General features: G+C 39.3%; 4 protein-coding genes and 1 long non-coding RNA gene across 8 annotated transcripts; 3 read left to right on the top strand and 2 right to left on the bottom strand.

The window, feature by feature from the left end:
* Nucleotides 1-587: 587 nt before the first annotated feature.
* On the bottom strand, nt 588-10,082 carry akap8l (A kinase (PRKA) anchor protein 8-like). Its single transcript, XM_042426629.1, has 13 exons — nt 9,943-10,082; nt 8,584-8,622; nt 7,979-8,198; nt 5,883-6,486; nt 4,701-4,815; nt 4,531-4,580; nt 4,199-4,229; nt 3,941-4,058; nt 3,606-3,747; nt 2,933-3,038; nt 2,689-2,819; nt 2,090-2,185; nt 588-1,480 (listed from the first exon to the last, which is right to left on the bottom strand). The coding sequence occupies exons 1-13, from the start codon at nt 9,965-9,967 to the stop codon at nt 1,019-1,021; spliced, it is 2,139 nt and encodes a 712-aa protein (XP_042282563.1). The 5' UTR covers nt 9,968-10,082; the 3' UTR covers nt 588-1,018.
* A 2,359-nt stretch (nt 10,083-12,441) lies between these two features.
* Nucleotides 12,442-20,019, bottom strand: LOC121880752. Of its 3 annotated transcripts, none has more exons than XM_042388265.1 (11): nt 19,842-20,019; nt 18,193-18,269; nt 17,510-17,812; nt 17,197-17,430; nt 16,960-17,064; nt 16,673-16,888; nt 14,871-15,197; nt 14,346-14,594; nt 13,815-13,908; nt 13,648-13,705; nt 12,442-13,326 (listed from the first exon to the last, which is right to left on the bottom strand). In XM_042388265.1, the coding sequence occupies exons 2-11, from the start codon at nt 18,245-18,247 to the stop codon at nt 13,237-13,239; spliced, it is 1,731 nt and encodes a 576-aa protein (XP_042244199.1). In that variant the 5' UTR covers nt 18,248-18,269; nt 19,842-20,019; the 3' UTR covers nt 12,442-13,236. The 3 variants fall into 3 exon arrangements, with proteins under 3 accessions (XP_042244199.1, XP_042244182.1, XP_042244191.1); XM_042388248.1 differs by lacking the exon at nt 19,842-20,019 and adding an exon at nt 18,388-19,823; XM_042388257.1 differs by lacking the exon at nt 19,842-20,019 and adding an exon at nt 18,388-19,823 and having other exon boundaries at nt 18,193-18,266.
* A 10,196-nt stretch (nt 20,020-30,215) lies between these two features.
* Nucleotides 30,216-62,995, top strand: LOC121905520 (zinc finger protein GLIS2-like). The gene is made up of 7 exons (XM_042423807.1): nt 30,216-30,704; nt 50,056-50,241; nt 52,025-52,218; nt 54,908-55,093; nt 56,236-56,369; nt 57,515-57,633; nt 60,364-62,995. Exons 2-7 carry the CDS (start codon nt 50,079-50,081, stop codon nt 61,047-61,049), a joined length of 1,482 nt encoding a protein of 493 aa, XP_042279741.1. The 5' UTR covers nt 30,216-30,704; nt 50,056-50,078; the 3' UTR covers nt 61,050-62,995.
* A 7,451-nt stretch (nt 62,996-70,446) lies between these two features.
* On the top strand, nt 70,447-88,336 carry LOC121881685 (beta-1,3-galactosyltransferase 2-like). Of its 2 annotated transcripts, none has more exons than XM_042389487.1 (2): nt 70,447-70,593; nt 86,497-88,336. In XM_042389487.1, the coding sequence occupies exons 1-2, from the start codon at nt 70,550-70,552 to the stop codon at nt 87,578-87,580; spliced, it is 1,128 nt and encodes a 375-aa protein (XP_042245421.1). In that variant the 5' UTR covers nt 70,447-70,549; the 3' UTR covers nt 87,581-88,336. The 2 variants fall into 2 exon arrangements, with proteins under 2 accessions (XP_042245421.1, XP_042245420.1); XM_042389486.1 differs by lacking the exon at nt 70,447-70,593 and adding an exon at nt 84,188-84,530.
* Nucleotides 88,337-97,923: 9,587 nt separating this feature from the next.
* Nucleotides 97,924-98,397, top strand: LOC121881711. The gene is made up of 3 exons (XR_006091902.1): nt 97,924-98,009; nt 98,165-98,212; nt 98,293-98,397. It is a non-coding gene; the product is annotated as an uncharacterized LOC121881711 (long non-coding RNA).
* Nucleotides 98,398-121,896: the final 23,499 nt, after the last annotated feature.

Raw genomic sequence — 121,896 nt, 5'->3', positions numbered from 1 at the left:
TGTCTGTGCCGAGCATGGAACTAGATCCAGGGGTTGTTTAGTTTAACTTAGTATAAAAGATTGGAAGCAGGGGAAAACCACTAACCTGATTACCTCACGAGGCAGCTGGATTCACAAGATCACAACATCACGAGATCACACGAGAATCCATCTCCTCAGGCGTCAAGTTATGCGCTTGTGTCCGAATTAGGGATGTCAGTGGTTAATCGTTAATTGGTAAACCACCGAGAATATTTTTGACTGGTTACGCAAGTTACTTTGCATACTAGGGTCGGGTGCTGAACTCGTTACCTCACGTTAGATCAATCGGTGCCAAATTTCAGTGCCTGGCGGGACTGAGAGCGAGTGCAGCCCCAAAATTTTTAAAAACGCAAATTAACTGACCGAGGTATCTCACACGGAGGCTCCGACACTGACAAAGTTAACCGGTAAGTTACCAGTTAATGGGCATCGGAAGCAAAATCAACTGAAATTTACATCCCTAGATTGGTCCGAACCACAATCAGCGTCCTATGAGGATTCTCACGTGATCTCGCCAATCCAGCTGCCTTGCAAGGTAAGACGGTGATAGACAGATGGTTCATCAAATCACCTGCCAAGTATTTTTTTTGAAAGTGCCTGCCCTTTTTCCGAACAGTTTCCAAGGACGACTTCTCAGATGGTTAAGTGTAACAAGCCATCTGGTGCGTCCGGTTACCAGCCTGGCTCTCTCCAAAGCCCCAACATACGCTTAGCAACTCCTCTTAAGAGAGATGGTAGGCATACATAAAAAGAATCTTCTCATCAAACTCTCTGCAAGAAAGCCAATAAAAGTATTTCCCAAAATATCAAACTATTTCTTTAACAAAAAAATATAACTATTTAAGTTCAGACTCAATAGACAGTGACAAATTTCAGGAGCAAAATATGTAGTTTTCATTAATGTGCCTGGCAATAAAATTGGGATGAATGGGACTGTGGGAGTCAATGACTGGTCCAGACTTATTTTAAGATCAACAAGTCACACAGGGTGCAAAAGTCATTCATCATTCTTTTCTTCCTCCTCAACCTCTGCTGCCTCCACTCTTTCCTCTTCATCCGCTTCCTGCTCGACTTGTAATCCCTCGTCGCCAATCTCATCGTGTACAACATATCCCTCCTCCTCCTCGTCTTCTCCGACTTCGAAACCTTCCTCCTCTTCCTGGTTCTCCAGCTCCTCATCTCCCTCCATTTCAAGCCCCTCCTCCATTTTTTCCTCCTCCTCCTCCTCCTCCGCTGCTTCTGCTGCTGCTACTACTGTTGCTGCTGCTGCTGCTTCTGCCTCTTCACCCTCGACCGCCGGTTGGTCCTTCTCTCCCTCAGACACCTGCTCGTCTTTAACTGCTGCCACCTCCGTCTGGTTGTCTGCTGTCTCACTGGTTAACTCCAACTCAGACACGTCCATCACCATGGAGTCCTCTGGATCCTGGTCGTCCTGGTTACCAATGAATGGGTTTTCTCCCTAAAAGAAAAAAAAAAAAGGAAGAAGTAGCATTGTTTTAGTTGAAAGTGGAATCGTAAGTGTACACTATGTCATCATTACTCCAGGATCTGAATTTAGAGAATACCATAGCTTATATCCTCCAAAAATGCTCATCTTTTACTTGCTGCTAGATGAGTCATACGTTTAAAAGCATGGTCCTGGCTTAATTTGTGCTTGCATGGTATAATTTATACAAGAAGTGTGCTCCATTATGAGTGCTGGCATGTTTTTCTTACTGGCAGTTAAAAGCAAAATGGCAAAATATAGCACACAGGAGCACTTAGGTCATTTACTTTTGGTCATACTACTGTATATTGCCTTTCACAATAGAACAAAAATGGTAAAGTATTCAAACAATTATTCAAATATTTGATTTTTTTAAATCATTTTATTATCTTGAGTTGAGTATTTGCACTAGAATTTTAAAAAGATGCGATGTATGAAAGTGTGATGTGATGAAACTATTAAGGGCAGTGTTCTGGTTTCACTTGTACTGTGGCTAAAAACAAATTTGTAATGACAATATATTGATGGCGTACTAGTACATTTAAAGAGCAACAGTAAATTAAGTGCAACTACTCTACATACCTTGAGGTAACTCTCCAGCTTCTTGCCAATGATTTTGTGGTTAAGGATGCTGCGAGCAACTGACAGACAGGCCCTCTTGGACTGCTCCATCATACCCTTGAATGACAGAGAGGACAGTCCAGAGTCATACATAAGACAGCGTAAAACATCCAAAGAACAAGCGTTACATCATCCAGCGGTGGCCACAGGGGTGTGACAGTACTTGTACCAGACCTATCAATATAGGACTTCAGATCAGTGCATCATTGTGCAGTTGAAGACTCTCTTATATCATCTTGTTTTGGATCATTATGGTTTTTTACAGTAAATTATAACACCAAAACACAAACAAAACAAAGACTGTGTTGCCTAATTTTTTGAAAGACCATGTACAAATGTTTGAGTGCCTTAATCTGTACAACACAATTTATGTCTCCAGAGTCTAAAAGTTTGACGATTAATTGTAACTGAACCTAAAACAAACTAATGTATTAGAACTGTGAATTTTTCACACAGTCAAACCCCTATTAGCCCGGTACTTGTCACATTCCCTCTTTACCTTTCTATACACTGTTAATGTCACAACAGATTATTAAGATGTCTTGGTCAGTGGGCCATACCTTACGGTTGTAGTTGTGGTCAGGTGACTTGATGTGTTTCTGTATCAGGTGGGGCTGCATTGGAATGAAAAGGTCACACGCTGCGCAGTGGGCGGCTTCCACCTTCCTCATGAAATGTTCCATACCAAGATCTACATGAAAGTGTGAGAAATATCTGCAATGAGCAATCAGGTGACTTCTTCCCTTTTGTCTTACATATGTACCAACACACACTGCTGCTGCTGCTGCTGCTGCTGCTGCTTACCCCTGGTGAGGTCTTGCTCTTTGTACATCTGGCAGATGGAAGCGCTGTGGTTTTCCAACTGGCTAACCCTCTGCTCTGTTTTCTTAAACTTGTTTTGCAAGTACTCCTAGAGAACACAAAAGGGCATGTTTTTTGATAGTTTACACCGCATATAACTTTGCATAAGAATCAGTTCCTCTAGTAAACATCCTGCATGCACAAAAACATGAACCAATGTTTTCCTATCCAGGTTACTATGCTTGTATTTAAAATAAAGAGAACACCTACACTCTACATGCATGAATCACTTAAAACCAGCAGTTTTGTGTGTGAGTTCTAATCTTATAAAGAATTTAATTATATAACATCACAACATAGGTGTAACTTCTCTTAAAAAGCAGAAACCAAATTCAAATAAAATTCAACACAATAACTCAGCCATGAAAACCATACATGTGAAATATTTTGTTTAAACCCACAGGAAGGATGATATGGAGTGAGGCATCAGTTCAAACTAGTTAATCAGATGTGACTAGAAAATTCTGATTTGGGCAAAGTCCTACGATTATACTCCATCATTACTTGTACTCTTATTTTAGTGCATTTACAAAGAGCAAATGCTATAATACACACTATTTCTTGGTGCATCTGTGAGCGTGGCATATGGTGTGAATGTAATATCAATCTCAGTCACCTGTAGGAAGTCTGTAGTGGGTTTGGACAGCTGGCTGGAAAGGAACTTAAAGTGGTCCTTATGGAAACGACTCTCAAGATGAGTTTCCATTTCCTCCTTGTAGAACGAACGGAACTTGCAAACAGAGCATGCAAACATCACCCTGGAGGAAAAAATACAAAATTAAGTATTAAAGCACACCAGGAACAAGCACAGTGACATGAAACAATCCCCCTATCCCTACATAAACCTGGCTTTGTGATTGCAACAAAACCAAGAGACAACAAACCAATCTCTCTAAGAAAGGAAGCACACATCTCTAAATACCCCTTTAAGTATCTAGTATGCTCTCTCACCTTTCCAGGAAGCCCCTCCTCTTCCTCATTTTTGGGGGCTTGTCCTGACCTTGGGCTGGGATCTGTTTTCCCTGTGGCTTTTTCTTCAACTGGGAACTATCCTCCTGTTTTGATGCAGCTAAGCACAAGAAGAGAATTTAAGTATGCCGAGTTTTCCACTGAAGGTTAACTGTACAAATAGCTGATATATGAAGGGAAACAAGGGAAACAAAGAATCTCAGGAGGGAAAAAGTGAGAGGTAATTGTAGTTAAGCTTACCATTATCTCCATCAGCAGTAGGTTTTGTCTCCTGTGAAGAAAAGCATCCCAAAATTTATTACATGTATTAAAAAATACATATTTCTTGCCATAGCTTATTGGAGTAGCACAGCTTATACCTATAGTATATATTACATAACCTATGTATTTGATGCTTGCTATGCTACCTACATAGTTACATGATTAATAAAGCCAGACAAACAGTTTTGGTATAGCACAATAAGGAAAACTAATTATCTGATTATCAGATTTCATTTAGGGGCCATGCTGACCGACAGAAGAAACAAAGTTCCTGTCAACAGTGAGTCTCCAAACAAGCTTGATTTACTCACCACAGCTTCAGTCTTTGGTTCACTGTCATCACCGTTTTTCTCTGTTTGCTCTGAAGTAAAGCATAATAACAACAGCCAAAGTCAGCACAAGAACTGTGGTCTGTCATGTAATGAGGTTGTTTATTTCCAATATATCAAGTATTTCTACTGTTTGTTTTTTTATAAGTTACCTTGGGTAGCTTCTGATCCTGTACTCTCAGTCCTGTTAATCTTGGACTCAGGCTCATCAGTTCCACTAAGTGTCTGCTTTCTCTTCTTCTGGACATCACGCTGTGGCTTCACCTGCTACAGTCAACAAAATCAATTTGCACTCACAAATACTTGCTGACAAAAACATATGGAAGTAAAACCAAAAACTAATATCAATGAATTAAGGTGCTCTGTGGAGTTTTTTGTAAACAATACTGTATTCTGTATTACTGAACATGCACTGTCCATATTCTTAAGGTCTAAGAAACATGATGAATAAAACATTTGAAAACCTAATTCTTTTCACATTTTGAATCCTGAATTTTACATATTCTCATTTACTAGCTAGCAGTCTTCTTTCTTGCTCTTGCTGTCACCTTTCTTGGGGCGTTAGCGCCACCTGTCAGTGGAATAGCGTTAAAACCATTGGCAGGGCTTCTGCATGTCTATCCTCATGTGTGTGCATGAGGCAAATACAAGGGGGACCCACTAATAATAAAGCTGCTCCATAACATTACTAAATAGGGATGTCCCTGAGCCGAGTCCTTCAATAACATGCTGCCAATACCAAATCCAATACTTATATTTACCTACCCTGACACTGATCCTTATGATCATCTCGGGATATACCAACTACTAGATGTCAAAAACTCCACAGGGTACCTTTAATGCTTGTCAAAGCCAATTAGCACACTTGACACGTCTTCATTTTCTGGGCATGTCCTTATCACTCGTATTACCCTTATTGTGAGATTACGCAAAAGACAAAAAAAAAAAAAACTTTACACTTAACCAACCTTAAACTAAATTAATCAAAATATAATTCCCCAAGTCAAATCGTTTGACACCGACGCATGTAAACAAGAAAAAGAATAGGGCAGGGAGTGTCACTTGCCTTTTATGTACAAAAAGGGCAGTTTAGCTCCATGAGGCATTTCTGACCACATTGAATAAGGGCTGGGCGGAGATGGAAAGGCAAGTGACGCGTCAAATGTGTGTCTGGGATTATTTGTGACAAACTGCTTTGGTGGCACATAAGCAGGTACTAGCACGTGAGGCTGACTTGCCGTTTGGTTGAGGATACAAAAAGGAGGGAATCGGAAAGGGCTTAACTTTTGCCCAATGTCTGAAGAGGGCTTCCTAATTTGGCTGGAGGTACTTACTTTGTTGAGGGGTCTCTTGCGGCCTCGCTGGCGGCCAGCCCGTGGGCCCCCTCCAAAATGCCTCCCAGGAAAGTCGTGAGGCCCTTGATTGGAACCCTGATGGAAACCCCCACTCTCAGGGTACATGCGGTTGGACAGGAGGGATGGGAGCTTGCCTCTACCACCTCCTGGAGAGTGGCCACGGTGGGTCTGGCCAGCACTACCGCTTCCCCGCCCACCTCCTCCTAATGGAGTGGGGTCTGACCTGCGGCTTCCAAACCCTCCTCCAGCTCCTCGACCCCCAGCACTTCCACCCCTTCTGGGGGAACGTCGGCCTGCTCCGGCCCATCCTCCACCTCCAGAACCTCCTCCCTGGCCACTGGTGAAGGACTCCCTCATATTCTGTCGCATTTTAGCGACTCCATAGGAAGAGGAAGGGCTGTCGAAGCCTCCTCCTCCCCCTAGCCCAATTCCCCCTCCGAAGCCCGAGCCTCCTCGCTGACCCAACAGCATGTTGTCCCCACGGCCATCGCCATAACCATAGCTACTGCCGCCAGATCTGTAGAGATCTCGGGAGGAGGTGAGAGCGGAGGAACGCGAGTCGAAAGACTCGTACTGGTCAAACCTGCGGGAGGGAGGGAGGGAGAGGGGTGATAAAGAGCAGAGAGCAAGGGAGGCAGAAAGGCAGTCAGGTTTGGATTTCTCCACCTGCTATTCCTTCTCCTCCATGGTCTCGCTTTCTCCATTTATTTTTTTGTCACTCCCAGCTCTATTTCATAAACCACATTAGATCAGAAATTGGTGATCCAAAACAAGTTAACACTGCTTGTGGTATTTTATTGTATAATACTGAATTTTCCTCTGATCATTACATTTACAGAAACTCATCCAACCACATTTTCTGTTGGAGGTCAAGCAGTATCCTGCAGAGGAGGGGAATTGCAATGTCTTTTCACCACTATTCCTTGTTAAAGGATTGGCTTTGAAACCTTAAACAGACATGAGCATGGTCCATTAGAACCAATGATGTCTTGAGACAGATGCAAGAGGGAAACTATCAAGGAAGTGACTGGATTATAGTAAGTACTCAAGAAAGGGGATGAAATACAAACTGGGCTTATTCCAGGGGTAAGAGTGATTTTGTAGATACAGCTGGCAGCCTTCAATAAACAATTCAGCAAAAATAATATCAGGCCAACACCTGTAAACTCATCTTTGTTCCGTAACCTAAAGCCAGAATGTAGGGTTAGGTCACATGGATGAGAAAAACAAAGTGTGAACAAATGAAAACAAAGTCAAGACAAAAAGGCAATGTTCAAGGAGTGCTAGGTAAAGAAGGACTGGCTTCACGTGCAAGCATGCCAATCTGACACAAAATGGAAATGCTGGTCTGTACTTGTACTTCCAGCAGGGGGGCATGCAGTTTCATGACGTCTTAAGGTTTTGCAGGAACACAGCACTTTCTTCCCAGACAAACCAGAACATAGCAAATGGAGACGGATCAAAGCTCCCTCAGATGCTGGGGCATTCAAATGCAGCCTGTGAGCAACTCACAACTTCTCCACCTCAAAAAGGAATTGAGGCAGAAATATTTTCCCCAAGGCTGAATGTGCAGTGTATGTAAATGTCTTAGCAGGCTTAAACTGCCAAATTTACTAGAGCAACCTCTCCGTTCTAAAAAAAAAACAACAACAACAACTAGTTCTACAACCACATTGGTTTGATTTCAATTGTTTGCATAAACTGTTCAGAATTCTGTTCTACAACGAGGCCGCTTCAGAATCTCAAACTTGAAATGACTTTTCTTCAATTACCAATAGCATTAGAAGGCCTAAGTGTCTAAATATCATAGCAAAATGTGAACCAAGACATTTACTGAGGGTTCTTCTTCTGATGAATCTAAAAACAAGCAACATTTAACTGGTTGGACATTGTCCAGGCATGAGGGAAAATTCAGAAACAGAGTTCTCAACCTACCACACAAGTTTTTTTTTTTTTTAAAACAAGACAGACACTACTGCAAAATGTAATACTCTCAATGACATGTATGTGTGTTTGTGGTATCTGATGACTGATAAAGACAGTATGGAGCAGAAAAAAAGAAAAAAAATTCTTACCTGTCTCGAGACCCTTTCATACCCCCCTCCAACTGAGTGAGCATGTCCAAGCGCTGGTTGATCTTGGCAATGACTGCATCTGCGTGTGTGCCTGTGGATGAGAGCAGGGATGCTCCCGAGAGCCCTCTCTTCATATGGCTGCCTCCTCCTCCTCCATAACCCCCGAGCCCCGACATGGAGTCCTTATAACCTCCCCCATACAGGTCAAAGCTCCCAGAACCTAATACGGTGAGGAATTAAAAGATTTGAATATGACCGTTATCCCGTCCCTTATAATAATCAAGGGGTGGTTAAATCACTAGTCCCTTAATCAAAAGTGGATGAACAGAAAAATCAGTCAAAGTCAAATGTTAATAATCAATTGTAAAATAGAGTTAAATGATTCATTTATTGTTTCACAAAGCAAGGGGTTGATCTCTCCCTCAGAGGAAAGGCTGCTTCCAACCTCCCTAGTTTAGTTGACAAGTTGTTAGAAAACACCAATAATAAAATCACAAACTCTGTTACAATATTGATCGGATTACAGAGTCGAATGTTCTATGATGTGAGATCGTGTCAGTATCAACTGACTATAGTTTTATCAGTAAGGTGGATGGATGACTCACCTCTGCTGCCTGACCCGCCACCTCCCCAACTGGAGTAACCTACAAGAGAGAAAAGATTGATGTATACAAATTGAATAGTAACTTCTGATATTTCAGACTTTAATCGGGGATGACATTTGGTTATTAATGAGTCATTACCCTAGCTCATCTGAGTAGTGAGACGACAGATTATAAAGCAAAACCCACTGGACTTTTAGGTTAGGTTTTCCTTGCTGTAATCATTCCTCCTGCTCATACTGGTTATTAAAAGATCGAGTGGATATTTGACACATACACAGTCTTTTTTGCATAATAGTCCCTCTTTGTGTTTCCTCAGACAGTGTTTCCCTGTTGAGCTGCAGTGGAAATATAGTAACAGAAGGAGGAACTTTGCACTAAAAAGACTAACACTGAAAGATATCTACTTGATTTGACTAATTAGGACAGCTGAAGCTTCATATTAGCTTCAGATAAACTTTTAAATACATTTTTGCACAGAAAGAGGCCTGTGGATTTTGTCCCCTATCACTTATTGTAAATGTATCATGATGGGATCTTCTAAAGGCCAGTATGAGGAATGATTACAGCAAAAACAACCTATTTCAAATGTTCATTTGGGCACCTGAATATTGTTTTAAGGCAGACTTGAAAAATTGTGAACTCATCCTTTAACAGCTGAAAGATGTTTCAAGAGTGTTCAACTCTTCAACAGAGTCTCAGTCTGGTTTTCTATAGTTTATAATTGGACAATGCATCTGATCATTGATAGCTTGCCAAAACAACTGCAGAACAGGATTAGTAACGGTAAGGGTTTTGGAAGCATATTTGCTGAGACGGCCATTTTACAGACTAGCCTTTAAAAGTCAGTTTTTCCTACACTGACTCCATTTTAATGGAATTAGCCGGTCATCCGTAGTTAGCAACGCAGCTAACACACCCTTCATCAACACAACAATGGGCTACCACAGTCCTCTATTTTAGCTTGTTAGCAAATAAATGCCCAGTGGCGAAGTGGCTAACCTGATCACCTAGCTTGCAATGTTTCGTTCAAGTTAGCTAACGGGCCTGATGTGGCGTTAAACGTTACGACTTTTAACGGTTGATATTACCATAACAGATAGGACAATATTATCTAACAGTCAGCAAAAGCTTCTTCGCATCAACTCACAACCATGCGTGGGTTGTGCATGACGGCTAAAAATCGGAACTAGCGGAGAGCTAACGGTAACGTACGGAGGCTAAGCTACGTTTGTCGGCAACAAAGCATGTGGCTAACCGGACAACTAATAAACGTTAATGACTGCAGCCAAGGCTAATATGTCTGCGCCGGTAATTGTGGGGTTAGTGCGTTGCGTAGGTTAACAGCCAGTGTATATCTACCAGAACCGTAGCCTCTGCCGTCCATGGTATATTCGTGCTTTGCTCAGTCGACACAGGTAGCCCGGTAGCTTCTTGAAGCAGAGTATCAATCGCTCTCAACGCCTAGATGTAGCGACTCATTTCCATACGCCAGAAATCACGTGACCAATATGAACGCGGCGTCGTTACGTCACACGTATGAGGGACGTACAGCAGTGTTGTGAGAATCAGTTAAATAAATAGAATTTATTACCCGTATTAAATTAAACCCAGGTTGGTATATTTTAAGAGTAATATTTAGTGACTTAACACAATCTACAATAACAATAATTAACTAACCAAATAAAGGTTGTTTCAAACTTACTTTTACCCAGCGTCTTCTTCAGGTGATGCATGCTATTACTTTTCTTGTCCTTACCTTTTATACCCTTTAACTTGTTCAACTTTGTTCAGCTTTTTTAATGGATTCCTATGAGAAGAACTTTCAAATTGCCTCAACTGACTTATCATTGAAGTTTTCAGCTTTTTTCTTTTGGCCTACTTCAAACTGTTACATTAGTGTGTATTGCATCTGCGATGTCAATCACTGTAACATCAGCTTTAATCTTTCTTCAGCTTTTTCTTACATCTTTTTCTTTCCACTTTCAGTTTTCATAAACAATTTTTATGTAAAAAAAAAAAACATTGACTGTGTATAAATATGGACAACACGTCTCCACTTCCTACTGCTATCATGGATGTTTTATGCGAGCTGGATACTGGACCAAAAATGGTGCCCATTCAGTCCGATAAGAAATGTTCATGGATGTATAAAGAAAGGCGAAGGCAAGGCCCATTCATTCAAATGAAAGTTGGTCAGTGGCACATGAAGCCAAAAAATCCACTCCCTGCTGTAAAGAAATAGACAGATGAAAACATGCTGCGCACGCTCTATGGCCAAATGCATCCATGGAGCGTGCTCAGTGTGCAGGATGTAGTGGCATCTAGCAGTGAGGTTGCATATTGCAATACCAACTGAATACCCCTCCCCTCCCTTCCAAGTGTATGGGAGCACTATAGTGGTTGTGAAACTCGTGAAAAATGCGAAAGACCCTCTCTGTAGCCAGTGTTTAGTTTGTCCATTCTGGGCTACTTTAGAAACATGACAGTGCAACATGGCAGGCTCCGTGACAGAGGACCCACTCCCTATGTAGATATAAAGGGCTCATTCTAAAGTAACGAAAACACAAAGATTCTTATTTTCAGCTGATTGTACACTGATTAAAACTTATACTTATGAATATTGTATTCCATTTCCACCAAGTCTGTTCTGCCAGATGCCACTAAATTCTACAAGCTGCACCTTTAATTAGTAAAACTACTTTTTCTTCTCACCGCAGCTGGCTTGCACACCAAACTCTACTCTTTTCTTCTCTTTCTACTTTTCTCCCTTTGATCTCAGCTGAATATGGATCCTTTCTGCAGGCACCTGGTGCCCTCTATGGGATATTTTGAAAACCGCAATATTAACCCTACACTGCAATGTGACTGATCTCTATTAAATTTATGAGGGTCACACTGAAGTCTAAGCATACTTCCTGACTGATGAGATTATTATATGAAAAGCTAAAATATTATCAGACAAGATGCATCTGCCATTTGTTTTTATTTATGCTTTCTAATTGGCTACAGTCCAGTGACAGCTAAAGACAGCAAATTAAAAGTTTAGAAGACTAAACAGAAGCCTTAGGTTGCATTAATTGTCAGAGGGAATGACTCCACATCTTCCACGTACAACTAGCTGATTAAAACCGAGCTGCAGGTTCTTCTGCAGCTTCATTTTCACCTTCATATCCAGAGCTATGCTGTTGTGGGAGATACAGAGTACACTAACGGACAATAGTTGGCTGACTATCAGACTAATTTTGGTCTTCTTCTTCAAAGTATTTAAAGTTCATCACAGTGATTCATTTGCTTACTGCAAACAAATATGGTAAATATCTGCTAAATAAACCTTTATGTACTTGTGTGTGGGTGCATATCTCTGCCTTGGAAATACTTTTTTTTCAGAGCTTTCAACTGTATCTTACGGTCTTACCTATTTATATAACACCCATTACTGACCAATAGTAAATAATAAATGTAATGGTTGTATATGATGTATAATTGCAACAAAGACCACACCATTTCCTCCATTTAAACTTCGACGTATTTCTAACTATGCATGTAATTTGCTTGTTTAGCCTTTATAAAATCTTTATCTGTAGCATTGCTAGCGCATCCTTAGTTTATTTGTGTTTAGATGAATCATTTGTTATAATGATTAGAATAAATGATTATTAATATTGTATTATATTATATCAGCAAATGCACATTACAAGTCTCTTCTACAGTACAATATAAACAATAGCATGAGACACAGTACTAATTTCCCCAAAACACTAGGATAACTTGATAACTGGGTGGTCCACTAGCTCTATTTTGAGAAAAGTTTTAGTTTAAAAAAAAAAAAGAAACCAGTCTGCTGTAATTTAGCTTGAATTTATTTGCGCAATAAAACCATCACATGTATCTGTGCAGAGGAGGACGAATGGCAAGAGGGTTGTGCAAGGTTATTCTCAATGTATAAAAAGTATTATATATAATGAACTGTAATTATATCAGACATAATTGTCAGACAAACAAAAAATAAGCAATAATGACAAAAAATACTACATTAAAACATATAAAATATGATAATTTTTAACTATTAAAAAAATAAATCTGTCTGCTGTAATTTAGCTTTAATCCATTTGCACATTTACAGCATCATGGCACACAAACAAACTATCCTAAATGGATATGTGCTGAGGAGGAGGAATGTCAAGAGGGTTAAAGTTATCCCCAGTGTATAAAAAATATGATATTCACAGAACTGTAATTACATCAGACATGATTGTCAAACAAACAAGAAAAAATAAACAAGGATAATAACAAGATAAATATGCCATTAAAACATGAAATATAACAAGAAAACTGAAAATGCTAAATTGAATGGATGTTTTCTAATGGTGAAAGCAGTGCGCAGCAGTTCACTACCTGTTTGACAGGAAGTTAGCAAGAACATTTGTCAATTTGGAGCTAAAATTAGCATTTCAAACATGCAGTTGGCCTCTATGAACAGATTGCAATTGTAGATAAGAACACTGTGTCCAACCACTGGTATTTGCTACACAGGAGGAAGTAGATGTCAGAAAGGATAAAAGACAAGTATTTCTGGCTTTTATGTGACCTCCGTGTTTGGCTGTACAACATATATAGGTGCCTTTGCAGTACGCAAGCCAACCCAGTAAGTCATTAAAGAGTGTCTTCCTGCTCCTCTGCCGGTTCTCTCTGTGCTGCAGGATTCATGACCCTGGGTGAGATGCTGGCATAAAACGATTCCATCTGCAGGGAAGAGAAAACAGATGACAGAGGGAACACACGCAGACTTACACTAGAGCTGCAACAATTAGCAAGTTATTCATTCAATCAATCGATAGAAAATGAATTGCCAACTATTTTGATAATCAAATAATAATTTTGTGTAATTTTTTTCTTTGCTTAGTTGACTGTTGGTCAGGACAAAACCTTGTGATCATCATTGTTCACCTTTTTTTGACATTTATTATAGACCGAACAACTTAAACAGATTAACAGATTAATTGAAATAATCGTTATTATATTATGTATATTATCGTCATTTCTAGGTGTCAGGCTTGTACTCACCTCTTCAGTTTGTGTTTTGTCATGTAGCTCACCAGCGGAGGTCTGAGTTTTCTTCTTTCTGGATTTTATTGGTCAGATTATGCAAAGAATTACTATTAAGACAGACTTATTAAGTCAAGACTATGAATATGAGAAATGAAAAAATGGCAGATTTTCAAGTCTTTTACCTCATCCACAGGTAGAGGAGAACCACAGCAGACAGGCTCAGTGATAATGTAGTCAGTTTTACGGTCATAATTCTTGCTACTGATTTCCTTCGAGCTGGAGAGAGATGGATGTGAGATGAGAGTTACCAGTGTAACATATTTCAGAGCAATGAAAAGTAAGACTCAGGACTGTATTTTGTAGGCTCTGGCCCTGTACTGTAATTATAATTTCCACAGTCTTCATTTTCCTTCTACCAAATGTAAATTGGTAAAGCGTCTGTGGTGGGGTGGTAGTCACAGCAATCCATTATTTTAACAGATACTTGAGGGGGTTTTTTGGAATAAATTTTGTATAGTCGATTTACATGTAAGATTAAAAGTGGGTGAATGATGTTATTCATTAAAAAAACTGAGACATGCGGTGCCTCGGTGGCCTAATGGTTAAGGTGCATACTATATAAGTGCACCGTCCACAGCTCAAACCCCTGCCACAAGCCAAATATGAGACATTTGCTTCACTTTTAACTGTAAAACATTTCAAGACACACTCACCGACAGTGAGAGTCTCTTCACTGGAGCTGATGTTCTGGGGAGTTTCGACAGTGCATGAGTAGTTTCCTGCATGTTGAATGCTGACCGGGTCAAGAACCAGTTGTTTGTTTTGGTTCTCTGGCAGAGGTTGACTGTTCAAGTACCAAATGTAGGTTGTGTTGTCAGTCAGAGGACAGCTGGTACTGCAGGTCAGTGTGACTCTCTGGCCCTCTGTCACCTCTGCAGAAGGATTAAACCTCACTCTCAGGCCTGAAAGATGGTTTAATAGATCAATTAACAGAAAAAAGAGACTTTTTTTTTTAACTTCAGACCTATTTAATACACAATAGAAAAAGCAGAATGCAGGGCTCCTACCCAGAAAATTAAATCATCATGTTATCATGTTATCTCATTAAGCATGAACCAGACTTTGGTCGTTTTGTAAAGACATTAATGAGTATAATCTGCTGACTGCTGCTAGTGTACAGTGAGAGAGCAACCAGTTCTCTGTTGAAAGGTATGCAGGTATTTCAGCTTAAGAGTTACCTGTGACAACCAACGTCACTCTAGGTAAATCTTTCGGTTCTTTGTAGTTTTTCACTCTGAATGTGTATTCTCCTGAATCGCTCTTCTGCAGGTTATCAATCGTCAGGATGTGGTGGTTCTCCATGCTGTCATCATACTTTACACGACCTGTATTGTTGATCTCACTCTCAGCATCCTTGTAACCACCTATCTCTGTTTTATTCCATAATTTAGAACTGTCTTGCCGGATGCCAGAGTATTCAACTGAAATGTTCACTGAAGAGCCTTCCAGGGCGCAGATTCTCCCGCTGACGTAATTCCACTGCATGCAGCCTTTATCTTTAATGCCTGAAAAATAGATTTAAAAAACAGATTAAAAATGTTCTTCATACACGTCTGTGGTTGCAAAAAAGTAACCAGTCTTAAAGGATAAGTTCACAATTTTTCAGGTTTCCAAATGAACATCGAAACAGGTTCATTTCCTGTAATCATTCCTCCTGTTCATACTGACTATTAAAAGATCCCCTTCAAATGTTTAAAAATATAAAAATATTTAAAAGTTTATCTGGAACTTATATGAGGCTTCAGCCATCTGAGATAGTCAAATAAATTGGTTATCTTTACAATTACAGTCTTTTTAGTAAAGAATTCCCTCTTTGTGTCTCAACAGACAGTGTTTTTCTGTTTAGCTGCAGTGGGGGAAAAAAAGAAAGAATTTAGCAGTAAAAATACAGTAAGTTTGAAAGATGCTGACTTGATTTGGAAAAATTGAAGCTTCATATTGGATTTGTCTCCCATCATTTACACTGAAAGCACATCAGGATGGGATCCCTTAATAGTCAGTATGAACAGGAGGAATGATTACAGCAAATGAACCTCTTTCAATGTTCATTTGGGCACCTGGCTGTTATTTTAAGACAGACTTGAAAAACTGAAATGCAGAAATGCAAATGCTTGAATGTGTAATTGCAACATCCCTGGTTAGAGTTCAACCTTTGTTGCATGTCACACCTCCTCTCTCTCCCCTTATTCCTCCAAAGAAATAAAGGGAGAGAGTCACCTCTCTACTGTCTGGTGTCAAAAAAAAAGAAAAGAAAATGACCCCCATAATACATAAAGTAATTGTTTAAGTTGCATTTTTAATTTCCATCCATCTATCCATTATTTATACTTCCTAATCCTTTGCAGAGTAGCAAAGGGCTAGAACCTATCCCAGATTTATCACCTCTCTATCACAAGGATGTGAACACAGAGACATGCAAATTGCACACCAAAAGGTTCCCACGGACTGACAGATTCAAACCCTGGAGTTTCATTTTGTGAGGTGTTAACCGCTGCACAGCCATAATGCGTGTTATGTAGTATAACATAATCTGTGAGTAATAGTTTCTGAGACTGATAAGCCAGAAATTCTAGCAGCGATGACTCGTAAAGCACAAAGACAGCAACAGCCATGTTGCATGTTAAGTTGCAAAAACTAAAAAGTATCTAATGAGGTAAGAGGAGTCTAAACATTAATAATAACAAACAGGGGAAGACTGCATTCTTAAGGCGGCACACCAGCTAAAATCACATCACCAACCACTCATTGAAATATATTTACATCGAAACAATATGTTATATTTAATGAATAACAAAAAAAAGGAAAGCAGAAATAGACAAAAATAAAACTTTATGAATTCTCAAACTGGTTTTTACATCAGAGCTATTTGCATTTTATTGTAAGGTGTTTTCTGTTATACATCCCCCCTGTGGTGTTTGAGCATTATTTAGGTTATAATATTAGTAAGTTAAAAAAAAAGACTAAGTTAGTTCATACTCACAGAATTCAGCAGAGCGCAGATCTTCATTGCCTTCTATAGCGCAGGAGAAGCTTACATAAGACGATCCAAAAATCATAATGTTTTGCTTGTTGCAGTGATTTAATAACTTTCTGGCCATGAATAATTTATAGGCAGTATGAGGGTCAACCGTAGGACAGCTGGTTGCACAGGTCAGTGTGAGATATTTCTTCTCCTGAGTCTTCTCAACATGTACTTCTGTTGGGAAATTACAAATTAGTCACTGTGATATATTTGGAGGTATGTCTGTATGTTTGTGGAAAGTTAACCTCTGGGATATGTGATGGAGCAGGGCTCATCCACTGATGTCTCGTTATAAGGACACATTCTTCCTTCAGCGTAGGTCACAGTAAAGCAGGTTGATGTGACAGAATCTGAGCAAAAAGAAATGACTTCAGTATTTTTTATGTTGAACTTAATAATAGTCATAGGATTTACCTGAATTATTTAGTTTTTCTTGAAAGTATAACATATTAAGCTGAGGATTTTGTAATGTTGTCACTCACCCACTGAGACTTCAGGAGCTCTGAGATCCTCGTAGCCTTTGATAGCACAGGAGTATCTGACTGCTTCCTCGCCGCTGACCAGCTGTCGGTACCAGGGAGACCAGTCCTGATAGAGAAACTCTCTGTTCTTGTACCAGATGTAGGCTGCAGGGTTTTCAGTCGGAGGACAGCTGGTTTTGCATATCAGTGATACTGTCTCTGACTCTGTGGCAGGAATCACCTTCACCTGCAGATCTGAGATGACGGTGAATAATGTAAGAATTCATATAATGATGCCATTCTTAAAATAACATATAACTGGCAGCCACTGTACCTGAAACATAGAGCTCAGTTCTATTGTGCCAGCAGAGTTCTGGTGTCTCTGTAGTCTTGCTGCAGCAGTAAGACTTTTCATCACTCTCTCTCAGATCTTTGATCATTAGAGTGTAGTTACTTTCTTCAGACATGTTGTACGTTACACGATTTCCATCTGCAGAGAGCTCATTCAGAACATACTCTGAGCCATTCTGGTGTACAGTGAACCATTTCATGCTCGAAGTGGGATGTTGAGCTGAGCAGGGCAGATCCACTGATGAACCTTTTAAGGCACAGATGCTGTTTGCTCGTCCCTGAACCCCTTTAACAGAAGCTTTCATTAGCGAACATGTAAACAGATTTTATACATTTTAAATACTGGATGCTTACTAATCATGATAGTAAGATATACAATAAATTAAGGACATTTGAAGAGCTCATGCCAGTAGATTGTGATAATCTTTAGAGTTGATATGCATTTTCTTTTCTTTTTGCTTCTGTATAATATATAAATAAAATAAAATAATTTATAAAATGTATTCAGTTCTTTTAAATTTTAGTAAATATAGTTTTCCACAATAACCCCCACATTTATGTAAAACAATCATTTTCCCCTTTGATTTTTACAGATTACAATTAATAATCGTATATCACACGTATCGTACGAGTACTGTACAAGAAGAGATAGATAATAATTCATACCTGAAATGCACAGAATGAAACCCACAAACACACAGAAAGCTTCTGCCAACAACATGGCTGTTGTAGTCCTTCAGCTTCTAATCAGAAAATTGATTGCATAATATCATTTTTATCGGCCATTTCACAGCGGCTCCAAGAAGAAAACCCAAATGAATAAATGAATAAATAAATAAACAAATAAATCATGCAACTCACCGATCAAAACCAAGTATCTTTTTTTTTTTTTTTCAAAGGAACAGTTGAAGAGAACAAAACGGACGGCCAGTCAGTGTGAAGTTGGCGGATAAACAACATGCAGCTCTGACATTAAAACATCTTCCTTCCTCTTTCCGTACTTAACTTATTCTCAAGTGTGCTGCGAGTATATCTGATATCATTTATTTGAAGTCACAATTTTACATGAAACATCCTCTTGATTCCATCTAAAGGCACTTTAATCTCTTCACACTTAAGCAATAACCACATTTCTTCTTTTTGATACTTTTAGGTGAGTGTATTGCAAAAGTATTAAACTGTGATATGATGCTGACGAAGTTAGAGTGAGAGCTGAACGTCACGGAGCTATCAGTGAAGAAAATGTTATCTGTGGTTGGTTTGTGGTGCAGAAAACATATATAATCTCACTGATATTATGTTTCTTAGGAGCTGTTTTATGTCCTCTTGGTCCTACATTGGTCCAGATGAATGCATGACAGCATTGCCTCAGTGTTATATTTAATGGAGACATTTATCAGGCAGAACAAATATTGATCCAAAGAATAATTTCACACAGATTCAGATGGCAAACAGAATCAAAATATCTCCAAAAAGCAAAACAATCGAAATCATCTGAGAAATAATGAAGAATTTTAATTAACCAGTTGCTTAAAGTTCCCATTTATTGATGAGGTCGCAAAGATTCCAGTAACCCAAATCACTGGAAATGAACCAAATTTAGTGCTATGATCAGATCAGGTTTAATGTAATGTGATTTGTAACACACTTTACAAATTATATCCCAACTAATTGGTTTGGCAAAAACAATTGGTACATAGATCCATGGTTCCTAGGATGGATCCCAGTGAGCCACTGACTTTTCATATAGCACATCACCACCATAACCACTAAGACCAAATTGAGGAAAACAATGTAAATGCAAATTTTAGTTCTCTGAATTGTACACCTCTTCACCAGCAGGGAACAGACATATTGATTAATAAAAACTGTTATGGTGCAACACCAGCTTTGGTGTTTGATTATCTCCTCTGGGCCTGTAAACAATGTTTCTTATATTAGTTAGCTAAAGTTGCTATATTGATCATATCATATTGTTAACCATCTCCTATATTCTCCTATTATATAAATTGGTCAAAAGCGATTCAAACAATTAGCAATTTTAATTGAATTTTGTTTGTCTGCAAAACGCAGGATTGAAACATTTTTTAAGACAGTTGCGCAAGAATAATGAGGGACCTGTAACGCCTGCAAGACTGTCATCATTATACATAATCTACAACTTATCCCACACAGCTATTGACTGTCAGTACCAGATGCTTCAACTAAGTAGATCATGGGCATCCAGTTTAATAATCAGTTTCAGCACAGACAGAGAAGTCTGCAGAGTTTGAAAAAACTGAGTGTAGCAAAAATATGACTTAAAATGCCTTTACCCATTTCAGACAGAGGTTCCCACAGCAAGAAGAAGCTTCTGAGTTTATAAGAAGTCTGACTTGTAGTTATATGTTGAAACACCTATATTTCTTATTTCTTACCTAATCTTCCTCTACATCTTCAGACCTTTACCACTATTGCCAAATGTGGACACACTATATTTCAATTCCTCGCAACTGCTGCAGCTAATGCACACACAACTGCGTATTGTATCAGCAAAAGGCATCTTTATTGAGGTCATAGCGTTCAGAAGTTCACTCTCTAGTTCATATCTGCATAAGGATGTGGTCAACGTGTATCAAAATCTTCATGTCCCTTCACCAAGATGTCTATTTGGATTATGACATAACTGTGGACCACAATAACTGATTATATGTACCACGAAGAAAAAGCATGTTTGATATTTTAAAGAGGCTCAGCAAACAAATGCTACATCATTTTGTCCTATAATGTACCAGAAACTATGAACCAGCTCGACACAGTATCACCCTTTCAAAGCACAAATATATGTGCAAGATGTGTCAATGTTTGACTTCATCACTTCAAAAAAAAAAAGAAAAAAAAAAGCTGCCTTATTTCACACATCACATGCTGAGTAGGTTGTGGCTACATTAAGTGTCAATCTCCCAAGTATTTAAAGGGGTTCTAATTATTTAGAAAAAGCGATTAAGAAAAAAGAAATAGTCAAAATTAGAGCATCATATTTTGAGATATCCTGACTTTTAGTTCCTTCTACTGTATGGGTCATGCTTCAAGGACACTGGATTCAATGTTTCCATAATGCAACTTGAGAACATCTTTTATTAAACCCTCCCTATCCAGTAAAGCCCAAGTCTTTCAAACTCCACAACCCCAGCACCTACCATAGGCTTATCATTAAAAAACCTGTAGTCTCAAGGTCAAGATCAATGTTATTTTGATGGTCTCTCATAAAAGAAAATTGTCATAGATTGAAGAAGAACTGAGGGGAAACTGAAGCCGAAGACATTATGCAACCGTATTCAGAGGTCAGTACTCCTCATGACGAGAAAAGGCCTGTTCGTTATTTAAATTGAAGAAGCATTGGCCAAACCCCTGAATTTTCTCTTTCACTGTCAAATAAAGCCTACTTAATATCTATGCAAGAGTGAATTTTGCACTGTGCTAAAGTGACAACTTATAAAACAGACACAGCAGCACTCCAGGAAGTCTCAATACTATGGCCTCAGGTTAGCATTTTTTTTTTTTACAAGAATTCATGAACAAGAGTGGTATCCTCCTCCTTTTTTTAAAAATGAATAACTGGAGTCTTTTAATTTAAATAATCAGATTGTGGCTATACAGTATGTCTGTAGGACACTGAAAAAGTGTTAATATCAGTAAGCTTTCATCATTTCTTCATTAGAATGGACAACTTGGAAAATATGTAGAAAACAAAACATAGTAGTATGGAAGACTTTTGATAAATTCTTCAGCTTGGAAGCAAATCATGGTCCAGTTTGCAACATACACAAGTGTGATGTGGGAACCTGACGGACTTTTCAGTGAAGCAGGAGACATCTTGTGTCCAACAGTTAAACTTCTGAAATTAACAATATTTGCATATTCATAGATTCTGGATTTTTTAGAAGGAGGATTTTTAAAAAGGCAATTATTCATAGTATTTACCTGTCCACTAGACGTCCCCAGACTTTCTCACCTGATTCCCACATCCACCTGCTCACCTGTTCTGCGTTCCCTGATCACTGTGTGTATTTATAGCTGCCCTCTCACTGTAGTCCTCTGCCAGCCAACAGCATACATTATATTAAAACACAGTCCTTTTTTGTGACTTTCTGAGATGTTGAAATGATGATTAGCACACAATACCAGCAAAAGAAATGTAATGTAGGCCTTTGGGTTTGTGTGATGATCAAAAACAGATCAGAACAAAATGGAAGTGAGGTAGCGCTCTAATAATGGTGTGCTGAAATAAAGGCAGTGGATGTCTTATTGCAGGGTGGAATTACTGATTTTGATTTATCTACACCAGTGGCCCATTTGGTCCCTTTTACAGTGATGTCCAGTTTAAAAAATTAATGATAATTCATATACTTACTGTATTATGTACTATATTTTCGCTAAACTTGATCCTATGAATAGCCTACTATGAAATACTTGCTATTAAGGACTGTAAGAAGGGTATGCTGATTTCCAGGTAATATAATGAATACTATGGGTGTGGAGTCAGACACAATGAAACACCAGAAGAATCCAATCAAATTGTAGTTTATTGTATGTCTTTGTTACAGGCGGTTTGGCAGGTTATAGGCTGATATCGACAGGTGGTAGCTGATCGAGGCAGCGGAGGCTGACAACAACCGATGCTGTTTTTTTTATGAAAACAGAAAGTAGATATCATATTATCACTGTACATTAAACTTAATACATTTGGATTAAATATCACTGCCAGGTAGCTGATAAGTATAACAATGCACAACAGTGCAGTGTTGCTTGAAAATTTGTGAACCCTTTAGAATTTGCTCTATTTCTGCACAAATATGACCTAAAATGTGATCTGATTTCCATGCAAGTCCTAAAACTAGATGGAAGAGACATAAATTAAACAAATGAGACAAAAACCTTACACTTTTTCATTTATTTATTGAGGAAAATGATCCAATGTTACATATTTGTGTGTGAACCTCTAGGATTATCAATTAATTTCAAGGGTAAATTAGAGTTGGTTATTTCAATAAACTGGATGACAATTAAGTGTCAGTCTGGGATGCCCTGCCTTATTTAAAAAAGAGAAATATGGGTCTTCACTATCAAAGTCTGAGCTTCACAACACAGGTTTGTGGAAGTGTGTCATGGCTCAAAGGAGATTTCTGAGGACCTTAGAAGAGTTTCTGATACTCATCAAGCCGATATTGGTTACAAACCCATTTCTAAAGAGTTTGGACTCCTTTAGTCGACTGTCAGGCAGATCATGTACAAATTGAAGACATCCAACACCATCATTACCCTCCGCAGGAGTGGTCGAACAACAAAGATCACATCAAGAGCAGGCGTGTAATAGTCCAGGAGGCCACAACAGATCCCAGGGTAACATCTAGGAAACTAAAAGCCTCTCTTGCAGTGGCTACAGTCAATATTCATGAGTCCACCATCAGGAGAACATTGAACATCAGTGGTGTGCATGACAGAGTTGCAAGGAAAAAGCCACTTCTCTCCAAAAAGAACATTGCTGCCATCTACAGTTTGCTCAAGACCATGTGGATAAGCCAGAAGGCTGTTGGGAAAATGTTCTGAGGATGGATGAAACCAAAATTGAACCTTTCGGCTTGACAAGCGTTATGTTTGACGATGAGGAAACACTGCATCCCAGCATAAGAACCTTATCCCATCTGTGAAACATGGTGGTGGTAGTATCAAGGTTTGGGCTACTTTGCTGCCTCTGGACCAGGACAGCTTGCAATCATTGATGGAGCTACAAGTTCTGAGTTGTACTAGCAAATTCTACAGGAAAATGTCAAATATCTGTCTGAACTGAAGCTCAACAGACAGTGTGTCATGCAGTAAGACAACGACCCTAAACACACAAGTTGTTCTACCAAAGAATGGTTAAAGCAGAAGAAAGTTAATGTTTTGGAGTGGCTAAGTTGTAGCCCGACCTCAATCCTATAGAAATGCTGTGGGAGGACCTGAAGCGGGCAGTTCATGCAAAGAGGCCCGCCAACATTCCCGAGTTGAGACTGTTCTGTAAGGAGGAATGGGCTAAAGTTCCTCCAAGCTGATGTGCAGGGCTGATAGCGGAAACGTTTAGTTGAAGTTATTGCTGCAAAAGGGGGTCACAAAAAAAAAGCTATTTGTTGCATTATGGGAAGTGTAGTATCCAGTATTTTTGAGCTTTACACATAGTTGGGGTAAAAGTGTTAGCATATCTTGGCCTCTACTGCTCCAAATTTGACATTCTTTTTTTTAGTTTTCTCAAAAAAGTGCGTTTTTCAGATAGGAGGTTTTGCTCTTTGGCTGTCGATAATAAATCAGTTATGAAGTCCTCGTTCACTCTGCAACATCAAGGTTCTGTTTAGTATCTTCATTATGTAGTTTTCTTTGTTTTTGCTGGAAGTTATACTTTGGGGATTCGTTTGTTTATATAATCTGTATAAAGTTCTATGAATGTTTGCATAATTTAGTTTTGGTTGTTAGACTGATGGGATTAAATGTTAGGAGGTCCTGTGAGGCAAACCTGAGGACGCCTCTGACTACAGGGAGCCACTCAGTGCACCTGTTTGTAGATGGTTGATACTACCTACCTACAGTGTAGGTGAAAACTTAAAAAGACTCAACGATGAATCTAAAAGACTGTTGCACACTGAAGGAGCCAGAACACAAACATCTGTGCATGAAATTAAGCCTTTTTGTGTTTTGGACAACTGGCTCCTTTTTTTTGTCTTTGGCTTTGCACCATGTTGTTTTTTTTTTTACTTCTGACGTGATGAATGTAAGTTCAGTGGAGGAACATGAAAATACTGAGCTGATGCTCTTTGATGTTTATCTGCAGATATTTGGACTCTTTCTCAGTGCTCACAATCAGAATTCTGCATCTGAACATCTTTATCCAGTTGTTGAAATGCTGTTTTCTTTTTTTTGATTCAACATTCTTCCTTACTTCCAGTTTTATTTGCATATTTTCAGTTTTGCTGTTACAGTACGAGTAAAGTTATACTTATGATATATCGCACAGATGTGCACAAAGCTGCGAGCGTCGTTGTTCAACATTAACAATTCTAACTTCTCCTGTGAAGACATTTTATATTATTACAGCTGCTATATTGTCACTCATTATCTATTTATACAGCAGAAAACACCTCTGGGTGTCCACAGGAGGAGTTATAGTTGTTGACTAATACATTGATAAACGCATATCAACTGACAACTGCATTATAGAGAGCTGTAAAACATGTATTAACCAGTAATTGTCCTTTTTGTTCATTTTATTTTGAAGATAAGCTATTAAAAATTAAGATCTATGAGGTGTATGAAATAATGTGATGTTCTCAGAGGGTTTGACGTTCATTTATGAGAGAGTAATAGGCGCATTTGATTTTATCTTATTCTGTAATACCATTTTATTTTATTGTCTCAATAATAGATACACCCATACATGGAAACATGCATGTATCTGAATCTGTTTATTAGCCAAGTATGCAGCATACAAAGAATGTGTCTCGGCATTTGTTCCTACAAATGCAACATAGAATACAAATAGAACAAGAGTAATGTAATAATAATGAAATGAACAAAGTAGCACTAAAATTAAATGAAAAGTTTAAAATCTATTTACAAAATGGAATAATGATAATTGTGAAATGGGATATAAAACTTGAAATGAAATATTGACTGTTCAAAGGAAATATGAACTGTACTATGGACAAAGAAATGAAGTGTATGGAATATATGAAGGTGATGAGAGCAAAAATTGAATGTGACACTGTGCATAAATAATTAAATTATGTAACAGTGGAGGTCGATGTGTTTTTATTTGATTCAGTGTTTCTCCTGCTTCTCCGTCTCTCTGCTGCACATCTTCCCAACTCGTACCTTCTGTCTATCCAATCGGTACGAATCCTTTTCTCCTCCCTTAGTGTCCAACCTCCCATACATTTTTGAAAAATTAAAAGATCCAAAAATCCAATTCTCATGTCATGAAAACATAACTTGGAATTTTATAAGTCTGATCAAGACAGAGCTGCTACGTCATAACTGAGTGGACTTCTAGTTGTGAAGTGAAGTGACGAGAGGTTCCCGCTTATGACCACTAGAGGGAGACAATGAACACTGTTAGACAGCAGCTCAGCCAGAGGTACACAGTCTCAGATGATGTACTATATAGTGTTACACTAACTGCCTGGTCCAGTTCATTTAGCCCTTTCTGCCTCAGTCCCTGCCATTCTCTACCTGTCCACTAGATGTCCCCAGACTTTCTCACCTGATTCCCACACCCACCTGCTCACCCGTTCTTTATTCCCTAATCACTGTGTGTATTTATAGCCGCCCTTTCACCACAGTCCTCTGCCAGCCAACAGCATACATTATATTAAAACACAGTCCTTATTTGTGCTTCTCATGTAAACAATGTTTTTTGTGACTTTCTGAGATGTTGAAATGATGATTGGCACACAATACCAGCAAAAAAATGTAATGTCGGCCTGTAGGTTTATGTGATCAAAAACAAATCGGAGCAAAACAGAAGTGAGGTAGCGCTCTAATAATAGAGTGCTAAAATAAAGGCAGTTGGATGTCTTATTGGGGGGGGGGTGGAACTACTGATTTTGATTTATCTACACAAGTGACCCATTTGGCCATTGTCACATCAATGTCCAATTTACACAATTAATGATAATTCATATACTTACTGTATTATGTACTATATTTTCACTAAACTTAACCTTACTTACCCTACTATGAAATACTTACTATTAATGACTGTAATTCCAGGTAATATAATGAACACTATGGGTGTGCAGTCAGGCGCATTGAAACACTGGAAGAATCCAATCAAATTGTAGTTTATTGTACGTCTTTGTTACAAGTGGTATGGCAGGTTACAGATACTCCAGATACTGTGGACATAAATGAATTAAGAACAAAGGAACTCACAGTTTCACTCAGACAAACAACTGTTGCCAGTAGAGAGTCCAGGGTTCTGCTGCAGGTAAATGGAAAAAGCTCACACCTGAACTCAGTCCTGTATATATAAGCTTTGATCAAGCCAGGTCCTTCCTCCTTCCTGCTCCTCCTCAGACAGCTCCTTCTCCAGTCCTGCTCTTCACAACACCTACACCGACTCATTAATATGATTGTATAACTCCCATTTAAACGGTCTCTCTATCGATCGATTGATATGAGTACATCTCAACCTGTGAAAACAGACATGTAAAGTCCTCTGTGGCTCAGAGGGAGCTTCGTCAAGTCTGAGACAACATGAAGAAACCCATCTTGTTTGGAATTTTAAGACACAAATGAACTAGGGAAACAATAATGACCTATCAGCATGTTTTCATCCTCATTTAGAAGGCTGTGTATGCACGGCTGTACAGTATATGTGTATGTATGTATTCTTGTGCATATGTGTATATACAGAAGGGCTGCAGGTAATGGTTGCTTCAATCTGCTGATTATTTTTCTAGTTAAAAGACCTAAAGATATTTAGTTAACCCATCACATGAGACAAGGGGAAGCGGCAGGTCTTGTTTTATTGATGGAATTAATTGACTTGTTTATTTCAACCCTAATATATAGTTGTTTATATTCCTATCTGCATGCAATCCTGCCACTCCTTAGCTCAATTATCCAGTTTAGTGGTCACAAACCCTCTGTATTGTCTGTTTAATTTTTTAAACCTGGGTGACTGAGAATCTGCACAGATATAAGTCTGAGAAACATTACCCGAGTGAGATCACTTGTCAGCTTGGCCTTGTAAGATGCCATTTTTTAACAGAAAGCATGTGTTAGGTTACAAAATAGGCTTGTGGACTTTGAAAGATGTGAGTGTTTACCAGTGTGGAGGGTTTAACAAAAAACTATTTGTTGCATTATGGGAAGTGTAGTATCCAGTATTTTTTAAGCTTTACACATACTTAGGGTAAAACAGTTAGCATATCTCGGCCTCTACTGCTCCAAATTTGACATTCTTTTTTTTTTACTTTGTGTGTCCTCCAACTTTATGGAAGTGCAATACTAATTTGCTTGACTATCCCTTTAACACTGTTGCACTCTGTTCTCTAAAGACTAATAACAAGGTCTTCACATGATCATAGAGTACTTTTTAATGCCAAGGCTCTCCTGAAGTCAATTATTAACTCTTCTGTCTTGTGGGTGTTTAGCTCCAGGCTGTTATGGCTGCACCAGGATGCCACTTCCTGTCTGTACGCAGACTCGTCCCCATCCTGGATCAGACCAATGACTACATATGCGAACTTTACAGAGGAGCATGTGGAGGTGCAGTCATTCATATGCAGGCAGTAGAGGAGGTGGGTGCTCCTCCTGTGGTGCTCTGTTGCTGATGGTGGGAGGGGAGGGCTGGAGGTGTGCTTTCCCAGCCTCACATGCTGCTTCCTGTTTGTCAGGAAGTTAGTGATCCACAGACAGAGAGACTGAGGCGCAGTCAGCCGGGAGAGCTTGGTGTGGAGGAGCTCTTGCACAACAGTGTTAAATGCTGAGCTGAAGTCAATGAACAGGATCCTGGCATGGGATCTCCAGCTGTCTAGATGCTAGAGGACAAAGCCTTTAAAGGCCTAGGTTGACTGTGTCATCCACAGACCTGTTAGTCTGGTATGCGAACTGCATGATGTCCATCAGGGGGTCAGTGATTGACTTAAGTTGGGACAGGATGAGTCTTTCAAAACCTTCATGGCCACAGGGGTTAGAGCGACTGGCCTGTAGTCGTTGAGCTCCGTAATCCTCTGCTTTTTGGGGACTGGGACTGTGGTAGAGGATTTGAAGCAGGCAGGGACCGTGCAGAGTTGAAGTAACTTGTTAAATATGTCTGTGGATGTGGGGGCTAATTGCTCAGTGCAGTGCTCTAAAATGATACGCTGTCTGGTCCAGCTGCTTTCCAGGGTTTCTGCTGCATTCTTGCTTGAAATCACACACCACTGCCTGCGGCATACTTCATTTTTCTTGAACAAAATGTGTCACACAGCTCACACGGAAATAATAAAGCCAGTGCGGTGGAAGGATAACACACACATTTGTTAAGCCCCCCCTATTTAGCATTTATAAGCAGTATATAAAGATGTAATAAAATGCTTATAACACACTATGATGTAGTTGTTAGCAGATATATGTGTTTATTGATGTATTTGTGAACATCTATAACTCCTCCTATTGACATCCATAAGTGGAGGTTGGAGGATAAACAGATAATAAATGAGAGTTGTAATAATATAAAATATGTATTCATATAAGAAGTTATACTGTACATTAACAAACACTTAAAATGTCATTATATCTGCTTATAACTACATTCTAATTTCTATGAAATGTTTGCAGTGGTATTAATAGTATGAGTATGAGTATTTCCATTCGATGCTACTTTATACTTCCACTCCACAACATTTCAGAGGGAAATATTGTACTTTCTACTCCACTACATTTATTTGACAGCTTTAGTCACTTTTCAGATGAAGAATCGATAATATAACAAGTTTTTAAAATACAACACATTGTTAAAGATGAAACTGGTGGTTTCCAACCTTTTTGGCTTTTGACATCTTACAGAAAGCAGTGTGTAGTCAGGGTCACATTTCAGATGTCTCTGAGTTTTTGTGTGTTATTGTTTTTCCCTCCAAACTTCTCACATGGTTTCATTTCAATAAATGTTCAAATGATCCAATATTTCACCAAAGATCAAAGATTAGAGAAAAAGTCCAAAAACTGAAAACAGATTTGTGTATCAGAACTTTGTTTTTTTCCATTAATGATCTCACGACCCCTCAGATTTGTCTGGTGGCCCGATCCCTAGGTTGGGAACCACTGGACCAATAAATGTATATAAAGTAGTTCAAATTAGCTCCACCTCCAGCAGCTACATCAAAAACATGTTGCTTACACACTGATGCTTCAATATTCAATATATCTAATATCATTTATAATAATAACTGTGGCTCAGTGGTTAGCACTGTTACCTCACAGCAACAAGGTCCTGAATTCAAACCCTGGCAATCACAGGTCCTTTCTGTGTGGAGTTTGCATGTTCTCCTCATGTTTGTGTGGGTTTCCATTGGGTGCTCTGGTTTCCTCCCACCATCAAAGACATATATGTTAGGGTTAATAATCCTGTCAGTGCCCCTGACCACAGCACTAGCAAAAAAAGAGTTGGTCCCCAGACGCTGCACTGCGGCTGCCCACTGAACCCAGTGTGTGTGCATAGGATGGGTCAAATGCAGAGGATCAATTTAATTTCAATGTATGTGGGTGCTGAGAAATGACAGCTAAGAAATCTTAATTAATCTTAATATATCAGAAGGACCAAATAAGTACATTTTTGCTGCTAATACTTATGTAATTTTACTTAAGTTGGATTTTTCATGTAGGACTTTTACTTGTAATGGAGTATTTTGCTGTAATGGTCCTTTTACCAACTTTTACACACACACACACACACACACACACACACACACACACACACACACACACACACACACACACACACACACACATACAAAGCACAGTTTAGACTTCTGTCGTGAGAGTCAACAGCTGGTGAAGGAGGCTGGATCTGTATTCTGGCATTCCTCCCTATCTCCTCTCTCTCTCGCGCTCCCTCCCTCTCTCTCTCCCGGTCTCTCTCAGTGTCTCTCCACCCTCTCTCTCTCCTCCACCCAGGCAGCCTCTTCCCTCATCACCACCGCTGGAAGCTCAGTTGACCAGCGTCGCAACTGAGCGATGCGCCTCCAGGAGAGCGTCTACCTATTTGCGGATTTGACATTCATATAGCAGCCTACATCCTCACATCTGATTGACAATTAATTTTCCCTCCTCGTCGTTAATATCTTTAGTCTACGTCACTCTATCTTAGAGAGAAAACTACACACAAGACAAGGTTTTAGATTGCATATCTGAAAACTCGCAACAGGCATTTTCTTTTCTCCTCTTGAACGATCCCCCCCGTGGGAGGAGTTGCTTTTAAAATACCGATTTCTTTTACTTTTAAATCATTCAGAGACAACCGAGAACTTAATCGATGATGGCACGTCGGGAAACGTCGGACAAACTGGTTTGATTTTGGTCATTTGTGTCCTCAGTTTGTGTCTCTCGGAGGATCAAAAGCATCTTCAGACAGATCGCCGGGAGCAGAGGAGGCTGTCTTGCTGTCTACAGGCTGTCATAAGGTAAGTCCTAGCCAGATTCATCCGCTGGTAACTAACAATCCATTGATGCTCCTGTATAACTGTATTAAAATGTGTTTGTGCTGCTCAGACATGAGTTTGACATCATACATTAAGGGGCTTTTATCTGCTATTTCAAGGCTAATCGTGATATACTGTATTCCTATAGGGAGATTTTTTCTTATTATATGTATATATACCATATGTATATATATTTATTCTCAGATATGATAAGAACAAATAGCCTATAAAAAGCTTCTCTCTATCAATGTGTGGCTTACATGTACAAAAATCTTTAATATTTAAGTGTAAAAAAATCAACAGTGTTAGTGTTTTTAACTGCACATCCATTAAAAGTTAACAAACACCTTTATAGTTTTAAACTTCTGCAGGTGTTGATTGATCACTGACAAGTTATTTAAAGTTACAAGTCAACTGGAGAGTTATTTGTCCACTGTTAGTGTTATATTTGCCTCTTTTGAAAATGGGTTTTCAAAACTATCAAAACAGTTACATTCTCCTCTTCATCCAGCTCTTTACAGACACGGAGTTCCTCAAGGATCTCTCCTAGGTCCTCCGTAATTCACATAAACCTGGACATATATATAAAAAGAACAGATGAATTTTTTTCTGAATGGTATAGGCCCTGTATGTGTATGTGAAAAGAACCATTGTTATACCAGTACCTTTATTCTCACATAAAACAAATAAAGTGTCACATAAAATTGAAATGAGAAGTTGATTGAAAGAAAGTAATCAGAAACTAATTTGATAATTGATTCATCGTCTGAGTAATTCTTCAGACAAAAATACCCAATATTGTCTGGCTGAAGGGCTTTCCACATGGATATAGAGTAACCAGCAAATGGGAAAAAGTAGCCAGCTAGAGGGTCCAGGGGTCTTATCTAGCCTATGTATTGGTTTCAAATTAAATTAACTATAAAATAAACCTATGCCAAAAATAACTCTACAATAACAAAACATGTGAATCACTTGACTCACATCATGTGAGTCACATGAATCTACAGAATCAACTCAACTTCTAGTCATCTTTGTCTTCATTTTCATCTTCACTACCATCCTGAGTGTGAGGCCGAGGCATAGCCTACATTTTCCTCACATGACACAGACCTGTTACTTTGACAGCATTGCCTGTTTTAGTGTGTGTTTGCAATGTGTCTTAGAGATGGCTCTGCTGTAAAAAGTGCAATGTAAATAAAGATAATTAATTCATTCGTTCATTCATTAAGCCATACATTTCTGTGTGGTGTATATGAAGAATACAGGTCTTTCAGTGGACTTTTTAATGGTTACTATGCAATTGTCAGGTTGCTGCCACCAGTGTTTTCTGATATTTTCTGAAGCAACCTGTCTAATGAGGATGTCTGTGCAATCAATGCAATTCTTAATGTGTTTGGTCATCAATTATTTTGCTAATATTTGTCAAACACTGAAGACGACTCCCTACTCTCTATTTGGTAGGACACAACCTCTCAGCTGAGAGCGTGCACACACATTCATATAGAGCATGTGGGACTGATAGAGACAGATAAGCATGTTTCTTTATCATCATGCTTGCATTGTTTTGAATTGGAGGATAGTGGTTGTACATGTACATTGTGAATTGCAACTTCTTAATCAAAACTATTTTATTAGAATGAAACATTAATAAATAGCTGGCTGGACTTACATGTGTAGTCGGCTGTTTGGCCGGCAACTGGCGCTTATAGAAAGCTCTGTTTCAGCTCCAAAAATGTGAGAATTTGCTGTTTTTCTTTGTGTTATATGATAGTAAACCAAACATCTGTGTGCTTTAGACTGTTGTTACACAAAACAAGACATTTGAAGATGTCACCTTGGAATTTGGAAAATTGTGAGGGACATTTTTGAGAATTTTCTGACATTTTATTTACAAAACAATGAAAATAATTGGTAGTTGCAGTCCTAACTTCCTTTAGCTCATCACAGTTACGGAGTTCCTCAAGGATCTGTTCTGGGAACTATGTTATTTTCCTCACATGTACTTCTGCTTGGCAAAAACACAACATTTTTACTGAAATGTCTATGACACAAACGTAAAAACGCAGACCGGAAGTCTTTGGATTGGATGAAATACTTGTGTAGTGTTGATTTTGGACACATGTAATGTATATACAATGTGCACGTCCTCACCTGGAAAACAGCTGGATTATTTATTTGTTCATATGAGTTAATGACAGAAAAGTTCAATAACAAAGCAAGATATGGTGTGACTTTCTGAAGGGTCCAGCATGCTTCAAACAAACTATGTTTTACAAAGTATAAAACGTACGTTTGTGAGAAAAAAGAGAGGTGGATGGAGAAGTTCAAACCTGTACCAATTGTTGTGTGAAGAGGGCGTGCTTGTCAGACTGTTGGTTTGAGAAATATACAAAAGTTGTAGTATGTAGTGTCCCCACACCTCAGAAAGGTGTGGAGGGAGGGGTTGTCGGATGCATGTGATGTCTTTATACTGCCACTTCTTATGGAGGAGGTCAGGGTTGATAGATAGATGTACAGTGTTTGACTTCAACACTGGGATTTGGTTGTCATCTCCGGTCAAAAGGCAATCTTCCTTTCTTTTAAACATGTTCACAATCTTTAGATTACCTTAACCACGTATGTTTAGTTACCTCAACTTAAAAAAATGTACTGCTCATCCTCCCAATGTGGGTGCCAGCTCATATTATGAGGATCTGTGGTATTATGTAATTTACAGTACGTCAGTATGTATAATTATGCAGTTGGATGTGAGATAGCCTGTCTGACCACTAATGTGTACCTGTAAATCCATGTTTTGAAAAATGTGAGAACTTTGATATAGGCATAGAACAATACACATGCAGACTTTTGCTTGCCTGCATATACTGCACATACTCCAAAGTGGGGCAGGGTGGAGACAAGACCTTTGTTTCCCTTGTCCTCCTCCCAGCAGTTTGGGTCATCAAATCCCACAAGTCCTCCAACCCCCTGACAGCACTGCTGATCATGACTCCTAATCCTCCCTAAAGGATGATACGCCTCTGCATTAGGAACAGAAAACATCCTATCTCAAGCTGGACTGATTTTGAAGTAAAACCTTCGGGGTCCCGAGAGGCAGGGCTGGCTTTGGGAGTGACCCATGGGTGCGTCAGACCCATTTAATTTTTCTAAAATGCATCATGATGGTCAGGGTGAAGTGTTTTGTAGAATGTGTGGTTTTCATGTGATGGCAGCAACGTGCAGGTTGCAGGCTCGTTGCATCATGCTGTTCTCTAAAGGTTGGACCGACGCACATGGATGGATTTAAGAAAAAGGCGCAGAGCTAAGCGAACTCCTTTCCTGTTGTTGTTGGGTGCGTCTGCCGTACAGCCCCCTTCCACCCACACTGTCTGCTCCAGGGTGGGAGTACTGCTCATATATATGGCATATATGACTGTGTGAGTGTTAAAATATTGTTTATCCAGACAGGAAAAAAAGGAGGGGAGGAAGTAAAGGAAGCAAAGAATAGCAGAAAGTGAAGGGAAAGAGGAATGAGAGAAAGAGTAATGAGAAAGTGATGGAAGGAAGAAAGTCAAGGAAGGAAGGAAGAGAGAAAAAGTACCTTTATTGCACGTTCTTCCCCATTTCTCTCCCCACATATTTCCTATCATCTCTACTGTCAACTCTCAAATAAATGCATAAAATGCCAAAAGGATTAGTTTAAAAAAAGAAGGAATGAGAGAGTGGAAGGAGGGATTAAAAAGTAATATAGAAAAAAGAGGAAAAAAGAAGAATAGAAAAGAACAAAGTGGGGTAAGCAAAGAGCGAAGTAAACAATGACAAGGAGAAAAAGATGGAAGAAATTAAGTCAGATGAAACTGAAGAAAGAAGCAAAGAAAATGTAAAGGCAAGAAAGAGAGGAGCGAGTTAGGTAACCAAAGAAAGAAAGACAGCAGAGGTGGCAAGGAATGGCAGAAAGAAAATAAAATGAATGGGAAAGGAACGAAGAAGGGAAGGAATGAAGTGAAGTAAAAAAAGGCAAAAGGAATGAAGGAAGCAAAAAAAATGGCATGAAGAATGACTAAAGGGAGGAAGGAGTTAAATATAAGTATGAAAGAAAAAAGAAAGAAGGAAAGAAGGAAGAAGGAAAAAGAAAGGAAATAAAAATGTGAAGAAAAAAAAGGAAGAAAGAAAGTGGTGGAAGCAAAAATGGCCGAAGAAGGAATGAAATAAGTAATATGTGAAGGAAACAGAATTGGGAAAGCAAAAAAAAAAAAAGTGATGGAAACAAACAATGGAAGAAAGAAAGAAAGAAAGAAAGAGAAAAAACAATAGAGAGAAAGAGAGAGAGAGAGAGAAATAAATCAAACCCTAACTGATGGTGTGGAGAGGGAGTAGAAGGAGATCTGCAATGACTTTCCTCTATCTTCTCCATCACTCTCCTCCTCTTCTCATACCTCCGGCCCTCCTGTGCTCCCCGACCTTGACCCCCACCCCTCCACCCCCACCCTCCCCGACCACTGAAGCCCCCCTGTGTGGCTGGCTGCTGGCCTCGGCCCTCCGTTGTCTCCATACTTTCCCTGCTGTTTGTACATGATGGGTTCAGTGGGTTCAGCCCAGCTATAAAAGCACCACTCCCCCTTTTTCTCCCCTGCGGCAGAGCAGGAGTTAGCAGGCCTCATATGGGAGGCGGGTGGGAGGTGGTGGTGCTGGAGGAGGCCTCCCTGGTTCTCCTCTACATAACTCTTTTCAACTTTATTCCTCTCCTCTCCTCTTCTCTCCTCTCCTCTCCTCTCCTCTCCTCTCCTCTCCTCTCCTCTCCTCTCCTCTCCTCTCCACTCCACTCCTCTCCTCTCCTCTCCTCTCCTCTCCTCTTCTCTCCTCCTGCTTGGCTCGATGGTTGGTTGTGGTATCGTTTCTGGGCCCAGCCCTGGACCAGATATTCATTTTTCTTCCTTAGTTTCTAACCACTAACTAACCACTGGCTCCCTGCATCTCCCCCCACCTCCTCCTCCTCCATCCTAGGAATGTCTTATTCACCTCCTCTCTCTGTCTTCCTTCTCTGATTCTTACATGTTAAAGTACTCCCGTGCCAACATCTGCGAAGACAAATGCACACACATGCTTTGAGCTCACATAGCATTAGCTGTGCCATCATGCCGACGCAAGTCAGTAGACACACAGACTTGCGTGCGCGCACACACACACACACACACACACACACACACACACACACACATACACACTTTCTGACACACAAAAAGGCCCCCCATCAGTATGTGCCGACCACCTGTGAGGGTACACACACATCCATAAACCTTCCTTTCTTCTCCCTCTCTTTTCCATTATCCTCCTGAGAGCCCAGAGCCGGGGCCTTTACTTCCAAACCAAACATAGACCAAATTCCACAAACCCCACCCCGACACCCCCCTCCATCTCTCCCCTTCTCCCTCTCCTCCCTTCTTATTCTCCCCTCTCCTCCCTCCCTCTTGCTGCCTGTCTGTCTCTTTCTGTTCGGTCTGCGTTTGAGGAAAGAGGCAAACGAAACGCAGGCCTCCATGAAAAAAAGAGAAAACTAGAAATACCGCTTCGTGGTTGTATGCCTCTGACTCTGCCAACCAGTCAAGTTGCAGTTTACATCCATGTGTGTCCAGACTCATATATCATTTGTAGTGAAGACTTTGAAGGTATTTAATACAATGTATTAAGTGTATTTTCCTTGTATGTGTTCACATGCTTGACCAATAAAGCTAAATCTGATAGCACACAAAGTTGTAGCCATGACAGTAGACAAAGCTTCATATATGGATGTTGCTGCAAAGAAGCTATAAAGTCTAAAATGTGGATACTACTATACAATCACCACAGTTTCAAGGTGGGCGTCAAAGATTAGTGTCACCAATTCAGTATCTGACAAAATGTGAAATATGGTCATAGTCTCCCCTTCTGTTTTCTGAGTTAAGGTGATGAATAATGGCCAGAAAAGTGTTTTTACAGAACATTATGATGTCACAGCAAAGTTGACCTTTGACCTTTTGGATATAAAATGTCATCTTCACTTCATCATTTTATCCTATTAGACATTTGTGAGAAACTTAATCATAATAAGCATATGAATTTTTGAGTTACAGTGAAAAATGTGGTTTGTGAAGTCACAGTGACCTTGACCTTTGACCTATGGCCACCAAAATCGAATTAGTTCCTCCTTGAGCCCAAGTGGAAGTTTGTGCCAAATTTGAAGGAATTCCCTCAAGGCGTTCCTGAGATATCGCGTTCACGAGAATGGGATGGACGGACAGATGGACAATCTGAAAAAATGGATATGTAAGGAAGAAAAAAAAAAGATGTGTTGGCGAGGGAGAGAATCATGATTGTAAAGAAGGATCAAGTGCCATGGCAGATGGGCGTAGGATCAGAAATGGACTTTTTCTGTGTCCCAGTGGCTCATAGATGTGGATAACAATGGATGGACTGTTAGCTTCTCTTCTTTCCTTCATCTTTCTCTTTTCTCATGACTGCTTTGATGATGTTGACTTCAGTGTCAGCCTCTCACTTGTAGCACTCTTCTACAGATGAATGCACCAAGGATTACCAATCTGCTGATAAGTTTTTGATACATTAATTAATATTTTAGTCTATAAATGCCTTTTTTTTGTTACAAGCAAACTAGTAACACTAATGTTATGGCTAATGTCCTGACTACTTGTGGGGCTCGTTGGTGTGGCTGTCGCGCAACCCGAGAACATGCTAACGCTAGCTAGCCACAATAAAGAGCTGAAACCGGAACTAAGCTACCACGATGAGGCCTAAGTTAATTGAAGAGACATAGGATAGGGATCCTGTCTTATGTTAGCACTGTCAACATAATCCGCAATTGTGCGTCAAAGTTTTAACTCCGCGAGGATTGACTTTGGAAATGGACTGATTTAAAACTTTTTAAACACAGGATTAGAGCTGTAACAATTGGTCAATTAATCAATTAGTTGATCGATGAAAATGAAAAGCATTCCCCATTTCCAGCTTGTGTTTTGTGATTTGTTGCTATTCTTAGTCTTATGAAGACATTACCATGGGCTGTAGGAAAGCGGACACAGACATTTTCACTGTTTTCTAAAATTTTGTAGGCCAAACAATTTATCTATGAATCCAGAAAATAATTGATAGTGAAAATAGTTGTTAGTTGCAGCCCTTTACAAGACTGAATCCTAAGAGGGAAATATTTGTATTAACAAGTGCATTCAAGTCAACTTTTAACTTTCAACAGTTAACTTGTTTTCTCTGCTAATTCCCTTCCTGTCCATCGATCTTTCTTGCTACGTCTATCAACATTGTTCACTGTTGTTCTCTCCTAATCTCCTGTTTTCATCTCAAACCCCTTCCTTTCCCTTAAGGTAGAAAACAAGTATACTCTGTTTTGTTAAGATTCAGCCCCAATTAGACTGAGCTACTTCACATAAACCCGGAAAATCAGTATGAAATTGATAGGCGATTTCCCCCCCAGTGTGAGGAAGGCGACTTATAGTGATGCATTGTTTTGAAGTATTTGGAAGGAAACTATAGAGTTTATTTACCTGTGGAGCAGTATTTCTGTCCTCACAAGTGCCTGCTGGTGGGATAGAAAAGTCTGAAACTCCACATTGAAAGGAATAAAAGTTGCAGCTCCTACAGCATACACAGAGACCACTGACTAACAGTTGTACAGGACTCATAATGTCTGTTAGCATTAAAACATTATTAATTCTTCCTGCTTAACTCTCTGCTGACTTTTTTCCAGCTCATTACTCTGTTATTTGATGGAGCCTCTATTTTTTTCTTTTCTTTCCTTCTCTCCTTCTTTGTTTCCCCACAGAGAACGAGAGGAACAGCCCACAGTACAGCTGGGATTGGTTATTATTTACAGGCTTGGCACACACACACACACACACACACACACACACACACACACACACACACACACACACACGCAGTGGAAACAAATTGGGTGAATCTGCTCTGCACGTAGGAATGTGAGGCGCATGTGTTTGTGTGTTTTAGGTCTGGATGACAGGGCTGATGGAATGAGAGGGATGGAGGGAAAGAGAAGGACAAAACAGAAAGAAAGAGAAGGAAAATGAGTGATAGAGGCGGAGAAAGATTGATTTCTGGAACCGCTCTTGGCCTCGTCTGTCTCGCCTGACAAGGAAGGTTAAAAACACTTTTCACCCGCAGTCTTTCTGTCTCTCTCCACCAACTCCTCTCCTTCCTCTTTCTGCCTTTCATTTCCTAATATTCCTTCCCTCTTTCGTCCTCCCCGTCTTTATACTTTCAACACAGCCCAGGATATATGCACTCATTCTTCGTCGACAATCCACGGACTTCTCCTTCACCCTCTTCTCCATCTTTAGTCTTTCTCTTTCCCTGACTTCCTTCGCTCCTCGGCGGTGGATGAAAGGATCGGGCAGAGGGAGGGGGAGGGATCTGTTGCTCCGCTGATGGTGAGGAATTACAGGGAGGGAAAGCAGAGAAGAGAAGTGAAGAGGTTTCTGTGTTGACCTTGTCCCGCTGCCAAACAGTGGGATGGTGGTGGTGCAAGGGATTATGGGTGGGGGTTATGAGTGAAGAGAAGGGATAGAGAGAGAAATAAATGGAGAGAGAAAGAGAAAAGTACAGAGGACCTACTAATATGGAAGGAAAAAGAGGAGGAAGAAAGTCATGGTGGGAGAGTGAGACAGTAAGACACAAATAAGTCTTAATTCAGAGGCTCAAACAAAACTCTAACACAATTAAATTGCTGAAAAAAAGGAAGATTCATGGTACAAAATGAATGTACAATACTTGTAAATACAGGGATGCCATCTTTTCACATTGTGTCAACTCCTGTGGTGTAATTGCTGCGGCCTGTTTAATGTTTTGCCGTCTTCTTGTCCTTCAGTACATCCCAGTGTTTGGGTTTGTGGAAGACTGTGATGTCTCTCCCAAACTCATTGTTTGTACTCAGTTATGCTATGAACAAGATGTATGAATCAAACTCTAAATATAATTTCAGAGTTGTAAAGATTTCTATTTTTAAAAAGACCCTCATGGCCTTTAGACGAGGCCTTCCTCAATACAGAGTATGCCAAGTTTGGACTTGCATACTTAGGAGTTCGAACTTGGCAAGTTTAATGTGGGAGTACATACTCCCGAGGACAGGAGGACACAGTACAATTATTTGCAAGTGGAACCACAGCGTTCCTGCTAACGCCACTAACTCTGGTGATTACAGTTCAACACAACTGTACCTTACTGTATTGTGACACAATCATCTCAACTCAAAGCTCCACGAACAGACTTTTTCAGAAGAAAAAATAACCCAATTGACAGTGAGATGCAATCAATTATATTATCTGATCTGCTCATTTTAATTTACATATATATTCTTATTGGAATGTAGTGATATCTCAACATTTAAGGAGGTACAGGGACAAGAGAACCAGTGGTAAATTACTGAAGGGACTGCTGAGATAAGACTGTTTTCCACTAGCAGCCCAGCTCCCAAGATAACCGACCAATCTCACCTGGCCAGTGGGTCCTCACATTTCCGAAAATGACATAATAGCAGTCTTAGGATGAAAAAGATAACAACTTTTAGTCTGTCTCAAAATCTCCACTGCATTCTGGGATATTTGGCTATCTCAAGTCCACACAAGTCAGCTCCCAATTTATCCTCATTAAAACAGGCTGAGTAAGAACACTTCCAGTCATTTGGACTTTACTTGGCTAGATGCAGACTTTGAATTGGAACAGTACTTTGGCGGTGACTGATTAAGTTTCACATGTCCACAAGAAATACAGACAAGAATGCAGACTGAGAAATGCTCATGGACTTTTATACCATTGCCATGGGAAATACTAGTTTCTGATTGACTGGCAGGTGTCTGTTAAAATCATAACAGGACACCGTAAACAAATCTGGTCAATAGTTTAATAGGTAACAACAGCAACAGATTTTACCATATAACTGGTGAAACAGCTGTAACCATGTGTTGACCAGAAACTTTAAAGTAGCAATAATTGATTTTTTTTGGCCACTTGGGAGCAGCAGAACACGCTGTAAAAACAATCTTTGACATATTATCAGCTTGAAAAAATATTTATCTCTCTGGTCACAGAAATTTTAAATACTCATGATGACTCAGCTGATGATGCATTTCCCATGTAACTATTGGGTGGTGATGATGTTTTTTAAACTTTGATGCTGGGCAAGTAGTGTGCAGTTGGTTCATCAGAGCAGAGGACAAAGAGGACATTCAGTTCAAAAACTTATTTAAACTTATACAAACTCATTTATCTTATACTGGCCATTCATGCAGCCCCTCAGTTTAGCCTTTGTCTGAAACAGACCGTTGTAGCTCCTGTCTCTTTAAGGCCCCCCTCCCGATGAGCCCACTTTGTTCTTAATAGTTAGCTCCCAAAAGTTGCCTTTTGGCAGACTTCTGTCAACTCTGGAAGTCACATAAATAAACAACAGTAGTCAGACTTCACTTCTTTTTCTTGTTCTTTACTCAAAATATAAACTTCTCAAATACATCCGTAGATGTTTGAGCCAGAATCTGATCCGAAATATGCAAGTAGACAATGTGATCGACCCATGGAGCAACCTTAGTGACAAAGACTATGGAGCGGACAACCATTTGTTGGCTTGCGCAAATAGTCTGATGTCAGGTCAATGGAGAAATAAAGGTAACTTTGCAAAGTCAGAGTTCAGAGCAGGCTGAAGCCCTGGCTTTTGACTTTTGACAGTATAAAAATAAGAGAAAATCACAAAAAGCATGATATGTCCCCATTAAGATCACCAGGTCCATATAAACTTGCTCTGCACTGGTATCAGCATGATACCAGTTTGTTTATCATGACTATATATGGTTCAGTTTATCTTTGAGTTATGACGGGATAAACTGGGATGAGGTTGCTTTATCCTGTATTAAGCACTGCTGCATCCTTCCACTCTCCTCTACTGATATATTCTTGTAGTTCTGGTAGTCTTGTGCAGCTCATGTACCTACAGTCTCCTGTTTGTTTGAAATGAACTCCAGCAATTTCCATTTCCAAAAATCACACCTGCTCTCTACATTTTGAAAGGTAATTTTCACCTTCATATACCACTCCAGGAGTTACTGGTATGTGGCGACAAGAATGTGTAATTGATCAATTTCTGTCAACCTGCCTCATGTACTTCAGTTAGATTTTCAACATTTTCCAGAAGGCATTTAGACAACGCAGGGACTGTGTCTGAACTTGTTCCATTATAGAGAGTTTTTTTTTCACTTGAGAAAAATGGAACTCTGCCTATTACGAATGCAACATGTGTCAAGGCTGCATTGCATTCTGGGATATTTGAACTTCTGTCAGTAGGAAAAAAAAAAAAGATTCAGAACAACTGACAACCAAGCTTAACATTTAGTATAGTAGTAGTAGTAACATTTAGTAGAAAAATGCTCTGCTTTTAAACTGTATCATCTGTAACATAACTAATTGTATTTTTTTCGTCCTTTGACTTAGACTAGACTATGCTGAATATGACTTGTTTTAGCCTGCTTGAAACATTTCAGGCAGTGTCAGGTGTGCAACACTACAAAGACCACAAAATCGACTTCCAGACATTTTTTTGTCAATAGTTTCTGACTTGTGAAAGTTGTGAGAAACCCCCCTTCTTTGGTATAAGTAGAATAAGAAATTCTGGTGTGCAGACACTATTGATTGATACAGTATACTGTACAGATACGGTTACATGATAGTACTGAGTGCTGGGTGGATGGATGGGAATTGACAGAAAAATAGAAAGATTCGGTTACAGCAAGTGGTGATGTAGAGAAGACGTGCAAAAATAGTAACGTTTCTAAATACTAGTAATACCTTTTTGCAGTGCGTCCTCCCACCATGTCTACTTCTCAGACATTTTGTCATAGAAGGAAAAGCACAGGTGTTACTAATAACGTTAACAATGTCTCCTGTTCCATTTAGATGTCCCAGTAAGCCATGCCAGTGTGCCAGCATACAAGGCCAACACAAGGGCCATGAAACCTGCACACATAATGCAGCTATACTTCATGGTATTAATTACTCTCGTGCTTTTCCTGGTATGAAATGTTGCCGTGAAAAGGGTCTATTGGCTGACTGGGGAGGTTCGTCAGCTGCAGCTCACCTGGGCTTTTAGCTGGCCAATGAGCTTAGTCTTCAGGTGCCGTCAACTGCATTTTGCTTCCCCTTCATTTATAAGAGTTAGTGGGTGAGATGTGTTGTGAGCTAACCTGCCTCTTTCACTTTGTGCAGAGTTCAAGCTAATTGAACTTTGACACGTAAAATTGCAATCGCAAAATCTCTCCAATGTTTGAGAAAGAGGGTTGTGTTGAACTCTGATTCAGGAAATATGAATGGTCTATTGTTTATGTACCTGCACTGCAAAATAATACGGGCAGCAGAGGAGGGAGAAGGTTGGTTGGCTGTAGTGAGTGCAAGGACAGCGATAGGTGATTGATAAAATCTGTTGTTGTTAGCCCGTTAGCCATGCTAGCTCCCGTAATCTATGTTAACAACCGTCCCCATGCTGCTTCCTGTCCTTTCTGCCACACCACGTAAGTACATTTTAGCAAGCAAAATCTAGTCTAACAGCACCTTTCCACCCTTCCTTAAACAGGCATCCATTCTGCATTTCAGGCAGTGGCTGCTTCCTTTTGCTCTACAAAAACAACCCCACACATGCGTTACTGATTTCCACACTTTACCGTTTATGTTAGATAAGTTTCAGTAAATGTCATTTTTGAAATACATCTCTTTCATGGACTCAACTCCTTGTCACATTCCTTGAACCACTTTATGACAAATGCTAATAGTATGAAAAATATTGAGTCCCAAAGTGGCTGTTTCAAATAAGTTCCACAGTTTTTATAAAACACTTGCAACTTGCCAGAGCAGCCATCTTTATTTTGTTTTGTACAAAGATCAACTGGCTTTCTGCAGCGACTCCTTTTTAAAAAGTTGAACTGAGTCTTATAGTGATTCAAAAATGAGTTTAGAGATGTACAGAGAGTCTGGAAAGAGCATTTTTCAAGCAAAGAACTTAATAATCCCTGTCTTGAGAGATTACTCCCCCACTCCTCCTCCCCTGACAGCCGCCACCACTCCCCTCCTAAGTGGTGAAGACGCCAGTGTCAGTGCGAGAGACACTGCAGGCTCTACTGGTGGCTATTGCAGACTAGCTCTGCAGAGTTGCATCACTTAGCGCTGTTGAGATGCAAGAGAGAGGGAGAGGGAGAGAGAGAGAGGGAGAGAGAGAGAGAGGGAGGATAATACTGAGACAAAAAAATGGGAATAGAGTGAGGAGAGGAAAGGGTGGGAGCCCACATCTGACTCCTTCAGTTTCTGTCTTTCCCTCCAGCCATTCTCTTTCCCCCGCTTTCTTCTCTCTCAGTTTTTCTATTTGCCGTTCTTTTTTTTTTTTTTTTTTTACCACCCGCTCACACCCAGTCTCCCCATGCGATGCCATTTTTCGCATCCTGAGGGAAATTCACTCGTTCAAATGCTGGCACAGAGAGTGTACTGTGAATCAGAGCTGACATATAAAACAGTGGTTCAACACATTCACAAGTTGTGAACACTGACAGTAAATTTCCTTTCGCTGCCGTGGCGGCAGAAAACCACCTAACTGCAGTGGCGGTGGTTTTGTTTTTGTGACTTGAGCTCGAAACGTGATATGGTCATTACTGTTTTGGATGATCTACATAGTCTTGGGCCCTTGAAGATGAAGAAGTCAAAAACATAGTGTGCTATTTGAAAAAATACTTGGATGCCAATAACAGACGAAGAGCTCTTTTTTGTCTTCCTTCTTTAAAAAAAAACAAACATTTGTCTCCAAAAACTACATTATGTTTCATTATGTCTCCATCTCACCACAATTTGTGTGGTAAGAGGAACCCCCCGCTGTTTTCTCCATTCTTCGATCCTTCTCAACCCCACATATGCCCTTAAGATCCCTTTTCCTTCTCAATGCAAACCCTGCTCTGTCGTTGTTTTTGTTGTTTTTATGCGTTGAAACGAGCACGGCTCTTTGCTTTTCAAACAGGTGTCCAGTTTCTCTCAGTTCTAGCCATTTCCCATGAATTCACGTCAGCCTTTACAGTCTTCCTCTTCATGACTCTGTATGCCTCTGAGTCACAAAAACAAAGCCTCCTGTCATCTGTGCTGTTGCAGCGGCATTGCGTAATACCTTATAAGGACGTGGGATGGAATGATCAAAGGATGTAACCCCTTAAAAAAACAAGGACTGACATCGTTCCAGGAGTGATGGATGGTCTTATGTCTCTCCTCCCTCCTCTAATACCTTCTCTACTTTTACATCAAACCCTGAAATCCACTGACCTCCTTCAGAAAACCCCTAAAATTCCTACTTCTGAAAACAGCATTCATTCTTCAATCCAGCTCATGATTTGAGAAACTTGAGATTTTATCTTCTTTTTGTAATTCATCCGATTTATTTTCTGTTGAAAGGACCGAGAGGAAAAAATCAGGAAGACACTATTAAATGAAGTGTGTTAAACACAACCATACATGATGGAAAATGAAAGAAAGCGCTAATGGGAGATGTTTTCTTTTTTGGGCATCTGTTATAACAGAATGACAAGAAATAATCATGAAATACGGGAAAAGGAGTTCAAAAATGCACGGGAGAATAAAAAATGGGAGAGAAGAAAAAAGGGAGTGGGAGGTGCAGAGGAGAGGGGAGGAGAACAGGAGAGGTATGCTCTGCTGGAGGACTGGGAGAGGAAAACCACAGGAAGGAGTAAGAGGGAGGGAAGTAAGGAGAGAGAGAGAGAGAGAGAGAGAAACAGAGGAGTAAATACAGGCGAGGGAGAGGCCAGATCAGGGCGAAGGTTTCCTGTCAGAGGAGGAAAGATATTCTCATGTGTGTGTTAACGTACGTATGTTACACCCGTGGGGGCATCCACTCTGTGTATGTGTGTAAAGTTTTACATATAATTGTGTGAAAAAAGGTTCAGATTTTTGCTACGTTTCTATCAGAAAGTGTGACTTGGTGTGTCTTTGCATGTTGCAAGTGTGCACAGTATGCATGAGGTTTAAGTTCCCCAAAGAGCTCCAGTGCACAGAATATAGGTGTGACTGAATACATGTCATTCATATGTATGCATGTACACATGTACTGTGTGTGTGTGTGTGTGTGTGTGAAAGTGCTTCTCCTTACATGTGTTTAGAATATACACTGTAAGTGAGTGTGTGTCCGTGCTCATGTGCACAATATGTTTGTGTGCAAGTGTGTGAATAGCCAAAGTATGTGTTTTGCTAGGCAGTAGGGGATCCATAAGAGGGTCCGGGCATGCTGCCCAAAGGCAGGTCATTGAGGGAAAAGAGGGGGAGGAGCTGCTGGAGGTGGAGGGCTCACGTGTGGCTATGAGTCTTGCGCATGCCTGCTGGAGTGATTTCAGTCTGCATGCGTGCCTAGATACATATGGTCCTCTATGTGCGTGCCTTCACAATACCTCCAAATAGCAGCGTGTGTGTGTGTGTGAGAGAGAGAGAGAGAAGTCAACGAGGTTGCTGTGGAATGTGAAACCAGTGTGGTGAGGTAGCTGGCAGACTGGCAGAAGGACCTAAACACTGACTTCATTGTGGTTTAGCCTCTGCCTCATATTATGTCGGGGGATCCTGTCGGTGATTGTGGAAGAATTTGTGGTGACAGCGAGTTTAGAAGTTAAAGAGGTGTACGTATAGCTGGAAAGTTGCCGGTTTGAATCCCAGACTGTGTTTGGAAATCCAGCCAGTGAAAGTAAATTAGGTATGCTCTCACTGCCAGCTATCATTAAGGAGCCATATAGTGAGACACCCAATAGAGGTTCTGCAGTTGTGTCACAAATCTACTTGCAACCCACGTCTGGCGCCATAGAGAAGTCTACTTGAGGCAAATACCGGATAAATACATAACAACCGCTTAAAAAAAGAAACACCTGATTTTTTTTTTTTTTTGTACTGTGGGTGTAAAGTTTCATGTGAAAGTGAAAAAGTTTGCAAAGTTTCCAAACTTAGGTTGAAGGAAGAATTCGACATTTCGGGAAATACGTGTGTTTGTCTTCTTGCTGAGTGTTAGATGAGAAAGTTGACGCCGCTCTCGTGTATGTGCGTGAAGTTTGGTGCCGGAGCCAGAAGACAATTAGTCTAGTTTAGCGTAAAGACCTGAAGTATCCAAAGTTTAAAAATACACATACCAGCACCTCTAAAACTCACAAATTAAAAATAAAAAGAAAACAAGTTGTGATTTTTTTTAACTATTTCTTTGCAAACTGCAGTCAGGCAGCGTGACTTCTTTGCAGGGTATCGGTCTTCTACTCTAACCCTCAGCAAGAGAGTGAATAAGTGTGTTTCCTAAAACATTAAACTATTCCTTTAACAGTTTTTCTTTAACTTTTTATGAGCTTCAGAGCTTCAAGTCCTCACAGCGATATAGTACATAACAAGAAATGTACCCACATCACTGTTGAAAAATGAGCATTTTTTAATCTTCTATCCCTATGCGACTTAATCTACTTGTTCAAGGTTAGGGAAAGATACCCATGATGGATAAAAAAAAGCCAAAGGTCACACACTTTGTACACTATGTATCCATCCACCCTGACCTTCTCCCTGTAACAGGTTTTTTCAGCTGAATAATAAAATCATAGAGAGAAAACGGCCATTATTTCTGCAACTATATATTTTTGTTTGTTAGGCGCTTTCATCCAAAGTGACTTTCAAGCAATGACACCCTCAACATATAGGCAAACATTTTTATAAAGACAGCTTAATTTTTAAAAAAAAAATACGATCAAGCCATGTACCGAGCAAATGTGTCAGTGCTCTCTGGTGGACAAACTATTTGATAGCAACCCTGTGTCTAAATGACCTCAGACATATACTGTATACTCTAACATTTCACCACCACTTCTTGTTTCTTATTGGCAGATTTCTGATTTTAAGCGATCAGATTTATATTAAGATCATGTGAGTGATGGTAATCGGAGCAGATATTGCAGTTGCACAGATAACCTTAAAACAAACTGATGAAGGAGGACATTCTCAGGTGTGAATCTTGTATAACAGTGTGAGTGGGGAGCAGAGTGTTACTGAAAAACTGAGGGCGTGTGCTGTGTCAACTTTCCCAGCAGATGTCGAGCATTTCCCTGCAGGTTTGGTCCATTTCACTGCAGAGTTTTTCCCCTTTTGGTTTCCTCCTGTGAGATTTTTTTTTCTTTGATGCAGATATCTAGGTCTTGAGTCATTCAGTTACAAGAACTCACGAGTTGAGTCATGGACCAGGGTAGCTTTTTGTCCCATGCTTCACCAGAGTATCATACCGCTATGGGTGGAAAACTACTGCAAACTCTCGTTTGGCCCCTCAGTGAAGCTGGACCACAGAAATGTAGAGGATCGCAATAACATATCCACATCATAATGGTTTGCAGAGGTTTTCCCTCAGGAACTGAGCAACTAAAATTCAAAACACAGGATTGGAATCTGCTATCATTCTCAGATTGACTAAATGATCTGTAAAGACATAAACTGGCACCGAACAACAGCTGCTTCGAAGTTATAATTTTATTTTCCATTTTGATCGGTAGAAAAAAAGAAAACTCCTCCTCTTTCTAGATTAAACAAACTTACGATTGTGATTGTGATATATGTGATGGGTTATGGGATGTAGGCACAGGATGCAAGTATTTCTAATTCTTTCTTGTATCTGCACGTTCCCAACTCACCTCAACACACTTATGAATTGTTTGATCAGATTGATTTCATACATCATGATTAAGATGACTGGTAATATTAATCAAAGCATCTGCTGATGATTTAAAAGTGCATGAATACAAAATAATTTGAATCCCAAATGAACATTATGATGTCACTTGGTGCACGTCGTCTCATGTGAGCTTGTGTGGCGGTTGTAGCGTTTGTTTTACATATTTGTATTATGTTTTTTAGGTAATATATGATGTTTTATGTGTGTCTTTAAGTCTTTGTGTGCTGATTGAAAGACAATTTTCCCCTTGAAACAATAAAGTAGAAAAGTTGGAAGTTGGATCTGAAGCTGTGTATTTTCAGACGATGTAAAACCACGTATCATGTTCACTAAAGCAACTACATTGGCTGTTTTTCATATGCTTCACTTTGGGTATAAACCGCAATACTTGCATAGTAGTTTGATAAGATCTCCAAGGAATCCGCCCCTAGAAGTGACTAATGTTCCTCTGAAGATTACACAATAATTCAAAAGTGAGAGTGATCAGCAAATGACTAAAATGAAAGTTGTCTAGACATTTTTTATAGAGGACATTTAAATACAGCTGGCTGTGACCAAGTGTTTTCCTCACACAGACGTTCTGCTTTGCCATCGCTTCAACTCTCCCTCCGCTTTACACTGATGTCAGTGGCAGATTGGTGCAAAAATAATTTAATATCCTGATTTGTCAGCAGTCACTGTGGCAGACTGTTCATGAGGTTGTTTTGCTCTCTAGGTAGCAGACGTGTGTTTTGACTGACAGCTCACTGTGAGGGCGGGGAGGTACTTCCTCTAGTGGTTAACAACCACAAGAGAACTGTGGATCCCTCTCAGAGAGTGAGAGAGAGAGTATTTGAAGAAGTTTGGAAGGGAGGCATAGAGAAGAAGAAGATTACTTTTATATAAACTCCTAAAAGCCTGCAGTCCTTTGTGTTTTAGTGTCATTCAGTTCATTGTTATGGTTTTATGGCCCACATCTTTACTGTTTTGATTCACTCTCACCAGTGTGGTTTTCATACACAGCATGAAGCTGTTTTCAAGCTCTGAGAAGCACACTGTACACTACGTGCCTAGCACCAAATGACAGAGAGTTAGTGACTAGCTGTTGAACATAGTTGAGTATTTAACCGCGAAATAGTCAGATATTTCCCTCAGGAGTTGTTGGAGACCAAAAACAAAGCTAAAAGAAGAGTGACTGTTGGACTTACATTCATCAGGTGGCCAGAAATACGAATGGATTTTGATGTTGCTCCACGTCTGGTGGATGTGTGAATAGGCAGCGGTTTGCTTTATGAGGTGACAGTGTGTCAATGTTGTGTTTACATGCTGCCAAATGACAGAACAAACAAAAACAAATCAGGTTTAAGTATGAATCCAAAAAAAAAAAAAATCACTGATATTGCCATGCCTTGCAAAGATGTTAAATTTAATAGCTGAAGGCATTTTTGCGAAACTTCTGCAGTAATCCAGATATTTCATAATAGCTTTTTTACAAAAACATTTCAAGGATTGTTTTTGTTTCGATACACTGAACGCTAAATTGGAACTGGATACTTATGTGGTCAGCCAGTCAACCTGTTTTTCTCTCCCCAGGTGGGCTTGAGCAACCAGAAGCCATGTTGTCATTGGACGAGCCGTTGGACTTGAAGCTTCCCTCAGGTCGGATAGATGGTCCAGTGAGATTAGGGAAGAGGACTTCTTCTTCTATCTGTGCCCCTCTCAGCGCCACACGACCACGCCTGATATATACAACCTTTCCGTCTCCACCCTCCTCTCCAGGTAAGAGTTCGAAGGAGAGCGTATTCTCGTCGACAGACATATCGACAAAGTCTCCATCGTTTCTCCTCTCTCTCGAATACACAAGGACATGCCTTTGCTGATGCCACGTTGCAGTGATTAAGCATATCACTCTGATAATGCAATAGTATAATAAGTGGATTCTATGTTCTCACTTTCCCAGTAACTCAATATTGTAAATCCCATGAATGGTAGCTCTCTTCAGTCCTCAAATAGACATACATTGTCCCCAGATTTGTCGGTGTTTCTCATAACAAGAGGAGCGTGACACTGACATGAGGTGACCTCAAAGAAAACCACAACACGGCCTCTATGAGAGTCCGAATGGACTGTATACCTTCGTCCTTGGTGTAGTCCAAGAGCTCAGTATTATGTAGAATGTGCAACGTGTATGTATGACTGATATAGTTTACTCGTTGTGTTTTGTTGTTGTGTGATTGTTGTGTTGTTTTGTTAGGGTGATTTCGCACTATATTGTGTAGTTACATATAGCTCTGCTAACTTTCCCAAATGGAGGCACCAGGAGTCCTTTAAGTATTTACCCAACAGTATGATTCCCAACAGCACCACCACCAGCTTTACTAGAAAACTGTTTACTTACTAAACTAACCCATCCAGACAAAGTTTGGGATTATCTGGTGAAGAACGTATCATCTACAGCTAAAGAACTACATTTCTAAAGAGTTTATTGAGGAGCAAACAAGAGCAAATAGGAAAATAATAATGAACTGGAATTAGTTGCTTGGTCAGTTACACAATTTACCCATAAAAGTTTATAGAGAGTTGAGGTGCTGACGTCACCTCCAAGCTAGCTACTGTTTGACTAGCCTCTGCACATTCAATGAAATTGGTCTTTCTGGTTTACTGTTTAAGTCAATGAGTAGCCTATCCACTACAGCACTGTGCTACTAGAAGTTGAGGCCCCAGACAGATCCCGTGAAAACTAACCAGCACACTCTAACTTCATCCATATACATGATACTCACCAATGCTATATAATGTCATTTTCCCAACGTTTTAGCTGTTGCTCCTGCTGTCTAAAAAATAATTTGTCTGAACTAACTGCAGACACCTGGCCAAGCTAAACAACACACAATAATATGTCTTTTTTTAGAATTGGCATGCAACCACATGACATACTGTTGAATAAGATGTTCTAAGGCTGGATTGTTTGTAATTTGCATTACAGTTATCAACAGCTCAGGCGGCAATATCACAGGAGCCGTTTGTTAACAGTTAATCAAGTTTGGAATTCTGACAGGATTTAATGGAGCTCTAAGCAACTCCAGGTGACAGTGAAAAATGTTAACTTGTTTTTGATTCAAAGGACTTATGACTTGATAAAATCCAAAAAGACAAATGAAAACACATATTAGTGAATTTTTTCTTCTAACTCTGTTTTCCTTGATTTCAACATGAATCAAAGGAGGTACCGGTGGTTGTAACAGCAAACACACCGTGTTTTCTTCATCTTCTTTCCCTTTTTCACCCAAACTGTAATAACGGCTTGAAGCTCTTCATAAGTTTTGTGCAAAATATGTTCACAAAATGTTGGTTAAAATGTCCAAATGTAAACTAAGAGCAACTGTAACCTCAGGTATAAGCTAACTAAACTAAGCTAAGCTACGTGCAGTAACTAGAATTCAACATTGCTAACAAGCCATTATATGGAAAGTGTCAGAAACTACACATGCAGAAATATCTTCCTTCAGTTTGACAAACCAAACATCATCCCATTGTAACTCTACTCTATACTTTACTGTAGATTCCCAATCCTCCTCTCATGAACGACACGGGTCCTGTTTCACCCCTCCGGCCATGGACCTCAGCCTGTCCCCCTCCTCCCGCCACACCTCCTCCTTGTCCCCGTCCCCTTCCTCCCCCTCCTCCCCCTCCCCTTCTTCACCTCTGGAGTCTCCTCACAGCAGCAGCAGCCCCCAGCCACATCTCTTCTCACGGGTGAGTCCAGGCGTTTGCATACAAAAGTTACATTTTGCACGCACACATTACCATCAGATATGACAGTGACAACTGATGTTTCAAAGTCGATTCTGAGATTTGATTCTTAACACTGAATTCACATTGCTCTCCAGCTGGATGGATGAGCAACACTGAGCACACAAATAGCTTGAAGATCTGATAACAAAGAGACCTGGGGCCCATTTTACACAAGTCAATGTCAAGTTTCACATGTAGCTGTTGCTTGCAAATTGCATTATAAATTTGCAAGTCCTACAGGTTTCTGACATGATCATGCAGAGTTCACAAGTTGTGATTGAAAATGTGTCAAAATTAACTGGAAAGGAAATTATCTCATGTTGCAAATTGCATTTTGCACATCCTCAAATTTGGTGACACTGGCTACTGAATCGAACATGCAATACAAGATCCTCGCTCAGTTTAAACCAGGGATGTTGCAGTTACATGCTACACATCTTACCCTGCTTAGGCCACTGTGACACCCTCAATGCATGCACAAATTTTGCAGAAAGTGCATTACAAATACTTGATAACTGTCAATATATATACATATTTACAGGATATCTGAAAATTTTCCATCTAAGAAAAATGTGTTGCCTAAAACTGTGTTGTGTGCCTTCAGCTGTCACATGCAGTATCACTGTGTTGCAGTCACCAGTCTGTCCTCATGTACCTGCATGTGTATCTTTTATTGTGGCTTTGCTTTTAGAGAGATTGATGTATTTTATGTGGTGTCTGGGCTTTTTATATATATGTGTGTCTGCTTGTTTCAGTTCTTGGCTAATAATACAGCACTGTGTTGTCTTATTCACTCCTTATTTCTATTAACATTTCATTGCTTTGCATGTGTTGTGTGATGTGTTTCTGTCTTGTTTTAATTAGTTCCTGACGATTAAAACACTATACATTTATAACACCAACACTCTCCTCTCTTTTCATTACATTGTGGTAGATCTTACATTTTAAATAGATTTCTGAAAACCGGTACGCACTGTAGGGCAACACACTGTAGGTGTGTGCCTTCATGTAATCAGTTAATCTTGTGCAGAAGCATGGCCACAGTCTTCTCAGAATAATCCAGCCGGTGACTGATTGGGGCTAAATGTGCTCCACTCTTCTTCAACAGGATTGAATTGAATTGGGATCCTGGGAGTGAATCTAATTTGTTGCGGCAGTGTCTGCACACAGCACACAGCCGTCCAGTGACTCTGTCTAAATCAAATTCTAGCCGTGCTTGAATGGTAAAACATCAAACACTCAGCTTCTTTGTTGGAGCACAGACATTAAATCTCTCCCCCTCTTGGCCTAGATTCATCTTTTACCTCAAAAAGTATGTTTTTTTGAAATTGTCTTAAGCATTTAAAGTGGACTGTGAGAAGCATTCATTATGTCCTCACAGATGTACTTATTAGGTTCTTCAAATATGTCTTTGAAATGTTTAGCAGCAGCTTTTTGTCCATAATTATTCACTTAGCTGACCAGTGTGGATCTCCCGTCTGATTTAAAACATGCAAGACTTCAAACCCTCTTTAAATACCTTGATTTCATTATGCATAAATATAGAACAAGTTGTTTTTTCTTACCACAGACAGAAGTATTTAGCCAAACAATGTAGCATTTTAAACAACAATTTTGACAATATTAAACTGATCACAAAGCTCTCGCAACAGTGAAAGTGCTCAGAGTAAAATAAACAAACTAGTAATATTTCCAGAGCAGAGGCAGCAGATTCCACAGCAGAAATCATCAAATTTTATTCTATTACCTTCTCCCCTTATCACTGACAAGTTATTTGTTTCAATAAGGTGAAATGTGAGGTACCACAGGGTTCAATTCATGGCCCAGTCATTTTCTTACTTTTCAGGGTGGAACCTTGGATATATAAATTAAAATGTACCGCTATCCCAATGTTATCCTTTTAGTATTATGTGCTTAATATATATGGATGTTATCTGACTTTTCAGAAACAAGTTAAAACAGTATAACCACATCGGTCCAAACTTAGTGTCTTCATTCCAATTTAAAGTTATTTAAATTTAATTATTTAAACATTTTACCATTTACCATCATTGTTTAGATCAGTGGTTCCCAGCCTTTTTAGCTTGTGGACCATTAAAATTAAGTAAGGTCTACTTGTGACCCTTCATGACAAGAAGTGAGAGCGGTTCAGCTGAAAATTGGTTTTCTTCTTCTATGACTTTTTCATTTGAACAATTTTTAGGGCCCTTAACAGCTTATGTTTGTATTTCACAAGAAAAAAGCAATAAATTAGACAAAAATTTAAAAATATATCACTTTGTTTTAGAGAAACATCTAGTTCTTTATTATCCTTGTACAGTAATCATCTGTGAACTCCTTTGTGGGGTCTCGACCCCCAAGTTGGGAGTCACTGGTTTAGATAGGCATGCAATGACAGCCACACACAGAAACTTAAAAGAATAACCTATAACATATGTAAATGCTTCATTGAACTACAAGGTGCATCGGACAAATTTATCGACCAAATCTTAAGCAAAATTGTGAGATAAATGCAGAATGTTAACTTAATTTTGAATAACTTAATTTTTGAATAACAGATGGATTTCCGCCTTCATGTTTCAGTGTTGAGATCTTCCTTCCTTTGCAGTGACCTCTCTGTGACCTTTCTCTCCATTCTCCTCTCTTTCAGGAACCAGCTCGTCATCGAGGGGTAGAGGGCGGAGCTTCGCCTCAGGGTTATCCGTTTTACCTGCCGATTGCAAGCCCACCTAAGGGATACAGCTTTCCCTCCTCCATGTTCATTGGTCAGAACAGAGAGAAGCAAGTTTCACCGGAGCCCTCATTGGATGGTCAGCTGGCCTGCCGTTGGATGAAGGTAAATATAATTATGAAAACAAAAGTAAATCATTGCAAAATGAGATGCTTGTGTCAATATTCTTCACAGGTTTATGTTAATTAAATCACAAGTGCAACTGTTAGAACAGCATGATTCACCACAGGCTTCATCAGATATGCTTTATGATGATTTTACACAAAAAAAACTACAGTGTAAATAGTCTCAGTTGAGCAATCGATCCACATCAATTAACAACAAGCTCACTGAATCTATCCTATAATAAGGGGTTGGGTGAAAAACACTGCAACTATTACTCTGACCACTAGGTGGTGCTGAGAGCAAAATGTAATCACAGCTGGCAGTCAGGAAAAAGAGAGGTATAGGATAAATATAACTAGAGTTTACAATACAAGAAGTCTGTGCTTAAAATTTATTGTCAATTAATCTTTTAGGTAAATTATCAGGCACAAAAAGCCAAACATTCACATTCTTGCATAAAATGTGAGGATTTGCTGCTTTTTTCTATTTTATTATTATTGGTAAATTGATTATTTTGGGGTTTTAGATTATTGGTTGACTCAGAGCTCAGGGAACTTATGATGAGCATTTTACAGTATATTCTTAGATTTTAAAGACTAAATGATTAATCAATGCAAGTTGCTTATCAATTTAAAAACAAAAGTATTACAGTTGTAATAAAGTTGCAATAAGTTGTAAATAAACCAAAAGTGAGCAAAAAGCATACAATAGCATAAAACAAGGTCTTAATTGACAGTGTATTAAGATATTATCAAGTGATTTTAATGGTTTCATGAAAATTATGACCTCAGTGTCTCAATCAGGTCAGAGTACTTATGAACCTGTTTTTTTTTAATAAAACAAAACCCAATGAGATTACTGATGTGACATTTGTTAAGACTTGATTAAAGCATATAAGAATACATTATGAGAAAAAGTGGAGAAGAGCTGAAAAGTTCACGCTATTGTGGAGTGGAAAAAATTAAATCAAGTGGAAAATGTAAAACCATGATTTCAGTAAACGATGAATCATGAAGTTTGTATAAAATGGAACGTGGAAGAAACTGTGCAAAAACATCAACTTCCTTTCACTGCATTTGAAGCAATTGCACAGTTTTGGATTCAGTCAGTGACTGATCACCCTCTCCTTCTCTGTCCTGCAGTGCCACCTGCTGTTTGACTCGCTTCAGGACTTGGTGGATCACATCAACGACTTCCACGTCAAGCCTGAAAAGGATTCCGGGTACTGCTGCCAGTGGGAGGGCTGTGCTCGGAACGGGAGGGGCTTCAATGCCAGGTACACTCATCCTGTTACTGAAATGCCAATATATTTTATGCAACATGTCAGATAATTTACTGCAAACATCCTGCTTGGGATTGGTGTGATGCAACTCTCACGAACTGTGTACCATATAACAACCAGCTTGTGTTGTGTTTGAACTTTTATCAGTAAATGGTTGTGTAACAATATTGGGTTGAAAAAAATCATAGTTTTTAATTGTTATGTCTAATTTGAAGTAAATGTTTGAAACTGTAGATTGTAGTGTTGTTAAAAATTGTACATTTAAGTGTTTTTTTAAAGAATGTCACTACTGTACATCACAGTCATAAAGGCAATTACACAAGTGAATAAGGGTGCAACTAATGAGTTATGTTAATCAATTATAGTTTACTAGTTTTTTTGAATAAATCACAAATCATTTAGCTCATAAAATGTCATAAGTGTGCAAAAGGATTTTTGCTTGAAATTATACATTTTTCCAGATTAAAAGTAAAAAAAACCCCAGAAGCATAATTAGTTTAAATTGATATGAAATATCGACCAGAAAGCACATCCTTACATTTGAAAGGCTTTTTTACTTGATACATGATTTAAAAAATAACTGAATGGGGAATTACTCTAATTTACAAATTAATATTTTTAAATTTCAGCACTATAAGGGAGTCATACTAACACCTTGAGATCCAGTTTGACCCACCAGTTTGTTTTAAATAGTTTTAAGAATGTGGAGAGAAAAGAGCCAGTGTAGCAACATAAGGCAAGAAACAGCAGTGGCAGGACATTTGGACATCTGATTATGAATTGAAACACACACATCATATGCTTATTACTTCTGTCCCATGAAAAGCTGCATGCAGAGCAACCCAAAAATAGTTTCCTGATGAACAAAGTCCCAGGCAATGTGATCTGCAGCGCTCAAACAGTAGACACACTAGATGGAAGAGTGTTTGTTTATAATGAGATGAGAGTTAAGTAAGGTCACAGCTTCAACAGAAACGGGCTGTTTGACTGGATCATAACCTTACATGGCCTTGTACAGTATATATGATGATATCGTTTTTGCAACTTTGCATGCTGACACAGCTGATTGAAATTTACATATTTGTGTGTGTGTTTGTGTGTGTGTGTGCCGTCAACATAATTTGTTTTATCTCTTATAGGTATAAAATGCTGATTCACATCCGCACGCACACCAATGAGAAGCCGCACCATTGTCCCACCTGCAACAAGAGTTTCTCACGTCTGGAGAACCTGAAGATACACACCCGCTCACACACAGGCAAGTTCATAATGAAAAAAATGCAACAAGACAAATTTAAAGTGTGGTAACAGTCTATATTTTTGTTTTTGCCAACAAATCCAGTGAAAAGACTAAAATCAACAATGAATTCATTGTACTAACAGCCTGATATTCCTTTGTGCCATTGAGCTCCTTTGTTGTCCAAATCTATTAAAAACATGTAAATTTGCTACACTGTTCCACTGGCGACATGTTCTTTTATTACAGTGAACATGGCCGCTGTAGTTTATTTGTCCTGCTGCTGTAAATACTCACAGGAGCACCAAATCTGCAGCTGAAAATAATTCCAAACAAATGCAGTATGTTCGAGTAATGTTGCAGCTGTTTTAGAGAATTACCGTAATTACTTTTTTTTTTTTTTTTTTTTAAAAGAAACTTTATATTTGAGAGCAAATTATGTAAGACTTGTTTTTAGAGATTTATGTCCTCAGTACCACAGACAGGTTAGGGAAGTCAGAAAATATGAAAAAATAGAATTTTCATGTGTTTTTGACCATAACAAATATATAGAGTATCAGCGGTCTTATCCTTTGATCAACACAGCAACTCAAGGTGAACATGGTTGAGATTTTAAAAAGAATCGTCAAAATCAAAGCCGCAGAAGCCAGGATATCTTGTCTTTTGGTTCCTACTATGGTTCAAGTTCCAAGCACATCGGATCATACATTTCCCATAATGCAACTCTATAATAGTTTTTTAGTCATTAGATCCTCCCTGCCTTGTACATGCCTGCCTCTTTCAAACTCCATACCCCCAGTTTGTAAAGCAGGCTTTCTGTTAGAATAGTTATTTTCTCAGGTCTTACAAAACATCCTCCAGAACCACAATACAAATGTTTTCACAGGCTGAGCAGCCCTCCCTGTGATCACTGAACTGATTTTAGAGTGTAAAGTTGGTGGAGCCTGTTCCTTTTTATGTATTGTACTTCTGAATAGTTAAAAAAAAAAAAAAAAACCCTCATCCGGTTTCACCCTTTTGTTGCTGACAAAGAATTTTGTTTTTTTTAGCAGTCACGTAGTGTGACCATGAGGTGAACCTTGAAGTAGAAAAATCCAACTATTCTGTAGCCAAGATGGATGTTCTGTTTTGTGTTTAATTCCCTCAGTGCTGCCAGGGGTCAGTTCTCTGTTTCCTCCTCTTCACTGCTGCTTATCAGTTTCATCACTTTTATTGCATTTGGTTTAAAAAGTCAACAACAGACTGACCTGTGGCCGTGTTCAGGTGAACTTTCAGCTTCTGAGTCTTGACAGATAACTGGTGAACAGTGGCTTTATTTATTGGAAAAGGCTACTGAATTCATTTCTCATTTAGTGTGATGCATCCAAACTGCAACTTTAAAGGTGTAACAGTGGAAACTAGGCTTGTTACTAAGCAGATAAAATAAAAAATCTGTTTGGCCTTGAAGGGAACAGATACTGTGGAACAAACTGTCAAACTCTGTGTGTTAAAATCAGTGACTCTTGTTCGACTTTGTTATGACTATGTTATATGTCATCTCTGTGTTTTCACCACAAGCATGAGATGGGAGGTATCTCCACTTTTGCACAACTTGATTAGGTCTGGTACTTTCTTTAAAGACACAGTGAAATGAGAAATACATTTACCAGGTTCTAAAATATATACCATACCATCAGAATTTACTTCATGTTTATTTGTTTCTGTGAACATTTCAGATGGAAAGACTTTATCTTAGTTTCTTTAAATTCCATTTGCTACTATTTTCATTTAAAACACTTTTAGTTGAGGCATCAGGTGGCCTTGTAGTTAAGATGCAAACCACATCGTTCGACCATGTTCCCAGTTTGACTCTGGGTGGAGACCTTTGCTGCATGTGGAGGAACTTTCTAACAATAGAGGAAGCCTTGTGAAATAATGCAGTATTGATGGTCAGTGACGTGTTCAGCCACATTGACTGGTCTCATATTTCACGGTGATTGTTACCTGTCACTCTTATCTGTGTACCAGGAACTGTGATGTGGCACAAAAGGTATGTATTGTTCTGGTAAAGGAAAGATTTCATGCAGTTGTTAGTGGTTCAGCCTCTCCCTCTCTCAGATATCATCTCAGTGCAGTAGTTTGTGCAGCGGTAGGAAGTTGTCATTACTAATGACTCTTTGAACGCACATCTGTTTTCTGTGTTGTTATTGTTCAATTCGGCAGTTTTTTAATGTTGTCTGTGTCTCTTGAGAAACATTTCTGAAGTTAAAATCTAGTAATGGAGACTACAAATTTTTAACAGAGGGCATAAAAAACTGTGGGTATGGAGTCTGATGTGGGTATTTACCAGGCTTATTGTGCTGCATTATGGGAAGTGTAGGATCTAGCTGTTTTGGAGCTTTAACCTCTAACCGTTAAGCTGACCTTTGTTACAGGTCATTCCCCTTATCTCTCTCCCCTGGTTTATTTCCTCAACTGTCACTGTATGATATTAATGTAACGGTCAAAAAAACTGTGTTGCTCTACAATGGTCAGCTGAGAGCTATTGGCCATGACAGCACCAGTACAGCATAATGAGGTAGTAGTACAGAATTTCAAAATGTTATATCACAATATGTGGCTCATTCGCCTGCAATATCACCTGTTCAGACAATCCTTCTCTGGTTCTCTTATATATAGTGTAATCAAATTATAAATCATTGATAACTCTTTTGTCCTTTGTTTGCTTTGTCCTTGTGTTTCCTCATCACATGTCTCTCTTTCTTTCTCTAGGAGAAAAACCCTACATCTGCCCCTATGAGGGCTGCAATAAGCGTTACTCCAACTCTAGCGACCGCTTCAAGCACACCCGCACCCACTATGTGGACAAGCCATACTACTGCAAGATGGCAGGCTGCCTGAAGCGCTACACAGATCCCAGCTCGCTACGCAAGCACATCAAGGCCCATGGGCATTTTGTTGCCCAGGAGCAAGGTGCTCCAAGCAGGCTGGGGACTGGGCTGGGCCTCCCCGGGCACCAGAGCGCTGCTGATCTGCCGTCTGTTGGCAGGGCTCACATTATCATCCCTGGGGCTGCTGCAGCTCTACTTGGGGGTCTGGGGACCACTTATCCTCTCTCAGCTTTCTGCCACGCCAGAGCCCTGGGACACCATGGGGCACCACTGTTCTCCATGGGCGGAGGAGGAGGCGGCATGGGGCCGCTCGGCCTCTCCGACTCCCCTCTTTTACACTTTGGACTTTCAGCTGCATCAATGTTGGGGCTGGGAGCTCTGGGAAGTCTGGGGCGGATGGCAGGCAAGGAGGTGGAAGGTGAGGATGAAGAGGAAGAAGGAGAGGGGGAGCTGGAGGGGGAGGTGCTGAACCTGTCTGCAGGGGTGGGGCCCAGACAAAGCGACCCTTTGTCTTGGGTGGTTGTTCCCCCGAGGGCTCTCCTCCTCAAACCAGCTGTTGTCAGTTAAGATGTGCACTCAGCGACGTGTAGACCAGGGAGTGTGTGTTTGTGTTTTTCTGTGTCTGTGTTTGCATGCATGTATGTCTGGCTGTGTGTGTTTACAGACATGCATGGGTGATTGTGGAGCGTGTGTGTGTGTCAGAAATCAAAGGTTGCTGTCACCTGCAGAGCCATAAAAAGCACTTCAGTCATTCCAGCCCAGAAACAACTAAATACAGACTATAAGACTGAAAATTACAGTTGTTTTTGTGTTGAGTGTACGAAACGTAAGCAAGACCTTTGAGTGTTGGGTTGCAGCAAGATTTTGCACCATTCATGTTTCAGCTGTCTTTAAACTTTAAAGGGTCAGTTCACCCATATTACAAAAAGAAAAAAGAAAGCCATGCAGATTATTTTTTATCGGCTGAGATTTTGAGATATCCGTCTCTGTTTGGTGAACAGTTGGGTTTTTATGGTAAATTCCATCCTACCCTGTTGTTTCAAGGGGTTGCAGGTGTTTTACTCTACTTCTACTCCTACTTCTCATGTCCTTGGAAGTCGTGAAATTTGGGTGGACCTGTTCATCTACACCTTGACTTCACAGTCAAAAAGCATTTCACAGTGGACAATCACCTGTATTAGATTTACCACACCAGGTCATGAAAAGAGCAGGTGTTCTCACCATTTTGTAGTTTTTATGTACGACAACCCCCACTGACCGCTTCCACTGACTTTTTATTCATAAATAAATATGGAGGTGGAAAGCTGGATTATGGGGCGCAATGGGAAACACAGTCCATACACAATAATTTAATGTAACATTAGCTACTCACAGTACATCCATCTTCAGGGACAGTCAAGAATTCCAATATAAAGCATCCATAATTCTTCTCCCATGATATGACTGCCGGCATTTAAAAAAGGGTTACTGTTAAAGCTACCAATCATTTTACTACAACTACCCGCAAAATATTGACGTGTTTGAGAAGATAACTGTTGTTATCTTCTTAACAGCTGTCTCCTACTATACCATGACGCATGTAGAACAGTTTGTAATAAAACTCTTCAATGTCTGACTCAGACATCGATCACTAATTGTGCAACATGTATATCTCAGATAAGCTCATTCATTTCCAAGCCCACAGCAAACAAAACAATTATGACAACAAAATATGACACAGTTATCTCGCTGATTTACTAGTTGTAAAGTGATCTCGGTGTGGCCACCATTTTCTTACAGAGAGAGAGAGAGATCTTGATTCATAATTAGTCTGGGAGATTTTACGACACCACGATGTGTGACGAAAGGTTATAATGCACACAGAGCTATGTTTGACCATGTGATTTTTCAAGTCGCAAGAAGAAGGAAACGACTGTGTTGACGCAAATGAATGTAGGTTTAAAGTTTACTCTTTAGCTTTCAGTTTACCTACTCCTTGCTCTATTAATCATTCCAAGACAAAGATCTAAACAGGATCTGCCCTGCCTTTTACCGACTGAGGAACACATTCAAGTAGGAACAAGTAGACAAAGGTGTGTAGTAGGCAATAATGAGTACACATTTGCTTCAGATGAATGTTAAAATGCAAAAGGTACACAAGAAGAAGCCAAACAATTGTTTTAAAAACTGTCTCTCAAGTATTTTTGAAGGGGTGACGTTTGACAATGGCCACATGTGGCCAGTATCTGTGTTATCTTGTATTTCTTGTTTGCACATTGATTTATCCTAATCAGTATTTCAAAGGTGTCCAAGTGCCTTGTGTTTCAACCGAAATATATCATACAATATACAAAAATATTTACGCAAATGTAAAGTGTATAAATGTAGTTTTCATTACATTTTGGAAAACTGAATTTTAATAACTGACAACAGATGTGATTTGTACATCAGGGCCACTGCAACACTTTCCAAGGACGTCACCAGTGTTGATGACCGTGACAATGACATAATGTCAATAAACACAAACAGATGAAAAAAAACACTTTCTTGTTGTGTTTTGAAGTCAGTACACCCTATACTGTGTGTATTTTTTTTGACATTTTAATAAAAGTTGTGTTTTTATTCAATTTGAATTGCATATAGATGTAGATGTTGCATATAGAAAAGCAAGAAAAATTTAAAATAAAACAGAGAAAATGGAACAATTTTAAGAGATTGATAAAAAAAATAAAAGGTGGGCAAATAATAAAAAAAATACTTCACAATAGGTTAGAGTTACATGATGAAATAATATTACTTTTTTGTCTCTATTTTTCAGTTTTGTTTTCTTTTATTAACTTCCACTTATTAACTTTCAGCTGGCTCTTAGTTGTGAAATGCTGGTTCTGGATTTTTATTTCTACAGGTTCAGGTTCAGTAGTTTTAAAGGAACAGTTCAAAAGAAAAATCATGTGATGTAATCGTGCGAGTGAGTTTTGTACTGTTTGTGTGTGTGTGTGTGTGTTATGGAACAGAGGTAGAAATGCCCCACCTATCAAGAAGATAGATAAACATGTTCAGTGTATTGAATGACTCTGTTTCCTAGAAACTTTATCATAGGTGTGGAAGAAAATGTGAACCTTCCTGCTTAGACCGATTCCTTGGTTTGATAGTTGAGAGATGTAAGAAAGGAGTGGTAGCAGATCAGCCATGGCTTTTATATAGCCTTTAAATCTTTATCAGTGTAAAAAACAAACATGTGAAATAAACAATTTCATAGCCAAAAGCTTAAAAGCTGTTTAGTCACAGGACACTGGATTTTGGAGTGACATGATTTGGTCATCTGTCTGGTGTAACACCTTGTAATTAAATATTTGCATGTTTGAAGAGCTGCCTGTCAAATTGTGGGTAGATGAAGTCACGACAGTTTATCCTATGGTGTGAGATGTACAGATATGAAGTACATATTAAAGTACTTTACAGTTCTTCATTAGCTGTGATATCTTCTACACAGTATTTACCAAATGGCATTTTATCTTTATGATACACTGTTAAGAGTTTAACCTGCAGTATGTGCAACAGTACATCAAGCACTCTTGCTATAGGTGAAAGGTGAACTGTGGAGTTTTCTTGTAAGTAAACAAAGTTATATTTACTGAACATTCTCCGTTTCTAACTAAGGCCCTGTTTACACCTGGCATTAACATGCGTCTCCACATGCGCCTTGAGTGACCACTTGTGATCGGATCTCACTTCCCCGCTCTATGTAAATAAACACGGACATCATTTCCGTTTGCAAAGACCAAATTGTTTCTAACCGGCGGGAGGACCGGGGGTCCGTGTACCCTCCAAAGCTGTGTTCAACTTGTTTGAGGATAAACAAATATACAATGCATTGTTTTACCCCTCACAAAAATCAAATGCCCGTCCTATTGATTTGCTCTTGTGCAGCGTCGGAAGATATATGTGTAACAAATATAGAATTACATGCAGTGATCTCCCCACAGCTGCGTCTCCCCATTCAGAGACACTGTACGCATTTACGCACGAGGCACAGCAGCCTAACTTCAGTGATTATTTAAATCTCCTGACGCGCTGACAGGATTGGTCAGGATCTAATGTTAATTAATGTTCTGTGTTCTTCTACACATCCAATAGGTCAGCTGTTACAAACACAGTCCAGGTTCATACCGTTTGGAGTGAAGCAGTCGTCCTCCTCATAAATCCTGAGCTCCATTATCGAGCAGCGCAGCAAAACTAAAAACTGCAGTTATCAACTTGACAGGACAGAGGAAACTATCCAGCAACGTTTAACTTCTGAAATATTGTTTTAGACAGACAAGAGGTAAACAAGTTATTTTCTGGTTTTGGTTTAATTTCTATTCTAATTGTCGATTTGATGAGAAAAACGGGTTAGGAGAACGGGAAAAAACACAGGAAAAAACAGAAGGTGGATTACGTTCTTTTAATTCACATGAAAAACGGAAAAACATAATAATGCATTTCTTTATCCTGTTATCAAACAAGTTGAACGCAGGAGGCAGCAATGCAAGTCCCGTGCCGAGTCTGCAGGAAAATCAGTTGAGTATAGTCCTTCAATGTGGCCCAGGCGTTTACACTGCTAAATGAATGTGGCCCACATCCGAAATGTGGTTTATATGATTGGATCTCAATGTGTCTCGGGTTCACACCTGTACTTAGAGCTGTCCACTTGTAATCGGATCACCCGTGACACATGTTAATGCTAGGTGTAAACAAGGCCTAATACACACTATGAACCAGCATTCTCTACATCCATGTTTGCCAGCTGAGAGTCTTCTTCTTTGCCTTTATTGGTGCATTGCTACATTCCTTGGCACATCACCACCAACACCTGTCTACCAATGGAGAAGCATGAAAACATGGGAAGGAATGCTTCCTTTGTGTTACCCGGGGTACAGCTCAAGTCTCTCATTTGATTATTCCTCGCTCCTTGATCCTCACTTGAACCGGAAGTCACTCTGGTCCGCCACTTGGACGCTGCAGCTGATGGGACTGATCTGATACATCACAACATTCCTGCAATTTCATACCACAGAGGAGACAGATGACAGATTAAACCCAAGTGTATCACTCCCAAGTTTTATTTTTTATTTGTTTTCTGATTAATCTAGTTGAAAATCTGTTAATTGTCAGTCTGATCAACAAAAGAACCATAAACGACTTTCTTCGTTTATTAGAAAGATTTTTCTTTTCGTGATCTGTTATTTCCCCCGTTAGCTTTTATGGATAAAATGAGTCGATGGAGAGTTTGTCTGTCAGCAAGAAACATTGCCATTTCCATTCAGTCACGTGAGGCTGAAAATTCCTGAGCCTCAGGTTTGATATGAGTGACATAAGTTCCATGTTTCCAAATGTTTCCCTGAAACGTTTAGCCTAATAAATAATTTCCAGTGTTCAAAAGACGCCCTAATCATATTCTGGGTTATTAAACAATGAATTCACAATCATAATATCAATAAATACAGACGCAAATAATTGATAAATAATATAAACTCATTCTGCCAGTAGAAACGGTTCATGTGCCTCTGAGCAGGACACAGTATAAATACAGAATGCAGGTTTTTATCCGTGTACAAGTGTTTGTCAAACAGATAACAGGCTGCAGAGAGGAAACAAAAGGCCCATGAAAGAGGTGAACTAAACAGAACTAACCTCAGGCTATAACAACTTCACAAACTTCCTCAAACTGAACAGAGAAAACTAACCACAAAGGGAACATATATAATGCCTGGTCAGACCAGTTTGGACACACAATAGCCAATATATTCTAAAGAAACAAACAGAATACTACATCAAAATTAAGAATTAGTTTCAATAGCAAGCATTTCGTAAACTTACTTTCAAATCAGCTCAACTTTGTGCACTGCTGTCATTTCTTTTACTCCAACATCTGCACCGACATGTTAAGTGTTGTGACGCTCTCTGTTCATAAAACCTTCCGGCTTAATACAAAATATGCGATCACAAACAGATTTTGAGATTAAAGTTCGCACCTTAACACCTCTAGAAACGGTTGGTGTTTTTGGAAAGCTCTGTTTAAATGTCTACACAATATGAGATCATCAATTTTAAATGTTAAAGCTCAGGAGACATGGATAGAAAGGATATGTGATACGGGGCCTTCACATGTATCCTTCACACCTTCAGGTCACAGAGTGTCTTTGCAGAACTAGATTTTGCCGTTGGGTCTGTTCTCAAAAATACAGGTGGATGCTTTCGAAACTTAGCACTACAGAAATGTAACAGTCACTGTTGGTTGTGAAATGACCCCTCCCTCTGTAAAAGCTAAGTCACTAAGTGATTTGTCACAATATGTTGTAATAAATGGAAGTGGTATTTTCTCTTGTATTTTTTCAAACCACATGTTTTATGCTAACATTGAATCCATCCTGTAAAAAGGGTTGCTAGTAGATCACACAGACAATTAACACCCTTGTCTGCAGCTTTTTGCAGAAGACACCTGTAAGCTACAGCTGCTTTAAATAAGTAATCACAACATCAGGTAGACGGCTGTTGTTTTCCTGCGTCTCTGACAAAGAGGGTAAATACAAAGACTGCCCTCGGGCTTTGTTCCTTCAAAAGACAAATATACTGTATGTTATGCTAATAGCAAATAGTTTACACGGACTCATAAGAGCTGTTGCCATATCAACTGACTAGACAAAGTGAGGATTATATAGGTACCTCACATTCATTCATCCATGAATTCAAATAACATTTTGATGTGTAAAAACTCAGGAAAGGCAATTTGAAAAAGAGTGACAACTACAGAGTTCCCTTTAGGAAACTTACATTACATTTCCAATTTATGCAAAGAATCATATAAATAAATAAAACGCTGCCGTGTTCACACAATGTATCTATGTAATAAAACGTCAATTTCAAATTCAAGCTGGTTAAACATTACAACAGAGAACAGCCTAACCTTTGGAATTTGCATGTTCTGGGTTTGAACATGAAGGTAGTTCTACTAATGACAATGGCTCTATAAGCCTGTACACGGCACATTTTGAGCTAAATGCTAATGTAAGCATGGTAACGTGCTATAACATGTATGTTTATCATATTCACCATCTTTGTTTAGCACATTTTAGGCTAAAGACTGTTTTATTTTCCACTGCTTTAAATTAACCAGTTTTATGGTACTTATTTTATTAATTTGGTTTTAAAACTTGTCTGTACTTTTATTTATCTTATTTTATACTTTTATCTTTTGAATTTTTTGCTTGCACTTTCTATGTATGATAAGGTGCTATATAAATCAACTTGCCTTGCCCTCTGTGCACAATTAATATAGGGAACAGGGAAACACTGTCCAACGAAACAGAAAGAGAGAATTTGATGCTTAAAAAACTGTAAATGTGTCAGATATCCACCTGATGTGACTAACTCGGACCGCTGAAGCCTCATATAAGCTTCAGATCAACATTTAAATGCATTTTTGTACAAGATGACTGTGTGGACATAATGTGGACTTTGGCCCCCATCACTTACGCTGAGAATGCATTTGAAGAGGATCTTTTAATAGCCAGTATGAGCACGAGGAAAACCTCTTTCACTGTTCCTATGAGCACCTGACTGTTGTTTTAAGACAGACTTAGAAAAACGGTGGACCTATCCTTTAAGTTTTAGGTTAACTTCTCGCTTGATGTTGCCAGGATGACAGTGTCCTCAACATTAAACCATTAGAAACCTAACTTATAGATTTTTATATTTTATTACATCTAAAATAACAAAAACATAAAACATTATGTGGATAAAGCCTGATTGACACATCTATTGTGCATGCTATTAAACTGGATCCAATAATAGTTAGGTAATTATTTACGTATTTATTGCACATACAACTGCAACTACAGTTGCAGTTGTGAAACTATTGCCAAACATGGACAAAGACAACACTTCTTACATGACACTGCAAAAAAAAAGGACTGTGTCTTTTGTATTGTGCTCTGCAAATAAAACCAGGTACACAAAAAATTCCCTCCTGAAACAAAGCAAAGGTTTTTTTTGTTTTTTTTAAATCATTCATCCAGAAAAATGAATCATAAATTAAGGACGTTTTACAAAAGCGTGTATCCCTTAAATCATCATATAATGAGCAATGAAGCATAAAATGGACTTTGTCCTAAGTCTTGCCTGTATTACATAGCAAACAGAGTATTTTCTCATCAAGGACACCAGTAAACCTTCCCGTTTAATGGTAATGTACCTGAACATAACTGTGCACACAGAGATCTTTGACTTTTGGATAAATCCTGCTTCACATAAGACTCCACACTGTCATTGTTTCTCATCAGACAATATGATCTTAATTTAGGATTGCACCAAACATCAACAGACCATCTGTCTTTGTACATCAGGAACAGTTTTCACTGGACATCATGAATATTACAGTGTAATCTCTTTTGGAAAATATAGAGGATCGATCATATAAAATAAAGATTTTGCACTAATCCAGGGATGTCCATGCAAAAAGGTTCAAGTATAAATCTCTCTAATGAGCCAATGTTCAGACATGTTCACAAATGAAATCACCTCACAAATATTGTCCGACATTCGGTGGTTCCCATCTCATGTCCTATAATGCTCTGTAATGTACAGTGTTAACATACTTGTTGTGACACTCTACATTGATATTAGCACCCTGAGTAAATGGTACCACTTCTCACTCATAAAAGAGAGCTTTGTTTTACCTCTTGGTGTGTGATCGCATGCTTTCACAAAGTGTATGCAGCCTCTGAGCACCTGCCTGTACTTAGAAGGGTTTGAACCTGGATATAAGGTGTTATTTAAACTGTAACGACATATGTCTGTTGCAATAGTTGTGGATGAAAGACCTCAGAGGTCATCTAACAGGTGACAGCACAGTGAGTAAAACCCTGGGAGAGTTAGCCATGAAACACACCTAGGCCAGTCCAGTCCAGCTACCTCCATGATAAAAGGCAATTTCCCTTTGCCATAAAAAAGATAAACAAATGGCCCACCATTAGGTTTTGCAAAATCACAATCCATGACAGTCTAGATAATTTTCTTCCAGTGCTTGGCAGATGATAGAATATATAATTACTGTACACGATATTATCAAAACGTAAAAATATTTTGATGAAAGACTCAGTACACTGTGCATGGAGTTTTCTATCAATCCACAGGACTTTTATTCAGTACAGGCCTACTGTGACAAGAACTGCAGAGTTGCTCATCAAAGAGCGAAATTTGCAGTAGACTTCCTTAGAGGGTACACAATAATCCTCAACATCAACAGGAATGTGTCTCCACCCATCTGCTTAATTACAATGGTAAAGCCCCCTTGTCCACACACAACCCCCCCTCCCCCTTCCCCTCACCCATCCCCTCCCACACACACACTCACGCACACACTCATAGGAAATAGCAAACATGCTGCATGACCCCATGCAATAAATTTTCAGATGACACCTCACTTGTGGTGATGCAAGGATGAGCTGGTTTTAATTAAAGAAAAATTTTAAAACAGTATTTTCTGTTTTCCCCACAGTGAAAAGGTTGTGTGTTTGTGTGTGTGTGTGTGTGTGAGAGAGAGAGAGAGATTTTTGGGTCAGTGGTTAAGGTTAGGGTTATGGTTAGGCAAGTGGTGGTTATGGTTATGGTTAGGGTAAGTCTCCAGGAAATTAATGTAAGTCTATGTAATAGCACCAAAAATTACTAACTATATATGTGAGTGCGTGTGTGTGTGTGTGTGTGTGTGTTTCGGTAAAGCCAGTTAGCAAAGGTGCAAAGTTCTCATGACACATTCTCCCTCCCTCCCTCTCCGAGACTCTCTCTCTCGCTCTTACGGTGTCCTTTTTTCCATTCCCCCCCCACCCTAAACTCTCTCTCTCTCTCTCTCTCTCTCCCTCTCTCTCTCATTCTGTGACAAAATGCATCGTCTTTATCGCTTATCCCCCTTTAATGAAGTGGATGCGTGGAGGTTATGGTTATTTAACAAGTTCGTGAAATTTTAACAATCAAGTTCTGTGTTTGATGGCTGAAGCGAAGTATAATCAGATCGGAAAGAATTAAGGGAACAGGGAAGGGTCACGGCAGTCATGGGGGACCAGAAGATTGGTTCAGGTGGGAATGGAATGAAAAGGTAAGGACTTAAAATCGTTCTACAATTTTCATAATGAAACATACTTCTCGTCTAGAAGAGACCGGCAGCCTTTAGAGTAAATGAAGTTCATATTTTTAACTTAAAATTGACGTGACGCACAGATTGCTCGACATCATTTGGAGCGTCAAACTGACTTATAAACATCACAGCCCATAAATTGCCACTTGGCACAAAACAAGAAACTTCAACTTGACGAAATTCAATGGAACATTTACTTTGAGACCGTAAACACTCCCCAGACACCAGACTGGTGTTACTTCGTGTTTTGCATCCACCTTATAAGAGCGTGCGCGCAAAGCTAAAGGAAAAAAAAACCCTAATGATTTCTAAGGCAAAGTACTATTTAAAAACGATATAATCTTCTTTGTCAGGTTCATCAGTTATGTTAAATGATCTGAAGTATAGTTTTGTTTTTTTTTAACGTTTAGAGTCATCACTATTTCATAAGACTCTCTCAATATTTCTTAGAGCGAGCGCGTTGGTGTTCTTTATCGATGTGCTTTAAGCATTCAGATATTATAGGCCTACTACAATTAGATTTTTAAGTGGAAACGGAAAAAAAATCATAAAGGGTATGAAATTCACTCTGCGATCAGATAAAGCATACAAAACCATTTGATCCTGAATCCTTGAATCTTTGACTTGAGTTGTCATTTCTTAACTTTACTCCAGCCAGTCCTACTTCCTGTTTAACGGTTAATCTTATTTCTCAATCAGAGAATGGGTTGTGGTTAATGGTCGGTTGTTATCCAATACCATGGCAACCAGGTTATTATGGCGCAGTGGCGATGTGTTGGATTATTATTATAGCCTAACCTGTCCACTTCCTACAGCGTTAGCTATATAGACCAGGTTACATGTCACTCATGTAAGAGAGATATGTGAAATCCATAGGCGAAATCAGACAATGGCTTCTTTAATGATGGATCATCTATCCTAAGCAATGACATCTTGCTTTATTTTATAGAATTGTCCGTAAATGTTCCTCCTCAGTGTCCAGGCCTGGCATGCATTGTACACTCCGATTATTATTTTGCAGTCTCAACTGAAATTTGAATAATAAATGCAAAGCGCAGAGGCACACGGCCTGTGTAGACGTCTCAATGTGCACCTGCTATTTTGGTTCACGTACGTGCAGCAGCGCAACATGCAAAAGGGCTGGATGAGGGTGTACAGATCAGAGAATATAGTGATTATTAAATACTTAATCAGCCAGTCACACCACTGCTCTCATATCTCTGAAACAGTTGTGCCAGGAAGGAAATGTCTGGGTGATTAAGAGCGTAACGACATAAACACACATCACCACAAACCTGTACCCACAGACAGATGGAATATAGTTTTTTTTTTTCATCAGTTAGTTACTATAATAATGATAGAAATAAAAAATAAAGACATTAATTTGGTGAAGCCGTTTATATGATTATATCAGACCGAGTATTTCAGCAATAATTCTGATGTATCTCACCTCGTACATGGTCACACAGTTTAGTCGTTTATGTTACACCAGAGTGTTTTTTGTGCATCGCAATGTGTTTCAAGCATAAAACATGAGACGCTACTTTTCCTAAACAGAAAGTTGTAAAAGAGGCTAATGAGCTCTGTTAACCCGGCGTCTCCTTCGTAATGAAGCAGTACATCGAGTTATAACCGACCAGTCTGATATGTGCAGGTGTGTCTGGTTATTCTTTAGCAGGTCAGTGTCATCAGGTGATTTAATGAAGATAAACACAGTGAGCGGTCGTGCGTAACGGCACTGCCCTATGACGCAGCACTTCTGAGAGGCTGCAGTTTTATCAACATATCAGTCTAAATGTATGAAAAATATTAATTGTTATTATTATAAACTCAACGAGCACTTCATTAAGAACACCTGTGCAATCTAATGCAATCCATCTAATGAGGGCTGGTGCCCTCAAAGGGGCCCCCTCAGTATGATAAAGTTGACAGTTTGTGAGGTTGGTCACATAGCAAGGCTTTTTGGCGATTAAAACACGTGTTTGGATTAAATTTGAGTAAGGATGCATTACTAATGTATGTAGATGGTAAAGTTGTTTGTTGTTTGTCTGAAGTTGGTTTTATGTTTGGGCCTGTCCAAAGCTGTATAACATGCTAAAGAATATACTAGATATACTACATGGATAAGTTATAGCTAGCGAGATATGTACTTAGCCATCTCTATACTAAATACCTGGTACAAACTGGAAATCAACCTTGTGGTGTAGTAAAACTTCATTTTATTTCACATCATATTATTAATCATTAGAGTATTCTTTATTCAAAATATGTTTACAAGCATTTAGCTTGGATTAACATGTGGAGAGGGAGATTAGCATTGGGTTACCTTATAATTACAGAATGCAAAGAAGAGAGAGAAAATTGAAGACAATACAAACAGATCTGCAAAATGCAGCTAGAAGCAGCAAGGCAGGAAATGAGAGAGATAACATTTGTACATTTGTATTAGTTATTAGAAGGATGCCCAGTAGAACTTAAACGTAGGCATGTTCAAAAGTTTTAAAAATGTATCCTGTCATGAAATCTGGAAGATAACCCTTTGAGTAACCTTGCTAACAGACAAACAGACATTGAGGAGTGAAAACAACTGGCAAAAACATAACCTGCTAGTGCAGTTCTAGTGCTGTATGTCAGTGCCTTACCACCACAAGTAACAGGAAAGGCATGACAAATGACAGAGCTGCCCAGTCTTTCAAGGATGTTTGCCAACTCTATGACACGGAGGAAGACAGTACTGTCACTGCACTTAAGATGTGCCACTCTTCCTCTTCCTATGCTCTCCCTATCAGCAATGTCCAAGCTATGCTAAACATGCCTCAAAGAAAATTATGTGGACACAGCGTTCCCAAAGCAGGCAAAACTCAAAATATATGCGACATTGCCAGAGACAACTGCATCAGTCGATTGCTCATTCTCCAAACTGAAGCTGATCAAGACAGAGGAAACAGATGCTCTCAGATCTTCTGCTTTTGTGCATTCAGAGATATGTCCCACTTGACCATAACGAGGTCTTTAACATTTACAAACTCCCAGCCCAAAGAATTCTCCTTTTATTTCACCAATCTTGTTTCTTGATTCTCTGACAAGATTGCTCAAAACAGCTAATTCTCAAAATGTTAATAGTTCCATGTTTTTACCACAGATGTGTTCCCATTCCCTGTAGATTGTATAACAGGGATGTTTGCAAAATAAATGTTTAAAAAGTAAATCCTTTTTAACACTGAGGTGTTGTTTCCTTATATTTGGAGTCACCCTATAACATGTGAATCTTAATTGGGGGATGCAGCCTTTTTACTAAACATGCATTGCTGTTCTCTGCTGATGGGGGCCCATTGAATGTATCAGGTGCCCTTTATATTTTTTTCGCCCCTGCTCCTCAGACAGCCTGAGTCCACCACTGTAAGAACACAATATAAACCAACATAATTAAAACTAGAGTTTTACACAGGGCCCATCTACAAAACAGGCCCACAATATTAGCTAATAAGGAAATACCGGCCTCACTGTAATTGATATTGTACTTAAATGGTGCGACTAATCACATGACCAAAACCAAATGACATGCAGTTGCTCACTCTGTGTGTAGTCGGTAATCCAGCCTCTGGAACACATCAGTTCAGGTTATTTGTATGGTAGGCCTAACAGATATTATGGCTCCAAGAAGTCCTCGAAATTAAACGTGTGTTGTCTTCTGTTTTATTGAGTTACTGTAAAAGAGCATTTTCATTTATTTGTTTATTTATAGGGGACAATGCACTTCACACATTAATCAACACTGACATTTAACAACCTTTAAATATAAAGTAAGAAATAAAAATAAAGGTTTAGTAAGTGCCTAAATATTTGATCAAAGCCAACCAATTTAACCATTGTGCTGTAAAAAGTAAGCCTGGTTTCTGCTGGTGTTAATTACGGACAAAAATGCCTCATAGTGTTTAGCCTATATATTGTAATAGCCTATTAGGGTACTGTTGAAGGACAGTGTTCACAATTTTTCAAGTCTGTCTTAAAACAATAGTCAGATGCCCAAAAGAACACTGGAATAGGTTTTTCTTGTTGTAATCATTCGTCCTGTTCATACAGAAGATCCCTTCATAATGCACTTACAATGTAGGTGATGGGGGCCAAAACCTACAGTCATTCTGTGCAAAAATGCAAGTTTATTTGAAGTGTCCAAATTAGTCAAATCAAGTAGATATTTGTGAATGTTACAGTCTTTTTAGTGCCAAAGTCGTTCTTTTTGTTAATATACTTCCACCGCAGCTCAACAGGGAGACACACATGCATGGCAGATATCTACTAGATAGACAGTGTAAGGGACCAAGCTGGCAGACAAAGGAGACTCAGGTGGTTTAAAAAAAAGAGAGGGTTTTTATTTTACCCAAAAAATGCAAAAAAAAGGTACAAATGACAAAATATGTAAATAAAGTTCAGGGCCCATAAAAGAGGTCAAATAAACAGAACTCAACTAAAGTGAACTTAACCCTACTAACAGACCTTCCGAAATGAACACGAAGGGGAACATATATACTGGCTGATCAGACCATAAACACATCAGGTGTAACTGACAAATGACAAACACTACCAACCAAGCAATAAACAACAGAATTCCCCCCCCAAACAAGTTAATTCAACTAAATCAAAAATACCCAACTAAACATTCATTAAAGAGAAACAAACAATATGACTAAACTTGAAATAAACAGTTCCTCCCTATGAGGTGGCAGGGATTGGTATGACCCAATTGGCCACTTCCTGTATTTAACCATTCCATGTCCTGGTGCGCATCCTTTGCCCAGGCCTGGCCAGATGTCCTCCAGGAGCAGCACACCAACACTGGTGACTCAAAAAAATGAAAATTAGAACAACTTAAACTAATGACTGTACAAAAATTAACCAAATGTGCGCGCTACAAATAGAAACTAATGTACTGCCAAACTGTAAAATAAAATGATGTATGATGTATGAAACAAAATCCAGTGTGTTGTTATTTATTTGTATGTAATGTGAAATGTAATTAAATTAGCTAACTGAGGAAAAAATTAACTACAAATGTAAAAGAGACCAAAGTGTGAGTGCCAGCTGGGATACAAACTTCAAAGCAGCTGTGTGGCTGCAAGTGCGGCAATCACAGACAGTTAGATAAATAGATAGATGTTATACTCTGCAGCACAAATACAATGGACAACAGCAGACATTCCACATATTATCACGACACAATACATGGATACAGTCAACATCACAGAAACATAGTACACACGTGCATGATAATGCATGTCAGGCACATGTAAGGAGGAAGCTAGAGGGAGGAGTCCAGAGTCCTGATAGCTAAGGGAAAAAAGCCGTTTGTGAGGCGTTTAGTGGATAGTGACCCTGCGGGAAGGAGCGGGAAGAGGTGATGAGTAGGATGTGATGGCTCGGAGATAATCTTGTTTGCTTTACGGTTTGGTGAGTAGTTTTTTTGTCCAGCTGGAACAGAACAGAAGTTATATATATATTTTGAAAGCTGTCTAAGAAAGTAAAGTCATTGTTCAATCAATCAATCAATTTTTATTTATATAGCGCCATATCACAACAGAAGTCATCTCAAGGCACTTTTCACATAGAGCAGGTCAAGACCGTACTCTTTAATTTACAGAGACCCAACAATTCCCCCATGAGCAAGCACTTGGCGACAGCGGTAAGGAAAAACTCCCCTTTAACGGGTAGAAACCTCAAGCAGACCCCGGCTCTTGGTGGGCGGCCATCTGCTTTGACCGGTTGGGTTGAGAGAGAGAAAGAGAGAGGGAAAGGGGGAGGGGGGACAGAAGAAAAAAAAATCACAACAACAACAACAACAAGCACGAGCAGCAACAGCCAGGGAAGGACGCCATCAGGACTGTGAAGGACCGCGAAGGTTCGGCCCGGGACTCAGCTTTTCCTGTGAGATGAGAAAGCACAAAAAACTCCGGGGAAGAAGCAAAGTTAGTGACATGCATTGATGTTACATGAATGCATACAGATGGAGAGGAGGAGAGAGGAGCTCAGTGCATCATGGGAAGTCCCCCAGCAGTCTAGGCCTATAGCAGCATAACTAAGGGCTGATCCAAGGTGAGCCTGGTCGGCCCTAACTATAAGCTTTATCAAAAAGGAAAGTTTTAAGCCTACTCTTAAACATAGAGAGGGTGTCTGCACCCCGGACTGAATCCGGTAGATGGTTCCATAGAAGAGGAGCCTGATAGCTGAAGGCTCTGCCTCCCATTCTACTTTTAGAGACTGTAGGGACCACCAGTAAGCCTGCATACTGGGAGCGCAGTGTTCTAGTGGGATAATACGGTATTATGAGCTCTTCAAGATATGATGGTGCCTGACCATTAAGGGCTTTGTAAGTTAGGAGAAGGATTTTAAATTCTATTCTAAATTTAACAGGAAGCCAATGTAGTGAAGCTAAAATGGGAGAAATGTGGTCTCTTTTTCTAGTTTTAGTCAGAACACGTGCAGCTGCATTCTGGACCAGCTGGAGAGTCTTTAGAGACTTGTTAGGGCAGCCTGATAATAAGGAATTGCAATAATCCAGCCTAGAAGTAACAAATGCGTGAACTAGTTTTTCTGCATCTTTTTGGGACAGGATGTGCCTGATTTTTGTGATATTACGTAAGTGAAAAAAGGCAGTCCTTGAAATTTGATTTATGTGGGAGTTAAAGGACATATCCTGATCAAAGATAACTCCCAGATTCCTTACGGTGGTGCTGGAGGCCAGGGTAATGCCATCCAGAATAGCTTTATCATTAGATAATGTGTTTCTAAGGTGTTTAGGGACAAGCACAATAACTTCAGTTTTATCTGAATTTAGTAGTAGAAAATTGCAGGTCATCCAGGTCTTTATGTCGTTAAGGCATGTTTGGAGTTTGTTTAACTGATTGGGTTCATCTGGCTTCACTGATAAATATAATTGGGTGTCATCTGCGTAACAATGAAAATTTATGGAGTGTTTCCTAATAATATTACCTAAAGGAAGCATATACAAGGTGAATAGAATTGGTCCAAGTACAGAACCTTGTGGAACTCCGTGTCTAACTTTTGCCTTCACGGAGGATTCATCATTAACATGTACAAACTGAAATCGGTCTGATAAATAGGACTTAAACCAGCTTAATGCAGTTCCTTTAATGCCAATTAAATGTTCCAGTCTCTGCAAAAGGATTTGATGGTCAATTGTGTCGAATGCAGCACTAAGATCTAACAGGACAAGTATAGAGACAAATCCTTTGTCCGATGCAGTTAGGAGGTCATTTGTGACTTTCACCAGTGCTGTCTCTGTGCTATGATGCGCTCTAAATCCTGACTGAAAATCCTCAAATAAACTATTATTATGTAGAAAGTCACATAACTGATTAGAGACTGCTTTCTCAAGGATCTTAGATAGAAATGGAAGGTTAGATATAGGTCTATAATTGGCTAAAACACCTGAATCAAGAGTAGGCTTCTTAAGAAGAGGTTTAATTACAGCTACTTTAAAAGACTGTGGTACATAGCCTGTTACTAAAGACAGATTGATCATATCTAGTAAAGAAGTGCTCACTAAGGGTAAGGCTTCCTTAAGCAGCCTAGTTGGGATGGGATCTAAGAGACAGGTTGATGGTTTAGCTGAACAGATCATTGAAGTTAGTTCAGACAAGTCTACTGGAGAAAAACAGTCCAAATATATGTCAGGATTTACTGCCGTTACCAAGGTTCCTGTGTTTGGGGAGAGAACGGTGCCTGTTGAGGGCAGGAGGTGGTTAATTTTGTCTCTAATAGTTAGAATTTTATCATTAAAGAAGCTCATAAAGTCGTTACTACTGAGAGCTATAGGAATACATGGATCAGTAGAGTTATGACTCTTTGTCAGCCTGGCCAAAGTGCTGAAAAGGAACCTAGGGCAGTTTTTATTCTCTTCTATTAATGCTGAGTAATAGGCGGCTCTGGCATTACAGAGGGCCTTCCTATATGTTTTAAGACTATCTTGCCAGACTAAGCGAGATTCTTCTACTTTGGTGGAACGCCAAATCCTTTCCAATTTTCGCGATGTTTGCTTTAATTTGCGGGTTTGGGAGTTGTACCATGGAGCTAACCTCTTATGTTTTATTATCTTCTTTTTTAAGGGGGCGATGGAGTCGAGTGTTTGTCTTAGTGAGCCTGCAGCACTATCAATAAGATTATCAATTTGGGAGGGACTGAAGTTAACATAAGAGTCCTCTGTAGTATTGAGACATGGCAGTGAATTCAGTACTGACGGAATTGCTTCCTTAAATTTATCTACAACACTATCAGAGAGACATCTAGTGAGGACATTTTTGTCTAGTGGTGTATAATCCAGTAATAGGAATTCAAAAGTTATTAAAAAATGATCTGATAAAATAGGATTTTGTGGAAAAATTATTAAATGTTCAATTTCAATCCCATAAGCCAGAACAAGGTCTAGGGTGTGGTTAAGACGGTGAGTGGGATTATTTACACACTGAGAGAAGCCAATTGAGTCTAATAATGAGATAAATGCAGTGCTGAGACTATCATTATCGACGTCCACATGAATATTAAAATCACCTACTATAATTACTTTATCTGTACTAAGGACTAAATACGACAAAAACTCTGAGAATTCAGATAGGAATTCAGAGTACGGGCCAGGAGGACGATACACTATAACAAATAGAACTGGCTGTAAAGTTTTCCAGGATGGCTGAGAGAGACTAAGAACAAGGCTTTCGAATGAGTTATAATTAAATTTAGGTCTAGGGTTGACGACCAGGCTTGAGCTGAAAATGGCCGCAACTCCTCCTCCTCGGCCAGTGCCCCGAGGAATATGAGTATTAATATGACTGGGGGGAGTGGATTCATTAAGGCTGACATATTCTTCATGACACAGCCAGGTTTCAGTGAGACAAAATAAATCAATATGATGATCTGAAATTAAATCGTTTACTAAAACGGCTTTAGATGAAAGAGATCTAATGTTCAAGAGTCCACATTTAATTATCTTATTTTGTTGTACTATTGCAGTAGTGGTTTTAATTTTTACTAGATTTTCATGAATGACTCTTCTTTTGTTTACTTTGGATTTAATTGATTTATGTGGTCGGGGGACAGACACAGTCTCTATGTGGTTTTGGGTGGGTAACTGCTCTAATGGAAGCGCAGAGAAGCGTGTAGGACTCCTGGTCTCAACTCTGGGTTGTCATGGTTTTGGTTTACTAATAAACTGGGCCATATTTCTGGATATGAGAGCAGCTCCATCCAAAGTGGGATGTATGCCGTCTCTCCTAATCAGACCAGGTCTTCCCCAGAAAGTCTGCCAATTATCTATGAAGCCCACATCGTTTGCTGGACACCACCTCGACAACCAGCGGTTGAATTGTGACATGCGGCTATACATGTCATCACTGGTCAGATTAGGCAGCGGTCCAGAGAAAATTACGGAGTCCGACATAGTTTTTGCAAATGTACACACCGACTCAACATTAATTTTGGTGATCTCCGATTGGCGTAATCGGGAGTCATTACCGCCGACATGGATGACAATCGTACCATATTTACGTTTATTCTTATTCTTAGCCAGCAGTTTTAAATTTGACTCAATGTCGCCCGCTCTGGCCCCAGGAATACATTTAACTATAGCTGCTGGTGTCGCTAACTTCACGTTTCTGACTATGGAGCTGCCAATAATCAGAGTTTGTTTCTCAGCGGGTGTGTTGCTGAGTGGGGAGAACCTGTTAGAAACATGAACTGGTTGGTGGTGAACCGTGGGCTTCTGCTTAGGGCTATGCTTCCTTCGGACAGTCACCCAACCGCCCTGGCTTCCCGGCTGCTCGGGAGCTGCCGGGGGAGTGGGAGCTACGCTAGGTCGGCCCGCACCGGATACTAGGGGCCGGCTAACTATATTAGCAGCTGATTGTTTTTCCATGGTGCGGAGCCGCGCTTCCAATTCACTAAGCCTTGCCTCCAGTGCTGCAAATAAACTACACTTATTACACTTACCACTATCACTAAAGGAGGCAGAAGAATAACTAAACATTTGACACACCGAGCAAGAGAGGGCAGGAGAACGAGAGGGAGAGAGAGAAGCCATCGCTAACTACTTAGTTTAAGTTAGCTGCTAGTGCTAGCTGCAAGCTAAAGTGACTAACAACTTGTGCGATTAGCGAGAAAAGTCGCTAAGAGAAAAGCGCTGAGAGTGCTTGTGTAAAACTAGCGAAAGTTTTAAATATACAGCAGATATTAATCCACAATTAATCCACAGTAATGTGATATATATAGGAAAATCAACTGAGATGAGAGCAGCAACAACGCTATCAGTAGACACAGTCGGCAACCGGAAATGATACAATACGCTTACCGTAGCACGTCAGCACGTCTCAGGAAAAAAGCACAGGAAAAAACATCCCTTCCATTGTTGAGCTTTTCCAATGCAAAAGAAGCCTTTTATCACTCAAAACTAGGATACTTTTTTATTTAGCATAAAATCACTTAAAATGAGATTTATAAAATTCTTGTTTTTAGGGAGTTAAGACCACATGCTCTTAAAGTAAGAAAATTTGACAATTCCCTCAAAAAAAAAAAACATGTTTTTATTAACAAGGACTCAGGGAAAGAAACAGCAATTCACATAGTCATGTCTTGATAACTGGCTTTTAACACTCACCTTAAAATGTTCTGCTTCTGTTAACAAAGTTGTGAATGTTCCAAAAAACACATTTCCCCTGGGGGCTATTTTTTGGCAGAAAGACCGATTCATTGTTTCAAGTCAACAGTCCTGAACAAACAGGATTGTTTTTTTTTTTTTTTTTTTTTTTTACAAATACTGGATACAGAGTTCAAGTTCACACATGTATAAATTTTGTCAACAAGCCAGAAAAATAAATTAAAAAAAATGAAACTTAAATTATCAGCTGACAAACCTGTGCATTTCTGGCTCTACTTTTTAGTGAATTCTTCCCATTCAGCTATAGGTTTCTTGTAAGAATGAGTAAGGTCACACCCATGAATACTGTCCTTCAGTACCTCAGTCTGGATGACGAATAACAAAGTCGCAACACATTTGGGGTCGTTGAGGTTGAAGGTGTAATAAGACCCCATCAGGATGAGGAGCCTCATGCATTTCCTTAGATAAGGACATTAGTGGCATTGTGCCAACAGCCAGCAGGAGGTGTGGACTGGACTGGTGATGGGCTTTTTCTGGAGAAACACATTGGGGTCCTCAGATTGCTGAGGGCAACAAAGTAGAGAGAAAAAGTAAAACTAAATTAAACCTCAGGCATATCAAGTTTACAGTGCGTCACTTGCTGATACAAGCTTTTTGGGGGGCAAGTTCGGGAAGGAAACACTGAAGGAAGTGCTTTCAGTAAAGCAATGGCTCCTTGTTTCTGTTAAGGGATTTGACTGTGTCATTGAGTGTTGTGTAACTGAAAAGTAAGCACAAAAGAAGAAAATACTTTCGTGCAGCGCCCAAGGCGGTGTATTCACAGAAAAACTATGCTGTTGGTGAATGACAGTGTACGTGTGTATATGTGTGTAGTGTGTTTATCTCTGAAACGACATGAATCTTAATGTCACCTCGGCCAATTGTACATAATTTTGCTGCAACCTGAAAAACTGGCCTGAATGTGGCGCTAAGAGAGAGGTTGTGGGGTCACTGAAATCAAATTGTTCTCCTTCTAAGGGACATTGAAGGTACACAGCAAAATGAAAGAGTAAAATAAAAACTATTACAGTTATTGGATCAGCAAACTGGAGGTTTGGCTTGATAGTGCGGTGACAGTCAGACAGTGTAGTCGGGGTGAATCTAAATATAAAATAGCACTTGTCAGTTGCACAAGGGAAAAACAAGACAATAAGGCTCATCTGTATACATGAAAAATGGTGTTTAAGACCACTAGTGACCACTACTACCTTGGAGCTACCATTTTGCTGTAATTCAGGCAAAAAAATGTGTATAATTTGCAGTCATCAAAAAGAAGATCCTGTCCTATCAAAATAATGAAAAAAGCTAATACAATCACATCTCATGCAGCCGTGACATGTTGCACCCAACCTATAATACATCATTTTCTATATTTGCATTATGTTTACATTTATCCAGACCCATTGATGGCGTCCACACACACAGTCTAGACCAAAAACAAAACTTTTAAATTATTATTACTGCCATTAATAATAATGATAATGATTTATTATCCCAGAATTAATCGAGAACTTAATTTCTTAGTTTGTTTTTTGACCCGCTGACCTCCCCTTCTTACTGATGTGTAATTATAAGATCGACAAAATTCCAATTAAATTATCAGAATATCACAAACAAGCTTTATTGTCATGGAAAATGACCCCTCAGTGTTATTATATTTGGTACAATGGTGACATTTTATACAAAAACAGATCTATCTTTTTAAATAATTGGTTTGAACTCACAGGGTCATTGCATGACTTACAGTGAATTTATCTTCCATTTTAATTTTCCAATATTGACTAAAGAATATAACCTTATTCTACTGAAATTTGATTTCATCACCCTATTGACACTCCCTGTGGTAAAATCTGTTTTGCACCATCTAAAAATAATAATAGAGCGGGACGTTCCTTATATCAGTAAGAGTATTTCTATCCCATATGTCACCACTTACAGGAATAATTTTGTAAGTGATATTCCATAGCAGAAGGTTTGGCTGTTGCCTCACAAATGTCTCATCATTATGTCATCAAGATAAGATAAAGTATGTGTCATTAAGGCTTCTAACCTTGAAGTGGATGTTTTACAGACATATCCCTTGTATCTAGTTAAAAAATAACTCAAAGTTGCTTATCAAGACAAGGCAAGTGGCATTTACTTGAATTAAATGAAAGGATCTTCCTTTGAAAGCACCAGATAACCAATATATTTTAAAAACAAGACCAACTAGGTTTTGAATTTAAAGATATGATCATTACACCTGGTTGGATCTGCAGATTTTTCAGTCCAAGTGTGTGATAAAGAGTTTTGCATGAGTTGATGGAATTAAAGGTGGAAATAAAGCCTGAGAACAGGATGCATGTTTGGTGTTTCAGGGTGTGGTGCAGTGCGGTGCAGTGTCCAACATCCTCAACAGACCGGTTGGCTTGGTATGCAAAATGATACACATCCATCGGTGGGGAGGTGCAGAATTTCAAGTATGACAATGATGCATGGAAATGCGTTCATAGCCATAGATGTTAGGGCAACTGATCTAAAGTCATTGAGGTAGGTGATCTTTGAAGACTTTGGTACAGGACTGAGGATGGAGAAATGAGGGACTGAGGCTTAGAGAGGTTTTAAATATGTTGGAAAACGCTGGGGCCGATTGAGCGACACAAGGGCTTCCCTAATGTTCAGCTTCTTGAACGTAGCTCTCACCTCGTACTCCCGGATACATTGGAATTTGGGCGGGGGGCGGGGGCTGGTGTTTCAGTCTAATGAGATGGCTCTTGAAGTGCAAACCCCTCTCCTACACTATCAGTGACACATGTCATACTCTACTTGCTGTAACACATATCTAACGCACCCTTCCTCATGTGGCGGTCCATTTAAATTGACATGGGCTGCGCACTTTTGCTCTGCCAATAACCCAAACCAACAATGCAGCCAAAACCTGAACGTGAACACATTTAATGTCAAAGTCAACAACTCCCCTCATGGCGCTCCAGGGCAGCTCCGCGGAGTGTCCTGTTCGCCCCGCCGACCCCGCAGCTGCCCCTGCCGGCGTCACAAATCTCCCTCGCCGGTATTTCCTCGTGTCAGCTTTCGCCCTCAAACGCGCACTCAAGGCGGAGGTCGGCGTCCTTCTGTCCATGCTCTTCGCGTCTCCACTTGGATCACGGCGGCTCTTCGGGTTATTCTCCTCTGAGGTGCAGGGGATCACTGCTTCACATCAGTAAGATATGAGGCTGCTGGCTGTTTTCTCTGATGTTGGCTGCAGGTGTCTGGTGGTAGCAGGTGCTCAGGCACGACTTGTTGCGGGGTTTTGTTATCTGTTAATCGGCTGTGTCATGACCTATTGGCTACTATAGTTCTCCTCTGGTCTTATCATGCCTCTGCCTTCTTCTCTGATTTTTTTTTTCTTTTACTGATGTTTGATGCTTATATTACTGAGTCCTCCTTCTACCAATCACAGCCCGTCCCTCTGGTCGTTTTGCTTGTAGGCCTATTTCTAGAGCGTTTTGCAGGTTAATTCATTCTGCAGTTGATTGAAAAACACATCTTGAACTTTTGCAGTTTGTTCATGTTTGAGATGTAGAGGGGCTGTATAAACTCCTCCTAAAGCTTCTTCTCCGGAGACATCATACAATACTATATCATAAAAACATCAAAGGGAACGTCTTATTAGGGCTGCAACTAATTATTGTTCTCATTATCACTTAGTTTCTCAGTTAATCATTTGGTCTATAAAATGTGAGATAATATTCCAAAAAAGCCCAAGGTAACATCATCACATTGCTTGTTTTGTTCAACAGACACTCTAAACACTGTTTGGACAGTTGATTAATCATTTTGAGTCATTTTTAAAGAAAAATTAACTAAAATCCTCTGGTCTCAGCTTAGATGTGAATATTTTCTGGTTTCTTTAGTCCTCTGTGATAGTAAACTGAATATCTTTGGGTTTTGAACTGTTTGTTGGGACGAAATGAAACATTCGAAGACTTATGGACCAAATGACTAATTGATTTATCAAAAAACAAAACAAACAAACAAAACAAAAAAAAAACAACCCACAGATTACTTGATAATGATAGTAATCATTAGTCGCAGCCCAACAGTTAATCAACTAATTGTTCCAGCTCTAGTTTATATATTCTTATTCTTCAGTTTCCCTCAACAGTTTGTTTAAATGCACAGCTGTTCTGCTGTCAAACCTATTTAAATTGCTTTGCTCATTTAAATGAAAGTTTACTATAACTAAAGTATGCACTGTGCAGCTGTTGTATGTAGGAAAAATGAACAAAAATGTAATACAAATTTCAGTATTGGTAGATGCTCAATATAAAGCCTTGTATCTTTCCAACCAGAATCCTAAAACTTTTGTGACTTCAGATAGAGGCTCTGGCTTTGGGTCCTCTGAGCCTCTGACCAGTAGGTCAGTTCAGTAACCTATCCATGTTTGTATTTAGAATTGACTTTTACAGTGCATGAATGATAATTAACTGCATAGCTGATGTCCTCGTCTGCTAGGTGTTGGGTGGTTAGATTTAAACATCTCAATTCAGTCGATGGCAAAATCCCCTCAGTGGTGGGAGGAGCATTGCTGGAGGATGGCCCCTACTGTACTGAGACCACACATAGGTCTCAGTACAGTGTTGGTGGCCAGCTCAGACATTTACTGCAGATACTGCAACTAGCAATACTTCTATTATTACTGGTACTCCTGTTATTTCTACTTAGAGCTGAACTTTAAAATCAGCTGGGCCGATATATTGGCTTATTGTAAATGTATCATATCAGTGTACATGTGGTCTGATAAATAACAAAAATTGTAAAATGTTCAACTCATTGCATAGCTTGGTCACAATTTAAAAAAAACAAAACAAAACAAACTGTTTTATAAAATTCTGTTATTCAAATTAAGGATTTCAAACACATTACATTTACCAAGGTATTTGTTTTCCGTGTGTGAAGTTTTATCTGATCGGTGACAGTTAATTTTAGTGAACATCCATACATTCTTATGCTGTACATACATCATACATTTTCTATATCCTGATATAAATGTTAATTTGGCTTTTATTGCAGCCTTAACACATTCTACAGGATAGAGATGTACTTGGTTAATAGTAATATGACAGATCTGTCTTATTTTGAAGCTAGATACTTTGTCACCAGTTTTTCTTGTCTTGTCTTTTTAGAGCGCTTGCAGAGAGCCTGAGTCATCAGAGGAAGCCTACGTTTCTCTTCTGCTTCAAGTTCCTACTTGTGCTCTGTCTCTTCATCCTGTGTTACGCTATGTCCAGCAACTCTCCGTCATGGTTGTATAATGACAAGGGGAATCTAGCTCCTCCTTACCGTGTCCATCCAAGACTCAAAGTTAAACAAAATGAAATCCATGAAAACATCAAACCACATCCTGTACAAACTGCTGTTCGAAATACTTTTCCATCTTCAGGAACTGCGCATCACCTAGCTTACCCACGGAACTACCACTTTATTATGGATAATGCAGAGGTGTGCAAGAATAAGACCCCTTTCTTGGTCCTGATGGTTCCAGTGGCACCTCAAAATGTTGACGCTCGGGATGCCATCCGGAAGACATGGGGCAAAGAGAACCTGGTTCAGGGCGAGGTGGTCTTTACTCTGTTCATGCTGGGCCTCGCTGGAGGAGCTCATATTGATCTGGAACAGGAGAATCAGCAGCACCATGACCTGATCCAAAGTAACTTCATGGACACTTACCTCAATCTGACGGTCAAAACTATGGTGATCATGGACTGGCTGGCCACCCGCTGCCCTACAGCAGCATATGCCATGAAGATTGACTCGGACATGTTCCTAAACATTGATAATCTGGTAATCATGCTAAAGATGCCAGGCATCCCAAAGCTAAACTACCTGACAGGGATGCTTATGTGGAATAGGCCAGTTGTCCGCTCGAAGGCTTCAAAGTGGTATGTTCCTGAGGAGATGTACCCAGATCCCAAATACCCAACATACACTCTGGGCATGGGATATGTCTTCTCCAATGACCTTCCAGAGAAATTTGTAAACATATCAAAAACAATCAAGCCCTTTAACATCGAGGACGCTTACATTGGAATGTGTATGAAAAAGCTAGGACTTGCGCCCACATCACCGCCGAATCCCTCCCAGTTCAAGGCCTATAACACAAAATACAATCGCTGTGAATACTCAAAGATCATCACCTACATCCTTGGGTCTTCACAAGAGTTGGTGAATTACTGGACAGACTTGAAGAGGCCTGGACCACCTTGTTAGGTCAAGGATTACTGTAAATGCACCGAGGAGTCACTTGGGTGGAAAGGGTTAGGTGGCAGGGAATTGGGGGGCTAACTTATTTATAGTTTTCTACTGTTCTGCTATATAATTCTCCTTTTCCTCATTTCAGAAATGAGAATTAGGATTACCAGTTTGAAAAGGTTAGAGCTCCCCTAGCAATTGCACTCTAAAAGATGAATATGAAATGGGGGAGATGGTCAAAGGACATACTTTATTTAAACTCCTTAGGGTTGGCAACAAAACAAATCTGAAGGAAATGTTTATTTTTCCTGATGTGAAGTGGAAATGTTAGTGTTTTTGCCCATCAACTGCACTATAGATCAATGTTTTTATGAGCAGGTCCCTGTATTGTTTGTTGGTTGTACTTGAAACATGCATGCCACAAGCACAATGGTGCCTGGATACACATTTCTGCTAAACTGCAGGGTGGAGTAATGCTACATGAAAGTAACAATGTGTCAAAAAGAGGATGGGAAGACCACTTGAAGCTGATGGTAAACTGTGCCTCAAGAGTACACCCTACATTTTAAGGAGTGTGTGTGTGTGTGTGTGTGTGTGTGTGTGTGTGTGTGTGTTTACTATAAGCACTCCTCAGGGTACCTTTTAAATAACAAAGGACACAAGCCATTGACCACTTGCAGAAAGGAGTAAAAGTTTATATTATTTTATTGTTCATTTTGCAGATGAATGTAATTTTTCAAATTAAACTATTAAAGAAGCCAAACTATCATGAAACCCTTGACCTGATATTCATAGTGAAAGCACTTTTTACTATTTTGATTTAATTTCTTAAAATTTAATTTTGTCTTTTTTCCATCACCAAATCCGCAAATATACTCTCAAAGCAAGTGGCTTCATGGGTTGTGAGAGGTTTATAACTAGGTATCATCATACTGATTTGTAATGTTTAGCATGCGGCAGTGGTCTTGAACAGCTGAGTTTTCTAGGTATCCTAGAAGTTCTTAAATGATAAGTTATGGTCAAAGTTATGGTTCTGAAGTTTAGCTGAAACTATTATGAAGCTTTGACACTGTTAGCCAGATCAAGTAGGAATCTTCCAAAATTACAGTCCCTTTAGTATGCAATTCTTCTGTGTTACTGTCCAGTCTCCATTCCAGTTCACCTCTGTCCATGGAAACACACACAGGACATCTTGTACAAAAAAGACTAACTTTGGAAGATACCGATTTGTCTAATTCTGCTTGTTGAAGCCTCGTATTAGCTTCAGCTGAACTGCAGAATGCATTTTTTGCACTGCACAAGGATGTCCCCCATCTCTTACGTTGGAGTTGTGCTAGGAATGGATCTTTTTTCACAGTCACTATGGAGAGGAGGAATGATTAGAGCAACCAAGAACTTTCCCAACATACTTATGGTCATGCCAGTGTTGTTTTGGGATAGACTAGACTAAAAATCTGAATTTATCCTTTTTTTTAAGGAAATTCTTATAGTCTAGTAGGTTAGAATTTGTCACCACTTTCACTCCATGAAAGTTAGCAAAGAGACTATGAGTGACTGTTTTGGAGGTTTCATATACAATCCTGTTGGAACTTTAAGACCTCATCTGCACTACCTATACTGTATACACATTTTTGATACTTAAAGAGAATCTATACCTACATTATTTGGATGGGAATCCATAATAAGTGGTCTTTGATATGAAACATTTCGGAAGGCCCTTCTGTAGCCTACATCTTTAGTGAACCGGGGCCTGAATCACAAAGCAAGTTCAACTTAGTCTGGCTCTCTTGGGGTTTAACTGGCTTCACTGAGCCTAACGTTGGTGATCCTGGAAAACTGGTATCACAAAGCTGGTTATCAACTTGCTCAGTCAACTCTGGGTTTTCCTATGCGGTGTAGTCTTGTGAAAGATTGTTGTTGTTAATTATGAGTGAAATTATCAGAACCATGAATGAAGTAGCCTACTTAACATGAAATGAAATAAAATGGTGATACAAGAGACCTGCAGGAAAATTTGTTTATATCAACAGTAAAAAAAGTCATATTCAACAAGGTGAAATGTAGTCAATATAATCACATAACTACAATAGAAGAAGAAGCTGTAGAAACACTAGAAATCATGTCCAAATATTAAAAATAAGGCTAAGGCTTAAAATAAGTATAGGAATCATTATAGCATAGAGTGAGTATTCTGAATATGTGATGCACATGAAAAAAAAAAAAGATCAGACTGCTGGCGATTTTCTATATTTTGTCAACTAATCTAATGTGCAGAGCCAAACCAATGATGAACTGATCTACTTACAAGTATTATGTGTGTATCCAAAGCCTGATGTATTCCTCTGTGCCGGAGACCTATATTGTCCCCAAACTTTGAAAAACACATCAGTGACCCCACACCGCTGTAATGGGTGACGTGTTCCTTCGCCCTAAAGGCAACGGCTACCATAGTTTGTTTAGAAATGAGATAGCAGTTAGGTCAGTGTGGAATACGATGTCAGATGGGAAAGGATCTTTCTAGTATTTATCGTTAGTAGGCCATCCACTCACTCTTGCAACTCTTCACTTTGCCTTACAAAATAATAACAAGGTTAAAATAAGAAGCTCATGAACATTTTTTTCTCCGGAGGGCTACTGCATTGTTCACGCCGCTATTATTTCTCTTTGTCTCTGCCTGTTTTCAACCTTTCAACGTCGACGACCTCACGGGGAAGTTCAACATGGGTCTGGCGTAATCAGATGTATATCAAGCCTGGTGTTTTTTCCTCTTCAATTGGATTGGGCGGTAGGAGTATTTTTATCTGCACTAACAGATGACTAGAATAAATGAGTCATTCAGGAAGACCAGAGTACACATGGCACAGAGCACAGACGTACGAAGAAGAAACCGAATTTGGTCCTTTTCAGAGACGAAAAGTGAAATAATTGCACGGAAAGCTTGCAACTCATTCTTTAAAGTTTTGTGCTGACTTTGCTCAGGGCTTCAGTGTACTATAGCTATACAGTAAGTGTGAATGTGTGAGAATATTGTTGAGAATGGTAGTAAATTAATTACACTGCAGACTGTCTGAATCAAATATAAAATATTTTTTTCATGTCTGTCATTTAGTGAATTTGCAACAAGTTGTTTGCAAATACGATCTACTGAAATATAAATCTATATTGAATTAATTTAGTTATTTTTATATATATAGGCCTAGTTTATTTTTTTCATATACATCATGCATATATGTTATTTATGCTGAGTTACATAGTGAATGCATATCCTAATATGTGTCAGATGTGTTGACATAAAAAGGCAAAGCATTGTATGGAAAAAGTGCTCTCAAAATATTTATTTAGCACAGCTATAATGTTTCGCCATTACCTTTTCATCAGGTATAATGTATATGTTCATCAGGGTGTGCCTTTTCACCTGTTGTTTGTGACATTCATGGACAGCATATCAAGTTGCATCCAAGGTCTGCAGTGTCTGGCTTGGTGACACTATCAGCAACACTGCTCTTTCTAGATAACGTTATCTTTTTACATTCATATGGCCATGACGTTGGAATTTGCAGTTGGCAGGCAGCTGAGCTTGATGTGGTTTGCACAAGTAAAAAAACAGCTCAATGCTATCAAGTTTAGTTTTCAGTAGTAGGAGTTTTGTTGCATTTCAGTTGTTGCATTTCACTGTAGGAAATTGTTTCTTTTTTTATGGGATTTTTTTGCACCTTGGACCTTGACATTTCCCTGTTTGGCAAACCTTTTCCATAAACACTGCAGCCAAGTGTTTTTTCTCCAGTATGGACTGCTAAGAGTCCAGTAGCATCCACTGAGGATCTTATAGGTTATGGACTTGCAGCTTCATTCCATTGTTATTGCAATATTTTCCCCAATATGACCAATTTAAGCCTGTCAAGGTGTAATGGTTTACATGTGTATTACCAGTCAATGTTACTTTATACTTCTACTCTACTACATTTTGGAGGCAAATATTGTGCTTTTCACTCTACTGCATTTATATGGAAGCTTTATTTGACAGTCCAGTATGGACATGTGGACCTGCAGATTCCACTTGGCTCTGAAACTTTTACCACAAATGCTGCAACCAAAGTGGTTTTTGTCCAGTATGGACTTTCATGTTAACCTTAAGCGTCTCTTCTTTTTAGTAAAACATTTTCCACAAATGTTGCAACCAAATGTTTTTTCTCCAGTATGGACTCTCATGTGGAGCTTGAGATTCCCCTATTTGGTGAAACTTTTCCCACAAACACTGCAGCCAAATAGAGTTTTTAAACCTGATGCCCTGATCTCCTTCCTGTCATCAACACTGGCTTCAGTCACAGATGGGTCTGAGGCCTTGTCATCTGTATCTGGTTGAAGATGACTAAGTGGATCAAGGTTCCTGGCTGGTTGTGATCCTCCACAGTCCTCTCCTTCAGATTCTGTTTCCATCTGTTCAGCTGAGCTGTTGGCTGGAGGCTCTGCCTTTCTGGACTCCTCAGTTTGGCTTTAAAGAAACTGTGACGACTGAGGTTTCTCTTCATCATCCTCACTCTTCACAGGGACATTGATATCAGCCTCCTAGCCTTTGAAACTGCTCTCCCTCCTGACTGGTCCAGGGTTCTGGCTCCTGTTTTTCTGGGTCCACCTGGTAACAAGGAACCTTTCCTTTATCACCAACAGCTGCTGGACATCTGCAGGGAACACTGAAACAAACAAACACTCAGACACACACATACATAATGGACAACTTTATATTGTGATCAGTGATGATTCTTTTGCAGATCCTCAGTAATGTTCATTTTTTCAACATAAAATATTTGTTGGCAACCATTTTCCCACTATCAAAGAAACAAAGAATATGACAACAAATAAATGCTGAACAATAATGTGTGAGTAATGTTTGTGTCAAGACTCAAACTCCTTTAAGTCATAACTCAGTCAAATCTGAACTAACAGACATGATACACATATTTTTATATTCAGTGTGAGTGTTACACTCACCAAAGATATTAGCTCTGATGTGCATAGTGAATAAAGGCCCATACAGCTGCTTAGAAATCATAGAAAAAAAGACTGTAAGTGTCAGATTTAGTGAGCGAGAGTGAAATCTTAGGGAAATGAGGTTCTTCTCTCTCTCTCTCTCTCTCTCTCTCTCTCTCTCACACACACACACACACAGACAAGACTTACTGGCCTTTCAGAGTTAGCAGGTTTTGATTTTTGTCTTTGTCTTTTTATGTTTATGATTATTTTCAGAACATTCTACCCTAAATTATTTCAAGTTAAATGATTTTCTTCTCGCCTTTATCAAAGACTTAATGTCAAACCCACACAACACTACAAGCATCAGCATTAACATGTGCACTATCACTGGCAAAAGTGAAACTATTCCTTGGAAATGTGACCTGCTTTTCTTAAATAAATATCCAGTAACTAATAAATGATTTGGACTGATTAGGACTTGGATAACATTGAATACAGAATGACATCTAGTGGTAGAAAAAGCCTACTACAGTTAAAGCATGTCCCAGAATTCCTTGTTTTTCAGTGTAATCAGTGTGTTCTTCATTAGATTACTCTGATGAAGATGCTTTATGTCCAAACATTGGTTGCTGCACCTTAATAAAAGTTCTTATTGAAATGTTCAGATCCTGCTGTCAGTTGAGGCAACGTAGACTCCTTCACCTGAATTCACCTGGCTTTTTACATTTACAGCCCATTATTACCCATGCAAATCACTACCTGAAGGCAAACAAATTTCTTATTCGCAAGTGACTCCAATGAACCACCCATGAATGTAATATACCCCTTACAAACCTGTAAGCCTTAAGCTGTGGCAGTTCGTAATTATTCTTATTCTTATCAATTCTTATTAATCTTACATGTAATCTAGACAGTATTTCAGTCAGACCTGTGTACAGGCAAATTCAGTATAATTCAATGCATATGAAAAGTTTCCAATAATAAATCAGAGTCAACTTTACTGGTGGATTATGTTGACACAAAGGAGCTATTTGACTTTGGCAAAGTAGGAAAGTCCTATTGCAATAAACAACACAACTTTACATACAACTGCCACTCTGCAGTTGCTGAGTATGGACTTTGCCACAGTTTGTGAAAGCTGCTCACAATCAAAATTATGAGGCTATGAGATATGAGGTGATGAGTTTCCTGAGTCTTTACAATATGTTCACCAAGATCAAACACATCTTCCAAAGTGAAAACAGTAAATTCAACATGTTCATTATAAAATAACTACTTGAAATATTATACCTCGCTCCATGATTTTGTCATTTCTCTCAGTAACACTTCCAAAAGCAGCATAAAAGTCTGGCAAAGATCCCTGTTGCAATTTTTATTCATGTTTATGTGTATTCTGTTCTGCTGCTCATTTTTTCTCTAGCTATTCTTGGAATTAAGCTCTGCCACTTTGTTTTAATGAAACACAGACCTCCCATGACTTGGTGCGGTATCTATGTGTGTTTCTTTCCAACTTTACTGGCCAAATATTGAAATACACAACACACATAATGATACACAGGACGGAGGATTTGGTGCTCTGCCATTGATTTCAATGTAAACTGGTTAAGATCCTTTCTGATTAATGATTTTTAGTGCAGCCAAGGGGTACTCATTAATGTAATGGTGGTGTGAATTATATTTTACATTGTTATGTTATACATTGTCATTGTCATGTAAGAAAAAAAATCATGAACAGACAGCTGATTGGGAATCACAGCTTTCCTATTGAAAACACCACATTTATGTAAATTCCTATATAATTGAGACTGGATGAAAACACACAGGTGGTCTGTTGTTCACCTTCTGGATAGGAATGAGAACATGTAGAGGATGTAGAGTACAGTGGCTATCAGAGCATGTGAGCAGAGCAGAGAGCAGAATGCCATTAATTTAACCTGAGTGAGGAGCGCACTTGAACCATTGACATGTATAAGGACAAAGTTTCATTATCGCCATGATTGCTTCCTTTCCTGTGTCCAAAATGCATAAGGGCGTTAACCTAAAATAAATATATATATTTTTCCTTCAGTAATTGTCCCTTAGACTACAACTTTTATTTTTTTTTCTTTAGACAATGTGTGTATTACAAACATATTTGAGATTTTTCCTTTATTTGTATTGTAATCGAAAATGGAGAATTTCCATAATTTGTGGTTAATATTCCCTTTGGATATTGGTAACAATTGCATTCGTTTAGGCTATTTAAAAAAAAAAAAAAATTCCCCTGTAGTGGTGAATCAATAACATGAACTGTCCAGATTATTGAAATTCGATTTAACTACAGTTTGTTATTTTTGTTTTTTTGGCTGATTAGCAGAAAAATGGAGTGAATTTGGAGTGAGTTTTCTTCCTGGGAGCAGGTAACAGTAACTGAGTGGAATGAAGGTAAAAAAGGGAAGTGATGTGCAGTGGACGCACCGCCACTTGGCTGGGGAGTTTTTCACTCAACTCCCCTCACATGCTCTGGTGGCTATGCAAATAAAGTTTGAGTATAATATTTTTTCAATTAAAAATCAATCTTTATTGAATGCAGAGGAGACCATTCATCATTAATCTACAACCTTCATCATTAAACCCTAAATGCATATATGTCTGCAAGGTGCAGGTATTAACAATCCACTCTCCATGCTCTGCACTTGGTGTCAGTATGGTTGGTGTCTGCATTCATCCCCGTTCCCCAGTAGAGTTGCACAACTTTCTCCCTTTAATGAGATTGAATAGTTTGGCATGCTCAGCTTGTCTTGTCAGCTGGAAGAACTAATATTATCTGTTAATTAGATCAATGACTAGAGTCACTTATATATGTGCAAAGTTTAGTTCTTTGTGAAATGCCCATGTAGTTGGCCAATGTTGATAATGCAATACACTAACCCAAAAGGGCTGGAGCACTGTACATTTAAATATAAGCAGTTGTTCTCTGCCTTTTTTTGTAATTGTCAGAGGCCTCACGCACCACACAGGAATAGAGCAAAATATGTACTGAGTATTTGTACAAAATTCATTAAGCAGGAGAGGCTTAATAAATAATTGCCACCATAAATGGCCAGATACTGGTGTTTCTAAAAACTGCGAGTAGTTGAATCACAAGTCAGGTAGTAAAGGATAAGCACAGCACTTGTTAACAATCTAAACACATAATAAATGCAAATATACAGTAAGCCCTGGAACTCCACACAGGGCAGTGGAATGAAATCCCAAGCCTTGACTAGTAGGCAGTTGCTAGCAATAATCCTCCCAGAACTCCCCCCCTAATATTAAAACCTAACACAAATAGACAAGGACTGAAAACTGAGACAATGACCATACATACAGAGAACATTGATCAGCAAACAATAATGATTAAAACCTTTTGTAGTGCCACAAGACCCTCCTGGCTGCTAGGTGTCCTCATTCACGGGTCATAACTCTACCCATGAAAGCAACAGAGACCACCCTTCTAGTTCTGGGACTTCGACGTCAACGGCTAAAGCAAAAATGACTAGTCAGAGCCACCTGATGGGCTAAATTGACGCCCCAAGTTTTAAAGTTTCATCTCTGTACAAATAACATTAGATGTATCCTCATTATATCCCGCTTTTGTTGGAATCACTAGCTAACCCCTGTGTTTGAAGGATGGAAACGTATAGCCTATATAGCTAGTTTAGAATAAAAAAGCTAATATGATAATGGGTCATTTTAGCTTGCATAGCTGAGGTTAGTAAGCTAATATTTTGCTACTTCTGGTGTTACATTAAAATTGGAGCGCAATAGAGCCTTGAATTGAGTGTTTGGAAAGTGGTTAACAATGGTTACAGGCTGTGATATTGGAAGAAAGACAAAGAAGAAAATGACCTGATTTCCATGCAATGGGTTACATTACTCACATGATTCTGTAAAACATGGGACAAGCTTTACTACTGTTCCACCGCAGCTTGTCAATAACATACGATCAACATATTTACATTTTGTTGATTTTATTTCTCTTGGTAGTTGACCATGATACGGCTGGCCGTTCTTCTAAATGGCCAAGATACACCATTTATACCAAGATGTAAGTGGGAGGCTTAGACGGGGGCAAAGACAATCATCACAAAGACACTTAACCAAGGCAAACACAACAAAGATGAATTTCATAAATAGTTCAACAATGTAGAATAGCTTTTGTTTTTAACACTGTGAGTAACGGCCTACTTCTGAGTATTATGACATCATTTCCGAAAAAAACCAAGCTCTGTTTTCAGTAACTCAGTCTGAGTTTTGTAAATTGGTAAAAGTATTGAAAAAGGAACCTGTAAACCATTTACAACATTTGGTGTTTTCTCTTTTCCTCAACAGTGGAATCAACAATAAAGAAAATTGTGGTGCCACTCTTCATGCCAGAGAGCACATTTATTGAGAAAATAAGAGCAGAATTCCCTAGTTTACAAGGTGACTTCTACCTTTGCAGAGTTGATAGATGTAGGAGAATCCGCCAACTGGAGCTCTCCTCTGTCCGTCCATCTGCTATAAAAGCATGTCTTGTGCTGAGAAGATTGGCTGTGTACATCAGACCAAAGGTATGCTACTGTCAGTTGAATCAACTTCCAGGGCCTTTCAAATGTCACATAGGCTATAACATTTTATAAGTAAATGAAACATGCAGTCTCTCACATGTAGAGGTCAACTGCAGAATCTTGTAATTTCTTAAAACATATTTTTAAACTGCCTTGTCCTCTGTTACAGTTGGAAGAGGCATGTACGGTGTGACTAATCTAAGAATTTATTATTTCATTGTTAATTTAACAGAAAAACAGGGAGGAGGAGGTTGGAATGTACATGACGCGGGGGATGGAAATGGAATGGAGGAGGAAAGCCAAGACATGTTGGAGGAATGAAACGGGTTGGAGGAGGAGGAACAAAACAGGTTGGATGAGGAGGGCTGAGGCAGATTGGAGGAGGAGGTATGAGATGGGTCTTTGGTTGGTATCCATATTGTGAATACAGTGCCAGTAGGTTCTGAGTTAATTCACCCTGTGTAACTGTTCATTACCCAGAGTGTCTTTTGAAAAGGTAAAGAGCTTCCAATGGATTTACTATGATTAAACAGTACAAAAAAAATGGATAGGCATTGATTTTAAAGCTTGCTCTGCATGGCCAGCAAGATGGTGGTTTGGACAGTTTTCTATATCAGTTGATATGCCAAAAGGTTTTTTAGTCAAATTTGCTCCTCTCCTTCCACAAAAGAGTGCCTTAAGCTTTTTTTTTTGAGTGGCTGTATTGGGGATGGATTCATAACATAACAGTATCAGTCATGCTATTCAGTATGTTATCAATACCTTTGGTGATTTCAGGACATGTTTACAGATCAGGATGATGAACAAGCAGTTGAAAGAGCGAATGTAGGCTTGCTGGAATGGCGTGCCCACGCAGCTAGCAGGATGAAGAGTATCAACGTTCGCTGGTAATAGAAAGAGAAAGGGTAAGAAAATGCAGACATATTCATATGGCCAGCTTACACTCTACTAAATAAGCAAAATGTTTTGCAGTGGAGATTCCCTTTTAAGCTCATTCTTCCTCTGGTTGTTCTGATTGATCAATTGAATAGCACTTAAATATAGTTTCATATGACATTAGGAGAGAAGACAAAGGCAAATCCAGGAGCATGAGCTGAAAAGAGCAAAGGTAAGTTAATCAAGTATTGCCCTATAAGAATATAAATCCTTTATCGACATTTCTAAGAGATGACATTAATTTGTTTATAGGTTAAAAATACCAGGAAGGAAATAATCAATTCCATACCAGAGCCTGAAAATGGGATGGCCTTTCAATTTAAATGTCCTGATGGTGGCTTAAAAAGGAGATGCTACCTACCTAGTCAACCTTTCCAGGTAATTTCTGTACCTAACTTCTTATTCTTCTCCTCAGTGTTCACAGCTATCTGCACTTTTTGTAAAGTAATACATTTTTCTAAATTTCACTTTGCAGGATATAGTTGCCCCTACCTCACTCCTAAGCACCTGAAGAGATTCATTGGCAGACAATGGCATCACTGCACCGTGTGCTCTGTACATTCTGTGGATGTTGGGGGATGCAGTGGAGGTGAGCGCCTTTGTTGTGCGTCAGAGCTGTTCTGTGAGGGCATCATTACATTTACTGTATTGATATTGTATAAATATGCCAATATGTTCCTTGAGATTTGTCTTGCTGGAGGAACCACTGGGAATTGAACCTTGGTCCTAGCGATGCTTTCACTTTGACTAGGCTTCTCAAGGAAAACAATTTGCCATTTCCCTGGGATGTTTGGCCGATTGGGGTTGTCTTCCTTGTAATTGCTTTGGCAACTCTTTGCCATCAATTGGGATGCAATGTTGCTGCTCCCTCTCCAACCCACAGTCCTCCACTCCATCAAACCCAGACCAGGAGGACATTGAAGAATAAATACCTGTTCTGAAGAGACCATGAGTTTATGTGACCCTCGGTGTTCAATATATACTTGTAGGACTTTCTCAAATGTATTTCACCTTCAGTTGATCTTCACACGATTTCAATTATTATGTCTTCCACTCTAATTAGAACATCGAAGTACACCATGACAGTATTAAGGCCCAAACACACTGAAAGCGATAACTGATGCGCTTCATTTGTCACACATCAATTGATGCTCCCATGGCACCCTGCAGGCATCAGATTTGAAATGCCATCAACACAGAACCAACACAGATTTGTCCTTTTATTCTTTGTACTAACTGCTGCATTAGTGGGATGCAACGAATGAATGAAAAGGAGAAATGCAGAGGAGGACAATGAAACTAAGAGCGTCTGTATCCACAGTAAATGTCTGTTGAGTATTTGATGGTTATTTATTTGTGCTATTGAATGTAACCGCCGTGAAACAATCAGAATATAACATTTTATTTCTCTCATTCATTGCTTTGTTCCACCGCTTGCTCTCCTTGCTCAACCACTGCCGTGCTGTCTCTCTCTCTCTCTCTTACTGGCTGGTGCTCAGCTGGCTTGCGCTACCTCTCTCTTTTTCGGCTGCAGAAAAACTCATTTAACGCTCCAAAAATGAAACAAGGTCTAAGTAGGGGTGTCAAGGCAGTTTGATGCGCCTCATAATGCTTTTGGTACACGTTTGGCCATTTAAAAATGTAGGTGTACTTCAAAACACGCATCAGACACTTTCAGTGCATTTGGGCCTTTAGAGTAACAGTACAGGTACTCAAAGATTCAAAGAAGGACTGGGTACTCTTGGTGTCCTGGAGGAAGTCACCTCACACACTCAAGCCTTTGAGAAAATCTTCCACCAGGACACAACATCCCCGAAGGCCAGTGATATTGTGGGGCTTTTCAAGGCCAGATGTACTAGATCATTGCCAGCATCAAATCGGAGGCAGTTGGAAGCCTGCACCATTGCCATTTGGTGGGATTGGCTCCTGGAAGTAGAAGTTATGGGTCCCTGTGCCAATTGTAACAAAATTGCTGGATGTTCGATGAATTAAATGGGATATGTCTTTTTGATTTTCTCTCGTACAACCTACTACTGGCTCTGATCCACTCTTTTGTCAATCCTATTGCATTATAATTAGTTTTTTTGTCTATTTCTATACAGTTGGACTTGCCCATCGAATTACTCCTGAGCATGCCCTCGGTTTTGCCACAGGCCTGCAGTGAATCCCAGCAATGGGTTTTGTAATGCAGCCAGAGCTGGCATTTTTGCACTCAAAGGATGGACTGGCCAGGTTCCCAAAGGCAAACACATGTTCGCTGGTGCTCTGCCTACCTGTGGGCCAGACTTACAGTGACTTCAAAAATAATATGGAGCTTAGAGTAGGCTGTGCTCATCTGTTTGGGTAGGGCTGAATGTTGGGATTTTCTAATGGTTTTGATATTCTAAATACTGTTTTTACAAGCAGTAGCATTTGGTGCTGTACTTAAGACAGGAAGTTGAGGACCTGTTCAAAAATATCAGTTCCTAAACTGTCTCGCTCAACCCAAAGGATTTATGTGTTGCCTGAGGTGTTCAAACTGTTCATCATTGGGTTTAAATTGGTTGAGGGTAACCTGAACTGTTTAAAGCCAAAGGCAGGTGCTCCAGTCCCTGGTCCGCTGCTGCAACTGCTCCCATACAACATGGATGAACTGCAACTGCAAATCACCACTCATAAAAGGATTATGAACTGCAACTTCATGATTTTTATGGAAACATGACTTAACAGCAGCATCCCTGATAATGCCATTGAGCTTCCGGGGTGCTACATCCTCAGGGCTGATACGACAGCTAATGACTCTGGTTAGATCAGAGTTGGGGTGTGGGGAACTGTGAATTTATATTAATGAAGCTCAGTGCACGGACAGGGCCATGATCGAGAGGCACTGCTCTGCTAACCTAGAAAATCTCAGAGTTAAGTGCAGACCTTTCTATCGACCCAGAGAGTTTACACCTACTGTTGTGACTGCAGCATACATCCCCCCGGATGCTAATGCTAAGTCTGCAATGAAAAGTAGGATTTGGTGCTCTAGTTTTTATATAGTGTAAGGGGAGGGGTTGTGCTACTCACCTCTCTACGTCATGGATCCACCATTTCAGGCCCGCCCAAAATATCCTGAACACAGAAATAGTGAAAAGCAGTTTAACTCCACAATTCAGAACTATGCAGTTCACAGTCTTTTCACATGTTTTCACCAATCATTTTCAAACATGTATAATGTGTTTCAAAAGAAATCTCTGATTTTCCTTTATGCAGACTTTAAATAACATAACCGTTCAATATGACGAACAAACTTACCAGGTTGTCGTTGTTGATAGGTTCCTTAATTAACTCGCTGATGAGCCCAAGCATTTTATCAGTCACTTAAGGTTCAACCAGTCGCCCTCTGGCTCAACGAACGCTCATCACGATAGTCTTCATCTTGTTAATGTTACACAATAAAAAGAGTTATCTAAATTAGCTAATTAGTCTAGTTGCTATTAACATGTAAACTTATAAATAAGCAAACTAGCCATCAAATTATGTCTCGCATCTTTACTACAAACAAGAACTTAACATTAAACCTAGCTAGCTTTAGTATAACTACTGTGAAGCAAATTCAACTGCAATATCTTTGGTGCCATGCCATTGGTCCAATGGCCCATTATTCTGAAAACAAAAGCCCACTGCTCCAAAGGCCTGTTGCTCCGAAAATCTAATTGTAAGTCTCCCTTGACGTACGATTGATCATTTTAACCCAAACTTTGATCTTTCCTGAACTCTAACCAAGTGGTTTTTGTGCCTAAACTTAACCAGACCTGAAACACAGCATTGTCACACCATAAAACATGATTATTTTTTAATGAGCATGTAAAGATTCACTAAGATATTAAAGGCAAAAGACGACAGACGTAGCCTAATCGGAATGCCAAACTATAAATAACGGCAGTGTGTCATTATTGGTTATCAGACACTGATAATGTTTATCATTTGACAAAACAGACTTTTCATAATTACTGAGGTCTTCTGCTAACAGTATGTTAACAGAAGTTTTCCTCCAACAGTAGGAAACAATTGAAAACTTTATTTGCCTTGTTGTCAGTCATTTAAAATGCAACTTAACTTATTAAATTTCACAATTCACTCAGTTCTTCCGATAAATTCAGCATCGTGTTTCACAAAGCAGAATGCTGATTTAATGAAATCACATTATAAGTTGCATGGACGTGCTGACCGGTGGTGTTTTCTTACTTTAGTTTATTTAACTTGGTTCACAGAAGAGCTGTTAAAGTTAAATATCAGCTGAAATTTAAAGTTTTTCTTTAGGGGTCATACAGAGTCATACGTTATGATTTAAGTTATGATTTATATGTTAAATTGAGCGATATGTTAACGGAGTCTGGAAAGTAGCTACGGGCCTTCGGAGCAGTGGGCTTTTGTTTTCTGGATACGTTTGTTGCTTTTCTTCCACAAATCCCACTAAATCTTAATTATTTTCATCTGGTTTTTGTTCTCATGCCATATCATTAACTCTCCTGTCGTTTCAGATTGTAGCCACTCTCTCTTGCCATGCAATTCCTCATTCCTCACTCCTCTACCTGATTTTCCCCACCCATCTCCTCACCTGCAGCTCATTCCTTCATTGGTCCCTCAGCATGAATACCGGTCCACTTCCCTTTGTTCTCCGGCAGATTGTGTTGTGTGTTTTGCCAAGACTACCTCAGCATTCTTTGTTCTTGGCCTACGTGTCCTGACTCTGTATGCCTGCTTTGTAGACTTTGGATACGCTACCTGCCCCTTGTCAGATTTGTTTGCCTGAGTGATTCATCATCCGGTTTTGACCTTGCCTGTTGACTAAGTAAACTGAACTTTCCTTGCAACTTTATCCGTCTCCTTATCGTGCTTTTGAGTTCAAACCTGCCAGTATTAGTGAACTTTATACATTTATCTATTTTTATGTCTTTGATGATAATAAACTGAATATAATAATGAACTGACTATTTGTCGTACAAAACAAGACATTTAAAGATGTCACAAATTTCTGACATTTAACAAGCCAAACGATTAATCAATTAAATGAGAAAATTGTTGGAAGATCAATTGATAATGGAATAATTCTATTCTAACAATGATACAGTTCAGACAACTTGAGAAAATAAGTTTTAATCCACTTTATAACAAAATATTATCTGCAGACTCCTTAAAAGTTTTGAAGTATCTCTCAAAATAGCACTTGAGCATGTTTTGTATTAGTTTCTAAAGATTTTGTCTAAAGAAAAGTGTTTCCATGGCTTTATGGAATCCTACCCTACATAGAGGAGCACTAATCTAATGTAACATAATGCATCTGCTTGCACAATGAGGACAGGTGTGGAACTAAGATTGCTTTATAGCATAAACAGGATGTAAGTGTAAGTGCCCTAATTCTGTCTTTGCAGCTACCAGTTTCTTCTGAATTCTGGTGACTCATTACAGAGTTTTTGAAATGCAGTCATGGTTCACATAACCAAAAGCGCAGTGAGTATGAAAAAAGGGGGTGAAAGTAAAAAGAAGTGATAAGGTTTGGGAGTTACAGAACAGAGCTACAGTTGCCACTTCTTGTGTGTGGAAACACTTCACTTCCTTTGCTTCAAACTAAAGAAATGTGCCCAGTGTTGACATACTGTAGCAGCATTTTCCACAGATTTGAAATGTGAGAATTCTTAAAAATGTTTAATGAAATTGCTAAAATGTGTTTAAAATGGGTTGATATTATGGTGTGTATCTCTCCCTCCCCTTGATATGGATCTAGATACACAGTCCACAATTTGACACAAAAATTATTTGTATAATGATTTTTATTTAGTAGTATTTTAGATTCAATATTTCAGTTCAGATTCAGTAGGAGTTGATATTTGTACTTAGTCATAAATCATGATGTATTATATTTGAGTAACTACACTGAAAATATATCAATATTATCAAATACTGAGTCAAAGGTGATATGTGTACCTCGGGTGTGGACATATTTTAAGTGTGCAGCATATATACACATAGCTAATCCATCTCCACATGAACTTTGAGATACATTACAGAGTGTTTTTCATGTATTAGCATGCATCAAGTTAAGACATGGGTACCTTTTTTAGATTAAAAATAAGTTTATTCAAGTTCAAAAGCAAGCTCATTCCTGGTCTACTCTGTTTTTGTGACCAGACATCTGTCATGATAACGGTCAGTGCCATGAACAACATCCATAGAGGAAAGAGAGAGTTATCACAGCCTCCTTTAAAAAAACAGGAAAAGAAAGAATACATCCAAGAATCAAATGCACCATAGATACAAAACTGGCACTGTTTTCTTGGGAATTATGCATATGGTGCACCAAACAATACAACATGAAAGCAGCAGTCACATCCTGCCACACGTCTAAATAAATAGTTCTATGCTTTATTGACAGGGAATAAAGTCAGATGCACGCATAAACTGACAGGATGATTTGTCTTTAATCTTATTTATTATACCAGTTATTGTAACGTTAGATGCTTGACCTTTAGGTCTAGGCCATGGAAGTGAGTGTTTTCACTTTGATCATATCACAGGGAATATCCTGTTTTTCTAGTGGTGCAGCTTCCCGATGTGGCTGTGTTTATGAATATTCAGTTCCGGCGACTGCAGTAGCACCTGTGACAAACAGCTGGTGGTCCAGGTCCCTGTTTTCTGGAGAGCCGATAAGATTGATATCATATGAGAAAAATATCAAACTCGTTGAGTTGCTACAACTCATTGTTGGACTTGTACTTGATGAACTTTGGAAGTAGCCTGATTGGAAACTCATTTTTGACAGCCGTATCAAGGCAGACACTGAATAGGCTGCAGCAGTACATGCAGAGGGCCTCACTGCTCGTCCTCAGACATCATGTCACCCCAAACACCCCATATATTTGATGTGGATCTCTGGTTTCATTTTTTCGTGTGTATTCATCATCTTGTACACTCGCCAGCCACTTTATTAGGTACATATGTGCAATCTATTGCAGTCCAATACAGCAGCTCTGCCGTAAATTCTACATTTACGAAGCTTATACATATATTTATTGTTGATTTGTTGTTTTTGTTGACATTCTACTTTAATTCTACTTCATATTTATCATTGAGGTTGCAGTGGATGGTGGTGGTGTACTGGAGTGCATTATATTGAACAGTATTTCTAATATTTAGCCCTCCTCGTTTATGTTAATGGTGTGGACAAAATATTAGGAACACCATTCATGGCCAGACCCACAAATGATTTTGTTTTCTTCTACTGCGCTTTTGTTTGATGAATGTTAGAACATTCTGGAAAAAAAAAACAAATAAATGAATAAAAAATTCCACTTACTTGTATTCATAGTGTGTTATGTTCAGAATATATTTTGGAAACTTAATTGCAAACGGCTATGACCTGCACACAGAGAAAGCAAAAGCCACAAGTGTTTTTCATTTATACTATCAGTGCGTAATTGGTGCTTCATGTGCTTATCTAAATGATGGTTTGTGTGTACTGTATTGATGCAAAAACACAATTTTTGAGTGTTGCAAGAATTGTTTGGCTTTTGCAAGAGATGTATAATGTTTTAGTGTAAGGTTTTGTGGTTAGTTTGTAGAGTTTTAATAAATGTAAATATATTCCGCTGTAAAATGGAGCACATTTATGGTTTAAAAGTTCATCTTCCGGTCCTACTGTATTCACCTCATTACTGGAACTGTAAAACAAAGCAAAACAGGTGCCCATATGAACACTGAATGATGTTTTATGTGCTGTAATCATTCCTCCTGTTAGTACTGACCATTAGAAAAATCTTACATTGAAAGCAAATTTAGAGGGGATCTTTTAAAAGCCAGTATGAACAGGAGGAATGATTACAGGGAGCAAATCCTGTTTCAGTGTTCAAATGGGCACCTGACTGTTTTAAGATAGAATTGAAAAAATGTGAACTTGTCCTTTAAAAGTTGTACTCGCTGATATTTTTAATAATATTTGTGACTGTGTGTGTGCTCTGTGTGACTGAATATGTCTCAATGTGATGTTGCACTGTATGTAATTTGTTATCAGGTGGCCTCTTGTAAAAGAGATCTTGATCTCAGTGACACTTCCTGTTTAAATAAAGCTTAACTACAAGTGAACATAAAGGAACCCTAATTATAGAGTTTTCTCTGCATAGTGCTGTAGTATTATAGGCAATAACAGTTTTAAAATACATTGGCAATAAAAAGTGACAAATAAATACCGATTCCATGATATCATGCACCGGTGACATTGTGTAGTATTTCTGACTGAGAGAGGATTTTTAGGCTCAACATCGAGACAAGACTTGCACAAAAGAGTTGTTTTAAAAAAAAAAAAAACATGTTTGGGTCGGGCCAAGATTGTGAAAAAGTAATTTAAATTTGTAAAATTAAATTGTTGTACTTTGAATGACACATTATTGGGGTTCGGCTGCAGTAATGACACTTCTGTACAGTTGTAGTTGGTCTCTAGTCCAGAAGAGGGCAGACTAACATCAGATAAAGTCTGTGAACATATAACATAATTGTGACCTGCACTGCTTCAAATTCTCAGCTTGTCTTGGGGAAAGTTGCAATCCGTGTAGGAGGAGATTCCTTGATAATAATACATCTATCATTTTAAAAATATTTACATTAGATTATGATACCTTTTCAAAGGCTTTAGATCCCGTATGAATGATGTGTAGACATAATAACAGCTTTACTGTACTTACTGTATTCTGCTTTGTGAATGAGTTCCAAAATTCAGTCAGTCCTGCCTTAGAGAAAGCCGTTTCTTTATGAAAGAAACCACTGTAAAGATTTTTATCTGTGATTTGTAGCAGTTTAAATTTCCGATGATAGTCTGATTTTAGCATAGCTCAGTAGAAGCAACAGTGTACTATGCTGTGCTGTGAAGACATAAAATGAGAAAGACAAATAAAATCAGTTAGTGCTGCAACGATTAGTCGCTTAATTGATCGTCACGTAAAAATCTCTAGGCTCTGGACCATCAGTCAGACAAAACAAGCTAATAGGAGGAATCATAGAGGGCTCTAAAAATTTGAATGGCATATTTCACCAATTTTTAACATTTTGATTAATCGAGGAAATAATTGTGAGATCAATCGATAATGACAATAATTGTTAAATGCAGCCCTAAATTCAGCACTGTCATGTATCATGCAGCTAATGCAGGCTAAGCACCTGCAAACATGTACAAAAATCTGATTAAACATAAGTAGTCATTATAAGGAGAAGACACATTAGGTGATTCTGCAAATTTGTGTCTAGAAAAGAGGTTTCAGAGGTTTCTGTTGTACATGTGTGCATTTTTAACTGTGGTTTTGAAAGGCGCTATAGAAATAAGGATTATTATTATTATAAATGTGTCACATGTATGTATGTATGTACTTGTGCATGTTTCTAAAATGATACCTTGTCTATTTTACTAACAACGTTTTACTAGCATGAAAGGCTTAAAATATGATTTGAACAGAGATGTTTGGCTCAGATTGATCTAAGAACAAAAAGACAAAATATTCTGTCACTATAAGTCAATGTGCCACTTCAAATGGGGAAGAAAAACAACAACAACAAACAACAAACTATGGTCACACACAGGATCGTTCTCTCCTTACCTTTTTAACTAAAAAAAGAAAAGCAAAAAGAGGACAGTGACCTCACCTTGGCTCATTGTCTCTTCCTCTCTGGCACTAACAGTCTTATCCTCTCCCATGTGTTCTCATTCGTCTCCAGCTGTCTATAATCTGTTCTCCCTCTGTCAGATAAGGGAGGATCCCTAAAGTCAAAGGCCCTGTTCTCCCTTTTCCTGCTGACTGCAGCTTACATAAATCACACAGATGCTGAAAACCCAAACCCTGGATACACACATAATTCATTTTTTCGCTGCCATCTCATGTCAAAGATCCAACTCTAACACATTAACACTGCTTTATATTAACTGTCCCACAATGCAATGCACCCCATTTTAAAGATGTGAAAATTACAGTTGTGCAACTCTGCATCTGTCAGTGACGACAGTTAGTAAGTGTCCGAAATCTCAATTTATAGCTAACTACTATATTGAGCTCTTGAGTGTCTATCATAAGGAGGGGGGTAAGAGTTAAAGGCACAGTTTATAAAGCCCGTCTGAAAACAACAGTCAGATGCCCATATGAACACTGAAAGGGGTTTTCCTTGCTGTAATCATTCCTCCTGTTCATACTGACTATTAAAAGATCCCCTTCAAATGTATTTTCAATGTAAGTGATGGGGACCAAATCCACAGTGTATGTCATTTTGTGCAGAAGTGCATTTAAAATAGACTGCACTTATATAGCGCTTTTCTAGTTTTATCGACCACTCAAAGCGCTCTACAGTACATGCTAACATTCGCACACACATTCATACACTGATGGCAGAGACCACCATGCAAGATGCAACCTGCTCCTCAGGAGCACCGCAATATTTCCATTCTCACCTATTCACACACACACTCACACAATGATGGCACAGCCATCGGGAGCAATTTTGGGGTTCGGTATCTTGCCCTTGCCCACTTCGACATGAGGACTAGATGAGCTGGGGATCGAACCACTTGCCTTCTGATTAGTGGACGACCTGCTCTACCTCCTGAGCCACAGCTGCCCAAAAAATTGCCAAAAGTTTATTTGAAGTTCATATGAGGCTTCAGCAGTCTGAGTTAGTCATATCAAGTGGATATCTGCCACATATACAGTCTTTTTAGCTTAAAATTCCTTCTTTGTGTTTCCTCGGGCAGTGTTTCCCTGTGGAGCTGCAGTCGAAGTATAGTAACAAAAAGAGGGACTTTGGCACTAAAAAGACTGTAACATTGAAAGATATCTACTTGATTTTACTAATTTGGACAGCTGAAGCTTCATATTAGCTTCAGATAAACTTTTAAATACACTTTTGCACAGAGGGAAGCTTTGTTGATTTTGGCCACCATCACTTATGTTATAAGTACATTATGAAGGGATCTTCTAATGGTCAGTATGAACAGGAAAATGATTACAGCAATCATATTACTTGATTGTATTTTTAAACCAAATTAAGCCTGTGCTCTTTCTGTCTTCCTTCTTCAGACACATACACCAATCAGCCACAACATTAAAACCATTGACAGGCGTAGTGAATAACGTTGATTATCTCATTACAATAGCAACTGTCAAGGGGTGGGATATATTAGGCAGCAAGTGAATAATCAGTTCTTGAAGTGGATGTGTTGAAAGCAGGAAAGCAGGCAAGCATAAGATTCTAGCCACTTTGACAAGAGCCAAATTGTGATGGCTAGACGATTGGGTCAGAGCACCTCCTAAATGGCAAGTCTTGTGGAGTTACCAGTATGCAGTGGTCAGTACCTCCCAAAAGTAATCCAAGGAAGGACAACCGGTGAACCTGCAACAGGGTCATGGGTGCCCAAGGTCCATTGATGCACTTGGGAGCGAAGGCTAGCCTGTCTGGTCTGATCCCATAGAAGAGCTACTGCAGCACCAATTGCTGAAAAAATGAATGCTGGCTATGATAGACAGGGTGTCAGAGACATAGTGCATCTCAGCTTGATGCATATGGGGCTGCGTAGCCACAAACCAGTCAGAGTGCCAATGCTGACCACTGTCCACCAAAGAAAGCACCTATAATGGGCATGTGAGTGTCAGAACTGGACCATGGAGCAATGGAAGAAGGTGGCCTGGTCTGATGAATCACATCTTTTACATAATGTGGACGGCTGGGCTGGGTTGTGCGTCATTTACCCGAGGAAGAGATGGTACCAGGATGCACTATAGGAAGAAGGCAAGCCAGCAGAGGCAGTGTGATGCTCTGGGCAATGTTCTGCCGGGAAACCTTGGGTCCTGGCATTCATGTGGATGTTACTTTGACACGTACCACCTACCTAAACATTGTTGCAGACCAAGCACACCCCTTCATGGCAACAGTACTCCCTGATGGCAGTGGCCTCTTTTAGCAGGACGATCCACCCTACCACACTGCTAAAATTGTTCAGGAATGGTTTGAGGAACATGACAAAGAGTTCAAGGTGTTGCCTTGGCCTCTAAATTCCACAGATCTCAATCCGACTGAGTATCTGTGGGATGTGCTGGAAAAACAAGTCTGATCCATGGAGGCCCCACCTCACAACTTACAGGACTTAAAGGATCTGCTGCTAACGTCTTGGTGCCAGATACCAGAGGACAGAGGTCTTGTGGGGTCCATGCCTCGACAGGTCAGAGCTCTTTTGGCGGCACGAGGGGGAACTACACAATATTAGGCAGGTGGTTTTAATGTTGTGGCTGATCAGTGTATTTCCTTCTGTCCTTCCTGTCTGTGCCCACCAGACAGTTTGTTTGGGTGTGTGTCTGCTGCCGCTGAGTAACAAGGCCCATTTATTGTCTCACTGTTTCAGGTTTATACACAAAACCCTCACAGAGATTACACAGATGCTCCAATTTGTACACACACACACACACACACACACACACACACACACACACACACACAACTACAGAGGAAATTGCTCATCTTGTTCTCTGCCTTTGATGCTCTCAGACGGGATTGAGCTGATGGATTCCTGTATTATTTATTGTATGTAATATCTGTGTGTGTGTGTGTGTGTGTGTGTGTGTGTGTGTGTGTGTTTGTGTATGGGTGTGTGCAGCGGGAAGTTGGATGGGTTATTATTTATGTTCCTCTCCTTATCTTACAGCAAAGGCTTTCTCACTGTTTTGGTGCAGGAGGATGGAAAGTCTGTATTAAATAAAGGTCTGAGACATTTAAAAAGAAGCAGTTCGACATATAAACACAAAGATGGACAGATTTTTGTAGAAAAGAAAGAAAAGCAATCGCTGACATTATTAAGGATAACTATCTTATCTTGACATTTTCTAGATAAGATAGTTCATAAGTAGTTGAACAGTGACAGATAGACACATAATACTTTCCTGTATTGTTACCAAGGCCTACCATTCATTCATTTACTCCACCCTTTGCCTGATCATAACCCTGGCCTACATCTAAATTTTGTTTTAAACTTGAATCCAAATTCACATTATAACTTAGTTTGGGTTAATCTAAAGGTGATAATCTCACTAGGTCTCACACATTTTAAAGTACAACACACATACAGAAATTATACCATCTACCCCCAACACTCTCCAGTTTTACTTGCAGACCAGGTGTTGCTGTAATGTAACCCACCCCCAACCCCCCTCAGCCCCCTGCAGACCGGCTGTCCTCTCTGTCACCCCGAGAAAACAGAGAGCACTGCAGGGTCGTAAACTTCAGCTGGTCCTGTTTTGACCACAGGCAGACACACACATACATACACACACGACCACTACCTCAAACATACAGTATATCTCTTTATGTAACCCGAAGGCTCAAAAGAATTTTTTATGCCAACTAAACACTAGAAAAGATGATGAATACACCTTTATAATTAGTGAAATAAACACAGATTTACTATATAAGCACAGTGGCTCCTCCAAAGGCAGAGATAACGACAGTGGTTGAGTGAAGCAAAGCACATTTGTTTGGCTAAGTATCTTTAAAGCGGCTATAATTGATATTTTTCATATTAACAATGCATCCAATGCCAATGTGTTATATGAGAGGCGTCACTTGAAGTGAAGAACCTACAGCGAATTATCACTCGACTCTGCAGCTCCCCTCGGCTTTATGGAGCTTTAGGGTGAATTTCAGCCCATTGTTTAGCTGTCTGGCTGCAACTTCACTGTTTTGATTCATTCTCACTGTCTCATACTGTTGTTTTTGGCCACAGCAGGCAGCGGTTTTCAGAAAAAAAGCTCTAAAAACCCACTGTACACTACCTACTCAGCACTAATGGTGAACAAAGTGGAGCATTTAACAGCTAAAGAGCCAGATATTTCCCCCATGAGTTGATAGACACAACTAAAAGAGAGTGAATATTGGGCTTATATTCATCAGGTAGACAGAAACATGATTCCAAATGAATGATAATGTTGCTCCGTAAATTCAGGATGCATAAATAAGCAACTGTTTGCCAACAAGTTCAACATATCAGTTTAAAAGGTGATGATATGTCAGTGTTGTGTTCACAACTTGTTTCCACTGCCCCCAAGTGGCCAAAAAATAGTTAATGCAGGTTTAAAGCTGCAATATTAATAATATATGTTTATATTAACAATTAGTCAAATTACTGTTTATGTGGAGTTGCTAGTAGTGACGAACCCACGGAGAATTATTACCTAACTACAGTTTCCCTTAGCTCCATGGAGCTTTTCCCCATCACTAAGTAATTGATTTTTTTAATTCAGCGTTTTGATTCACTCTCACCGCTCTCATCAGCCCTGGTTGATGAGAGCTGTTCTCAGTGAAAAAGCTTTGATAAACCTCCAGTACCCTACCGGCCCAGCACCAAACGGCAAGACAGGTAAAGTTAGGAGATAGCTGGTGAAAATAGTGACGCATTTGGCAGCTAAAGAGCCAGATATTTTCCTCAGGAGGAGTTGGTGAATACCTAAAATAAAGCTGAAAGGACAGTGAATATTGGATTAAACATTTGTCAGGTGGCCAGAAACATGACTAGTAATGAATGCTAATGATGCTCTGTGTCAGCAGGTTGTGTAATCAGGCAACTGTTTGCTAACACGAATGCCACAGCAACTTTACAAGTTGAAATTAAAGGGAACCTATTATGCTTTCCCTTATTTTCAGTCATATATGTATAATATTACAATGTTGGATGTTCATATTAAATGTGGCCAAAGTGTCAAATAATGAGGTAAACATATGTAGAAGTAATCCCTGTGAACAAAAACACCATCAGACTGCTCTGAACACTCAGTTTCTCTCGTTTTTTCTCCTTTTAGCCCAAGCAGACGTCAGCTCATGATGGATTTCTTTATATAGTCATCTACTCTATGCAAAGCATGCAAGTTCACTACTTCACTCCTCTAACATTATGGCATTTTCCATTGTTTTGAGGGTAGTCACACTGAGCCATGACTTGAGTTGAGGTAGCATTCTGTGAGAGTTTTTCCATTACACAGCACAGCAAAGTAAAATAAGTTGTTTATCTGTTGGAGGTGTGCTGGTCATCTTCAGCTCTGCTGAAGCTCTGCTAATTTGGTAAGGAACACATTTAATATCCTGTAAATGCATCACAATAAAAGTCTCCCATTGTTTAGTCATTTAAAAGCTTTTAATATGAAGTAGTAAAGCAAGAAATTGTTGGGTTTTCATCTGTGGTAACTTAACACGACTGATACGGCTGCCCCTCGGCAGGCTTCCAGAAAGCTGGCCAATCAGAACAGAGACTCATGGGGAGGGGGGGCCTTAAAGAGACAGGAGCTAAGACTACCTTTTAGAGACAGAGACTGAACTGGGGGGCTGCATAAAGGGCCAGTATAAGATAAATAAGGAGTTTTTTGAACAGTGAATCAGGCAAAGCTACTCTAGCGGAGTCCCAGAATAAAAATATAGAGCTGGAAATGAGCATAATAGGTCCTTTTAAATCATTGTTGTGTTTATAGTTAGTTCTTTTGCCCCCAAGTGGCCAGAAAATAAATCATTACTACTTTTATTGATTTACTTAAGTTAAAATTATTGTATTTATTTATATAAATACTTCAAAGTAATTTTAAATATTAAGCTTGTTGAATTAGAATGATGCTTGCCACCTGGTAATGTGTGCCCTTTACTGGTCAACCACTAATGGTCTACACCCATGGATTTATGAATAAAATGACTGGATTTACAAATTAAATTGAAAAAAATTGCACAAAGTGTGGCAGACCAACATCAGAACATGTGGATATTATAAATGAAAGAAAATCTATGTTAATTCAGAAATGAATTAGTATGGCACTTTGCAGTTACAGTGTCTAGGTTATAATCTGTTGTTTGGTCCCATCACTATATAGCCAATACTAACACCAGTAAAGTAGATCTGAAGTTAAAGAAAATCAAACATAAGTAACAAATGTCTGTATGTCTACCAGCTTTGTTCTCTGTCTTTTCTCTCTGTCATACACCCATGAATGTGAAAGTAAGCCAGACTCTGTGGTGATTTAGGGGTAGCAGACAGTGGGAGGCTAGAGGCCAAGCTCTGGGTCTCATACTATCTCTCTCCATTCACCAGCCCATAAATAATCACACAGCCACACAGTGACATGAGGGAAGCTGCAGTTTGAGATGAAGGACAGAGGGAGAAAGAGGGGGAGGAGATGGTGTCTTGTGATGAACGGCGAGAAAGAGTAAGAGTATGGAGATGAGATAAAGAAGACATGGGGGAAGAGAGAAATACAGACGCCCTGCTGGTTCCACTTATGGGTTAAATGCTTGGATGTATTATAAGAGCTTGGATAGGGCGCTGCTGCTCAGCATTGCAGCCAATTTTTCCCAGAGATTACTTGCGGTATTGCAGCAAAAAATACCCCTGCGGCCCAAAAAGCATTTTCCCCATAGACCACCATTGTAAAAGAGACGTCTGTAAAACTGTTGACAGGACACCTCGAACTGCAAACAAGGTCATGACTGTTATGACTCTTTCTGTTATGAATTTTTGATCCATGGAGGCTTTATATTTGTAAAACTTTCCTCGAGCCGAGAAAAGCAATTTAAAAATCAGTGACTTCATCACAATGTAAAGTCTATGGACCAAGAGGGAACTCGCGGGTGGGGCCAGCAGGGGAAACACCACTGCACATATTCAGTGGGCCGCACAGCGTGGAAGCAAACCCAGAAGCTGGACTGAATGGGCACCATTTTTGGTCCGGTATCCAGCTCTTATAAAACATCCATGGTATTAACTATGGTATTAAAACAAATTAGCTTTTTCTAAAAAGCCTTGAGGAAACATGGATAAACACATTTTGATAAATAAGAGTAAATAGGCACAATTCTGCTGATATTTGCTTTCTAAACTCCCTCATCTGAAATCATCACTCTTCATTCAGTAAAGTGTCAATCTTTTTCATCGCATGACAAAATAGAAACTGTGGTGAGATCATTTCTGTTTTCTATGGTACAGTCTCATTTTTTACAAGAAATTGCAAATTGAAGAGTCACTGTTAGAGTAATGTATGTAATGGTCTTTGACGCTTGAGGTGGTGTGAAGAACAATTAGCCTACGTTACTTAAGAGGAGGATGTTAATTACAGTGCAGTTGAAAACAGGAAGAGACTTCACTGATGAAATACAGATGAGAATGGACCTAAAACAAAACACAGGTCCTTTTTGTTTTGTCTTATGACTGAGTTCCAAATCATTTAATCAATTTGAAATCTGGAAAAGTGTACCATCAGCTTAGTAGAGTCGATGTGGTCAGAGCCTGAACCACCAACATAATAGTTTAGTTTAGCTTTATTTCTGTGTAATACCAAACATTTGGCCCATCCTAATTGCAATTACAAGACAGATGTATTTTAAAAAAACATACATCTTCCAGTATTGCATATACAAAGCATATGGATAAAGCAGAAGAAAAGAAACACAAAATAAAAACAAAACAAAAATCCCAAATGAACTGTTCACATAAAGAACTGTTACATATCTACAGATTGTCTCAATACAGAGCTTTTTCCTTCTTCTCCCAGGCTTTCTCTAGATAACTGGCTAATTTATATGTTTCAACAGCCAACTCAGTCTCTGTGCATCATCCACATTTACAAAGTCAATATCTATTTTTATCTTACTAAGCAAAGCGTTGTGCAGTTCACAATAAACAGGACAGTAGAAAACAAAATGGAACTTATATTCTAGATCATTTAGACAGCACATCGGAAAGATCCGCTTTTCTTCTTCTAGATTAACATACCGTCCAGTTTCAACAGTCAGAGGTAAAATACCAGATCTCAGCTGAGCACATAAAGATCTTTGCTTTTTAGACAAATAATATACAACATAATTTACCATACCATATTCATTTTTATCATTGTAAAGATATGCAGTTTTGTTTTAGTCTGTATATCATCAGCCTGCTGCACTTTGTTCTGGGCAAACGCAGATTCTCTTAAATAAACAAATGTTGAGCTTTCTGTTATTAAAAAAAAAGCCTCACCAAACCAAGAGTTACAGAACAATGTGCACACATCTTTAGACCAAAAACCAATAATTTGTTTATCCCGGATAAATATTTGTCATTTATCAACTAACTGATTCCATAACTGAGCTACAGATATCTTCCAACGAGCCTCACATGATTCCCATCCCATGTCCCCCACTTTAGCCAACTACATATTAGTAACATGTTTGTCAAATGAAACAAAACAAAACACCGCAAGACAAACCAAGTGTATTATTTTTATCTTACAATATAATTACATGGTGGTTAGCTGCTGCACAGACAATAAATATGAACCACAGAGCTGCTTAGGGATCTTTGTTATCTTTGTTTGCTCCCAATTGTCCCAATTTGCATCTTTACAGTATCATAATCACAAAAACAAGCTAAATTCCATGATATGAAAAATTGTGAAAATGTATGCAATGAATCTTACAAAAGATGTGTCCCTAAAAGTAACAATGCTTGTAACAAGTATTTATTTCTTGCAATGTTCCTTTATGCAGAAAACGTTATCTGAGTTGGCTTCTTCCGCCCACTATGTTATACTATTAACATCTACTGTGTGTTTTTCTTCACTTTACATTTTGTCAAATTCTTCTTAACCACAAGGACCCCCGCCACTCAGGTTCTCACGATCCCTGTCAGGGAGTCACTCCGTGGGCTGTGAGAACCACCAGCAAACCCGGCTGCCGGAGGCCTCAAGATGTGGTCGGGTCCCTTGACACATGCACACAGACACAAACACAAACACGTACAAACATGTCACAAGTCAACGTATGTTGTATATAGGCAGAATCAAACAAGCGTACATAATGGCACACGTGGCTTATGCCTACTTTCACACTAACATCCTCTCCCCTTTTTCCTTCTTTCTTAAAACAAACACAGCTGTGTAGGTTGCTCCGCTGTAGATGCTAAAGAAGTGCTTTGTGTTGATCATAGCAATTATCACATGTATCACTTACTGTATGTAATTAGAATTAGTGTTTAGTGGTGTTCTTTTTCATAGTATGTAATTATCAAGTAGTTGCAGGAGTGGTAATACTGACACTGATAGTAGGTGTTGCAGTGCTGGCAGGCAGCACACTGGAAAAAAGGAATTAAGATATATGGGACAATAATGTGTGTCTGATATGTTTTTTCCACAAAAAAAAGTATAATTACCCCTTTAAATCCTTAAAATGACATGTACTCTTTCTATCTCATTAAAAATCCAGAATCTTTGAATATGCAAATATATATCATTTCAGAAATTTAAGTGCAAGACACAATATGTCTCCAACTTCACCAAAAAGTCCATTCTCAGTGTTTGTGCACTGGAGGCTTCAAGTTTCCACATCACAGTTGTGTAAATTGAATATTGGACTAGAATTTACTCCCAAACTAGTTGCGATGTCACTAATTCTGCTCATAGACTCGCCCCTAAAAATCTGATTTTCAATTTCCACTTTCAGATGAACGTGAAAACAGCCTTCAAGTGCACATACATCTTTCTGCACAGTGACACTCAAACATTCAGCTGCAGGAGCAAGATGAAAAACATATTTTTGAGTGGAGGTGGACTTTAAGGGGCACAGCCTTCCACATGCAAACAAAAGAACAACCCTACCACCATAATTCATAATACAGGTTGGGGCCTGCTATAATTCCCTCAATGAAAAGTCTGTTACTGTGGTGGTAGTGGTAACTCTCGTGGTAGTTTTGGAAATACTGGTAGTTATGACACACTACAGGGTCATCACTGTGTTAATATTCTTCCATTCCCTTTGGGATCTACTGCAACCATGGAGAGGTTCGCCTTGTCTATTGTCATCATCATGCAGTCATCAATAGTTGAATGAAGAGAGTGACCATTTTGAGCAGATGGTTTGCTGCAGAAATACTTCCCTTGATGTTGTCTTCCCTGTCAAAAATTTCCAATAGCATCGGGGAAAAAAAGCAGCTCAAGCTGGCCAATCACGTGATACCTCCAAAGGTGCTGTAGCCCCAACGTGTCGTTAACATTGTTGAGAAGGTCCACATCAGCTACTCAGCTACAGCGACTACGTGCGAAGGCTTCGTTGCTACGCTGTAAACCCTGAATGCAAGACTATAAATGTGGCGCGACTCGTACTACACTTCTATACTGAAGTCTGGATCTTTATAACCTGAATGATTGGTTTCAGCACCCACTGAAACCTGTGCTGTCCAGATGTTGTATTTATGAATGGGCACAGGCAAACACATCACTGTATAGGTGCAACGCCTTTAAAGTCGATGCATCTCAAAAGTCAAATTTTCAGATTTTTTTGTAGTGATGGATTTACTGTTTTCTCTTTTGCCTCTTTGCCTTGATTATACAGAAATACAAATAAAAGTAAAACATCTGACAACATAACAAATGTAAATACTTCCAGACACACTGTGGTCACTGAAAGGTTTGTTGAGTTTTGAAAAGGATGTGGATCATATGCTGTGGCCTTGACAGTCATCAAAACACCCATTGAAGGAATATCTTTTGTGAGAATGCTGTTCATCCCTCCAAAGAGTCCACAACACGACTTTATGACTCAACGTTACAGGGGGCGCTGAGGCTTCTGTGGCTCTTTGTGGTGACCCAACACCTTACTGAGACACTTGATGTTTTCTTTAATTTGTCACTCGCCTGTAATTATAATGTACTGTACCATCTGTAATGTAATTATATGTTTTTAAGATAATTGTCATCATAGATTTACGATATTATTTCTGCCCACTTTTGTAACTTCAGTGTTGGTATTTCTGCCGCTACAGTTTTGTTTGAGCTTTGTTACTTCTGTGATGGCGTCCATCCCCACAAAACGTCTCACCACAGCTCATTAGCTGCACTGATGACTCTGAGCAGAAACTGCTGTGAGAAACGTCATTAACATCTGTTTGTGGTCCACACAGTGAGGTTGAAGGCCATGTGAAAACAAAACAACACTGACGAGGCTAACAACTGCAGAGTCTGGAGCATGGACCAAACATGGGTTCCCATGACTGTGTCTTCTCCCTCCCTCCTCCCTCTGTCACACCCCACCCCCCTTTCCCCCGCTGTTTTTCTTCCTCCCTTCTTCCCACTCACTGTCCCTCATTAAATCTCACCCTCTCTTCATCTTTACCTTCTTCCCTTCCTCTCTTTCTCTACCTTACTTCACCCTTTATGACCTATTTTCCTTCCCTTTGCTTCCTCCTACGCCTCCTTATTTTCTTTTATTCTCCTCCTCCCCTCTTTCACTCCTCTCTATCTGTCAGCGATATGAAGAGCAATATTGCAGCAGCTGGGTGGTGAAATGAGACCGCAACCTGAGGATCCAGGCCTCAACATCAGCATGCATCTGTTCTGATGAAGTGTCCTTGTGCAAGACACTGAAGAACTATTAGCTGCATGTGCTCTTCTGTATGTATGACCTCTGACCTCCCTGTGGAGGGAAGAGAAAGTGCTGCAGTAGGAAGGGAACGGCTCTAGAAAGTCCCTGTTGTTTGAACACTTGAAGGTGTACAGTATGTACTGTACTGTAACCATGTTCATCAGTTTCAAAGGTCAAGCAATTTGCATGTGTAATTAGTATCAAGGCAACATGTTTTCTTACTTATTTCAAGGGCTTCTTTGTCCTCACAATGTGATTTGCATCTATTTTTTATAGATAAAATAAATAAAAAACAGAAACTCTGCAGATTTTAGTCCTCTCACTAAAGTCATGAATCATCCAGTTGTGAAATATGAAATATAGAGAAAGACAATGTGTGTTAAAATTATTTTTGTTTCTGCCTGTTACAAGACTATAAAACTTTTTTTCCCCTAAGTACGCAATAGTATAATATAATTTTGTATCAAAATACAAAGTACAAGTTGTACAGAGATCCTAATATCTCAAAATACTTCTGCATGTTTATATGCATTTCTGTACGTGTATTAATGTTTGCATATATGTATGTACAGGTATTCATATTAGTATATATGTATCTGGCTGGCCACACTGACTTAATGTACCTGCAACGTTCATTATTTATGTGAGTAATCAACAACAATTTCTATGATTTATCTCCCTTTCTTGTTATAAGATAAGATTTTATTGATCCCCAGAGGAGGAATTGACATGTTACAGCTGTGCAGGAAACAGATAAGAACTAGGAGTAATAATACAAACAAAATAAAAAGTCAAGTAAATGGATTTCAATCTATATACATTATAAACATTACAATACTTAGGCTATATACATGACCTGACTTGTGGATTGTAAAATTAAAAAAGTTGTGAAAAATATGTGCAGAAGTAATGTTGCTGGTGTTATACAGGTGAAGTAATGAATACAAAGTATATATACACATACATAACATGTATATATATATGGTGTATATATTTTATTATACATTACTTTAATTATTTTTCTTTTCTAATGCACTTGGATTTTCTTTTCTTCTTCTCTTCTATCACTCATTCACACCATGTATTAAAACGCTGTAATGTGTAATAAAAAAAGGGTAAAAAAAGTAAGCAGCTCATGCACAGTTTGCATGTGACTTGTGTTGTCGTGACCCTTTCATCCAAAGAGTTTTCCAGATTTTATTTTGAAAGAAATATGATTTCGTGTAGCAGATATATCTACTGGTTTTCTCCTGGTTTCCCTAAGTTGTCCTAAGATTTATTGTGTGGCCCTGACCCCCCAGTTGGCAACCACTGGTCTCCAGTACTAAAGGCCAAATACAAAACAGAATTTAACTTATTGAACTGACCAGAGAAGATTCAGTATGGAACATAACAGTATTTTTTTATTGCTTCACAGTCTTGTATCAGTTTTGTTGTTTCCTCTGATGTCACCATGAAGATAAAGGTAATGTACTGACTACTTTGCAACGACCGGAAAAGCCACTTAGGCAATATTCCTGGAGATCTGGCACTCCCATACTGCACACACATACACATTACCACCCTGTCTGTGCCCTCTCTGTCCTGGTGTGTGTGTTCCTGCATGTTTATGTGTGTAGTGTGTGTCTGTGACAGGGTACAGGTGGCAACTTCATCATCAGCAGAGAAAAGTTCTATTAATACATCAGAGTCTGAGAGGAGCACCAACACACATGCACACACACACACACACACACACACACACACACACGCACACACACACACACACACACACACACACAGGGAGGGAGGTTAGGCAGCATAGAGATATGGAGAAAAAGAAAAAAAGTGGATTAAAAGAGGATAAAAAAGAGACCCATTGTACTGAATTTCCATAAAGGCAAACTCAAAGAGCATTTAGAAAGAGAAGAAACAGAGGGGGGGGGGGGATAGACATGGACGTTGTTCTCGTCTCCCTTTAGTGTTCCTGGCTCAAGACCAAACACAGAGTCTGACTGCCTCCCCTGGGGAGAGTAACTCCAGGCCTGAATTCCTTTGTGTTATTTCATGTTTTCCTCTCTACCGCAGCAATTTCTCCCTGAAACACAGTCTGTGTACCAGCCCTCATTAAAGGAACTTTACCAATGTCTGCAATGCTGTAAAACACACTGTATAGGCAGCTATGTGAGGTATACAAGCGCATGCAGACAGGCTTGTATGCACACACATTAACACATATAAGCATGCTGCCTGCTGTATAATATGCAGATACATACACACATTGACACTCTGCCTCATCCCCCTTTGTTTTCCTGTCACATTTACATTTTTATAAGGCTAGTCAAGGCGTTTTGGAGGGACTGAAGGAGAAAAGCGAGGGTCTTACATACACAGAAGTCATTTCCGCTGAGTTGGGGAGGTCTGTGAAGGGTCAAGCCTTCCCCAGCCCCGGCTGTGTGAATCACATAA

This window comes from Thunnus maccoyii, chromosome 2 (genome assembly GCF_910596095.1).
Source record: "Thunnus maccoyii chromosome 2, fThuMac1.1, whole genome shotgun sequence".
Classification (NCBI taxonomy): domain Eukaryota; kingdom Metazoa; phylum Chordata; class Actinopteri; order Scombriformes; family Scombridae; genus Thunnus; species Thunnus maccoyii.
The sequence above is the reverse complement of the archived record's forward strand: the minus strand, read 5'-3'. Positions and strand labels throughout refer to the sequence as shown.

What these genes read in the sequence shown, in the direction of transcription:
- akap8l (XM_042426629.1), bottom strand. Translation starts at nt 9,967, where the DNA reads ATGGACGGCAGAGGCTACGGTTCTG. An exon ending in CCACTACAGACTTCCTACAG is followed by an intron (nt 3,039 to 3,605) that starts GTGACTGAGATT and finishes TGTGTTCTCTAG; the next exon opens with GAGTACTTGCAAAACAAGTT. An exon ending in ACCACAACTACAACCGTAAG is followed by an intron (nt 2,186 to 2,688) that starts GTATGGCCCACT and finishes CTGTCATTCAAG; the next exon opens with GGTATGATGGAGCAGTCCAA.
- LOC121881685 (XM_042389486.1), top strand. Translation starts at nt 84,268, where the DNA reads ATGTCAAAGTCAACAACTCCCCTCATGGCGCTCCAGGGCAGCTCCGCG. An exon ending in GGGATCACTGCTTCACATCA is followed by an intron (nt 84,531 to 86,496) that starts GTAAGATATGAG and finishes TTGTCTTTTTAG; the next exon opens with AGCGCTTGCAGAGAGCCTGA.
- LOC121880752 (XM_042388265.1), bottom strand. Translation starts at nt 18,247, where the DNA reads ATGTTGTTGGCAGAAGCTTTCTGTGTGTTTGTGGGTTTCATTCTGTGC. An exon ending in CTCCTCTACCTGTGGATGAG is followed by an intron (nt 13,706 to 13,814) that starts GTAAAAGACTTG and finishes AATAAAATCCAG; the next exon opens with AAAGAAGAAAACTCAGACCT. An exon ending in ACAAAACACAAACTGAAGAG is followed by an intron (nt 13,327 to 13,647) that starts GTGAGTACAAGC and finishes TCTTCCCTGCAG; the next exon opens with ATGGAATCGTTTTATGCCAG.
- LOC121905520 (XM_042423807.1), top strand. Translation starts at nt 50,079, where the DNA reads ATGTTGTCATTGGACGAGCCGTTGGACTTGAAGCTTCCCTCAGGTCGG. An exon ending in AGCCACATCTCTTCTCACGG is followed by an intron (nt 52,219 to 54,907) that starts GTGAGTCCAGGC and finishes CCTCTCTTTCAG; the next exon opens with GAACCAGCTCGTCATCGAGG. An exon ending in GGGAGGGGCTTCAATGCCAG is followed by an intron (nt 56,370 to 57,514) that starts GTACACTCATCC and finishes TATCTCTTATAG; the next exon opens with GTATAAAATGCTGATTCACA.